At 35.7% G+C, this 144,179-nt stretch overlaps 3 protein-coding genes and 7 long non-coding RNA genes across 10 annotated transcripts in view; 8 read left to right on the top strand and 2 right to left on the bottom strand.

Annotated features, from left to right (window-relative positions):
* The window catches only part of LOC136070452 (uncharacterized), a 2,071-nt gene extending 1,791 nt beyond the window's left edge, over positions 1 to 280 (top strand). Inside the window, exon 2 of the long non-coding RNA XR_010631678.1 lies at positions 1 to 280. This exon is cut by the window's left edge and continues 271 nt beyond it. This is a non-coding gene — a long non-coding RNA (uncharacterized LOC136070452).
* Positions 281 to 701: 421 nt separating this feature from the next.
* LOC136070456 (uncharacterized) lies at positions 702 to 2,271 on the bottom strand. Its single transcript, XR_010631698.1, has 2 exons — positions 1,524 to 2,271; positions 702 to 980 (listed from the first exon to the last, which is right to left on the bottom strand). It is a non-coding gene; the product is annotated as an uncharacterized LOC136070456 (long non-coding RNA).
* A 21,583-nt stretch (positions 2,272 to 23,854) lies between these two features.
* Positions 23,855 to 45,073, top strand: LOC136070455 (uncharacterized). Its single transcript, XR_010631697.1, has 5 exons — positions 23,855 to 24,039; positions 24,125 to 24,201; positions 30,428 to 30,505; positions 43,673 to 43,839; positions 43,956 to 45,073. It is a non-coding gene; the product is annotated as an uncharacterized LOC136070455 (long non-coding RNA).
* Positions 45,074 to 46,636: 1,563 nt separating this feature from the next.
* Positions 46,637 to 47,584, top strand: LOC112029952 (uncharacterized). Its single transcript, XR_002884802.2, has 3 exons — positions 46,637 to 47,103; positions 47,179 to 47,226; positions 47,336 to 47,584. It is a non-coding gene; the product is annotated as an uncharacterized LOC112029952 (long non-coding RNA).
* Positions 47,585 to 50,051: 2,467 nt separating this feature from the next.
* On the bottom strand, positions 50,052 to 54,209 carry LOC136070451 (uncharacterized). The gene is made up of 2 exons (XR_010631677.1): positions 54,098 to 54,209; positions 50,052 to 50,355 (listed from the first exon to the last, which is right to left on the bottom strand). It is a non-coding gene; the product is annotated as an uncharacterized LOC136070451 (long non-coding RNA).
* Positions 54,210 to 69,502: 15,293 nt separating this feature from the next.
* Positions 69,503 to 72,313, top strand: LOC111994487 (disease resistance protein RPM1). The gene has a single exon (XM_024026373.1). It carries the CDS (start codon positions 69,503 to 69,505, stop codon positions 72,311 to 72,313), a length of 2,811 nt encoding a protein of 936 aa, XP_023882141.1.
* Positions 72,314 to 84,820: 12,507 nt separating this feature from the next.
* LOC136070464 (uncharacterized) lies at positions 84,821 to 86,088 on the top strand. Its single transcript, XM_065780440.1, has 2 exons — positions 84,821 to 85,588; positions 85,627 to 86,088. Exons 1-2 carry the CDS (start codon positions 84,821 to 84,823, stop codon positions 86,086 to 86,088), a joined length of 1,230 nt encoding a protein of 409 aa, XP_065636512.1.
* Positions 86,089 to 131,418: 45,330 nt separating this feature from the next.
* LOC112012323 (serine/threonine-protein phosphatase 7 long form homolog) lies at positions 131,419 to 133,548 on the top strand. Its single transcript, XM_024044717.1, has 5 exons — positions 131,419 to 131,523; positions 131,649 to 132,424; positions 132,532 to 132,619; positions 132,800 to 133,195; positions 133,288 to 133,548. Exons 1-5 carry the CDS (start codon positions 131,419 to 131,421, stop codon positions 133,546 to 133,548), a joined length of 1,626 nt encoding a protein of 541 aa, XP_023900485.1.
* A 1,009-nt stretch (positions 133,549 to 134,557) lies between these two features.
* Positions 134,558 to 135,804, top strand: LOC136070450 (uncharacterized). The gene is made up of 3 exons (XR_010631676.1): positions 134,558 to 134,581; positions 134,676 to 134,828; positions 135,733 to 135,804. It is a non-coding gene; the product is annotated as an uncharacterized LOC136070450 (long non-coding RNA).
* A 3,055-nt stretch (positions 135,805 to 138,859) lies between these two features.
* LOC136070449 (uncharacterized) lies at positions 138,860 to 140,015 on the top strand. Its single transcript, XR_010631674.1, has 2 exons — positions 138,860 to 139,012; positions 139,702 to 140,015. It is a non-coding gene; the product is annotated as an uncharacterized LOC136070449 (long non-coding RNA).
* The last annotated feature ends 4,164 nt before the right edge of the window (positions 140,016 to 144,179 follow it).

The raw sequence follows: 144,179 nt of genomic DNA, 5'->3' as shown, positions 1-144,179 counted from the left end.
ACTTTGTTAAGGTACTGTGTGTGCTGTGCTTAGTAGTGTGTGGGTGGTGCCTAGTAGTGTGATGAGGTGTGCCTGTTGTTGCGATAAAGGGTGTGTGTACTTGGCTATATTGAGGCATGTGCAGTGCAGGTGCATGATGTGAAGCTTAGTAAGTGATCAAATAGTGAGAGTTAGTTAGGTAGTTGTTTTGGTATTACTGAGATTGTAATTGTATATAACCCTCAATTTTGGGATGATAATAAACAAGTTTGGAATCAATTCAGTTACTCTCATTTCTCTATCTTTCTTGTTCTTACTCTATTGGAGGTGGTTACCCTCGAAGTAACCAACATCTCATTCTTTCCATTCTCCAATTCTTGCCATTAGTTTTTTCAACAGTCAAGCTCTTAACAAACTTTAACACTTTACCTATAGTAGCCACTTGTATGATTCAAAAATTGTTTTGAATGGAAGTATTTTGCTTAGGCATAATCTTATTCATTACACTTTGGCTTCAACTTGAATCCTTGTAGAATTTGTGAATGTAATTTTTAGGTTCCATGAATGTGCATATTTTTAGGTTCTTTTTGAGTGAAATAATAGCCTTGTAATCAAATTGTACATTTTAATAAAGCTTTGTTTATTTTTGGATCAAACTCTTCCATCAATTTGTGACCATACATGCATCATCAAAATTGTTCAATTTGAAGCATTACAAGAAATTAGAAATAAAAGGCACACAATCAATTACATTTTATTACATTCTCAAACCAATATCAATAAAAGAATAACTATATTTTATTACATTCTTCTTGGTTTGTACTCTAAATCTATGTAAAAGTTTAAGTGTCAAAACTAAAGAATACATTCAGTGTTTCATTTATTCTGAAAATTAGCCTATTGACAGCAAGATACATGGCTTCAATGCTTCATGGAATGCTTCAAAACATTTTCTAGCAAGATACATTGAACTTCATTGCAGCAGAGGCTAATATTTTATCCTGTTAATAAGAAAACAAGAGACATAATTATTAGTTATTACTCCATATAACTTTTTTTGACAATAAATGGAAAATAAAAAAGTGCATAAACAAACTCTTGTTCATATGCTCAATTGTGCCCAAATCAACTGCAATTTCTGCTTTATTGTCTAAATTAGTACCATATTTGTATGACATAGAAATGCCCAAGTAGAATTAAAGTTAATAAATGAATACCATATCTATATAACATAGAAATGCCCAAGAAGAATTAAAGTTCAACTAGAAATATTTGACAATTTTTTATTAAAAGAAAAATAGCATCACTGGAATATTTTGGAAGGCCTTAACATATAAACTTAAAAATTTGGGCTTTGTTAGGCACGATTGATAACAATTCAAGAAACCAAAAATGCAAATATTTTCCACAAGAAACCAAAGAGCCACAGTTTATATCTTTAAAATGAACTACAAGAAACAAAATATATTAACCACCAGCAAAATACCCACAGTTTATCCATTCCCAAATTTAATCAATCAATCATCATTTGTCTCATAAAGCACCTGGTTTCTATTGTACCAAATCCTCCAAGCCACCCCGAAAAATTTCTCTAGGTACCTTTGGGTTCCTTGGTGCAGGATCTCAATAGCCAAATTTGTAGGACTCCAAATTGACCTACAAGCTAGAATATATCAAATGTGAGTCTTTACTAAAAATGAATTTTAAAGTTGCTAAGTTCAAGATACATTGTCCTCAACGAGGCATGGAATACTTCAAAACCTTTCAAAACCTTTTCTTGATAACGAGCAAAATTTGGTACATGAAACTTTGCATAACAAAGCTTGCACTTGACTTCATGAATAACACTTATACCCTTCTCTTCAAACCTTTTTACAGATGGGCTGCTAGGCTGCTTCAAGTCTTCAACTCATTTTCTATAAAAATAAAAATCAAATGCATTACATACATCTGAAAAAGAAAAAAACAAGAAAATTCCTCAATAATCCATACCATCATATTAAAAGTTCTACAAATATTGCAACTACACCATGACAAACTGAAAGTGGTCCACATACTCAGCCATTAAAATGAACCAAAATAAGAACAAAAGCACTATCTCCTTTTAAATATACCTTCTAGCAGAAAGGAAACTAGGTAAGAAGCGAAACAAAATTCCAAACACTTGTGTTTCAAAAGAACATGAGTTCAAAGAGAGAATAGAGTAATGTTCATCCACTCATTAGACTCCAAAGCATGACAAGAAACTGCATCCAAAGGCCATTTAATAATAGATATTTTGATGATAAATATTTATGCACTTGCTTAAAAAAAAAAAAAAAAACACAGAGATACACAAACACGGAGATCAGAGATCGGCTGAGATTTGGTGGTGGATCGGAGCGGTGGTTCGGAGCTGCGGCGTTTGGTGGCGTAGATCAGCTCGGAGATTGGATCGGAGCGTAGATCGAAGATCGGTTTCAGCGTGATGGATCGGAGCTCGAAGATTGGCTGAGCTGTGGATCGGTGATGCGAAGCTGTGGAGATCAGTGATGCAGAGCTTTGGTGGTGGAGATTTGGTGGTGGATCAGTGGCGTTTGGTGGATCGGAGCTGTGGCGGATGGGTTTTGTGATTTGGTGGTGGATCAGTGATGCGGAGCTGTGGAGATCGGTGATGCGGAGCATCGGTGGTGGAGATTTGGTGGTGGATCAGTGGCATTTGGTGGATCGGAGCTGTGGCGGATGATTTGGAAGAGAAGACCAGAGAGATGGGTGGAGAAAGAGAGAGACAGAGTGAGAGAGTAAAAGAAATCAGAAAATGGTAGAGAGAGAGAGTGCTCGGGTATTTAAGGCAGGTAGGTAAAGAGAAATAATTAAAAAATAGAGTATAATGAATATTTTATTGAAATATCTTGTAAAATAAATGAATTGATGTGGGTGTTTTGTAAAAGTGAATGTGTAAAATAGAAAAGTAGGTTTTTAGTGTAAAAATGGATGTGTAAAATACACATGCTGATGTGAATGCTCTTAGCTAGCCAAAAAATGCGAAATATAAAATCCTCTAAGAGGTAGCATCCACCCTTAGCAAATGAGTCCGCGCAACGGTTGGCCTCCCGAAAAGCATGACTAACTCTAACTTGCTGGAATCGGTTCAGGAGGAATTTGCAATCATTCAACAAGGAAGAGTATTGGCTGTTAGATGACTTCCTAGATAAAACAAGATCAACAACTTTTGCATCAAGTTCTACATGAAGTTGGGTGATTCCAAGCTGAGAAGCAAGAATAAGACCATCCCTTAGAGCCCAACAGTCAGCAATGATGTTAGTGGCCACTCCAATATTTCTCATATAGCCCTTGACCCAATTCCCTTGACAATCTCGAATCAAACCTCCCCCTCCAGCCTTCCCTGGATTTCCTAAGGACGCCCTATCTGAGTTCAACTTAAACCAGCCTTGTGGTGGTTTATGCCAGCAAACCAGAATGACCCTTTGATGTCGGAGTTTTTGCCCTTTCCCTATATAGAAGAAAAACTCTCTAGCTTGATGGATGCATGAGGAAGAGATCCAATTTGTAGGCATTCACAAGTCCCCTATTGTTTGCACAAAAAAAACTTGATTTCTGGTTATTGACATCCTAGCCATCAAAGAGCTACGAGATGAATGAGTTTTTACATCAATGGAAAATGCTTAAAATGTTCAATCAATGCTAAAATTTGACTCAAAATGCCAAACTAAAAAATGATATTTCGGACAGCTCCCTAGGTTTTTAATTTTGGAAGATGGCTAATCTTGCAAAGGCCTTAATCAATGTTGATCATTTTGAGAGTATCTCCTAGTTTTTCAAGCTAATTATTGTGTGCATTACTGGAGATCACAAATTTACAAATTAGCTTACTGAGAAGCATAGCTCACCTGTCAAAAGCAACTTACAGACTCGTTTACGTTTATTGGCTAAGTACATTATTGAGAGAAAAATAATACAAGCAAAAAACAGCTAGGAGAATCATTCTTACATATATGTTCAGTTACATGAGTTCATGATTAAGGATCCAGCTAATGCTTCATGTAAAAGAATCATGAACTGTAATAACGAAATGGGACTATACTACCTCTTCAGAAAAGGACTTGTCTCCCAACAAGCAATTGTTCTGCTTCATATCATATTGGCAATATACCATAGCATAATTGTAGCTACCTTGGCTATGGTTATTAATAAATTTGTCCTTTGCTCAACGGATACCCTAAAAGGTTGCCCAACAATAATGTTTTATTATATGCTTAATTTATTTTTTTTCCTGAAATTTCTTATTCTTAAATATTTCATAGTGCTTTTGTGCTTTAAAAAAAAAATACAAGTAGAAATATGAAAAAGTATAATTTAATTGAAATTATGTAGATAATCTTTATTTGCTTTTTTGGGATGAAAATGGATATAAACCTCGCAAAATGTTTTTTTTACTTTTTGTTTTTAGTTTTTTTATTTTTTATTTTTTATTTTTACCTTTGAATTATACACAATGGAGAGTTGGGGAGTATGATCCATGCTCTATACGGCTGTACCCACTCCCCAAAATTTACTTAAAAAATGTTTGTCAACATGTGGAAACTTTGTAATTTTCTTGTTTACATGTGAAAGAAATTAGAAAACTCCTTGAAACAAACTTTGATGTTTTCTACTTTTCTTTCAATTATATTGCTTGAGCTTGAGGTGCATAGATTTTCATCATAATTTGTTATCGCTTATATAAGTATATATTGAGATGGCTTTCAACACGACATCTTGGAACCATGTATGAGTTTCACTTGCCTGCATCAAACAATGGCTAATTGAAGTGTAAGTACAACAAAAGAGTTACATTTAGATTTAACCACAGTGAGAGGAACATGTTCAGGGGTCTTTGGTTCGTTGTGATGTGCCCTTAATGTGATATACATTACGATGATGTGACATTAAGGTTTTTGATTTATTTTATTTTTTCTAACATTATCATAATTTAAAATTGCAAAATATATCATATTATCTTAATCTCATCACATTGCTAAACAATTTAATGTTGTATTCTTGTATTGAGATTACATTAATATAATATTACAATAACGTAATATTACGGCGTAATATAACATCACGGCGAACCCAATGCCCCTTTAATGTTATTGGCAACCTCCAATTTTATCTAGATTATAAGAGGGTTTCTAAAAAAAAAAAAAGATTATAAGAGGGTTGAAGCTAGCATATATATATAACCTGTAATTTGGGCAATATACAATCTCCACATATGATATACTTGGTGGGAGGGATTTGAGATAAGAGTGGGCCGAGTCAATTTCGGTCCAATCTGCTTGAAGTAGGCCCAGTTTGATTATCTCACAAGCCCAACAAGTATAGGCCATACCTGAAATTTAGCCCACACCAATTTAGGATATAAGAACTTAAAAGGCCCATCAGTCTTTAAAACCAGTAAGCCTTAGAATAAGTCCAGGTCCGAACCCCTTATTTTTTTTTTTTTTTAATTGGATATTTTTACATGTGATGGCCCCTTTGCTTTTAGTAGCTTAACAAGAATTTTTTTTTTTTTTTGTTGTTGGAGGATTATGTACTTTATGATTTTGCAAAATAAAATTGTTAAATGTTTCAAATATGAGCCTCTTCTGAGTTTTTAATTTTATTATAAAGAATTAGGGACACTTTAGAAAGGGAAGAAGAAGGTTATAATTTGATTGTTTTCAATAATAGATATAAAAGGATCACTAACTGATAAGGTAAAGGAACTTTATGAAATCTATTAATGTAAGATTGGTTTTAATTTAATTTAATTGGATAAGGGGAGAACCTAGTTTTAAGCAAAGTTGACATTCATCAGCAAAAAATATTATATTCACAATATTTTTATAGCAAATCCTAATTAGTAGGTTATTATTGGTAAAATTTGCATTAGTATCTACAGTATTAGTATATTCTTTTTCATTTTTTTTTTGGTAGAACAGTATTAGTATATTCTTCTTTTTCATTTTTTTTTTTGGTAGAACAGTATTAGTATATTCACTCACAGCTGCTTATTAGTTTTTTCCATATATGCCAACAATGTGAATGCGTTACATTCTACTATGACCGAAAGATAAAACGTTTCAATAAAAAATTTGAAAGGAAGATTAGAAAAAAACAGGTCAATTTTTTTGTCTCCCACTATAGTAGAAAAGGAAAAAATAAAATATTCATCCACTAAGGCAGAGGGAGTTCTTAACATCATTATTCGTAGTCTTTTTAAAAGTAGAGAATTCAATAGAGCAATCTATGGAGAAATTACAGATTGCTATTCCTTTTCCCCAAAGCAATGGCACAATCTTTCTCTTAGCTTTTTTTTCATTTTCTCCTTTCATCATCTTTAGCCATAAAAGTGATTTCTTGTCAAGCAAAATACATCTATGGGACTTTGTTTCTAAGCTTCGAGCATACAAAAAAAACTTCATTAAGTGAAAATTGTAATGTAAGATATCATGCACTTTTGCAAGATTAGCTTAGACATGTATTTCTATTTTATGTGGGGAATAACTATCATACATTTATGTTCAGGTTGAAGTTGCTGCTTTGTCTATTTAAGAAGCAAAAGAGGTGCAATTTAAAGAAGTAGAGGTGCAATTTAAAGATCAGGTACTCATGTTTCTGATGTCTTTTATTGGAACTACCTGAAATGAGTTTATTCTGTTTTATTTGTTCTTTAGCATAGGAATTGAGCTCATTTTGTTACTAAAGGGTGCATTTGTTTTGGTGTAAAACGATTTCAGGAAATCGTTTTACACCTTTCCTCGTGTTTGGTTGCGCATGGAAAATGGATTTTCCGGAAAAGAATTTCAGTTGACCGCAAAATTAAGGCCTTTGACCCTGAAAATATTTTCAGTCAAAATTTTACCTTCAAATCATTTCTGGAGACGCACAAAGAGAGAAAGAGAGAGAGAAAGGACTCACACGTGCAAACACAGAGAGAGAGAGGGAGATCGCGAACCCAGAAAACCCAAGATTGTCGCACCACCGGCGAGATCGTCAAACCCGAGATCGTCAAACCCAAAAAACCCAAGATCGTCAAACCTGAGATTGTCGCATCACGAACCCACGAACCGCAAGTCACACCGCGCCGATCGCACCGACGAGTCGCACCGTGCCAATCGCACCCCAATTTGACCGGATTTGATGATTTTTTTCTTTGGTTTTGTTTCTTTTGTGTTGTCGACTGAGAAATGATATTATATATTTGTTTGGAAGCTAAGAAAATGTGAGAAAATGTGAGCAATAAGTAGAAAATGTGTTTTCTATTGTATTTTCAAGAATACAGCCAAACACCAGAAAATATTTTTCAAAGCATTTTTTGAAATGCAACCAAACACTTGAAAATATTTTCCTTTCCCAAAAATAGCATTTCCAGAAATTATTTATTTTCCGAAAATTATTTTACGTGAACCAAACACAGCCTAATTTTCTTGAATTGTTAGTAAAGAACTTAAGTTGGAATTGCATAATTTCTTATAATAATCTGAATTAAAAATTATCAAAAACACCATGACAATTGATTTTTCTTCTTTTACATCTTTTGGCTTATTTTATCATCTTATGATAGCATCACTTGTAATGGGAAAGGCTAGATACTGAATTCACATAATTCTAAGATCCAAAAATAAAACCAATCACACAATTAACCCAATACATAAGCTCACCATCAATAACCCATTTTAAAATAAATAAACAACAAATTCAGAGTCATACAACCTTACTTTTTGATTACAAAACATCCTGATACATTGCCAAACAAACAACAAAACATAAACAATAAAAAAAGATGAAAATATTCCAGCACAAAGAACAAAACCTCAAATTTGAAATGTCTTGGTCATACTCTAAGAAAACACTGAGAAAAAAGATAGAAATATATGTAGAACTTCAACTAGTCCAAAGGCTGTAATCAAATCCAACCGAGTAGTGAATTGCTAAGCTCAGCTTGACAATAACAATAACATATTCAAACCCCGCTCCAGCTCAATTGAAGCCTACAAACAATTTCAAACTTGTGCTTGTCGAAAATTTTAAAAGCTTGAGCTCGATTTGATCCATTAGTCAAGTCGATTTTGAACTCAATATCTAGCTCAAACTCAAGCTCAATATCAAGATCTTGAGCATGACCTCCAACACAAGCACATAATCAAATGTTCTAATCTCATAAAAATAAAAATAAATCAATCAATGGATAATTACAAAAACGATGGATTTCCTTTAGCGAGCCACGGAAAATATCACAATTTTTCAATGTTAACAAAAATCTATTGGCTAATAAACATATCGCAAATGAATGATGCTAGGAACACGTTTTTCACAACTGCTTTGTGATTTGAGCAACATCACTTTCATGTAGGTCTACCACTAACACGACTTTTGTGCACTAGTCACAACAGGCCATGTTAGTAATTATGAATAAAGTTGTAAAAAATGTTGTGTCGCTATACTTATCACATCACAAATTGGGAAGCAAGGGATGGACATAACAAGAATAGAACAATAAAGTACTTATGTAATTTTGACTAGTTTCATTTTCCTTCTCCTTCTCATTAGGATTAACAAGTGTGGTTCATCTTTATTTTATTTTTTTGCAGAATCGGTATACATTCATTAAGAAAAACCAAACGATACACAAACAACAAAAGTTTGGACAAAAAAAAGACACAGGGAAACGGTCCCAACAACACAAAATACACACCAAAACATAACTATACAACTAACTCTAGCTATACATAGCAAAGGACCAGGGAGCTAATTACATGACCAGCATGGAGACAGCAGAACAGTTAAAACCAAGACACATATCAGGCATATTACAAGTTTCGAACAACAAAATTTTGACATTGCACAGAGCTTAGTTGAGGCTTAATTGAGGATTGCTGCAGAATTTATTCTCCATTTGCAACAGAGAAGCTTAGTGAAATTACTGTCAATAAAATAATGGCCTAGAAGATTCAATGTCAGTTGCTTAACCGACTTACAGCAACTATAAATAGGAACCAATGGGTTACACTTGAGTGTGTGTCATAAGCGCCAAGAGTGAGTAGAGTGGTGTGAAGAAAAGTTTGAAGGAAAAGCCTTTCTAGTGTCAGTAGGTGTCTAAAGAAGTGAGGTGTGTGCAAGGATATTTATGTAAGTTGATGTGTGTCTTGGAGGAGTTGGTGTGTCTTGTAAAAAGTCAGGTGGGTCTCATTGCATTGTTAAGTGGGTTCTATTGCTCTAAAAGTTAACTTTTAGTTTTAGGTTTTTTTTTTTTAATTACATATTTTGAGCAAAAAAATTTTTAATTTCAGCAAAATTAACTGTTCCCAAAATAGACCAGCGTGACTTGTGTCTTGTAGAGTGTATTGTCAACTTGTCAATATTTTGAATTAAAAATTTTCTTTTAATAGCTTTAGCACGTGTTGTCCTCTGTTTTGTTCAACAAACTGGCATCAAGCTTCCACTAGTTCAACAGGATACCCACACTCTTCTAGCAAAAGGGCAGTCAAAGAATAGCTGGTCTTTGCTCTCAATACAGCCCCTACAGAATACACACAAAGTATCACCAGTATATCCCCATTTATCTAGCCTGTCTCTAACTGTTAATTTGTTTTTTATTGCCAACCATCCTATGAAACTATGTCTAGGAATAGCTAGCAGAAACCAAAGATTCTTGCACCAATCCACCTCCAACTCTTTTTACTCTAATTTCATTATAGGTGGCAGCACAACAGTAGCAGCCAGAGCTTGTTGTCAAAAGGGTAACCAAGTCATCTGACCTGGCAGGCTTCTAAATCCAAACTTTGTCCCTCAAAACAGACTCTACTTTTACTTCAGGCTTGCTGGCTGCATCATAAATCACCCTATATCCCAATTCTAATGGGATGCCAATTGTCATGCCATAAGAATATGGTCTTCTCATCCCCTAATTCAAATTTAATGAAGCTCATAGCCAGATCCCTTAATTTTCGGATGGCTCTCCAACCCAAGTGCACACTTATGGGACTTTTAACAGTCCATAGACACCTAATTATCACTGAAATATTTATTACTTACGACTATTGAGCCTTAAGTGAGCCACCAACAAAAAGGCAAGAATCTAGCACACACAAAGATAGAGAGAAGAAAAATTTATATTAAAAATAAAATAAAAATAATAAAAAAACCTTCATGGAATTAACATAATAAGCTCATAAAGAATTAACAGAACAGAGAAATAGAGAGGGATTTACCTTCTTTAAAAGCATCGCTTTTGTTAGCCTCAACCGTGGCTTTGTGCACAGAGAGCCCTAAGAACCAAGAATTGGTTAGAACTTAAAACTCACCTCAATCAAGAAAAATGACTTTGTATAAATTCACTCATATGCCCTTATTAAAAAATGATGCCCAATTAAAAAAAGAAAACAACCAACTAGGAAAAAAAAAACAATCACTGAAGTTTATTAAAAAAGAATTAAACTCAAGAAAACAGAAGAAGAAGAAGAAGAAGAGCAAAAGGCCCTACTGTATTGACCAAACCAAAAATACAAAAAAGAAAAAGAAAAAGAAAAGCTAAACAAATTGAGAGAGTTCAGAGGTATATCACGCCCAAGAGAAAGAAAAACAACAGAGAAACAATTGACACATGAGAAGGAGTGGTAGTTTTGTCATTTGACTACAATTAAATTTCTCCCCCTACTCCCCTATTTTCTCCCCAAATGCATTTTGGTCGACTCGAGGAGAAAACACCTAGGCCCCACAAATTTACCCTTCTCTCTTCTCACTAATTAAACACCCACAAAAACCATTTCCTCTCCACTTTTCTCTGTCCCATTTTCAATTATCTCTAAAATCTCCCCAACCACATACATCCTTTGTGTCTTCAAGATGATGGTGAATTGAGAAAGTAGGTGAAGAAACCCTAGATGCATAGGGGAGATTTTTGTTTTCGATAAACTATAATGATTCCTTATATACTTTTGCAAGTAGGGTTTGAATTTCAAGTTTCAAGTCAACTTAACAGGCTTGATTAAAGATTTAGGCCTTGTTTGGATTTTGCAAAACTGAGTTAACAAAACTAAGTTTTTCTAACTCATAACCCAAAATCCGTGGAGCCCACATAAGGAAACATTGTTTGGATGATTTTTTGTTTGTTCACTTAGTTAACAAAACTAAGTTTTTTGAGTTTTGAGTTACCAATTTCGAAAACACCAGAAGCTTGTTTTCAAGTTATGAGTTTATTAACTCAGTGGCAATTTCTGTAATTTTTCTTTCCAAATGGGTCCCACAGCAGTGTGTAGTTACATCATTGTAGACCCACAGAATCTCCAACAGATATTTTGGCTTAACTTTCCCAACTACCCAAGCTCACTTTCTTCATCACACTTTCCCTTTTCCTTCTCCCAAATCGACAACAATTGAAGCAGAGCTCTAGTTTCACCAATCAGCACCTTCAGCCCGAGACAAGCATTCACAGCTCCGTTCACCAATTTTTGTTTCTGGTGAGATCCAAATTCAACCCCTCCATTTGTTTACATGCCCGAAGCTGCTGGGTTTTATTTTGATATTTTTTGCTTTTTTCATGTTCCTCCATTTCCACGTTCCTCCATTTTTTGTGTTGTGTTTATTGAGACCTTGGCTCACTTGGCTGTGAATGCTTGTTTACTGAGACCTTGGCTAACTAGCGACGGACGATGGAGATCGGTGAGGGAGCTTCTTCTGGAGTTATGGGTTTAGGTTTGTGCTTTGGGAGAGTATGTGGGCTGAAGGGGGAATGGGAAATGAGAAAAGAGAAAAAGTGGGGATGAAACCTTCCGCGGGTAGGCTAACAGCTTTGTTCTGACCAAGTTACAGGTATGGGGCCCACAAAAAGTTGAAAATTTTGAGTGATGACAAGTTGAGTAATGTGTGCCAAATGGGTGGGTATAAGAAATTGAGGTATTTTGAGTGATGAGTAATGAGTGATGAAAATTGAGTGAGGAGTAATGAGTGATGAAAAAAATTAACCAAACAGGGCCTTAGACTCATGAAACTTAATCAATCGAGACTTAGTTGAAAATTTGTCAAGACACAACCCGATCAATCGAAGGTGAGTTACACTATGTATCGACAAGATAGTGACTTCCCTTTTCTTGAGCTAATTCTGAGACTTTGTAGTGATCTTGAAAATACAACTATTTGATACACTACTACATAGATGCTTGTGCAACGTGCGCAATTTAACAAAATGATAAATTTAAAAATTTTCCTTTGAGAATCCTCAATCCCAAAGAACAATTGTCTTCCCATTCAAAAAAACAAAAAAAAGAACAACTGTCTTTTGTCTTGTATCGTATTTTAGAAGCACTGCCTCAAGTGCTTGTTGTTCTTCTTCACGCATAAAGAGATTCAATAAAATACAAACTTTTTTAGGTAATAAAATAATTTTTTTTGGGAGGAATAGGCAATAAAATACTAATTAATTCACATTAATCAAGTTGATAACCTAAAAATATAATTCAATTAAATAACTATTAAGACACGTTACGTTTGTCAGAAAAATAAAAAATGTATAACATGTACCCACTCTTGCAAATTGGCAAGTGGGCATGTGGCATGATCTTCTTTCAAGGTGCCGCTGATAGTGTGAAATGTGAATGTGAAAAAAATTTCATACGCGCTGGCGCATGAAATAACGTCTTTGTAACTGTGTCTCACTGTAATTTATTTATTTATTTTTTGTTTAGCGCACATTGTTCAATGATTTCAATTCAAGCCACGATAAACAAAGAGGAAAAGTTTATAAATGACTTAATAAGGGTATTGGTTTAGAATATATATATATTTTTAATTTTTTATAAGAAAAAAAATAATTGATTTTTTTAATAACTTTTTATATTTTTCATAAAAATAGTATCAAATTTTTTCTAAAATAGCATATTAACTAATATCTTAAAGACACCCATTATCCAAACCTATATAAAAAAAATGAAAAATGTTAATAAATATAGTTTGTTTACCAAGTAAAAAACCAATGGCCTAGCCAAAGGAAGAAAACTCCTAAGATTTACCTCCGACCAATAATTTAATTACATGACCTCGTGCAATTCAAATCTGATTGGACTCTTCTATTATAAATTTTGCTAACATAAACTTTTTGCTAGCAACTTTAGAACCACCTTAAAAATTTCATAGTTGTGTTGATATTATGGCTTCAACTTGATTACCAATCTTAGCAATACTAGTTTCATATTCAACACCAATTGCCATTCCTTTACCCTAAAGCAATGGCACAATCTGGCCTTTATATTTTTTTCCTTTTCTCCCTCAAATATCCTTAGCCATAGATGTGATCTCTTGCAAAGCAAAATAAATCTTTGGGACTCTATTTCTAAGCCCTGAGCATACAAGAAAACTCAATTTTAAGTGAATTTTGTAATGTAAGATGTCATGCTCAGCTTTCTCGCCGAAGATTTCGTCTGTATCCTCAGATGGAGCAGGTTGAACGGACGTTTGCTCCGCAGCGTTGATACTGACAGACGACAAGTCCAGCTGAGGATGTAGAGCCCTCACCTGACCGATGGCCTCGTCAAAACCATCAGCATATGAAACTCCTAATTCTGACAGGAGGGCATCAGAATCACGGTACTCAAGCACAGCAACTTCCTTGGCCTGACGGAGTGCTTCTTCCTTCTTCTCAAGAACCTTTTTCATTTGCTCCGTCACTTCAAGGTACTGGTCCCGTGCCTCCTCGGCCATCCTGAGCTTCTTATCTTGGATCACCTTCCAGGCCCGAAGCTCGGCCAGCTCGTTTTCCGTCACCTTTGCCTTCTCTCGTATATGGCCTAAGGTCGTCTCATGGTTTAAGCACCGTCCAAACAGACCCTTCATCATGACCACGACCTAATCAATGGGGATAAATTAGTCTCAAGTAAAGGCAAATGGATAGACGGATAAGAGATAGGAGGACAAAGTTACCTGGGCGATGCTAAATAGCCCCGTCTCACCCATCGCTTTCGTCGAGTGGTTACCCAGATCCTCATAGTCCTCAGAGGTCATGATGGACGATAGTTATTCCAAGGCGTACTTAGGGTCGTCCTAAAGAAGGGCAGGTGGCTTCTTCTCGCTTGAAGACGGACCCTTCATAAGGCCCTTACCGGCCCCATATTTGGCTGGGGTGATGGCCTTAGCACCCTCAGCCATTAGCCCCACGACGGGTTCCAAAGGAATCTTGGGCTTCTTGGGTGGACGGTCTCCTTTTGCGGGTTGCTTTCTTTTTGCTGACGGATTGATGGCACCCGTCTCCTTGGGATTAGAGTCACCCGTCCCCCTGTTCTTGGCAGCATTTTCCCTGATAATCGACCTTTTTTTTGCATCGTCCATTTCTACGAAGGCAAATGGACAAGTTAATTTCTTTAAGTATAACAATAATGGGTCAAACACATTTTGGATCAACGGACTTACGTTGACGAATCCGATTTTCGTACTTAATCGATGGTTTTGATGGTTCTGGACCATCACAGTACTAATGGATTGTATTGAGATTGACCAACTTCGTCCAGGTCCTTTCCTCTGGCATGGTTTTCTTAAAAATCTTCTCCAAAAAGCTGTACTCCTCAAGGTTAACTTGTGGACGCCATCACACTGCAAAAAAGAGGACGGTTAAAACCTATTAAACTGAACGGATATGGAAATCTTTACATATTGAGACGGATACGTACTAGCTTGAGGCAATATGCCCCAAGTAGTGTCGACGGGCATGTGATCCGTCTCCCCTGGACGACACATCCATTCGTCACCCTCTAAGAAAAAATAACGACTCTTCCAATCTCTGTTAGAGTCTGGAGTTTCATATATTACCTTTAATAACTTACTCCTAGCTACAAAACTGTATATACCCCTAGATTTGTCAATTTCATCTGGATGGTAGCAATGAAGAAACTCTCTCACCGTCAACCTCCTTGATCCGTCTGACTAAGCCCCGTACAGGACCTCCATTTCTATAAAGACCCTCCAGGCATTGGGTGATATTTGGTTGACGGATAGACCCAGATACTTAAGTAATTCGTGATGGTGCGAACTCAGTGGAAATCTGAGGCCTACCTTCAACATTTGCTCGTACACTCCAAGGCCTTGTATGCCGTCATAATAGCACTTCTCTGATGTATAAGGAAGACAGATGGGAATGTTATCTAGAATCTGGTAGTTAGCCCTAAGTGTTTTGAAGTGAGTCTCCTTGATAGTGGATGTGAAATCTTTCACCGTCCACTCTTTAAGCATAATGAACTCCCTTGGTCCACCAGCTCCTATGACGGATCCTATTTGTTCCTCGCCATCAGAACCTTCCCCCGGTTCATTTAACTCCGTATCCTCATTTGTTGAGGATGGAGAAGAGGCGGACGTACTCCTCTCTTCGCTTGGACTCTCTTGGTCTTTGTGACCTGACGGGTATACCTCCTCATAATCTGCCCCGTCACGGACAATCGACTGATTACTTGACGCACTAGACATTGCCTACAAGTGACGACAGAACCTAAGACTCTGACGGGTCTAAGAATAGATAACGGAATTAAAGTTTTGAACTATAAAAGTAATACGACGAGAGAAATGTATGAAAGAGTGTACTTACCAGTTAATGCATGAACGGAGGAAAGTTGATGGTGATGGACGCTACACTTGTACGGTGTATTCTGACAAAGATAATGGGACGCGCTCTGACAATTGAGTTTTTGATGAAAGTGGAAAATGAGAGTCGAAGGTCTGATATTTATAGGGAAGGTGCACAGAAGACGAAGCGACATTTCGATCCCATACAATGGCCTCTAGAAAAGTGACGCGTGTCATAAGCCATTAATGCTTTCCAGATCTTGTCAGCAGCACTAATGACTGACGGTGTACCTTGAAGCCGTCATCCTTAAAACGACTTGGAGTCGACGACCCACAGACCTCTCAACCGTCACCCTCGTTAATGATTACCGTCACCCCATGTTTCCCTCCACTAAAGTATGACGGACCCATAGGGTGAAGGGGGCAACTGAAGAGGCTGAATTTGGGCTTGAGATGGGCCTGACGGTTATGGCCCAGTCTATGGGAGCAAGTCCAGTATGAAGTATTGGCGGGTCCGAGGTCCATGAGGGTGGCAGAAAGGCCCTTGGTATGTGATACTTGTGGCACACTTCAGAGAGTCCTATAAGGAAAGGATTCAGCAATCTACGCTCATAAGGATTCCTATAAGGAAAAGACTTCTACTTCAAGGAAAAGAGGTCCACCCTCTACTACTATAAAAGCCCCAATACCCTCACAAATCGAGGTACGCATATTTTACCCTCTCTAGCACTCTAGAGTTGTGAGAATATTTCTAACTTAACCTTCAAAGGGTGTTTGGCCGGCACTATACCGGTGCTCTCTGCTAGGTTTCTTTCTTTGTGTTGTGCAGATTCACACTCGAGCGCGTAGGTATCGTGTGGCTCACTGGTGAATTTCTCAGCTTCATCAAGCCAAGGAAGGAAGAAGCACTCCGTCAGGCCAAGGAAGTTGCTGTGCTTGAGTACCGTGATTCTGATGCCCTCCTGTTCGAATTAGGAGTTTCATATGCCGACGGTTTTGATGAGGCCATCCGTTAGGTGAGGGCTCTACATCCTCAGCTGGACTTGTCGCCTGTCAGTATCAACGCTGCGGAGCAAACGTCCGTTCAACCTGCTCCATCTGAGGATACGGACGAAATCTTCAGCGAGAAAGCTCCCCCCGACGCCCCTCTCGATCAGGTTGTGGTTGAAAGTGACCCAAAAGATGGTCCATCCTGTCGTAATGATGAGAAGGAAGCCCCCGTCGTAGGATAATTTTATTTTTTTTTTAGTTCTTATGCTGCTTGTAAAGTATTTGGAGAACAATTCATGACTCTGTCATGTTTCCATCTTTTGTAAACACATTTTATTTTTGGGTATGTACTCTGTTTAACTTTGCTCTTCTTAATTTGAAAAGTGGCTTGACATACTCCGTTGGGTGAAATTCATTCGTTCACATTATTTTAAAGTTTGACTTTCGAATGACTCCGTTCACATGGACGGGTTTAAACGCGTGTTGTCCTATGGATGTGATTTTGTCAATTTATTACCATGGTGGAACAAGTGGGTCAAGGGGACCTTGTCTTGTATCCATCCGTGTTTAGGGACTTAAGAAGCTTACAAGGACTATCCATTTTGAGGACCCAATATCCGTCCATGTTTGGACAAAGTAATAACCGTCCATTTTGTGGAATTTTGCATAATCCTGTTTTCTTCATGGACTTTGTAGGATCCGTCTGCTTTGTTACATAATATTTTTTGTCCGTCTAAATTGACTTCGCGGATAGTATTATTACTCATTTAGGTTTACTCATCCACTTTGTTGAATTGTCTCCGTCTACTTGCGGATTTCGTAGATAAGACTCTTTTGGGATGATCCGTCCGCTTTGCGGTAAGACGTGAAAAAGACCATCTTTTGGGGATGATCCGTCCTTCTTGTGGACTGAATTTGATCCGTCCATAGTGTGGACTTTTTTGAAAATTTTTTATCCGTCCTCTATCGGACTTGGGATTTTCATCCTCTTAGGATGATCTGTCCAACTTGTGGACTATGTTTTATCCGTCCTCTACGGGACTTGGGATTTTCATCCTCTTGGGATGATCCGTCGAACTTGTGGACTAAGATTTATCCGTCCTCTATGGGACTTGCGATTTTCATCCTCTTAGGATGATCTGTCCAACTTGTGGACTAAGATTTATCCGTCCTCTATGGGACTTGGGATTTTCATCCTCTTAGGATGATCCGTCCAACTTGTGGACTATGTTTTATCCGTCCTCTACGGGACTTGGGATTTTCATCCTCTTGGGATGATCCGTCCAACTTGTGGACTAAGATTTATCCGTCCTCTATGGGACTTGGTTTGATTAAGCAGGAAACATAGTAGTGTCTGAATACTTCTGCTATTGAAAGAAAACCATGCAGAAGAAAAAAGGGTACCTGCCCCCTTGGGCTTAAAAAGGTACTTGTAGAATTGTTTGAAGTAAAAACTAAAAAACGGAGAAAAAATTGTTTAAAGCAAAAGCTACTAAAAACCAAGTAATAAACTGGAAGTTGGGGGAGCATCGATGCTCTTCATGTCGTCTCTACTGGTAGTATCTCCGTAGGTGCTCCGTGTTCCATAGGTGTTGAAGCTTCTGTCCGTCTGGAGTTTCAAGGTGGTAGGTTCCTTTCCTTTGCCAAGATGAGATCCTGTATGGTCCTTCCCAGTTGGGGCCGAGCTTTCCTTGCGAAGGATCTCTAGCGGCTCCCATTACCTTCCGTAGCATGAGATCTCCGACCTGGAAGTCCCTGTGTCTGACATTGGGGTTGTAGTACTTTGCCATGAGGTTCCGATATCGTGCCATCCTCTGCTCCGCTATAGCCCGGACTTCATCCACCATGTCAAGTTGAAGCCGCATGGCTTCTTCGTTTCTGTCCTCCTTGTAGTTCTCCACCCGATAGCTTGTAAGCCCTACCTCTGCAGGGATGACAGCGTCACTTCCGTATGCTAGCCTAAAAGGTGTTTCTCCTATAGGTGTTCTTACTGTAGTACGATATGCCCATAAGACGCTGCGCAGCTCGTCAAGCCAGATGCCCTTTGCCCCCTCAAGTCGGGTCTTAATTATCTTAAGCAAGGACCGGTTTGTGACCTCGACTTATCCGTTGGCCTGTGGGTGAGCGGGCGAAGAGTAATGATTCTTAATACCTAGATCCGAACAGAAGTCCCTAAATGCATTGTTGTCGAATTGTTTTCCATTGTCGGAGACAAGCACTCTTGGTATTCCGTACCTGCAAATAATATTTCTCCACACAAAGCTTCGAATGTTCTTCTCCATGATAGTGGCTAGGGCCTCTGCTTCTACCCACTTGGTGAAGTAGTCGATACCGACTAAAAGAAATTTTAGTTGCCTTAGTGCTGTCAGGAAGGGGCCCATGATGTCTAATCCCCATTGGGCAAAGGGCTAAGGGGTCGTCATGGGTGTCAGCTCCTCGGTTGGTTGCCAGATTAGATTACTAAACCTCTGACATTTGTCACAAGTTTTGACGTAAGCTTGCGCATCCTTTTGCATCATAGGCCAATAGTACCCTACTCGGACCAATTTGTGCACTAAGGATCGCGCCCCTGAGTGGTTTTCGCAAATACCCTCATGAACTTCTCTCATCACATAGTTTGCTTCCTCGCTGCTTAAGCATCTTAGGTACAGTCGGGAGAATCCTCTTTTGTATAAGATATCTTTGATCAACACAAACCGTAAGGCTCGTACTTTTAGCTTCCTTGCTGCGTCTTTCTCATCCAGCAGAGTGCCTGATCTTAGGTACGCCATCAATGGCGTAGTCGAATTGTCCCCAGAACCGACTTCCTGTATGTTTGTTCCGTCATTAATAAGCGAGGAGTGTTGTACGAATGATAATACCTATTCGGGAACGAGCATAAGTTCCGCCGAGGTTGTTTTTGCTAGACGGTCGGCGCACTCGTTTTCTTCCCTTGGGATTTGGATGAATTTTACTTCGAGGTTGCCGATCCGATTCTTCATTTCCTCTAGGTACTTCTTCATCCTCTCACTCTTGCATTTGTAGCCTCCGTCAATGTGACGTATTACAACCTGGGAGTCGCAGTGTATGACTACGTTTTCAGCACCTGCTACTCTTACGAGGTCTAGTCCCACTACCAGCGCTTCATATTCGGCCTCGTTGTTGGTCGTGGGGAAGTCGAGTCGGATCATGCACTCGATTTTATCCCCTTCTGGGGTTTGGATGACTACACCAGCTCCTCCAGCCTTTTTGTTTGACGATCCGTTCGTGTGGATGCTCCATTGCGCGGCTACCTTCTTCTCCTCCTCCTCCAATTGTGCGAATTCTGCAATGAAGTCAGCCACAACTTGCCCTTTGATTGCAGTTCATGGGCAATATTGTATGTTAAATTCACTCATCTCAATTGCCCACAAAGCCATTCGTCTGGCTACCTCTGGGCTACCTAAGGCTTTTCTCAGGGGTTGGTTCGTCAGGACTATGATAGTATGGGCTTGGAAATACGGCTTTAGTTTTCTTGCCGCTGTTACCAATGCGAAGGTCATCTTCTCTATTGATGGGTTTTTGGGATCCGTCTTCCTCTCTTACTAATGCTGCGCTGACCACCGCTTTTGAAACAGTTAAGTAGAGGTAGAGTTCTTCTCCTGGTTTGGATGGGCTAAGCAATGGCGGGGATGTGAGGTACCTCTTCAATTCTTTAAAGGCCTTCTGGCATTCTTCCGTCCATTCGAACGACTTTCTTAATATTCTAAAGAATGGTAGACATTTGTCCGTCGCTTTCGAGACAAACCTGTTTAGGGCGGCAATTTTGCCGTTCAGTCTTTGCACGTCTTTGATCGTCTTTGGTGGTTCCAACTCCATGATGGCCCGAATCTTTTCTGGATTAACCTCTATCCCTCTGTGTGATACCATAAACCCCAAGAACTTTCCTGCCGTTACTCCAAACGCGTACTTAGTTGGATTAAGCTTCATATTATACGAGCGGAGAGTGTCGAAAGTCTCCTGGAGGTCCTTCAGGTGATCATCTTCAAGTAGGCTCTTCACAAGCATGTCGTCGACATAAACTTGCACGTTCCTGCCGATCTGGTGTGCGAACATTTTGTTCATCAGTCTTTGGTATGTTGCGCCTGCGTTCTTGAGTCCAAACGGCATCACTTTGTAACAAAAGAGCCCTTGGCTAGTGACAAAAGAGGTTTTCTCCTGGTCAGCTTCATCCATTTTAATTTGATTATAGCCTGAGAAGGCATCCATGAACCTCAGGAGTTGGTGTCTGGCCATGGAGTCAACCAGGGTATCTATCCGGGGCAGTGGGTAACTGTCCTTTGGGCATGCTTTGTTGAGGTCCGTGAAATCGACGCACATTCGCCATTTTTCATTAGCTTTTTTGACCATCACTATGTTCGCCAGCTAGTCGAGGTAGTAGACTTCCCGGATGAAGTTCGCTTCTAACAGCTTCTTCACTTCTTCCGCTATTGCCTTGTCTCGTTCCTGTGCGAACACTCGCTTTTTCTGTTTGATTGGCAAGAATGATAGATTTACATTCAGCCTATGAGCTATGACTGAGCTTTCGATTCCTGGCATGTCTTCGTGGCTCCAGGCGAACACATCCTGATTCATTCTTAGGAAGGCTATGAGGGCTTGACGGTTTGTCTGGCTAGCCATTGTCCCCACTCTGGTAGTCTGTTCAGGTCTTGATTCATCAAGGGTTATTTCCTCTAGTTCCTCCACCGGCTCTGCTGTTGTCCGTGTGTCCTCTATGCACATGGTTTGCTGCTGGTCCTTCATCTCCAGCATGGCAACGTAGCACTCACGTGCAGCCACCTGGCTCCCTCGTAATTCGCCAATCCTGTATTCTGTAAGGAATTTGATCATCAGGTGGTAGGTTGATGTTGCCGCCTTCCATGCATTGAGGGTAGGTCGTCCGATGATAGTGTATGCGAATGAACAGTCGACCACAACGAACGTCACATCTTGTGTGATCTGTTGGGGGTAATCCTCTACCGTCACCGAAAGTGTGACCATACCTAGTGGAAACACTCTTGTTCCTTTGAAGCCAATCCACGGAGCGTTTGTTGGTGTCAGCCGATCTCTGTCAATTTTCATTTGTTGGAATGTAGGGTAATAGAGAATGTCCGCTGAGCTACCGTTGTCCACCAACACTCTGTGCATGTTATACTCTCCCACCCGTAGAGTGACCATTAATGCTTTATCATGTGGGTGGTGAAGACGTCGTGCATCTTCCTCTGTGAATCCGATAACTGGGCTATCTCTCTGTGCTATCTTTTATTCTGAACCTGTTAGCTGGACGTTGTGGATCATTCGAAGGTAAGTCTTTCGGGCCTTCTTGGACGACCCGGTTGTTGATGTTCCCCCTACAATCATCCTTATGTCTTCGATTGGGGGTCTAGGACGCTCGTTATCCCTTCGGGGCTGCTGCTTTTGAGGTAGCTGGTCCGTCCTCTCCTTTCTGACGAACTTTTGTAATTTCCCCTGTCTAATAAGGGCCTCTATTTGTTGCTTCAAGTCATAGCAATCTGCTGTATCGTGGTCGTGATCTCGGTGGAAACGGCAATATTTATCTCGTGATCTTTTGCTAGGATCTCCTTTTAGCTTTCTTGGGAAGGTTAGGGCACCTTCGTCCTTGATTTGCATTAGGACTTGTTCTATCGGAGTAGTCAACGGGGTGAAGTTCGTGAACCTTCCCCCTGGTGGCCTAGAGCCCCGCTCATCCCTTCTGTCTCCCGTTCTAGGCCTCTTCGACCTTTGGTCCGGTCATTCGTCTTCTTGCCGCTCCTTTTTCCTTGGTTTCTCATCTCGGGCCTGCAATGCGTCTTCAGCATTCATGTATTTGGTTGCCCTGTAGAGTACTTCCGACATGGTCTTAAGGTCATTCTTGTATAAAGAGAATAGAAACTTGCCCTTCCGCAATCCGTTCGTGAAGGCCGCCACCAGGATTTTGTCGTCGACTTCGTCTATTGAGAGCGCTTCTTTATTAAAGCGGGTTATGTAGGTCCTCGGTGTCTCGTCCTCCCGTTGCTTGATACTCATCAAGCAGGCTGTGGACTTCTTATACCTATGCCCTCCAATGAAGTGCGTAGTGAACTGAGCGCTCAACTCCTTGAAGGTGCTGATGGAGTTTGGTGTCAGTCAGCTGAACCATACCCTTGCGGGGCCTTTGAGCGTGGTGGGGAAGGCCCTGCACATGATCTCATCTGCTACTTCTTGAAGGTGCATTAGGGTTTTGAAAGTTTCTAGATGGTCCAGAGGGTCCTTCACTCCGTCATAGCTGTCTATATGAGGCATGCGGAATTTGTGGGGCAAGGGGAAGGAGTTCACGGCCGCAGTGAAAGGCGAGTTGGTGCGGTTGACTAGATCGTCAAGATCACTGGAAACCTGCCCCTTGAGCTCGTTCATCATAACCTCCATCTGTTCCTTCATCGCCTGCATCTCTGCTATAATATGCGATGGAGTCGCATCCGTGAGGGATGGCATGCTCAAGTTCTGCCTTTCTGGTTTGTTTGGGGCGTGGCTGCCTTCAGGTTTCTCCTGATTTTTCCTTGGAGCGCTAGTCCCTTCCTGATCTTCTTGTTGGTTATTTGGTCCCGTATTCTTCTGACGCAGCTGTTCTTCTAAGTCGTGGTTTTGTTTGGTGAGACGTTCCACGGCGGCACCGAGTGTCCGAACTTGTCTCTCGAGGGCAGTCGTCGGTGGTTCATCTCCTTGAATGTCGTTAGTAGTTGCCATCGAGCGAGTGAGTACCATGCAACCCTTTAGTCCGAGAAACGATAGTATGAATTATGAATCTCAACTTCGAGTGTTTCCCACAGATTGCGCCAACTGATGAAGTTGAGAAATTCACCAGTGAGCTACACGATACCTACGCGCTCGAGTGTGAATCTGCACAACACAAAGAAAGAAACCTAGCAAAGAGCACCGGTGTGGTGCCGGCCAAACACCCTCCGAAGGTTAAGTCAGAAATATTCTCACAACTCTAGAGTGCTAGAGAGGGTAAAATATGCGTACCTCGATTTGTGAGGGTATTGGGGCTTTTATAATAGTAGAGGGTGGATCTCTTTTCTTTGAAGTAGAAGTCTTTTCCTTATAGGAATCCTTATGAGCGTAGATTGCGGAATCCTTTCCTTATAGGACTCTCTGAAGTGTGCCGCAAGTATCACATACCAAGGGCCTTTCTGCCACCCTCATGGACCTCGGACCCGCTGATACTTCATACTGGACTCGCTTCCATAGACTGGGCCATTATGGGCCCGTCCTCTATTGGACCACAGCCGATAACCGTCAGGCCCATCTCAAGGTCAAATTCAGCCTCTTCAAGTTCATATTCAACACCAATTGCCATTCCTTTACCCTAAAGCAATGGCACAATCTGGCCTTTATATTTTTTTCCTTTTCTCCCTCAAATATCCTTAGCCATAGATGTGATCTCTTGTAAAGCAAAATAAATCTTTGGGACTTTATTTCTAAGCCCTGAGCATACAAGAAAACTCCATTTTAAGTGAATTTTGTAATGTAAGATGTCATGCTCTTTTGCAAGATTAGCTTTAGACATGCATGTACCTTATGCGGGGAATAACTATCATTCATTTATGGTCAGGTTGAAATTGCTGCTTTGTCTACTTAAGGAGAAACAGAAGTGCCACTTAAAAAGCAGAACTGCAATTTAAAAAGCAGGTACTTACATATTTCTGATGCTTTTTATTGGGACTACCTCAAAAAGTTTATTCTGTTTTATTTGTTCTTAGCATGGTAATTGAGGCCATTTCATTACTAATTTTCTTGAATTGTTAGTAAAGAACTTGAGCCGAAATTGCAAAATTTCTTAGAATAATCTGATTTAAAAATGATCAAAAACAACGTGATCATGGATATTTCTTCTTTTGCATCTTTTGGCTTATTGCATCATTAATTGTTACATTTGAAATTCTTCCTTACTCAATTTAGTGGGCACCTTAGGATAGAATCACTTTAATGGGCAAGGTTAGATAGTTCAAATAATTATAATTCTATCATTCTTCCACTGTTGCTATTTTAAAAAATTTGTCAAATTATTGATTTTCTTAAAAGTTTAAGCTAATAGGAGACGATGAATTTATTCATTTAATCTAATAATATTAATGGATAAATATATAAAATGTATATTCCTAGTAAACAACCAATGTATCAAACTTAGGTTACTAATCAATAACACACTTCTCTACATATTTTCACCACCAAAATGAATTCCCAGATTTTTTCTCATGGTCTATAGTTTTTCTTGTTTCTTTGTTTGTCACAAACTTGGTTTTCGTGGAGCTTCCTGTGTCTTTATGTACTGATCTGATGATCGGTACTCAAGTTGTAGTACCAAAATACGTTCAACTGCGGGGAGATCACAAATGTAGGTTATCCATTCTGGGGAGCTGGCCAAGCTGGTGCTTGTGGCAATCCTCATATCTCATCTGTGCGGTAAATATTACCACCACAGACATTATGAACATGAAGTACAAGGATTTTTAGAAATGGTTGACAACATTAATGGAATTTGTTCGCCCAACTTTGTGAATAGCAAACTCTATTCCAAGCTTTTCCACAGCGTCACACTCTTAACAAAATCTTACCATAAAAATTGACGTGGCAAGCTTCCAAATCCAAACTTTGTCCCTTAAAAGTCAAAACAGACTACTTTTGCTTCAGGCTTGCTGGCTGCATAAATCACTTTATATCCAAATTCTAATGAAAGGGTACCAATAGGATGCCAATTGTCATGCCATAAGAATATGGCCTTCCCATCCCATACTTCAAATTTAACAAAGCTCATAGCCAGATCCCTTAATTTTAGGTGCACACCATTGGGACTTTTAATAGTCCATAGACACCTGCCTTTCAGCAGGTTGGAATCCTTCTCCCTTGGAAGGAAAACGTTTTCCCAGGATACTTTTACTAGTGCTTTGGCATGACCAAAAATAAATGGTTGAAATACGTCTGTAATTAAATTGTAATACTAATTATAATAATTTTGGCAAGCTTTCTCTAAAGTCTTAATAATCTTTTTTGGCAAGATTCCATAGATGTGTACATGACAATTGACATGACAGATTACATTAATAATTAAATTGTTATGTTCTCAATATTATCATTGAAATAGTTATTACTTTCTACTCTTGACCCGTAAGTGAGGCACCCCAAAAACCCAGGACCCTAGTACACAGTGATAGAGAGAGATCGAAGAAAATATTTATAAAAAAACCTTCACGGAATTAGCATAATAACCCCGTAAAGCATTTAACAGAACAGAGAAATTTACCTTCTTTAAAAGCATCGCTTTTGTTGGCCTCAGCTGTGGCTCTGTGCACAGAGAGCCCTAAGAACCAGGAATTGGTTGGAACTTAAAACTCACCTCAACAGAAAAAAAACAAACTCCAATACTTGAAAGGATGAGAAAAAAGTAAGAAATGAATTTTTGGGTTCGTTTTTCTCGTTAACCAAACTGGGAATGAGAGGATGATATTTTATTTTTTAATACTTTTATCTTACTGGGATATTGACCTTGTAGAGGCTGAGTTTCAAGTTGGATTGAGTCCTTTCTCCCCCCCACTCAATTATGTCTAGACTTTTTTTCCAAGATTTTTTTAATTATTTTTTAATTTTAGATGAGAAAAACTTATATCTTTATACCTATTGAATTTGTAATTCATATTAGTGTTACATTTTTTAATTAATTAGCTTGATTATAATAGTTATATACCTATTTATTATAATTTATATTTAAGTAAGTTTCTTGAAAGTTGAACAATTAACTTACTCCAAGTTGGTATCTTATTTGTACTCATTTATATGCCTATTATTATTTCATATACAAACAGTTTGTTCAAGGGCTTAATTTTAATCTCTTACATAAACTACTTATCAATATAAATATAAATATATATAAACATATCATGTATAACGTAACCTGATTGCAAAAAGAAGATGCAGTAGCATAATCCTAAAGTCACAGATAAGCTCTACCGTTGAAAGTATCAAAGAGATTGTGTTCAGAAAATTTCCAAAATGCGGGTTAGTAACTGATTCTAAGACAACTCTTAAGTGAGACTAAAATTGAAAAATTCAAGCAAATAATAATCCCTAGAAGCTTTGAAACTTTGGTTCACCTCAAAAGGGCTGTAAGGGGCATTATCTTCATGCAAAAGCTCAAAGGATCACTGATGCATGTTAGAAAATGCCAAATCATGATATAAATGTAACTATTTTCACATTCTAAGAGCATTAATATTGGTGGTGCTAAAAAATCATATTGCTATTTTTAGCATCACCAATACCAAAAAAACATGCTGCAATGGTGGAGGAAAAGTAAAAAAATTTGGCTGTTGAGCTACAGTGCACAACTAAATGTGGTTGTGCATGGTAGGGAAGCTAAGAAGGTAAAAAGAAAAAACAATATTTTATTAAAAGTTATATTATTTTATTGTGTTGGTGGTGATGGTTATTATTTATTGTAGTAGATATATTATTTTCTTATATTGTTTATATTATTTTATTGCGTTGAATGCTTAAATAAAACTACTGATATTGGATGTTTTGTAAAATGAAGTGGTAAAATAGATATAATAGTTTTTTGTGGTGTCAAATTGCTAAATTTATGGCTCCAATTTGTAGATTTTACATTGAACACATACTCAATACTAATCTACCACAGTACGAGACACAAAAGACATGGATGACACGTAACTGGAGATATGAAAGAAAACTTACCAAAGCCGAATTCCATATATCAGAAGCAGACTACATTTTGCTAGAATGCAAAATACGTCTTCTAGTATTAATAGTAAAAAATTGGCCACCAAGCCTTAGCGGTCCGGCTTCCGCAATCTTAAGTGACCTTCTATCTAAGAAAAATCTAACTAGTATTTCCTAGCCATTTGTTAATTATATCATCCTAGGTTTTTGTCCTGTGCCCTTACAATAAAAACTCAAATTAAGAAGGATACCCATTTCCTAGTTGAGAACTAATCATCTTAGAACAGAGTGAATAATACAGAACTACAGCATTTCACTGCTCTTATAGCAAAAGAGTTGTTCATGGAAGTTCTCAAGTCCCTAAAGTTAAAAGCACCTAGCCAAGGGTCTTCATTCCTAATTGAAAGAAGAAAAGAACTGCCAATGAGTTCTAACCCAATGGTGCACGTGTAAATTTACCAATCAAAGAGAGGGAAGAAATGAAAAACATCATTACTCAATTGTCATAAAACCATTTCCTTCCAATGGTCAAACATTAAAAATTCTCAACTTTTGCACATTCCATATTCAGCTAAAAAAAAAAAAAATCCATGTAGTTGTGTATATTGATGAAATTAGCAATGGGAAAAAGAAACATAAAAGACATTATGATAAATCTTAAATTAGGTATCATGTAGATTTGCATCTGGAATCAGATTATCCAAAAAAGTATCTTAAATTAGGTATCATGTAGATTTGCATCTGGAATCAAATTATCCAAAAAAGTAGACTTATATTTCAAAATGTTATACAATAAATAGACAAAAGAAAATTACATTCCCTACCATTGCTTGTGATATGAAAAAATTATAACTATTATGAAATTCATATATAATAGAATTAAAAGAATTCCCCAAAAAAATAAAAAAGAGAGGGAAGCAAAGGTCATACAGTAGCAAGAGTCATACATAAAGAGGAACAATTTTTGTCCTGCACCCTTACACATGCTAATCCATCAAGCTTTGGACTAAATTGTAAAGGTGTACTTCAAAGATAATGTTACAATAAAAACTCAAATTAAGAAGAATAAACATTTTCTTGTTGAGAACTAATCATCTTAAAACAAAGTGAACTGCTATTGTTGCAAAAGAGTTATTCATAAAGGTTCTAAAGTCCCAAAAGTGAAAATCACCTACCCAAGGGTCTTCAACACTGCCAATGAGTTCTAACCCAAGAAGAACAATTGCTTTCCAATAGTAAACACTCTGAAAGCTCTCAACTCTTGCATAGTCCATATTCAACAAAAAAACCCATGCAGTTATGTGAAAAGCACAGCAAGCAATATTATTGAATTCCTGAAGGTGTCGCGACTCGCGAGAGCTGTAAATTAGTCCAATTTTTTGCCTCCAAATTTGTATGAATTTTCATATGTTCGAACTGCCTAGTGCCCATGTAGTACATTGAATGTACCAAACATAAAACTCATATCTCTGTGTTTCCAAAAGATCACTCAGAACATTTCAATTGAAAAGGTTGTCTTTTTATTTCAACGCTATAATATGAGAAACCCCTACATACAGCTTAACCAATCACACAATTAAACAACAAATTCTGAGTCCTACATACAGCTTTACTTTTTTATTACAAAACACCCCGATACATTAATTACCAAACAAATAACAAAAAATAAACAATGAATAAAGATGAAAATCTTCAAGCACAAAGAACAAAATTTTCAAATTCAAAACTTTTTGATAATGCTGCTTTTGAAGACTATACATAGAACTACGAAATGAATGGAACTTCAAACTTGGAGGTCTTGAATTGGAACTAGGAAGGTCTGTTTTTTTTTTTTTTTAATTGACCTAGTAAGTGTGCTAAATTTAAATTTGGGTTGGGCTATGGAGTGGGAGTAAAATAACCCCCTTCAAAAAAAAGAAAAAAAAGAAAAACCCATTAAAAAAAAATAGAGAGTAAAATAACCCATCTCGAGCCCAATTATGTCTAGACCTTAAATGGATTTATTGTTGGCATTCTCTAGGTTTTTATTTCTTATTAATATTTTTTTATGAATAACAAATATAGTAGGAAAGGACGACAATAGTGAGTTTTACCTACTTTGGTGTTACCATGATAGCATCTTACCCGCTAGAATTCGGGAAAAACCATAGCTGTTATCTCAACTCCATAGGGGCTGAAGTATAAGATATAAAAAATCTAAATAGGTATCCATCTAATATTAACAAACTATCAACCAAGATAAAAACACAAATTGTTTCTTAATATATTAAGTCGTAATAAATTACCAACAACGATAAAAAAAATTAAAAAAATTAAAAAAAAAAAACTCAAAATAATATTTTTTCTTAAGAGCATCAACAATTGCAAAAAAAAAAAAAAAAAAAAATTATTTGCACAAACCAAAAATTACTTTTACTACTTTATATAGCATTTGAAATATCTTGTACAATAGCATTTTGGTATTTGGTATTTTAAATACTAAATATTTAGAATTTAGAACACCTGATGCAGTACTCTAATACTAGGTGACTAGGATTTTTTTTTTTTTTTTTTAAGTTTTTTTTAGTTAAATTTTTTAGTTGAGTAGTTGCTATTGGGTTAGGCTAATTAAAAGTGAGGGTCTAAGTTTTTGGAAGAGGAAGTCCAACTCTAGAAATAAAAAAATATAACCAATAAATTTTTTTCTTTGGGCCAAGGGGCCAAAATATATATACATATATATAATATATTTTTTTTCCTACATCAATCTCCGTTTTCGCTATGATTCTCCTTCCTAATAAATTTTGCAAGATATTTTTAATCAAGAGCAGGTGGAATCATTATTCAAATGGAAGACTCGTATTATTATTATTATTTTGATAGGAAAGACTCGTATTATAGACTTTGTTGGAAGTTGACATTTAGGCATTTCTTTGATAGTGAAGAGAGTAAAGTACTTTTCTATTTCTTAAAAAAATTCTCTTATCCTTTTTTTCCTTTTATCCTTTCATCATCTTTAGCCAGAGAATTGATTTCTTGTAAAGCAAAATACATCTATGGAACTCTGTTTCTAAGCTTTGAGCATACAAAAAATTTTCATTTAGTGAATATTGTAATGTAAGATGTCATGTGCTTTTGCAAGATTAGCTTAGACATGTACTTCTATTTTATGTGGGGATAACTATCATACATTTATGCTTAGGTTGAAGTTGCTACTTTGTCTATTTAAGAAGAAAAAGAGGTGCAATTTAAAGAAGTAGAAGTGTAATTTAAAGAGCAGGTACTCATATGTTTCTTATGCCTTTTATTAGAACTACCTGAAATGAGTTTATTCTATTTTATTTGTTCTTAGCATGGGAATCGAGCCCATTTTGTTACTAATTTTCTTGAATTATTAGTAAAGAACTTGAGCTGGAATTGCAGAATTTCTTATAATAATCTTATTTAAAAAATATAAAAAACACCATGACAAGGGATTTTTCTTCTTTCACATTTATTGGCTTATTGTATCATTAATTGTTACCTTCGAAATTCTTCCTTACTCAATTTAGTGGGCACCTTAGGATAAAATCACTTTTGATGGGCAAGGTTAGATACTGAGTTCAAATAATTCTAATTCTAACTTTCTCCCACTTTGCTGACATTTTAATGAATATATATATATATATATATATATATTCCCTGTAAACAAGTAAGCAACCAAAGTACCAAACTTAGATCCTTAACAACACACTTCTCTACGCATATTCACCACCAGAATGAACTCCTAGATTTTTTTCTCATGGTCTACTGCTTTTCTTGTTTCTTTTTTGTCACAACCTTGTTTTTGGAGCTTCTTGTGTCTTTATGCATAGATGATCGATACTCAAGTTGTAGTACCAATGCGTATACGTTCAACTGTGGGGAGATCACAGGTGTGGGTTATCCATTCTAGGGAGCTGGCCAAGCCAGTGCTTGTGGCAATCCTCAGAACTCACCTGTGAGAAAAACATTACCCCCATAGATACTATGAACATGAAGTACAGGGTTTTGGAAATGGATTCCAAAACCAAGAGAGTCCATATTGCAAAGGAGGACGACATCGACGGAATTTATTTGTCCAACTTTGTGAATAGCAAACTCGATTCCAAGCTTTTCCAGTGCCACACTCTTACAAAATCCTACCATGTCACACTCTTACAAAATCTTACCATAATCTATGGTTGTAAGAATTGACCTATTATAATGTATGATTACAAGTTCTACAATGAAAATTTCACTTGCCCTGTACATGGGCATGGGCTTTTAGTAGTAGAATATGACGGCCCTGAGTTGTGTCTTGTTTATCAAAAACAAACTATCTCAAGTGATCTATTATTTTTTTTATCAATAGTAGTCACCCATATCTTTAAGCAAATTGCTCCTTTTGAATCTCATGCTTTTATATATTTTCACTTATCCATCTTAGTATTCACATTTCAACTACACTCATTTTATGAATACTTGGCCTCTTAATAGCCCAACATTCAGTATCATGGAACATAATTGGTTCTATAGCAATCTTATAAAATTTTCCCTTTAACTTAATAGGCATTCTACAATCACACACTGCACTTGATTCACTTCTCTACTTCATCCACCATTCTCTTATCCTATGATTCACATCCTTTTCAATCTCTCCATTTTTAGGAATTATTAATCCAAAATATTGAAAGCTCTTTCTCTTTAACATCTCTTGACCATCATGTCCTACAGCACATTCATCTTTGTTCGACTTTTATTACACGTGCATTCTACTTAATGAAATCCTTTAGATTATAGAGCGTCTCACAAAATTTTAACTTGGCATCCACTTCGCGACTATTTTATTTACTAAAACTGTGCCATCTGCAAAAGGCATACATCAAGGGACTTCCTTTTGAATTGATTTAGTGAGGTCATCCATCACTGGTGCAAAGAGATATAGACTTAAGCAGTGTTCCTTGATGAAAACCTATAGCGATAGGAAATTCAAACTAGTTACAAAACAGTCATACATACCCTTAAACATGTTTAAATACTTTAAAGAAACATATTTCCTTTTCAAGACCCGCCACATAACCTCTCCAAAGACCTTAACATATGCTTTCTCTGTGTCAATATATTACCTCTGAGTGTTCAATATGTGTATAAAACACCCTTGAACGTTTAGACCCCAAATTACAAATTATCAATTCAAGCTTATTATCAAACAATTAATGTGTGGAACATGAACATAAGCGAAACACAGAATTGATAAATACTCTAAGCCAATTATAATCACATTCACAGCAGAAAATAAAAGGCAAAGATAAAGGGAAGAGAGATGCAACCACAAGGACAACACGCGATGTGTTATCGAAGAGGAAACTGAAGCTCTTGGCGTAAAACCTCTCCGCCGCCCTCCAAGCGGTCAATAATCCACTAGAAAATGAAGTTGGGATACATGAATAGTAATAGACCCTCCAAGCCTAATCTACCCAGGTACCTAAGCCTTCCAAGCTTCTTGCTCCAACGAGGTTACGCCGAACCTTTGTCTTTTCTAGCTTGCCAGATTTCGCTATAAACCATAGCATCAACCAATAACCATTGGTCCCTTCCAAACTGCTTCCCTAAGCACCAAAATACCTTCTCACAGACGTGGGTGTGGTGAGAAAAGGATTTGGTCAATGACCTCTCAAGGATGTGTCAATGGAAAGGAAGAGAGTAGAGGAATTTAAAGAGTTTCTTAGATGAAAATTGGGGATGAGTCAATCTTGTTTTTCTTCTAGGGTTTCTCTTTCAAAATTCTCTCTGGAAGCTCTCTACAATTCGTGGGTATAAGGGTCTATATATAGTGGTGTGTGTTTGGAATACGAAGAGACAATTTTTCCCAAACAGGGTGGTTTGGCGACTTGGCCTCGCGACTGGTCTGAGTCGCGAGTTCAAGCCGCGAGTTAACAGCCTGGCCAGCTTGGGACTTTTGTCCTATAGTGCGACAACTGGCGTGACCCTTCACCTCCCCGCATGCTTCTCACGTGTGGAGCAGTTGGTGACTTGCCAGTCGCGAGTCAGCCGTGAGTCCTAACCGCGAAATTCTGCTTCCTTGCACAATCTTGAGCATTTCTTTACACTCTCTCACACACTACCCTTACAAGAGTCCCACCTAAATACAGGGTTACTAATTACTAAAATACAAGCAAATTTGGCACAGAATAAAGCCAATAAGGTGGTTGATAACATTCAGCCTTACAATCTCCCCCTTTGGCTATTTCGTGACAAAATCCTACAACAAACTCTAGACTTAACGCGTGAGTTGGGAACAGTTGGAAAACTCACTCACATCTAACTTTAGAATCCGTGAAGCTCTTGAACCATAAGAACAAGTATCTCTTGAAAACACAACAACACAATAAGTTCATTGTATGCAGAAAACTTGTAATACAAATGGAACAAGCACAATGCGATCAAGCAAAACCATGGCTTGACCAAACAAAAGCCATCACTATAAATAGTGATCGCAATGCTCATTCACACAAGGAATGAACATCCAGACATGCAAGCTAATAAGCTCAATTGCAAACTAACATTAGCATATCCATCACTCAACCAATGCATAAAACATATATTCATCTAGGAACAATCCTACAAGGGCACAAGAGTGAAGTTCCAACACTCAACCAATGCAATAACACTAGGAAATTGCATTAAGGATAAAAGTCCAACAAAGGGCACAAGAGTGATGTACTGAAGAAAAATGCATAACATTTAACATCAAGTATGAAAGCTATAAAGCATGGAAACATAACCTTAAAAGCTTAAAGAAGCAACAGGTACAAACATAAGCTAATAACCTTAAAAACCTACAAAGATACCAGGTACAAACATAAAGTAGTAACCTTAAAAACCTACAAAGGTACCAGGTACAAACATAAAGTAATAACCTACTGAAAAACATCATCAAAATATAAATAAATACCAAAGTTTCAAAACCATCCAGGAGTTATCAGTTTAAGCCAAACATTAACCAAAACCACATTGTATCAAACCAATAATAACAACACTTATCCAAAACATATTATCAAAACTATAAACAGAACAGCATATGATTATGAAAGTTCCCCCTCAAATAAGCACTCCCCCTCAAGTGCTGCCCCCAAAAATTCTTCCAATTTTTAACCGGAATGGCCAAAGGGTCACTGCTCTTGGTTGGTGTAGATGCTGTCAAACTTAGCTGAGATTACATCAAGCTGATCCTGCATTGCCGTCATCCTTTCAGTATGCTGATTTTGAACCTCTCTGAGTCCATCAAGCCTCTCTAGGATGATCTGAAATGCATCAGGAGGTACAGCTGATGACGTAGAAGCCTTGCTCCTCTTGGCTCTACTTTTGGGTGTTGAAGTCTGTCTTGTAGCCTCAACTTCAGTTTCCATTGGTTCACCTTCTCCATAATCACCCTCCTCTTCATTACTTGGAAGACGACTTTGTATCCTTGTGATGGTGAATTTGTTTATTACTAATAGTGGAGTCATGGGATTGATGTCTTGAGAGATTGCAACACCCTTTGCTCTGATACCAATTGAGTGTTCAATATATGTATAAAACACTCTTGAATGTTTAGACCCAAATTACAAATTATCAATTCAAGCTTATTATCAAACAATTAATGTGCGGACCATGAACATAAGCAAAACACAGAATTGATAAATACTCTAAGCCAATTATAATCACATCCACAGCAGAAAATAAAAGGCAAAGATAAAGGGAAAAGAGATGCAAACACAAGGACAACACGCAATGTGTTATCGAAGAGGAAACCGAAGCCCTCAGCGTAAAACCTCTCCGCCGCCCTCCAAGCAGTCAATAATCCACTAGAAAATGAAGTTGGGATACATGAACAGCAATAGACCCTCCAAGCCTAATCTACCCAGGTACCTAAGCCCTCCAAGCTTCTTGTTCCAATGAGGTTACGCCGAACCTTTGTCTTTTCTAGCTTGCTGGATTCCGCTATAAACCATAGCATCAACCAATAACCATTGGTCCCTACCAAACTGCTTCCCTAAGCACCAAAATGCCTTCTCACAAACATGGAAGTGGTGAAAAAAGGATTTGGTCAATGACCTCTCAAGGATGTGTCAATGGAGAGGAAGAGAGTAGAGGAATTTGAAGAGTTTCTTAGATGAAAATTGGGGATGAGTCAATCTTGTTTTTCTTCTAGGGTTTCTCTCTCAAAATTCTCTCTGGAGGCTCTCTACATGTCGTGGGTATAAGGGTCTATATATAGTGGTGTGTGTTTGGAATACAAAGAGACAATTTTTCCTAAATAGGGTGGTTTGGCGACCTGGCCTCGCGACTGGTCTGAGTCGCGAGTTCAAGCCACGAGTTAACGGCCTAACCAGCCTGGGACTTTTTGTCTGTAGTGCGACAGCTGACGTGACCCTTCACCTTCCCGCATGCTTCTCACGTGTGGAGCAGTTGGCGGCTTGCTAGTCGCGAGTCAGCCGCGAGTCCTAACCGCGAAACTCTGCTTCCTTGCACAATCTTGAGCATTTCTTCACACTCTCTCACACACTACCCTTACAAGAGTCCCACATAAATACAGGGTTACTAATTGCTAAAATACAAGCAAATTTGGCACGGAATAAAGCCAACAAGGTGGTTGATAACATTCAACCTTACAACCTCTCCAAGGACCCTAACATATGCTTTCTCTACATCAATAAAATCATATGAAGACCCCCCTATATTTTTCTTTTTAGACGTCTAAGAAAGAAAATAGCTTCAATGGTAAAATGCACATGTACATATAGTACAAACTGGAATTCTTTCTTTAAAAAAATTGAAAGAAAAGGATGACATTAATGAAACATAAATATTCTCTCTCTCTCACTCTAATCTTCACTTCATAATTATAACAAATAATGCAGGGGTCAAAAGCAAGAAATTCCTAAAAAGTGGTAATCAAGTAAAGCACCTCCTATAGTTGGGATTAGACTAATAAAAAAAAAAAAAAAAGGGGATTCAACTTGATTTGGTCCAAATGAGAACTTGGATACTTAACTATGGGTTGTACCTGCTGATATTTATGGGAAAAATCTAACTCAGATCCTAGCCATTTATTTTATCATCTAACTTAGGTTGAGATACATACACACACACATATATATATATATACATGTATATATTGCACCTTTTGCAACCAAAGAACACATTTGTACTCAACAGCGCTAGATTACATGAATGTAGTCATCAAATATACCTAGTGGTAATTGAGGCCAGGTGGCAGCGCTATTGCAGTTAACATCATATACATTTCAATATTTTAGTATACCATTTATATGTACATTTGTAATTCTTTTTATAAATTTTATATGGTAAACTATAGTCACATCTCTGTGTAATCACTCAAAACATTACAGGTCACCTTTTATTCCAATGCAATAATATGAGAAAACCCTTGCTCTTATTTGAGATAATCATTGAATCAAAACAATCTCTAAGACCCCAATACAGCAAACCGATAATACAAACCCAATACATAAGTTCAACATCAATAATTCCTTTCAACAATAAACAAATAAAGAATTCCAAGTCAAACAATTTTACTTTTTGATTGCAGGACATCCTAATACAATGCCAAACAAATAATAATCCAAGATGAAAATCTTCAAGCACAAAGCGCACAACTTTAAATTTAAAACGTCTTGATTGTGCATTCTATTTCTGTTTGATTTGTTTGTATTTGTTTCTAGTATAATCTATTCATCATCGTGAAAATGATGTACTTTTTTTAATGAAAATATCTATTACCTATCAAAAAAAAAAAAAGGAAAAAAGAAGGTACTTGAGAAAAACATTGGAAAAAAAGAGAAACATACATAGGACTTCAACTAGGAGGGCTGCAATCAATTCAAGCCAAGTATAGAATGGTTGAGCTCGGTTTGATAATAAAGATAGCATGTTCAAACTCCGCTTGAACTTGATCCAAGCCTACAAACACCTTTTGAACTTGAGCTTGTCAAAGATTCTAAAAGCTTGAAGTTGAGGTCAGCTTGCTTCATTAGTCAAGTCAAGTTCGTGCTCAATATCAAGCACTTGAGCTTGAACACAAGCACATAATCAAATGTTTTAAATCTCAAGAAAAAAAAATCAATGGATAATAAAAGAAAACAATGGATTTCCTCTTTTGAGCCACAATAAAAATATCACAATTTCTCAATAACAAATGAGCAATGCCTAGGGACACAAAAATTTTCATAACTATTGTAATGATCTATTGTAATTGGAGTAACATCACTTTCACTCATGTCTACCATTGATTTGATTTTTCAAGGACAGAATTAACATGACAACAAATGCCATAGATGTGAACTTGGAAAGACACATTAAAATCATAATTAACAAAGGAGGAACAAAAGATTTCAACCACATGAATCCCCTTCACCTTCTTTGCCAAAAAAAGAGAAAAGATAAAATGAGAGTATATATTAAATTGCTCTGTTCTCAACAATATCCATAAAGGGTACTACTTTCTACTCTTAACCCGAGACAACGCCGCAAAAATCCAGAAACACAACACACAAACACAAAGAGAGAAGAAATATTAATTAAAAATATTTAAGAGACTCCAAATAAGAAGCCCATAAATCATTAACAGAACAGAGAAAGGGATACAGATTTACCTTGTGAAAAAGGGTGGCTTTTGTTGGCCTCAGCTTTGGCTGTGTGTACAGAGAGCCGTAAGAAAGCCGAATTCTCGAACAAGACCGAAATTTTGGAGGTGGGTTTCTTTTTAAGATGAGCGAAACCTAAGACACTATATTCCAGGTTTTTTTTTTCCCTCTCTTTCTGAGATTTCTTGCTAACCAGACAAACAAAAATGAGAGAGAATGGAATATATAGGCCAAACTTAACTACAGGAACTTAGGTACCCTTTTAAATTGGAGGCACCAGTCCAATTAAATAATTCAGTTACTGAAGTTTAACGCCGTCTTTTTTTCTTTTTTTTCTTTACTTTTTTTTCACCGTCTCTTTCAATGGGAAAACTTGTAGCTTCTCAAACTTGAAAAGAACGCAATGACTATTATGCTTCTCAAATCCAAACTCTCTGAATTCTAATCAAAACCAAGCAAAGAATGGCGAAGGGACTAGCTTGTGAGCTTCACATCAACAACAAAACTAAGATTTTTCCAGCACAATCTCAGAAGAATCCAATGGTTTCCTTAAATTGACAATCCTTCAACAGTATTTGACTTCTCACACTCAAAACTCTCAAAATTCTCTATGAAATCAAGTAAAGTGTTGAATATATTATTAGCAACGTGAGGTGTTATACTCTGTTGTATATGCTAGAGTGGATGCGGAAGGAGAAGTATAGAATAGGAACACCGAGAATACAAGGATTACGTGGTTCAGCCTTGTCGGCCTACATTCATGGAGGAATCCCTTAAGGGCTACATTTTTTTTTTAATAAGAGTGCAGTACAATAACCTGTGTTACAATGAACCCTAACATGAGTATATATAGACGACTAAACTCTAGACTACTAGTACAAGCAGAAGTGGGCTCGGGTCTATTATATTGGGCTAATATGTCTAATATATCTCTAACACCCTCTCTCAAACTCAAGGCAGAAGCTCGATGAAGGCTTGAGGATGGATAAGCATGAGAAGATAACTTGGAGATGCCTTGAAGAAACCACAATGAAGAATGTGCCAATTGACCAACTTTGGAGCTTCAAATGAAGAAACAGGGTCTCAAAATTGGAATCTACGCAAAAAACTAGGCAAGATAGGCCTTTTCAGAAATTTTGACTTCTAGTCAAAGGTCAACGCAAAAGTCAAACCCAAAAGGTCAAAGTCAACAGCTAGCCAAAAGTCAACGGCACATAGTCTGGGTCGGTTCCGGGTTGGTCCATGGATTGGGTTGCAGAGAAGCTAACGTCATACAATGACATGTCAATGACGTGGACTAGGGCTAAAGTGGACGGGCTTGTGTGGCTGATGATGTGGAGTGATGACATCATCCAATGATGTTAAATGACATCAGCGGGGTTCTTTGGCGCATGCGAGTAGTCCATTGGCATGTGAAGAGGCGCATGTAACACCCAATGACCTCCAAATTTTACAAGTTCGTAGATCGACGGGCTACAAGGCCATTAGGGCGGCGCGTGTATCATAGGAGGATCTGAACCTGAGAAATCCCTAGCGGCATGTGGAGAAGTTGGTCGAAACGGTGTCAACTCGTGGTGGCACATGCAGCATTCAGTGGAGACCGGACTTCTGGGTTTTCTTGCGAGAGGCCGTGGGGTTGGTTTTGTTAGATGAAGTCTTGATGTGCACAAATCTGAGAAGTTAAGTCACGACTTGCTTGGTTGTTGGAGCACAAAGCCATGGTGGCTACGAGATGCCATGGAGTCTAGATCTAGTAGACAAATATGTGTGACTTTAGATGGTGGTGTACACATGAGAATCTTCTTTACTATGTAGAGATGTTTGTTTAATGCCATGAACGAAGTTTGGCTCTAATACCATGTTGAATATATTATTAGCAACGCAATGTGTTATACTATGTTATATATGCTAGAGTGGATGCGAAAGGGGAAGCATAAAATAGGAACATCAAGAACACGAGGGTTACGTGGTTCAACCTTGTCGGCATACATCCACGAAGGAATTCCTTAAGGGCTTCATCTTTATTGTATAAGAGTGAAGTACAGTAACCTATGTTACAATGAACCCTAACATGAGTATATATAGGCAACTAAACCCTAGACTACTAGTACAAGCAAGAGTGGGCTTAGGCCTATTACATTGGGCTAATATGTCTAATATATCTCTAACACAAAGAAGGACAAAGGGCATTCTTCTCCATTAATCCCATTATTTTCATTATGATGCAAAGCCAGATCTGTTTGTATTCTTGGTTCACGCGGTAAATGAATGTTGGTTTATGAGGTTGACTTGTTCGTCTCCCTTATTCCTTGTATTTACACTTGAACTCATTCTTTGCACTAGATTTTCCCTCTAAAGAATGCTAGGACGTTTCAACGATATTCTTTTTGAAACTTCACTCAAGCCAAATTTCTCCTTCTTTGAGTGTGAAAAGTAGAAGAGGATCAATGGTTTTCTTTTATTCTAGGTTTTCTAATAATGGGTTCAATGCATCTATGATAAGTCTGGCTGTGAGAGATTTGAAAGAGACAGTGAAAAAAAAGATGTGTTAAGTGTTAACTCCTGTTAACATAATTATTTAATTGGAAGTGTTTGGAATTTAAAAACAGTACCTAAGGTATTGTATGTTTATAAGGGCGGTGATGACCGATGGCTATTATTTTATTTTTATTTTTTTAGGTACTATTATTTTTAGTATTTTATCTTATTGAGCTCAGGACCTCATAATTGGGCTGAATTTCAAGTTGGGTTGGGCTATGAAGTGAAAATAAGGGGGAGAGATTATTGAAAAAACTTTCTACAAAGTTTGAAAATGAAAGAAAAAAAATTTTAAATGAAAAATAAACTATTAGTAAAGTTTTAAAGATGAAAATAGTATTTTTATCATTTTATATTTTTTGTAGTTACAATAAATAGGAGAAATTACAATCTTGAATATTTTCAACAAGATTATTAACTACCTATACTCTTTTTTACTTTTGTCTTCTCTTGACCAACTTAAGTTTTCTTCTCAACCATATTTTTCAATGCTATTGCTATCATGTACCAAGTACAAGAAAGCTCGAAAAACATTCTTAAAATAAAAAAATAAAAAATAAAAATCATCCAAACAAACCTAGCAAAAAATTAGAAACCCCTCCAAATTTCTATGGAATGTTTCTGCCCAAACAAACATCTTTGGTTTCTTTAACTTCGGAGCAAATGAGAGAGAAATTCCATGTCTTAGTTTGCCTTGAGTAGCATTACATAGATCTTCTTTATCCCAAAATAAATAAACAACCATTAATTGAGGGCCTGTCTGGTAGCAGTGTTTAAGTATTTTTGTTCAATTTTCAGTGTTGTGAAAATACATGTTTGAGTGTTATAGAAATACATTTCAGAAGTGCTATTGTTATTTAGATACTGAAAACTATTGTTTAAAAGCAGATACCAAACAGCCCCTGAATCACCTACAGCCATATTTATGATCACGTGTAAAGTAAAAGTATAAACTAACACTTAAAAAGAAAAGGAAAAAGAAAAAAAAAATTCTTTCATTATATATTGGATGTGCAAGTTAGATTTGAGCTTATATGGGAGAGAAAATAAGTTATCTAACAGTACATCTACATGAAAAAGCTTATGAGTGACAAAGGTACAAACTTTGACATCACAAAGGTTAGAGAAGGAGAAAGTGATTGCAAGAATGTAAAGTTGACATAAGATGCACGTGGAGAACCCTAAGAAATGGATGACCATTCTTGCTCTGTTAAGCTTTGTATTATATAGAAGGAAGATGTATCTCTTGTACAATAAGGGTTTTCTTCCTTAAAAGAGAAACCTTGTTTTCTACCTTCCTATCTTATCAACTTTCTACTCTCTTCTCAAAAGATCTACTTGGGTTCTTACCCTAAAAGTCCAGCTACATGTTCCTCTTATAATCTGAGGAATATGGCTAAGTACAAAGACAGGTGTCAAGTCATCATTTTTTTATTTTTGAACCTTTCCACAGCAAGGGTACTATTTGGTGACTAGAGGAGAGAGAATGTGCCAACATGGCACTGTGGCACTGCCTGGGAAACAACTCTTGGACAATGAGAGGGACATCAGGAGTACTGTAAGTGATACACGTGTCTCTGAAGTGGTCCAACATGCACTTAGCCAATAAGGGGTGTTCTCATAGCTGCTAACCTTAGAAAGTCACTATCTCCCTTTTGTGAGTACTTAAGTACCATGTTAGATACATATCTTACTTCCTTCCCAAGGCAGTCACACTTTTGGCACGGGCCAATGATAGGATTTTGTAAGTAACACTTCCTCTACCTTTGCTCATAGCCACTCCACGTGTAGGGTCCAGATCCAACCACATAGACATTCCCCCATGCCTTGGTTCGTGGAATGTACGTATATATAAAAGACACTTGCCCATTCCAGTTGATGAGATTATAAGTAATAAAGTATAAATTTATTCACACAATTCTATTTGGCTTGATGCAAGTGCCATAAGTAATAAAATATAATTTTGCAATTTGACTCATTGCAAGACAAGACATTAAAATTATTAGTAACCTTATTACCAAATTTTTAAAAATTTTTAAAAAAAAAATCTAAAAAATTAACTTTATTGCCCATGATAAGTCATTGCTAATGAAAGTAATAGAATTTGTTTAAGCTATGACTAAAATTTGTATACCTCAAAGAGTCATTCTATGTAAAACTAATGACATTCAGTATATTATACAAAAGTTGTGAAATTATATACTAATCAAACCTTTAATTATTATCACCTAAATATTCATAATAAATTTCACAGTCTTTATGGAGTATGTTCCTCCAATGTTGAAGATGTTTATCTTACTGATTTAGTGCATTCTTAATAAAATTGTCGAAGTTTCCCCTAAAAAAGATATTATATACTGTATAATTAGAATTCTATTCTAGAGGCTTGTGTTTGTGCCAAGTGAACACTCTATTTTTTCTTTTTTCTTTTTTCCTCCTTATATAATGCGGCACACTAAAAGTTTTTGAAATAACTAACAAAAATCTAAGTAAATTCTATTTTAGAAATTTCAAAAATTTAAAAAAATACTGCTCCTATAAACATTATACTACCAAGAAATTATATAAATTTAAAAGAAGTTTTATTATTTAGTTTATATTATTTTTATAACCTATGAAGATTTTTTAAAAACAAAGTTTTTTTTTTCTTATACACACACACATGTAGATACATACATATGTGTGTGTGTGTGTGTGTGTGATATATATGATTTTCGTTATATGCTAAGTAAAACTAATTAAAAATCATAGTTTTAACCAAAAAAAGTAATTAAAAAAAAAAAAAACCAACACTACACAAATTCTAATTGAATTTTACTCTTCTTTAAAAAAATTAATTTTTTTTTTAAATTCTTTGATTTGACTTTTTGTATGACTAATTTAACCAATATTGTAAAAGAAAATAAGGTAAGTCATAGTCTATGACTCTATAATATATTTTCCTTTAAACCTTACAATTTACATGCACAACCAACATGACCAAAACTTGTATACCTAGAAAGATCTAGGGGGCAATTACCCTTAACTTAGCCACCAAAAAAAAAAAAAAAGATTACATGGCTCCAAGCACTAGGTTCATTCCAATCCCACTAATTAACATTTAAATTAATATGAGAAAGAACAGATTTCTTGAAAGTACCATTGTTTATAACAATATACATTCCTTTGCCCATTACAAAGAATTTGGGTTTCAATTCAAAGCATACATAGAACTGGGCCATTTAGCCTACTACACTCATGTGACATATTTTCGTGTGTAGTGAGTGTTTCGTATTGACTTATTGTTATAAAAGTAGTTTGCTAGCTTGAGGCAACAATTCTTTGATTCTACTGCACCTGTGGGCTTGCACAAGGTTTTTCTTCTAGTGAGCACCAAATTTGGAAAGTTCTTCAGGAGAGCAAGGACCTTGACCTTCCTGCTCAGAAGGTAATATTGTGAAACAAAGATGAATTTTTTTTTTCCTATTCATTTATAGCTGAATGTGATTTAATTTCTGTTAAATTTCGTAACTTATTCGTTTATTTGCACTTAACTATGGCCAGTGATTGAAGAAAGAAGGAAAAATGGCAGAAAGTACAGTAAGCCTAGTTATACAAAATTTGATCCCATTGTTAGTCCAAGAAGCGAAATTGCTTAAGGGTGTCCATGAAGAAGTTACAAGCATTAGACGTGAAATGGAAATGATTTAGTCTTTTCTCAAGGATGCAGATATAAGGGCTGAGAAGGATGACAAGAGCAATGTAGCAAAGACATGGGTAAAACAAGTGAGGGAAGAAGCTTATCACATGGAAGATGTAATTGATAAATACCTACTTCATTTTGCAAAACAACCTCACAGGCGAAGGCAATGCTTATATTTCTTCCCGAAGATTTTTCATATTACCATAAACCTAAAAGCTCGACATGTGATAGCCTCTGAGATTCAAGGTATCAATAAGATACTCGAAGACATCAGAAGGAGTGGTGAAAGATACGGTTTTAATGCCATAGAACAAGGCTTATCTAGCAGTGATGTGGTAAGTGACACATGGAATGATCCTCGAATGGCATCCCTTTTCATTGAGGAAGCTGAGGTTGTGGGCATTGAGTCTCATAAAGATAAATTGATAAACTGGTTGATAGAAGGGAAATCTAATCGCATGGTGTTTTCAGTGGTCGGCATTGGTGGTCTTGGGAAGACCACTCTTGTCAAGAAAGATACGACAATAACAAGGTGGTACCACACTTTGATTGTCGTGCTTGGATAACTGTGTCTCAATCATACAAGATGGATGAGCTATTAAGGGATATGATCAAGCAATTCTACAAGGCAAGGAGGGAGTTTGCTCCTAGGGAAATTGACATAATGAAAGTGCCATCACTAATTGAAGAATTGAAGACCTATTTATATGAACAAAGGTATTTAGTAATTTTTGATGATATATGGGATACAGGATTTTGGGACCATATAAAATGTGCTTTCCCAGATAATGTCAAAGGCAATAGAATAATAATCACAACCCGAAATGAGGATGTTGCACCTTCCAACAATGAATCTCTAGATTATTATGTGTACAAGCTACCATCTCTACCATTTGAAAATGCCTTGGAGCTCTTTTGCAAGAAGGCCTTCCAACGTGAAGGGGGTCAATGTCCTCCTGATTTTGTTGAGTTTTCTCATGACATGTTGAGAGATGCGGAGGGTTGCCGCTAGCAATTGTGGCTATGGGTGGCCTTTTTTCAACCAAAGCCAAGGTAGTCTCTGAGTGGCGCAAAGTTCTTGATAGTCTAGTTCAGAGTTTGAAATTAATTCTCGTCTTAGAAGTATCAGAAGAATTCTATCATTCAGTTATAATGATCTTCCTTACAACCTCAAAGCATGTTTTCTATATTTTGGAATGTTCCCAGAGGATTGTGCTATTAATTGTGCTAGACTAACTCGGCTATGGATAGCTGAAGGTTTTGTTAGAGAAAAGAAAGGGATGACACTGGAAGATGTTGCACAAGACTACTTGAACCAGCTTATTCACAGAAGCTTGATTCAAGTTGATAAGGAAGATTTTATTGGGAGAATTAGAATTTGTCGAGTTCAGATATGATGCATGAGGTAATTCTTTCAAGGTCAAGGAATTGAGTTTTGATCTGGTTTCAATTCGAAATACCCAAATTTTGAGAGAGCAGCTCGACGCCTCTCAATTCAAAACAATGTGAACACTCGTTTGCAAAGTATTACTAATTCTGAAACTCGTTCTATTCTCATTTTGGGGGTAGATGAAGTGCCTATTCTTTTCTCTCTACTTGTTTTGCAAACTTCAAGTTAATGAAAATAATGGATTGTGAAGGTGCTTCTATAGATTACATTCCTAAAGAAGTGGGAAACTTATTCCATCTAAGATATTTAAGCCTAAGATATACAAAAGTGCAAATGCTTCCAAAGTCCATAGGTAAATTGCACAACTTAGAGACGTTGGATTTGAAATGTTCCCTTGTGTCAGAGCTTCCAGTGGAGATTAGTGGGCTTCGTAAGCTACGATATCTTGTGGCCTACAATTATAATAGAGATACAAGTACAATATAGATTCTCGGCGTGGAATAAAGATACCAAATGGCATTAGGCATTTAAAGTCCTTACAAAAGCTTTTTAATATTGAAGCCAACAGCGCTACACTTATAACCATTGTTATGAATTCCGTTCCGTTCCGGCCGGAACGGACGGAATTTCTCGTACCAGTGTATAATCCGGAACCGGAATACCCTTTGTTCCACCTCGGGTCAAAATCCGGCCAGTTCCGGGGAATTTCGGTCATTCCGGTGTGTTTCGGCAAATACCGGCCGAAACTAAAGATTCGGCCGGTATGTGTTTTGGGTTTGGTTCACACTTCACAGTTCACAGAGATCCAAGAAAAAGAAGAAAAAAAAAAAAAAAAAAAATGAAGAGAGAAAGATAAGATTCACATCAGATCAAAGAAGAAGAAAAAAAAAATTCAAGTCATGGACAAAGCTCAAGTGCTGCCATTAAAACTCACTTCTTCAAGCTTATATCTCTGCCACTTCCAGAGAGAAAAAGAGGGAGTGTGAGACTTTTATGAGGCTTTGAATAAAAAGCTTTGGAATGTTCCTAAAATCAAAGCCACTGTTTTTCCTTCAGCTTCATCCTTGTTGCTTTGAGCCACCATACTTTCGGCGTGTTGAGCTCTAGCCTTTGTTTGTGTGAGGAAGAGTTAAGGTTAAGGATNTGGTCAAAATTAATGGAAGATCCATTTAAGATCCTTCGAACTCTGCCTAATTTGATGCATCTTTTGCTTTACAATGGATACGGAGGTGAGCAATTACATATTGAGGGAGGAGGCTTCCAGAAATTAAGGTATCTAGGGCTTGATAATTTGGGAGGATTGAATAGGTTGATAATAGATGAAGGTGCCCTACCTCTTCTCGAAAAGCTTCTACTTGGAGAATGCCCACAGTTGAAGGAGTTGCCCTCTGGCATCCACCATCTGAAAAGCCTCAAAAATCTGCAATTTGATGAAATGCCGACCGAATTAGTTCTTAGTCTGCAACCAAATGAAGGCCCAGATTTTGGGAAAGTCAAGAATATTCCCTCTGTGATTTTTAGGCATCGAGTTCGTGGAGAACACTACCGTTGGTACAAGCTGGGTAATTCAGATTGATGGAGGACCAAAGTGCCCACACCCCACTTTCAGGAAATTACAGGTACTATTTAAATAAGTGAGTAGCATGAAGCAATAATTGGACAATTCTTTTACCAAGTTTGTTTATTGTGGACAGGAAAGATGTTTGGGTGCTCAACTTTTACTTGCCTACGAATTATAGTTGGTAAGCCTGCTTTTCCACTATTCAGACATTGTGGACCTTTTTTCTTTTTTTACATTCCTTTTTATTACATTTAAATTTTTATTTATATTGCTCTTGTTAATACTTTTAGGCTTAGCTTCAAATGCCAATGTTTTGAGGATTTTCAAGTGCCAGATCAAACAAGACACTGCTCTTTTCTCAACCAACCAGAACATCAGTAGTTGTTTCTCCCATTCATTGTTGCCTTTGTCATTGTATTATTGTAATGCATTTTCGTTTCTGTATCAAGATTTTTATTATGTGTAATCTTTTTCTGTATCAAACTTATGCCACGCAAAAGAGTGATGTTTTAGTTGAATTGTATTATTTGTTGTCGTTAGAGTGGTTTAAGTATGTTAAGTGTTTCATTGGTTTGACTGCATGTAATGGCTTTGATATAATAGCTAAAAGTTCTATATAATGACATTTGTGTATATTTTGTGAAAGTATAACTATATGTATATGTTTTCTTTCTTTATTCATCAAAAAAAGAAGAAAAAAGAAATTGTATTGCACAGCATTCTTGTTCTGATCATGGAGTGTCCTCGACTATTTTCAAAGACTAAGATGTTGTATATGGTGTGGTGCTGCCATTTTGGCTTTGCGTAAATTTCTGTGCTGCTGTAGTGTTGTTGCCTAGTTTGTTGCGGATTTTTTTTTTTTTTTTTTTTGATGTTTGTTAGGTGTTATTAATTTGATGTATAAATTCAGCTTTTGTTGCTTCTTTTTGAACTTCTTGTATGGTTTTTCTTGTTTCAATAAATTTTACTCATTCATCTGAGAAAAAAAAAACTAGAAATTTTTTTACCATATGCAACATTCATTCATATTGATAAAAACGTAAGTCTACTTCTAAACAACAAATTTAACAAAGGTTCAATTAGTATTAAACATTATGAATTTAGCTACTGATGAGTGTCTCCCACAAAAGACTCTAATATCTTAAAACCTGATTTTTGGTAGGAATCCTAACTTGGAGGTTGATAGACTTTATTTCCCCTAAATGACTTTGTTGTTTCAGGTTTTGCTGCTTATTATGAACCTCTTGTATTGTGATCTTATTTCAATAAATTTACCTCATTAATGAATAATAATAATAATAATAATAATAACTTGATTAGCTTATCCAAAAAAATCATAACTTGACTATTTTAATTAATAGATAACAGGATCACCATCTGATATCAGTTAAGGAACTTTATGAAATCTAATAATGAAAGATTGGTTTTGATTAATTTAGTTGATAAAGAACATAGTTTAAAAATTCTATAGCAAGTTGAAACTCATTGGCAGAAGTTTATTAGTACATTCACTCCTAGTAACCAATTAGTTTTGTCCATAACATTGGAACAATGTCCAATATTCTTCTATGATTGGAAGATAAAAGCCTTTACACGCTTTCTCAAGGAAAAAACAATTGACGAAGATGCCCTGTTAGGCTTGTAGGAGATCAATGGGGAGTAGTTCCGGCTTCAGAATTTTCTATTAGTGAACATCAAATTTGTAAAATTATGAAGGAGAGCAAGCAACTTGGCCTTCCTGTTCCATGAATAATCACAATTACAGAAAAGACATTTGCTTATAATTTGTGGAAGAGTAAATCATGTGTATATGTTTTCTTTATTCATCCAAAGAGGAAAGAAATTAGAAAACTGTTATGAACAGGATTATTTGTTCGGATTGGGAAATTTCCTTAACTATCTTTAAAGATTAAGATGTCATACCTAATGTGGTATTGTCTTTTCTGTTTTGAGCAGTTTTCTCTGTTGCTATAGTATTGCTGCCTAGTTTGTTGCAGGTTCCGTTTTGGTGTTTGGTAGGTATTGCTAGTTTGTTCTTTCGATTCAGCTTGTGCTGCTTATTTTGAACCTCTTGTACTGTAATCTTGTTTCAAAAAAATTATTTGATTCATATCAAAAAACAAACAAGAAATTTTTTTACCATATACACCGTTCATAATGATAAAAACGTTAGTCCACTTCAAACTAAGAAACTCAACATAAGTTCAATTAGTATAAATCACTATGGATTCAGTTAATGATTAGTGTCTCCAGAAAAGAGCTTTAAAATCTGACAACCTGATTTTTGGCAAGGAACCTTACATTGCAAATCCTAGAGGTTTATAAACTATATCTTCCTTGTTTATTTCTTAAAACTTGTAAGTTGTCAATGTGTGAGTTCATAAATTAACTTGCCATTGCCACTAAAGGGTATTACATGAAATTTATCTTTTTTCCTTTCCAAATATGTGAAACGTAAAGTAGTTCTGCTAAAAATTTACTTATTGCAGTGAACATCTTGACAGCTGACAGGTTCTATGCAATTTTCAAATCGAAGTTGTGACCATTTTTATTTTTAAGTATTTATCAAATGATTTTGGATGTTTTCCTTTGTTCTCTTAGCCATGAAAGTTTAAATGGTACTGGATGACAGGGTATCATAGAATATATATTGCACTACAATAGTATTAACGCACAATGTGATTTTCGTACAAAGTCAAATCAACATAAACGGTAATGAAAGAAATTCACATGTGAGTACATTCTCATAGTAAAAAAATAGGAGAATTAAGAATATAAATTCACTGTGCCATCGGTTTAATCCCCATGTGAAATAGAGAGCAACTAGCTTACCTGAAAATTAAAAGTTCCGAGGAAGGAAACATTCTCCTATAATGATTTCTTCTCTCCCACAAAAGAAAAATGGAAAATTCCACATTAGAAATATGGAACAAAATTTGACAACATTGTATGCTAAGGTTCTTAGATACTATCTAGCTTGAAAAGAGAGTCTTATGTCTCTGGTAGTTGAGGCCATTGTGGATGATGTATCTGGTTTCCAGATCTGAACAAAGACAATTGAGGACATTCCCCAATCCGTAAAAAGAACGTTGTTTGTACCAGTTATCTAATTTTATAAATATATATATATATATATATAAAGCTCGATCATTCTTTCATTTTCTCCTTTTGTAACTTTAAGGCATCTCACTTTCCTTATCCTTAAAGAATTAATCCACTTGACCAGCCGCCTCCACTACGACCATCACCATCACCACTGGGTGGTAATCCAGACCCACCCACCATCATTGAGTTGTGGCCAAATCCTTCCCTGAAAATTTCAGTTATCCATTATATGCCATTTGAAATATCAAATCTCACAGAATTTCAGAAAGAAAGCAAAAGTCAACATGCATTTATATGGATCAACAAGTGAAAATGTATGCAACCACCCCATACCATAAACCCCATAGAAAGGATTACACAAAATAGGAAATACAGTGGTTTAATTAGTCAATTGACAACAGACGTTGGTTGCCAAGGACTGGCCAAATTGGCAAATTATGACTTGGTTCTAGAACTAATCCAACTTTAAAAAGAACTCATCTGGCATTTATTAAATTGAACAGAGCAATACAACTAGCATTTGATGAATCCCACAAAGGATCCTTGAAGCAACATTTATACCAAGGAGCCAAGAAAAAGATCTATGTTGAGTACCAAGACTCCATTTTAGCAAATAAAAAAGCAGTAAAGGAAACAACTTTGAAAGTTGGACTGGATGAATTCAGAGCAACCAATGATATAGGTTATTGCTATGCCACTGCAGACAAGCTACTCACACCCACCAATGACATAAGGTAGGCAGTTCTGGGTCTGGCTAGCCAAAGCAATTCCTTTGATATTAAATGTAGTTTGACTAATGATTGATACATGGAAATAGCCATTACTACGAATGTGAGTAATTGTTGGAGCCATGCATGTAACAGTTTGAGTTTGCTCAGCAGCGCATCTTGCATTCTGCAGAAGAAACCAGTGAGGCAGGGACAATGGTTTTAACCCAAAAAATGATCAATATCAAGAATCCATAGAATCCCTTGTTTCCTAATCTCAATTTCCAAGCATCAATGAAGAAAATATACAAAATGAATGGACTTAAATGTGTTTGTAGATGCATGTACCATAACTTCATTTATAGTCTGAATACATTTATTAGGATTTTCTATTTCTAACTGTTGTTCCCTGCTTTTCATCAGAGGGTGATGCATAACAAAACCTGATTAAAAAAAAAACAAAAAAGATGCAATAGCATAATTGTAAAGTCACAGATAAGCTCTACCATTGAATGTATCAAGACATTGTGTTCAGAAAATTTCCAAATCAGCTGTTTAGTAACTGATTCTAGGACAACTCTTAAGTGAGACTGAAATTTAAAATTTCAAGCACATGAAAATCCCTAGAAAACTTAGAAACTTTGGCTAACCTCGAAAGGGCTGTAAGGGTCATTACCTTCGTGCAAAAGGTCAAAGTATTACTGATGCATGTTAGAAAATGCCAAATCATGACATAAAGGTGTTAGGTTCTAAGACTTAGAACTAATGTATTAGAACTTCAATTTGTAATGTGTTGGCAAACTGTGATCAAAACATAGAGTTTAGGTTTAGGCTTGCTCAAAGTGTGATTACTTGTAAAATTGGAATCAAGTGATTGCAGAAATTATTAGACTAGATCTGCAAGGCTCGATCGATCGAAAATTAGACTCAATTGATTGAACCATATACAGATTTATTTTTCTATAGAAATTCCAGTTCAGCCCAAGCCTGTTTGACGTGTAAGGTTTTATGTTTTACTCCAAGTGTAAAAGGAAAAACCCTAACTACGTTTTAGAAGTCTTTTGAGTGTTGTGTTGAATCTTCTATGAAATTTAGAAGTGTTTACCTTCATACACACACATAGAGTTGTCAAGATCAAGATTTGCGTTAAGAACTTAATGATCTCTTCAGTTGCTGCATAAAGAACTTTAAAGAAGGTCTGGAACCTTTGAGTGGAGTCTCAAAGTCACAAGTAGGAGAACTTGTGGTTGGAGTGGATCAAAGAAAAAAGTAGTCCGTGGACTTGGAACTGTCATGAGGTTGTGGTAGTAAGTTTTCTACTCGAGGTAACAATATGATATTAGTGGTCTAAGTTCTATTGTACAAACTTCAATTCTTTCATAGTGGATCTGTTTTACCTTGAGGATAGTTAGGTTAAATCCTCCCCAAGTTTTTTACCGGTTAGGTTTTCTTGAGTTATCATATCGTTGTGTTCTTTATATTTTCGCATTATTTACATGATATGATTTTATTGTATTAACCTAGAACTGAATAATTTATCTAAGTAATTACTTGGCTAAAAAAACTAGGTTAAACAACTTGTGTTAAAGGGTCTAAAAATGTACAGAAGGTAACAAGGAATTAAAGATAACATTTACTGCCCACTATTTTCACATTCTAACAAATGTAAAATCTGTGGAATTTACATTGAACACATAATTTATATTAGACGAGATAAATCTACAACAACATGAGACATGAAAGACATAGATAACAAGTAATTGGGGATATCAAAGAATAAACTTACCAAGCGAAATGACAAATATCAGAAGCAGACTGCATATGGATAGAATGCAAGATATGTCTTCTATTATTAATGGTAAAAAATTGGGCACTAATACCTAGCTATACAGGTTCAGCAATCTTAAGTGACCTCCTTTTTCCATTGAAGTACTGAAATGACATGAAAACTTTCACAAGATTAGATCTAGCATGCATATTATGCCCCATGCATTGACCCTCTATTTTCACCATACAGCCATACACAAAACAATTAAGTAGCATTGTTAAAATCAAGACCTAAAAGCTCTCTTCAAAATATCCAATAAAATAGAACTCCAAAGAATGCACTTGTACATATTAGTACGATATGAAGGAAGTTCTTTCTTCAAATTTTTTTTAAGATAATAAACATTTCCTGTCCAAATAGTGACACCAAAAGGAATGATGAAATAAATAAAACTTAAATATTCTGTCTCTCTATCTCTCACCCTCTAATCTTCATCTTCATAATATACGGGGGGCCAAAAGTATGAATTCCTTAAAAGTGATAATCAAGTAAGCCACCACCTTCAGTTGGGAATCAACTTGATTTGGTCCGAATGAGTACTTAAATCAAACTAATCTAAGAAAAATCTAACTCATATTTCCTAGTCATTTGTTATATCATCTTTGGGTTTAAAAACCAAAAAAAAGCTAGATTACATGAAGGTGGTCATCATGTATGAGTGGCAACAGTATTTGCAGTCAACGTGAGCATCTTGTTTGTTGCTCCTCAACAGCCTGTATACATAACAGTAATAAAATAAAAAATAAAAAGGAAGCAAAGGTCATACAGCAGCAAGAGTCATTTATGAATAGGAACAGTTTTTGTCCTGCACCCTTATACATGACTAGTCCCATCAAGCTTTGGATTAAAAGTAAGGGTATGTATTTGAAAGATAATGTTACAATAAAAACTCAAATTAAGAAGAATACCCCTTTTCTTGTTGAGAACTAATCATCTTAAAACAGAGAGTGAATTAGAAAGAACTACAGTGATTCACTGCTCTTGTAGCGAAGGAGTTATTCATGAAAGTTCTCAAGTCCCTAAAGTTAAAAGCACGTAGCCAATGAGTTCTAACCCAATGGTGCGTCTGTAAATTTACCAATCAAAGAGAGAGAGAGAAAATAAATGAAAAACATCATTACTCATTGCCATAAAACCATTGCTTTCCAATAGTCAAACACTCTGAAAGCTCTCGACTCTTGCATATTCCATATTCAACAACAACAACAAAAAACAAAAAAAAAAACAAAAAAACCATGTAGTTATGTGAAAAGCACAGCCAATAACCTCAGAATGTGACACTTAGAATGTGTGTATATTGATTGGTCTCAAAGTCAATCAATATTTGTCACTAAAACAAAACACATAGAGAGAGAGAAGAAATCATTAAAAAATAAAAATAGAAACTTTCAGAGAGAGAGAGAGAGATTTACCTTGTGTAAAATGAGCTCTTTTGTTGACCACATTATTGGCTGTGTGCACAGAGATACCAACAAGACCGCAAATTGAGAGATTTATTACCTTCTGGGTTCGTGTTTTTCTCTGTTTTCTCGCTAACCAAACAGAAAGGCTGTGATGATTGTTTTTTATTTATTTATTTTATGTTTTTTTAATTGGGCTGAATTTTAAGTTGGGTTGGGCCATGCAGTGAGGATATAATGTCCCAGGTTGAGCCCAATTATGTCTAGCTTGGCCCACACTATTTTTATTTTTTTTACTCTTTTTCTGTTTTTTTAAGGAAAACTCAAATTTTCAGTAAAGAAGATTGGCCAATTTATAAAAGGTGCGGAGGGACATTTTTCATTCGCATTAATAAACCTATGACATAAATTGTATTCTAAGCAAGGTTATAAGTTATAGAATTGTCCGAGTGACGAACATGTAAAATTACTCTTCTGAACAATTTTGCATATTGTATTAGATGATCAAAGTGCCAAACCCAATACAATGTAAAAGATTGTTTGTGAATTCTCTCTTCTTCTTCCTCCTCTATTTTTTTTTTGGAGAGAAAAAACAAGTAGTGTTCCATATTTAATTGCAATTATGTATTTACAGAAAACTAGCTCTAATTCATAACAGTGAGAAATAGTATACTTGATTGTAAAAATTGATCTCCACATTTGATAGGCCAAAATGGCAAAATACCCCTTCGCCCAAAACAAGTAGCAAAATGCCCATGTTCTAAAAGTATTTAAGGATATGCTCCTGTGTTAAACTCGATTTTCTAAAGTTCCATGTAAGTTTTTGCAAGTAACTCGATTTTGGGCGAATCAAGGTTTTCATTGAAACTCGATTTTAAAAAAATCGAGTTTCAAAACAGGTAAATATTCCTAAATAGTTTCAGAACATGGCATTTTGCTGGAACTTTTGGGCGAAATAGGTATTTTGCCATTTTGGCCCATTTGATACGTCAATAAAAATAAACAATAAAGTAGTGTATAAAATATTAGCTAAACTATACTAAATAATCGTGGGTGAATCCCATAGAAAACAATAACCTGAAGCCCACATGTGCTTATCCTATTGTAACTAACTTAATCTCAACATGTGTAACTAACTAACTACTAATTGAAGCAATGAAACTAGAAAAATTATTATTAGGATATTAAAATATTACAAGGCATATGAGATTCCTAACAGGATAAATAGACAAACATTTCCATGGGGACGAATCTTTTATAGAATATAGACCTTATTTCCTGCTAGTGATCGAATTCAATTCTTTCTCCTCTCCATTCGATATAGACCACTCTTGTTAGATGATAATCCCTGCTTTTCCAATTATTCGTAGTATTATTGACTCTTTACTAGCTACCATTCCTGCATTGCATAATTTACAAGATAGGTTCCTCTATGGAATAAAGAACCAGAGACACTTTACAAAAAGAAAGATGGACAGACGTTAAGAAAAACATCAGGGTTACGCTTAGCATCCTATTTGGTTGGGACATGGGAAATTTCTTTACAGCTATGGTTTAATTAAATTTGGAACAATTCATACAAAAAAAATTCGAGGTCCCCACTTCCTTTTAATTATTAGCGATGTGTGGCACTTTCTTCTTTTAATAAAACCATTCATTCAATCACTGGTAACCATATCCATGATCATAAGTAAAACACAAGTATAGGCAAACACTACCAAAACAAAAACAAAAAAACAGGGACTTCTTCTAGCATTTATGTAAATTGGTGTTTTACGTGAGACTGCTACTACCATAAGCTTTTCCTCGCACAGGTTCGGCCCGCTTTTTTTTATTTTTTATTTTTTCTCTCTTTTACAAAAACTTGGTCTTACACAAGCTGTATTCATCATGTAATTAAAATAATTTTAGTTTTTTTTTATTATCCTTTTTTTGTGAGATATATCTATTTTATTATTCAATTTTATTATTGAAACATATTTTTTTAGTATAAATTATGATTTTTGAGGAAATTGTGTGTCAAATAAGCATAAAGCATATAAAGATAGTTGGGTCTTAGAAGTAGTTGTCGTGCCAAGTGGCTATATCTTCCTTATGCCAAGTGGCTGTCTTTTATTAAATACTTTGTTGAATTACATAATTCCACTAAAATTTTGGATGGCTTTAAATTGAAACTAAAATTTTAAAAGTTTCATTTAAAATAGTGATTTCTTAAAGAGAAATGTTATGTCAATAACATTTTCACTACAAACTCTAAGTGATAGGCTATTACTGTCTGTTATTAGTTGGCAAAAAAGTAATTTCAGTGATAAATTCAAATTATAACCAATAACTACTTTCCACTTATGATTTGTTGTGAACATAGCACTTCTCTTTCTTAAATCATTTCAATTCACACTTGTAACAAGGCACTATTAACTAAAGTAATAAAATTCACACTAGTTGTGCTTTAAAGTCTATACACACAAATAATACTCCTGGTAAAATTATATGATCTTCGATATACTCTATTAAAATTACAAAATTATATAACAATCAGTCATTTTATTATTGTCTTTAAAATATTCACAATAAATTATATGTTGTATAAGTTTATTTAAATCAAATCACATACCATTAGCTATATAAATATATGGAAACTTTTTTTTTTCTTCCAACAATATATAGGACCTAATTTTTATTATATATAGATAATAACTTGTACGATGCACGAGAAGGTTAAAAAAAAAAAAATGTAATCTTCTCTGTTTGTTTGTCTTTTCCTTCTCCTAATTATGGAACTTGAAAATTATAATAGTCCATAATAAGAATTCATTATAAATCTTTGATTGTATTTGTATATATAATTATCTATTTTACAATTTAAAGAAAATATGATATTACAAGTGTAATATATATATATATATATATACATTCAAGTTACATCTGGTGTAACTCTAAACAATGTTATATCACTCAATACTTTTTAATTGGATGCGAATTTTGACAAATCTACCGTTAGATTACTTTATTTTCGTATATTCTCTATACTTGCAAAATTTCAAGGTGATCGAATATTAATAGCTATGTCATCAATCAATTGTTTAAATTCAAGTTTTTGTAATTTAAAATAATACATAAAAGATAAGTTTATTGATCGAAAGGTAAATAACATCCAATTTATATGAAAATTGGTATGTGTTAAAAACACACCGATCATGTAATTTAAAAACATACAGATCATGTAATTCAATGGTAAAATTTTCAAAATATGAATTCTATAATGAGTGACTGAGTGGTGTAATATTCTTTAGAATTACACCATGTATAACTTGAACTTAACTTCTATATATATAATGTTTTGAAGAGAATCTTTATAGAATTCAAACTCAATTAAAATTTATATTTTAGAATAATAAAATAGAAAAATATGGACTTTCAAAAGTTTAAGTATCAAAATCAAGAGTCACTAAAAGGTTAAAATTTTATTTAATAATAATAATAATAATAAACCTATATAATATGATGTTGGGCACTTTTAGGTCCTTAATTGCCAATTTCATTGAAGTTAAATTCTATTCTGTGCCTTTTATGTTTACTTTAGATATTGGGTTTTGACTTTTGAATATATATATCACGTTCCTCACACGAGGGATTGATAAATTATAAAATGTATGGAAACTCTTTATCTCTGGTTTCTATAAATTTGGATCAAATGATATAGAAACTCTTTATCTCTGGGTTCTATAAATTTGGATCAAATGATATAGAAACTCTTTATCAAAAAAAAAAAAAGTGATATAGAAACTCTATGTCTCCATTTCCTTTCTATAGCATTGTGATGTTCTTTCTTCTTTATTATCCCTTTATCAAAACTATAACTATTCAGTCATCTGCACCCTTATTAACGATCATATGTAAATCAAACAGTATATAGCCAAACGCTAAAATTACGAGGGAGTGGAGTTTACGGTTTCAACTCGCTGTTTTCAAGTGAGACCACATTTTCTTCCTCAGCTCAGGTCTGGTCTAAATTGCTCGTCCTATATTTTGATTGTGTCTACAAAAATCTTGGTTATTTTCTCCTTATAATTGTTAGATTCTTATCTATGGCTATGCTAGGGTTTATATTCTCTTTAGTTTTGCTTTTAGGTTGTTTTAATTTGCATTGTAATGAATTTTTCTTGAACTGTGGATATGGTTGAAGGATAGTATTTATTGTTGTTATGCTTCTATTGAGTCACATCAACGGTCACATTATCCACTTACTTCCAACTCTCTCTCTCTCTCTTTCAACTTTTTTTTTTCTTTTTATCTCAAAAAAAAAATGCTCTTATTATTCACAACAAGGTTAAACACTATTAATTTATCTCTCTCTCTCTCTCTCTCTCTCTCTCTCTCTCTCTCTCTCCAAGTCACCAAACCCACAACCCTAAATCAATTACCACCACCATAGCACCGTGTCTCTCTCTCTTTTCCCTCTCTTCAATTTACAGCCACCACACCCACAACCCTAAATCAATTACCACCACCACAGCACCATGTCTCTCTCTCTCTCTCGCTTTTCCCTCTCTTCAACCCACAACCACCACACCACAGCACCATCTCTCTCTCTCTCTCTCTCTCTCTCTCATAGCCACCACACCCACAACCCCAAAGCAATCAACACCACCACAATACGACATCTCTCTCTCTCTTCTCCCTCTCTTTAACCCACAACCACCACACCCACAATCCAAAATCAATCACCACCACCACAGATCGAAAACCCATATGAAACCCACAAACCCATGTCAAAAACAAAATATCAAACACAAACCCATATGAAACCCGAAAATCAATGACCCAAAATCAACCACCAACAAATCGAAAACCCACAAAACCCAACAACCCAAACCACCACTGCACCACCACCACATGTCCACACTGTCACGGTTCTCAAACACCATCGCACCATATGCTGCCGACCGCTGATCTCTCTCTATGCATTTTTTTAGAGAGTTTGAGTTTGGGAAGAAGAATAGAAGAGGAGAAGAAGAGATAGCAAATAGAGTAAAGAAAGAGAGAAACACAGTAGTTTTTTTTTTTTTAGAAGAACAGTAGTTTTTTTTTTTTAAGAAAAGAAGAGAGTGAATGAAAAAAAAATAATAAAAAAAAATAATTTTTTTTACAACTTTGGAGTTACAGTAAGCTGTCATTTTTGGCAGTTTNACAATTCATACAAAAAACTTCGAGGTCCCCACTTCCTTTCAATTATTAGCGTTGTGTGGCACTTTTCATAAAACCATTCATTCAATCACTGGTAACCATATCCATGATCATAAGTAAAACACAAGTATAGGCAAACACTACCAAAACAAAAACAAAAAAAACAGGGACTTCTTCTAGGAGAAAATGGGCAAATGCTCCTTCAAAAAAATAATCCAGCATTTTGCCCACTTTTCGAAACTAATTAGGAAAATGCCCCACTTTTGAAACTCGATTTTCTCAAATCGAGTTATTTAAAAAAAAAAAAAAAAAAATTCTGGAGCCCTATAGTGCCATTTTAAGGAACCTATAGTGACGTTTTAAGGATCTGTAGTGGCGTTTTGTAACTTGATCTCCATAAAGTCGAGTTACATGCAATTTCTTTTTCTCTTGTTTTTTGCCTATAACTCGACTTCATGGAGATCGAGTTACAAAACGCCACTATAGGTCATTAAAACGTCACTATAGGTCCTTAAAAACGCCACTATAGGGCTTAATTCGATTTTGAGAAAATCAATTTTCAAAAGAGAGGCATTTTCCTAATTAGTTTGAGAAAGAGGGCAAAATGCTAGATTGTTTTTTTTAAAAGGGTAAAGGCCATTTTTTTCCCTTCTTCTAGCATTTATGTAAATTGGTGTTTTACGTGAGATTGCTACTATCATAAGCTTTTTCCTCGCACAGGTTTGGCCCACTTATTGTTTCTTAAAATATCTATCATTTCTTATGGCATTGAAAAAGGTTATTTTTTTTGTTTTAGTTTTATATATGTTATTTTCATAGTGAAAAGGTTTTTTTTTTTTTCTTCTTAAGTTCGAGATATATGCTTGTTATTCATATCTATACCAATGGATATTATATCCTTATTACGAAAAGTATTTTGGGTTTCGTGATACTACCTAATTCTTCCCATAAAAACTACGCTATTGGTCCCATTTTATTATTCTATTTAGAAAATCGATTTTTTTTAAATAACTTCATTTAATTTATTTAAAAAAAGGGGTTCAATAATTCTAAAACAATTTCCTTAATTTAAACCCAGATAAAACTAATGAAAAAAGTATTGTTTTTTTTAAATAAGGATAAGTTAAAAAAAATTACTTTAATTGTGACCATTGATTAATTTTTCAAAAAGAATATATTTTGAGATATTTCAAAAGGGAATGTTGGTTCTATAAGGATGGGGTGTAAAACTTATGTTTTACACTATCCAATAAGTGATTGCCACATTAGCATTTTACTTAAAATTTATTAAAATTCAATACATCCTGCCATACCTAATAACATCTTGATATATTCCCAATTGGTGGGTGGATTTATATATGGTATTAGAATTGATTGAATGTGATTGTGTTTATTCTTAAATATGTGATAAGATGATGTGAAATGTTGATATTAGAGGGGGTAAACATGAGTTTTACACCACGTCCTTATAGAATTTAATCTCTATATATATACAAGAGTTTGATCCAAAAATTGTTGCGTAAAGTTTTTATTTCTCTATACGTCAAGTGATTACCTTTATTTCAAAAACTTTGATAATTACATAATTTCCTTATAGTTTAGAATAGATTCAAATAAAACCTAAATATAATTTTTTTATTAAAAGCATTAAATTATTAATTAATTTCAACTCGCGCCCTAATTACTGTTAAATAAAAGTAACATAAATTCACAAAAGTTGTGTCTAATATCAATCTAAATACAAAAATCCTTGATATGAAATTATAAGACCTATGTTATATTATGTGAGAATCATGAAATATATAGTATAATAATAATAATGATAATTTATAAACAACAACAACAACAACAATAATAGTCATTTAGTTATGTCACCATAATTTTCACAATAAAAGTAATATAATATATATAAAGTCATGTCTAGATCATATCATACTACATGTAATAATAATTTTATCACATACAATATGATGTGCAAAGTGAATTTCCTTTCCTTTATAATTATAATTTTTTTATTACCTTATGTTTTATGGCACATTATAAAGTACAGTAAAATACTCACATATATGCGCTAAGTGAAATTTTAAATTTTAAGTATTTAAAAATATTACTCTGATTAAAATTCTAGGGAAATTTAGAATTTTAAATATTCAAAAATATTACTCTAATTAAAATTCTACAGCCAAAAAGTTTTTAGAAAATTGAAAGAAATTACACTATTTATTTTATATTATTAATCATCTACCATAAATGTAAAGTAAATGTTTTAAAACTAAAAGTTGGGCCATACACATATGTGACTCAACGCAAGTGTTACGGGTTGTTAGATCTAATTTTACAACATGACTCATGATAAGACATTAAAATTATTTACATAATTTACTTTAAGTGAAATTTTATTGTGAAGAATTTCAAAATTTTAAATAATACTCAATTAAGAATTTTTTATAGGGTATTTTATTTTCTTTTTCTTTTTTCTCTTTTACAATAACTTGGTCTTACACAGATATTATCTATTTTATTATTCAATGGTATTGTTGAAACTTTTTTTTTTTTTAGTATAAATTATGATTTTTGAGGAAATTGTGCGCCAAACAGGCATAAAACATATAAAGAAATAGGCGAAACTTAGATACAGTACCTTAGGTACAGTACTTTAGGTTCCCTATTTAAAATTTTGACATTTGTCTAATTTGACATCCTAAAAAACGACCTGCGTTAACCCATGGCTTAAAATTTTTTCTTTTTCCTTCTTCCTTTTTTCTTGTACTACGAGAACCCACGACTTCAAATCTCAGTTGCCTATTTTCTACTGGGTTTCAAACCAAAAAAAGAGACCCTTCTTTCTCATTTTCTCAGTAACCAAAAAGGAAATATCAAAACATAAAAGCCAGATCTACTGGGTTTCATACCAAAAACGGCACCTGAACTTGAAGCTACGATTAGTACCAATCAGATCTGATCCGTTCAAATTCCACAGAATCATAGATTAGAAAAGAAGAAAAAATCATAGATAAAAAAGAAAGAATCATAGATCAGAAAAGAAGAAAGGAAACAGATACACATACATACACACACTGAGAGAGAGAGAAAGAAAGAATCATAGATCAGAAAAGAAGAAAGAGTCATAGATTAGAAAAGAAGATAAGAAAATGAACCATTATAGGCAGAAAGGTAGCCCTTCAGGTGATCCGATTTGATTGAATATTTGATTTATCACCCAGGTCTTGGTATGAAGGAAGCTAAGTATAGGCCTTGTCTGTAGGCGGAATAGAGTACGCCATTAGGCAATACGGCAAGCAATAAGTACTATTTTCTAATTATTGGACAGAAGGGTCCTTGAAGGAAGGCGAGCAAGCCAGAATGAGATTTTCTTTTCTTTTTCTTTTTTTCTTTTTTGGGTTTTGGGTTTTGGGTTTGGAAGAGAAGGGTCATAGGTAGTTTGGAAGAGAAAGGTTTTGGGTTTGGAAGAGAAGACGTTTGCAGGTACAGGAAAATGAAGGAAGAAGGAAGAAAAAAAGAAGAAGATATTTTAGTTTTAACACCCATTTACTTGGTTTGTTAAATGGACAGGTGTCAAAATTTTAAATAGGAAACCTAAGGTACTGTATCTAAAGTACTGTACCTAAGTTTTGCCCTAAGAAAGTTGGGTCTTAGAAGTAGTTGTGTGCCAAGTGGCTATATCCCCTTATCCAAGTGCTTCTTTTATTAAATACTTTGTTGAATTAATAATCCACCTAAAATTTTGGAGGCTTTAAATTAAAACTAAAATTTTAAAAGTTTCATTTAAAATAGTGATTTCTTAAAGAGAAATGTATGTCAAAAATTTTCACAACAAATTTTAAGTGAAAGGTTATTATTGTCTGTTATTGAGTGGCAAAAAAGTAATTTCAGTGATAAATTCAAATTATAACAATAACTATTTTCCACTTATGATTTGTTGTGAACATAGCACTTCTTTTTTTTAAATCATTTCAATTCACACTTGTAAAAGGCACTATTAACTAAAGTAATAAAATTCACACTAGTTGTGCTTTAAAGTCTATACACACAAATAATACTCCTGGTAAAATTATATGATCTTCGATATACTCTATTAAAATTACAAATTATATATATATATTTTTTTTTTTTTTGAGAAACAACACACACACACACACAGAGGAGAGAGAGAAATGAGTTCTAACACAAAGGCACATTATAACTCCACTTAAAAGTCATGGTAACTTTTAAGGGAGAGTGGGGCAAGTTATACTACACAGAACACACTTTCTTAAGCAATGTGGGACAATAACCCATTCTTTTTTTTAAGAAACAAAAAAACACACACACACACAAAAGCTTTAGCTTTAGCACCATCAATATAGCATTTATTTTGTTGTTTATGGTGCTAAAATAACTTTTTAGCAATTTAAGAGCACCATTGTGAATGCTCTTATCTTCCTTTATTTTTACTTTTCTTAATCTCATCATCTTACTATAAAATTCCAATTTTCTTTCCCATTCTATATATAGTTTCCCATACAAAAGTTTTTCTCTCCTTTCTCTCATTTTATTTTTCGTCTTTTGGTGAATTTTTATTTTTATTTTTCATGCATCTCTACTTTAGGTTGATGAACTTTTGTGTTCTTTAGAACTCTACTTTAAGTTGATATGATTTAATTTTGCATTTTTAAATTGTTATCTTTCTTCTTTTCTTTGATGTCATAGATGCCATCCTATTGCATTATAAAGATAGTATTTTTACTCTTTTTATTCTCATCTTATTTTTTATATAATTTGTTTCTCTCTCTCTCTCTCTCTCTCTCTCTCTCTCTCTCTCTATTTTTTTTTCCTTTCTTGCAACTATACTTTAGATTGATGAATTATTGTGTTTTTTAAGACTCTATTTTGGGTTAATATGTTTTAGTGTTGTATTTTTGAGTTTTCCATCACAAGCAGCCTCTCACTCTTATAGCTTTTATTTGATTTTTATTTAAGTTAATACTTATTATTTTGGAAGTGATAATTTGAATTTGAGAGATGCTACGTCTACAACAATTTTACAACATTTTTACAACAAATCACAGGTGGTTAGTTGTTATTGGTTCAAATTTGAAACTAACACTAAGATTACTTTTTTGCCTCAACAATAATAACCAGTAAAAACCTGCCACTTAGGATTTGTTGTAAAAATGTTGTAAAAATATTGTAAACATATAATTTCTCTTTGAATTTATATAAAAAGTAAAATAAAATCTTGGCTATGTATTTGAATATGTCTATCAATTATTTGAGTAATGTTAAGTGCAATTTTGTTATGATTTTTTATTATCATAGAAATTTCCTTTAAGAAAATGAGGATTTTGAATGATTTATTGGAAACTTAAAAAGTTTAATTGTACAGGAAAAAAAAATAGAAAAACATAGCGCACTATAACAACATTTTGAAGAATATGGACACCTCAAAGGCATAATATCGATCAAACACATCCAAAATAATAGATTGATATATTGATAGAGATAGAAAGATGAAATAATTTTAGAAATTGTTTAATTTTTAGAGAGAACAAAATTATCTTGAACAAATTTTAGAGAACAAATTATAAATTATACCACAATTACAAAATAATTATCTATTTTCAAACATCACATTGGTCTACTACAAGTAATATATAAAATCTGAAATCTATATTCTATATATAAAGAATCAACCTCAACTATAGTCTGTAGTAGTCTAAGTTTCTGTCAAAGACCTATTCCTCAAATGGGTAAATTCATTAGAACTTTGCACTTAACCTTCCATCTTATTAGAACTTTGCATTTATTTTCATGTATTAATTATCTATAAATAGTGCATTAATTATTTATATTTAATAAAATTTTGTGGTTGTTTTTAGAAAATTATAATAAGAAAGAATTTCTTCAGAATACTTATTGTCAAAAAAGAAAATAAATGATTGATTTGGAATATAACATTTTCCCTCATTTTTAGTTGCTTTCATGACAATTGTAACAAAAACCATCTAAAGGCAAAATCAAATTTAATAAAAAATAAAAATAAAAAACTAATTGTATACTTAAATTAGTTGAAATGATTCTATAATTGTGAATTCACTAAAGTCTTTGCATGTAAGAGTACCTAATAATTTTCCCTTTTATTCACACAATGATTGATCTCACTAATTAAATTTATGGTGGAATCTACTCCTCATGTGAGGGTAGGGAGTATTGCATCACTATACTCCGAAAGTACTTAAATTTTCCTAAAAACAACATTGAAGAGGGTAAATGCACTTATTATATACTAATTAATTATTGGTGGTATGCTAATTATTTATGTAATTGAATATATTTGCCACTTCATTGATTCATATTCTTAAATTATGCTTGAGTTCTTCTACAACTACTATAAAATATTACAAAATTTTCACAAGAAGTTGAGATATTGTCCCACTATAGTAAAAAAATAAAATAAAATAAAATATTACACATAATACTATATATGCTAGAAATATTTACATAAATAAAATAACCCATTCCCCTTTCCTCCCAACCACATAGGGCTTAAGACGGTACCAACTCGCAGAACTGGGCAATACTAGTACCGCATAATACTATATATATACAAATTGTGTCTTACACGTTGTTACACCAATTGGCTTAACAAATATGTTCCAATTAGTTTATCTAGCTAGTAAAATCTCTTATTGTCGAATAAGAGATTTGTGGTCCAAATTTTGCCTATACCAAAAGTAATTGGTATCTTGGGTTAATAGTAAAAAGAAATTATTATAGAGTGCACACCACAAGTTTAAATCATATTGTGTTTAAAAATAAATAAATAAATGGCTCAACGTAAGTGTTATATGTGGTAAAACAAGCTTTTGCCAAATAGAATATATTAAGGATATTGAAATTATTAACATAGTTTGCTTGAAGTAGAACTTTTCTTTCTTTCGTCTTTTCTTTTCTTTTTTCCAAAATTTCACAAATTTTAGAAACTATTTGATTAGGCAAAAATATCTAAAATTTAAGAAAAAATTCTTTATTTATTTTATAATATTTTAACCATATATCTTCCATAATTTTTTGTTTTAACAATAAAAGTTAGGTTTTATATGCCACATTTTAGCTATGTGTCTTGACCCTCAACGTAAGTGTTACACATCATATGAAGTGCTTTCACTATTTAATGCGTTATAAGTCCATTAAAACTATTAATATAGTTCACTATAAGTACAATATATATATATATATATATCCCTCTAAAAAAAGGGTACAATATAATATATATATAGAAAATTAGAATAAAACATTTAAAATTTTAAAGAATTTTAAAAGGTGTCTAATTATTTATTTTAATAATAGTTTTATGGGTAAATTGCAAAGCTGGTTCCTATCTTTTGCACTATATATCAATTTAGTCTCTCTTGGATGGAAAAGTCTAATATGTCAAACGGAATAATAAAAATTAATTTACTTGTCACACCAAATCCAACTGTCAAACAAAATTATAAAAAAATTAAATCCCTCTCACTTGATCTCATGCTCATCTATGTCCCTAATAACTCTCAAGCTCACCTTAGGTTTACTGATTTGGAATTGGGTTTGGGGATTTGAAAAGGTGGATTTTCATTTGGGGTTTGGGTGATTGTTTGGTTAATTTCTACTTTCTAATTCTGTTTTGTCAGTGGTCGTAATAGAGATCACATATAAAATTAGAAATATGATTTATCAATCTCTAGCTATATATTCAGCTATGGGAGATTCGATGTTTTGGTGATCTAGAAGATAATGACCACATGATATCATTGAAATCATTATTACCATATTCAATCCATGTCCATAAATTACATGTACGAGATGGCTGAAACATTGCGGACCCCATGTAAGATCCAATCGATAATATAACTACATTTACCAGATTATAAAAGAGGAGTTTGCTCAATTACTCGAAGATAGGTGCGTTCTTTGATTTTGTTGTTTGTTTTATTTTTCTTTTTTTGGTTGGATTTATTTATTTATTTATTTTTTTTGGTCTCATTTCTCAAAACTGCAGGAAACAGTTTGTGTAAACTAATTAACAAACAGAGTATGGAAGATTAAAATTTAAAGAAAATTCAAAAATCAATGATGTGGCAGAGAGAAAACCCAGACGCCTGACCTCACCATGCCATCTGTTTGCAATCTTGTTTTAGCCCAAGAGAGTAAGGGATTAGGTATAGAGATGAGAGTGAGAGTGAAGTGATAGAGATTTTAAATACTTTCCTAAAAAAAGGATAGGGACCAAATTGAGAAGTGAGAACTAAATTTAGTTTTCTTCTTTTAAAAACAATTTAATATGAATGGGGTGTACTGTCACGGTTATGTGGCAAATAAGTTATTTTTTATATTACATTTGACACATCAGACTTTTCCATCTAAGAGATAACGGCAAATGACAAAATGACATAGCATTGAAAGGTTAGAGACCAAATTGCACAATAAAAGGTTAGAGGTCAAATTGAAATATGATGTAAGGATAGGACTAAATTTGTAATTTACCCTAATTTTATAATTTAGGCTTTAATAAAAATTTGGTATTGAATGATGTGTTTTATCACATAACTTAAAGCACTTTTTGTTCTTTTTAAAAAAAAACTATTTTATTGTCTAATTTTTTTTTTGAAAGCATTTATTGTCTAATTTTAATTATACTATTGAAATTTATTAGTTTACATATAGTTTATATATATTGCATTGACATAATACTAATCTCTCTCTCTCTCTCTCTCTCTCTCTCTCTCTCTCTCTCTCCACACACACACACACACACACACACACATAACTTTCCTTAGGAAGGAGTGAGAAGATTATAAATAATAATCTGATAAATATCTTTTATTTTACTGAGCCTCAACCCTGCCTATTCAAATTTGCATGATATTTACATATCAACTGATCGAAGTTATTGTTTTTCTTTTGTTATATTTTAGGTAAAACTAATTAGAAATAATAGTTTAACCAAAAAAAAAAAACCTCACTAATCAAATTCCAATTTAATTTTATTTTTTTTAAAAACTAAATAATGTTTCATTATTTTTCTAACTTATTTTATTGACCATTTTATTTATTGATTTAAAAGGCGAAACTATAATATTAGTCCTAAGTTTACTTATGAGCACAATTAATACCTTAAGTTTCATTAGCATATTAGTTCTTTAAATTTAAAAATGAGCATATTAGTAATTTTTTAACTGCTTAATATTATTGCCTATGTGACTAACTAATAGTGACATGGCATCTTTTTAATGAATTTCCAACCTCTAAATTAAAGTTTGTTCTAGCATTTCATTGTGTAAAGGAAAAACAGTAAAGCTAGTAAGATACTATGGCAATGCCCTAACTTAAAAAAAAAAAAAAAAAAAAAAAAAAAAATACAAGGCTCCAAGCTGCTAGGTTTATTCCCATTCCCGCTAATTAACATCTATATTAATATGAGAAAGAGGATATTTTTTGGAGGCCTTTTATGCTAAATATTCAGTTTTTGAAAATTATTTTGTTACAAAGTCTCTACATCGTAACATATTTAGTTATGTAACTTTTTTTTGAAACTCAATTTTCTTAAAGTTGACGAGTTTGAATGTGGAACTTGATTTCACTAAAGTTGAGTTCTATGAAATTTAGTGGAATGTGAAACTCAAGTTTGAGAAAATCGAGTTCCACATTTGCCACATATCACTAAATTGTATAGAGAACTTGACTTTGGCAAAATCAAGTTCTACTTTGAACTCAATTTTGGGAAAGTCAAGTTCCAAAAAGATATTACATAACTAAATAAGTTGCGGTAGATGCTTTTTAACAAAATAATTTTCAAAAACCAAATATTTTCAAAATTTCCTTTGTTGGAAGTACTACTATTGGTAAGGATATACATTTCTTTGGGTCTTAGTACAAAGCATTTATGGAGCTGAGCCATTTAGCTTACAATAATGATGTGATATTGATATATTTTCTTTATGTTACAAAAGTAGGTTGCTAGCTTGAGGCAACAATTTTTTGATTCTACTACACCTGGTGGCCTTGCGGGATATTTTGTTTTCTTTTAGTGCACGCCAAATTTGTAAAAGAGAACACGGAACTTGACCTTCTTGCTTACAAGGTAATATCATAAAACATAAGCCCTTTTTTTTTTTTTGCCATTCTGTTATATTTGTCACTGAGTTCATTTGCACATAATTATGGCCAGTGATCTAAATAGGAAGGAAAATGGCAGAAAGTGCAGCCAGCCTAGTTATACAAAATTTGCTCCCACTGTTAATCACAGAAGCGAAATTGCTTAAGGGCTTCCATGAAGAAGTTACAAGCATCAAACGTGAAATGGAGATGATTCAATCTTTCTTGAAGGATGCTGATATAAGGGCCGAGAAAGATGACATGAGCAATGTTGCAAAGACATTGGTGAAACAGGTGAGGGAAGAAGCTTATCACATAGAAGATGTCATTGATGAATATATACTTCATTTTGCAAAACAACATCATGGGCAAAAGCGTTGCTTCTATTTTCTTCAGAAGGTTTTTAACTTTACCATAAACCTAAATGCACAACATGTGATAGCCTCTAAGATTCAAGGTATCAACATGAGACTCAAGGACATCCAAAAGAGTGGTGAAAGATATGGCTTCAATGCCATAGAGCAAGGAAGATCCAGTATTAACACTAGAAGTGATACATGGGATCCTCGAATGACATCCCTTTTCATTGAGGAAGCTGAGGTTGTGGGCATTGAGTCTCATAGAGACAAATTGATCAACTGGCTATTAAAAGGATCATCTAATCGCATGGTGTTTTCAGTGGTCGGCATTGGTGGCCTTGGGAAAACCACTCTTGTCAGGAAAGTATATGTCAATGATAAGGTGGAACCACACTTTGATTGTCGTGCTTGGATCACTGTGTCTCAATCATACAAGATGGAGGAGCTATTAAGGGATATGATTAAGCAATTCTACAAGGCAAGGAAGGAGGTTGCTCCGAAAGAATTTGACACAATGAAGGTGACATCACTAATTGAAGAATTGAAGCACTATTTACGTGAACAGAGGTATGTAGTAATCTTTGATGATGTATGGGATATAGAATTTTGGGAATGCATAAAATGTTCTTTCCCAGAGAATGACAAAGGCAATAGAATAATAATCACAACTCGAAATGAGGATATTGCTCCTTCTAGCAATGAATCTCTTGATTATTATGTGTACAAGATGTCATCTTTACCTTTTGAAAAAGCCTTTGAGCTCTTTTGTAAGAAGGTGTTTAAACGTGAAGGGGGGCAATGTCCTCCTGATTTTGTTGATATTTCTTGTGGAATAGTTGAGAAATGTGGAGGGCTACCATTAGCAATTGTGGCTATAGGTGGCCTTTTTTCAACCAAAGCCAAGGTAGTCTCCGAGTGGCACAAAATTCTTGATAGTCTTAGTTCAGAGTTTGAAATTAATTCACGTCTTAGAAGTATCACTAAAATTCTATCCTTCAGTTATCATGATTTACCTTACAACCTTAAAGCATGTTTTTTATATTTTGGAATGTTTCCAGAGGATTGCTCCATTAATTGTGCCAGACTAACTCGGCTATGGATAGCTGAAGGTTTTGTAAAAGAAAGGAAAGGGCTGACATTGGAAGACGTTGCACAAGACTACTTGAACCAGCTTATTCACAGAAGCTTGGTTCAAGTGAGTGAGGAAGATTTTATTGGGAGAATTCGACGTTGTCGAGTTCATGATATGATGCATGAGGTCATTCTTTCAAGGTCAGAGGAATTGAGTTTCAATCTTGTCTCAATGACAAATTACTCAAATTTTGAGAGAGCAGCCCGACGCCTCTCAATTCAGAACTATGTGACCACTCGTTTGCAGAGTATTACTAATTCTCAAACTCGTTCTATTCTCCTTTTGGGGGTAGATGAAGTGCCTAATTCTTTTCTCTCTACTTGTTTTGCAAACTTCAAGTTAATGAAAATAATGGATTGTGAAGGTGCTCCTATAGATTACCTTCCTAAAGAAGTGGGAAACCTATTTCATCTGAGATATTTAAGCCTAAGAGATACAAAAGTAAAAATGCTTCCAAAGACCATAGGTAAACTCCATAACCTAGAGACGTTGGATTTGAAATGTTCCTTTGTATCTGAGCTACCAGCAGAGATCAGTGGGCTCCGTAAGCTGCGATATGTTAAAGCCTTCATTGAAAATAATGATCAAATTTATGGTATTAATAATCGACAAGCAGTAAAGATACACAGTGGCATTGGGTGTTTACAAGCCCTACAGAAGCTCATTAAGGTTGAAGCCAGCAGTGCTGCTCTTATTGCAGAATTGGGAAGCTTGGTACTATTAAGGAAGTTGGAAATCTTTAAATTGAAGAGAGAAAATGGAATAATTTTGTGCACTGTGCTAAAGGAAATGAGCCACCTTCAATCTGTGGACATCTGTGCATCAAGTGAGGATGAAGTTCTTGAGTTGCAATCATTGTCTTCCCCTCCACCCTTCCTACGAAGACTCTGCTTTTCTGGGCGACTAGAAAAATTGCCTGAATGGATTCCTAAACTCAAGAGTATAACTAGAATTCGTTTAATTTGGTCAAGATTAATGGATGATCCATTAAAGGTCCTTCAAGCTATGCCTATTTTGATGGATCTTTGGCTTTATGATGGATACATAGGTGAGCAATTACGTATTGAGAGAGGAGGCTTCCAGAAACTCAAGAATCTAGGGCTTCGAAGTTTGAGAGGTTTGAATAGGTTGATGATAGATGAAGGTGCGTTGCCTCTTCTTGATCGGCTTGACATTGGACCTTGCATAGATTCGTTCTTAGTCACTGGCATCCACCATCTGAAAAGCCTAAAAACTCTGGAATTTTATGAAATGCCGAACGAATTTGTTCTTAGTCTGCAACCAGATGAAGGCCCTGATTTTGGGAAAGTCAAGCATATTCCCTCTGTCACTTTCTGTTATAGGACTCATGGAAACTACTACAAAAGCTACAAGCTTGGCGATTCAAAATTGTTGGAGCGTCTACAAAGTTGATTCTTGGAGGACCAAAGCGCCCACACCACTTTCAAAAAATTACAAGTACGTCCCCACCCACTTTTCCGTTAGAATATTACATTTACAAAGTCTTTCACACATACAATTACAGCAACCATTTTGTGTTACTAAATAGCTTCAACCCAGTATCTTTTAGCTTGTGATAGAGATAAAAAGCATTGTTTCTGTTTGGTAACACAATGAAAATTTTAGATAAAAGAAAACAGCCCAAATAGTTACTGTAATCTTTCAACCTTCGCTATTTTTTCCTCTTTCTTTACTATTGTTTCTAACTAAACAGTTTCTATTGTACCAATTAGCTTGAAACTAATAAATAATTTTACAAATATCATTGTGAGTAGAATGAAGTAATAACTGGACAACAAACATGTTGAAGACAAAAGCATCACAAACAGCAGAAGTTGCAGCATCAAAAACGACAGAAATGAAGGAAGGCAGAAGTGTGAAACAACAAAGGAAAGAAGAGAATTAAAACGGGGCGTTTTGATTAATGAAACCACACAGATGGCACGTGTGGAAGAGCCCAGAAATTAGTTGAAGTGAAGGCCAGCTATCAAGTTTTAATTAGTGGTTAGTTATAAATCAGTTAGTTAGTTTGTTATAGAGCTTGGAGTAATGCTCTGTTTTAGAGTTGTATATATATATATATATATATATAGCTCAGTTGGTAATTATAAACCTACTTGATTCATTTGTATCATTTTCTTGTTAATAAGAATTGTAGTTTTCTCTCTCTCTCTCTCTGTTCTTGTTATTTTACATGGTATCAGAGCCTGTTTTCCCTCATTTTCTTTCTTGCCAAACAGAAATTTACTCTTGATTTTTCATTATTTTCTTGTTCTCTCATGGCTTCAGACTCATCAAGTGCACATTCTCCTTCCACTACACCAACTGGAAGTGTAGCTATGGCGGATGAGTATGCCAATAACCCCTTTTTCTTACCAGGGAATGAAAATCCTGGTTTGATTCTTACTTCTCAGCCTCTCAATGGTCCTGAGAACTACATGACCTGGGCGAGATCTGTGTTTCTGACTCTGAGCTCCAGAAATAAGTTTGGTTTTGTCAATGGTTCAATTTTAGAACTAGACCCAACCTCGCCATTATTCAATTCCTGGAATAGGTGCAACACTACGATCTTATCATGGTTGACCAATTCACTCAATCCTGATCTTAAGGTTAGTGTGATGTACATTAATTCAACAAGGGATTTGTGGATTGATCTCAAGAATAGGTTATTTCAGGACAACACTCCAAGGCTATTTGAGCTTCAAAAGGAAATAGCACATTTAGTTCAAGGATCGTTGTCAGTGAGCTCTTACTTCACCAAATTCAAGACTCTATGGGATGAGTTTGTGAATAATCAACCCTTCACAGTGTGCAATTGAGCTTGTGTTTGTGGTTCTAGGTCATCTCAGTTGGGTGCACAGCATAAAGAGCATGTTTTCCGTTTTCTGATGGGCTTGAATGACTACTATGGAACCTTGATTGGGCAAATCTTGCTTATTGAGCCTTTTCCTCCTCTCAGCAAGGTGTGCTTATTGGTTTTACAAGAAGAGAAAAGGAGAAACATAGGCAACACTGTTAATGTGGTTCAGCAATTGGATCCTATTGCCATGTATGTAAATGGTGGTAAGTCATTTCAAGGTAATGCTCAGAACAATGGAGGCAAAGGAGGTAACTTCAAGAAGGAAAGACCAGTTTGCACCTACTGTGGCTTCACTAGTCACATAGCAGACAAATGCTACAAACTTCATGGATACCCTCCCGAGTATAAGCCAAAAGGTGGAAATAAGGCTATGGCTAATCAAATCACAGGGAGTTTTGGGTTTGATGGTCTTTCCAATGTCCAATCCTATGATACTAATCAGTTCAACATTGGTCTTCAACAACCAACTTTGAACAAGACTTCCTTTGGTGTTCCACAACAGAATTTTGGAGGTTTTCCTGGTAGTTTTAGTCTTCAGAATTGCCAACAGAGTACTCAGCCTCAATGTCCAATATCTCAGGTTCAATGTGAACAACTTCTCAACTTTCTAAAGGTTCATAATGCATCCAGTTTTGGTTTTGGTGCTCCAAATGGCATTGGTACTCAGATTGCTTCACAGGTTGCTCCAGTGATGGCACCTGCTCTTCCTACAACCACTTCATCTCCCTTTGCTACTTCTGCTTCATCATCTTCTTCTAACTTCTCAGGTAATCCCTTTTGGATTGCCCCCAATATGTCTCATTCTATCTTTTCAGCCCATGTTGTTGATAGACATTGTTTTAAGTCTAATTCTTGGATTCTTGACACTGCTGCTACTGATCACATGGTGCACTCAGTGTCACAATTAACCACAATTACTTCTATTGTCCATTCTTGTGTCTATTTGCCAAATGGGGAAAAGGTTGTAGTTACACACATTGGCACAGTGCAAATTTCACCTACTCTCACACTCACTGATGTATTGTGTGTTCCATCTTTTCATTTCAACCTCATTTCAGTTAGTAAACTCACTAAGCATAAATTTTGTTGCCTCATATTTCTTGGTGATTGGTGTTTCATCCAGGACCTTGCTCAATGGAGCATGATTGGTCTGGGTAAGCAAAGTAATGGTCTATACCTGCTTCAAGCTTCTGTTCCACCATCAAGATCAGCAGCTCTTGCCAGTAATGTCAGTCACATTTCTTCTTCAGACTTGTGGCATTCTAGATTAGGACACCTTTCTTTGTCAAAACTTCAATTGTTGAAGCATTTTGTAGATATTGATGTTCCAAATAAGGCAGCTTGCTATGATGTATGTCATTTTTCAAAACAAAAGAAGCTCACTTTCCCTTCTAGTTCTCATGTAACCACTAAGCCTTTTGAATTGATCCATTGTGACCTATGGGGTCATTTTTCTGTCAGTACTATTGATGGTTACAAATATTTTTTGACTATTGTGGATGACTTTACTAGGTGCACATGGGTTTACTTACTTAAACAAAAATCTGAAACTCAATTTTTGTTTCCTAAATTTGCTTCAATGGTTTCAACTCAATTTGATAGTAAGATTAAAACCATTAGAAGTGACAATGGGACTGAGTTCTTCTTGAAAGATTTTTTCCATTCTAATGGCATTTTGCATCAACTTTCCTGTGTTTATACTCCTCAGCAGAATGGTATTGCTGAAAGGAAGCATCAGCACATCCTCAATGTTGCAAGAGCTTTAAAATTTCAGTCTCACATTCCTTTATGTTTTTGGGGTGACTGCATCTTAACTGCTGTACATCTCATCAACAGAATTCCTTCAAAAACTTTAGGTAATAAGAGTCCTTCTGAAATGCTTTTCAATTCTCCTCCATCTTATCACAATTTGAGGAGCTTTGGCTGCTTGTGTTTCATTTCCACCTTATCTCATAATAGGCACAAGTTTGCACCTAGGGCCAGAAAATGTGTGTTTCTTGGTTATCCCCATGGCATTAAAGGTTACAAGGTTCTTGATATTCAATCCAATTCAGTTCATATTTCAAGAGACATTTTCTTTTATGAAAACATTTTTCCCTATGCTGATTGCTCTCAGCCTTCTGCTTCTTATTTGGATGATTTTGTTTTTCCTCATTCTACCTTAGATTCTGCAGATTCACTCATTGTTCCCTGCCCTTCCTCCATTCCTCATCTCACTTCACCTATCCCTACCTCTAATTCCACTTCTAGTCCTGTTTCTGTCTCTACTGAACCTATTTCTGCAGAACTTGTTTCTGCAGAACCTGTCATTCCTACTATTCCTCAGTCTTGTGGTTCCATTGTTCCAATTAGAAGGTCCACTAGGTCCCACAGACCTCCTTCATACCTATTTGATTACTCTTGCAATTCTGTCAGTACCAAACCCAGTCCAGGTTTGCCCTATGACCTTTCGGATCATGTGAGTTACTCACATCTTGGACCTAAGTTTCATTCTTTTGTCATGGCTGCCTCTTCCACTCCATCAGAGCCTGTTTCATTTCAACAGGCAGTACACTTTCCTGAGTGGAGGGCTGCCATGGACAAGGAAATTGAGGCATTAGAAGTGAATGATACTTGGACCTTAACCTCTTTGCCTCCTGGTAAGTCAGCCATTGGTTGCAAATGGGTTTACAGAGTTAAATACTTACTTGATGGTACCATTGAGAGGTATAAAGCCAGGCTTGTTGCCAAGGGCTTCACTCAAAAACTTGGGCTGGACTATTCAGAAACTTTCTCTCCAGTTGTCAAATCAGTCTCAGTTAGGATTGTTTTGTCATTGGCTGCTGTGAAAGGGTGGTTTCTTCATCAGTTGGATGTCAATAATGCTTTTCTTCATGGGGAGTTGCTTGAGGATGTTTACATGTGCTTACCACCTGGATTTCACAGCAAGGGGGAGCATAATTTGGTTTGTAAACTAAATAAGAGTCTCTATGGTCTCAAACAAGCATCCAGACAATGGTTTGAGAAATTCTCTTCAACTATTCTACAAATGGGTTTTGTCCAATCCAAATCTGACTACTCTTTGTTCACTCACACACAAGGAGCTTCATTCACAGCCTTATTGGTATATGTTGATGATATACTTTTGACAGGAAACAACATTGATTGTGTCAACAATTTGAAGAAAGTTCTTGATGCTAAGTTTGGTTTGAAGGACTTAGGCTCATTGAGGTATTTTCTGGGATTAGAAGTGGCTAGGACTGATGAAGGAATCAGTCTCAATCAGAGAAAATATGCTTTGGAAATTCTCAAGGACACTGGTTTCATTGGCAACAAACCTGTCAAGTTTCCCATGGAACAAAACTTGAAGTTATCAAAGTATGAAGGCAAGTTATTGGAGGAACCAGGACAGTATAGAAGATTGATTGGAAGACTTTTGTACCTTACCTTGACAAGACCTGACTTGACTTATGCAGTGCATAGGCTCAGTCAGTTTGTCTCTCAACCAAGGGAACCACACTTGAAGGCAGTTCATAGAGTAATTCAATTTATTAAAGGGTCACCGGGAAAGGGTATATTCTTCCCAAGCAACACAGTATTACACATCAAGGCCTTCTGTGATGCGGATTGGGCTGGATGCCAAGATACAAGAAGGTCCCTCACTGGTTATGCGGTGTATTTGGGAGACTCCTTAATTTCTTGGAGATCAAAGAAACAAGGAATTGTGTCCAGGTCATCAGCTGAGGTAGAGTATAGAGCTATGGCAAGTGTGGCCTGTGAAATTACTTGGGTTTTGCAACTGTTGAAGGACTTAAAGATTGAACATTCCAGACCAACTATGATGTTCTGTGATAATCAAGCTGCACTGTACATAGCAGCAAATCCGGTCTTCCATGAAAGAACCAAGCACATAGAAGTTGACTGTCACTTGGTGAGAGACAAAATTTTGGAGGGAATGATTAAAACCTTCCATGTTAATACAAATTCACAGATTGCAGACATCTTCACTAAAGCTTTGGGTGTTTCATCTTTTGCAAGATTATCAGAGAAGCCAGGACTGAAAGATATTTTTCAGCCTAAATTGACAAAGGAGAAATCTGAGCAATTGCAGGTAGCTTCCTTAGTTCAAGTCTCAGAGCCTAATACTCTGGACTTGAGGGGGAGTGTTGAAGACAAAAGCATCACAAACGGCAGAAGTTGTAGCATTAAAAATGATAGAAATGAAGGAAGGCAGAAGTGTGAAACGACAGAGGAAAGAAGAGAATTAAAACGGGGCGTTTTGATTAATGAAACCACACAGACGGCACGTGTGGAAGAGCCCAGAAGTGAAGGCTAGCTGTCAAGTTGTAATTAGTGGTTAGTTATAAATCAGTTAGTTAGTTTGTTACAGAGCTTGGAGTAATGCTCTGTTTTAGAGTTGTATATATATAGCTCAGTTGGTAATTATAAACCTACTTGATTCATTTGTATCATTTTCTTGTTAATAAGAATTGTAGTTTTCTCTCTCTCTCTCTCTGTTCTTGTTATTTTACAAAACATTACTCAAATTTCTAAATTTGAAGAAAATTCTTTTAATAATGTTATAATTCACATTTTTAAGTTTTTATTGTGATAGGAAAGACATTTGAGCTATCAAGTTTTACTTGCCTGCAAATTACAATTGGTAAGCTTGCATTTCCCCCTTCCACGTATTATATACCATTTTCCTTGTTGCATTTTTATATTGCTGTTGTTCTTACTGTCAGGCTTCAAATGCTAATGTTTCAAGGATTTTCAAGTGCTCAAGCAACCAGAACATCAGTATTTGTTTCTCCCGTGCATTGCTGCCTTTGTTATTGTATTGTTGTAATTGTGTTATCTTTTCCGTATAAAGCATATGAACCTCTTGAACTCATGCTATTCAAAGAGTGATGTTTTAGTTGAATTGTATTTGTTGTCATTAGAGTGGTTTAAGTATGCCATGCGTTTCATTGATATGCTCACATGTAATGGCTTTGATGTGGCTAAAAAATCTATATAATGACATTTGAGTATAATTTGTGAAAGAGTAAACTATATGTAAATGTGCATGACATCTGACCTATCAAAAAACATATGTATGCGATTTCTTTATCATGCAAAGAAAAAACAAATTAGAAAACTGTCATGAACAAAAAAAGGTTCTATGTTCAGATTGGGGAGTGTCCTCTACTACCTTTAAAGACTAAGATGTTGTATTTGGTGTGGTGCTGCCATTTCTGCTTTGTGTTGTTTTCACTGTTGTTGTGTTGCTGCCTAGTTCATTGCAGGTTCTGTTTTTGATGTTTGGTTAATGTTTGCTGTGTTGATTCTGTTTTGGTTTCTTATTTTGAACCCTCTTGTATTGTGATTCTATTTCTGTAAATCTAACTCGCCCATCTAAATAAAAATCAAACTAAAATTTTTGCCATATGCACTGTTCATAATGATAAAAACTTTGGTCCACGTCTAATCAATAAACTCAACACAAGTTCAATTAGTATTAAACACAATGGATGTGTGTCTCTCCAAAAAGCCTTAATATCTTACAGCCTGATTTTTGTCAATGAAATCCAAATATTACATTCCGAATCGTAGAGTTTGATAAAATATATCTTCCTTGTTTCTTTCTCAAAACTTGTCAATGGTTGAGTTCATAAATTAGCTTGTCATTCCTACTGCAGGGTCCTGCTTGAAATTTACTTGGCGTAGTGAACATCTTGACAGCTAACAGTATCTTTGCAATTTTCTAATCCAAGTTGTATCCTTTCATTAGGGTACATTGGCATGTATGAAAGAATTAATCTCAGCAGATTAATTCTTCTAACCTGCATTAATACCTTAGCATTCCAGACCCAATTTCTTGCTTAGTCCTTTTTAGCACATTTAAAAATTAAAAAAAAAAATCTGCATTTTATTTATACTAAAGAATATAGGGAGTCCTAGGTACTTAGCTTCAGGTTCAGCCTTTTGAAACCACTGCTGGCAAATAAGCGTCTTTAAATTCTGAAATGAGTTGATGATGAATGGATTGAACATACCAAGCTTGGTAGGTTGTCAGACATTTCATGATAGCTGACTAAATAATGTAAGTTGACATTGGTTAAATTAGTATTAGCCAGACAGTTAGAAACCTTTTCACTTTTACATAATACACAATTCTATTGTTTTTTATAATTTTGGTAATGCACATAATTTTTCTTTTATGTTGCTATTGTTTTTCGTGTTAGGGTTCATTTATCGTTGTTTACGTCTTAAGGATTTTCACTATCTTTAGTCAATCATTCAGAACATCAGTGCTTGTTTGAATTCTCCCCAGATGTTTTATTCAAATTCTATTTGTAAGCTTGGAGAAATTCTAACCATGTCAAGTGTTTCAACCAATGCTCACATGTAATGGTAATGGTAAGTGATGGAAAAGGTAAGTAATTTGAAATGAATGATTTTTGCTCCTGCAATGTGGGCCCTGAAACTAGAAAGCTGTTCGTAAGAACTGAGAAGTTGGAAATGAGAGAAACTTGGGACTTTGGTAAATATTCTGGAATTTTCATACTCGAGTCTGGGCAAAGTGGATTAGAATTTGACTCTATTCAGTTGAAACAGTTAAAATAAAACTTATTGGGTGGAAAGCTCAGCTACTATTCTTTATTGGGGAGCTTTTGCATTACCTAGTAGAACATGTAACCAGTTAGATTTGGATGAGATTAATAGATAAGATCCTCTTCGTCTCTATGTACAGAGTAGCATGAAATTTAAAATTTATGATGACATGACATTCAGATATATTTTTATATTTCTAATATTTAATTGAACAATAGAGTGGATTTATTTTAAATTAATGGACTTACTTGGGTGGGACAAAGTTAACAGACCAAAGAAAATAAGCCATGCGTTGATCTTTAATTAGCGAAACCCAGAAACCTTGCTTCCATGGCCAAGTTGTGCTAGAAACTACAAAAATGGGGGAAAAAAAAAATCTTTGGGCCTTTGTTTTTGGAGACAAAAATAACTTCAACTTTAAGAGTCCAAGGCAGAGACTGTTTAAAGTTAATGGGTCGAACTTTTGGATGGGCCTTAAATAATAATGGGCCCTTTTTAATAAGGGATGTTAAATGCAATGACGAATGGCTCTTTAGTAAACTTTTGGGTTGACTCTATTTGGGGCTTGGATCAGCCTAATAGCTTATTAGAATTTATATTGAACTTTGTCGTTGATAGTGCCTCAATATAGATTTTTTTATTTTTTTACAGGACTCTATATCATTGTTATGAATACCGTTTCGGTGCTCATTTCAATTTATCTATTGGAATGGAATATTTCGGTACCGGGTTGGTACCGGGTTGTTTCAGCATACTGTTTCGAAGTTACCTTTTTTATACTTTTTTTTTATTTATAATTCTATATACTTATATTTTCTTATATATTATTGGTCAAAATCCATATAATTTATTGAGTCTTAAAATTATAAGTCTATATTTTAGATAATATATCAATTTCAAGTCTAAAAATCTACCCAATAATTATAATAATACTTATGATTCTCAAAAGACAAAAATACTATTAAAACAATTTTACTATTAAAATATTCTCAAAAAATTTACTACTAAAAAACCGAAATATAAAAGCTAAAGTTAACTTACTTACTCTCACTGACAGTACCAAAAAAAAGAAGCTAAAGCTAAATATTAAAATAGTATTATTATTTATATATTTCGTGTGCACTAGGGATGGCAATTTTTGCCCGACCCGATTAGAAATAGGGTCGGGTATGGGTTTTTAAAAAAAAGCCCGAACCGGGTCCGGGTCGGGTCCGGATTTTATCAAAAAAATTCGAAACCCGACCCGGATATAACCCGGTTACCCAGAAATTACCAAAAACACCCCCTATATATATAGCTATTACTAACCCTAGAATCACTCATTTCTTTAGTCACTGCCTCACGCCTCCCTCAGTCCCTCTTCACCCTTACTCCCTCATTTCAGCTCCCTCACTCTTAGTCACTATCTTTCACACACGGCCTCCCTCACTCTCAGTCTCTACCTCAAGCACACGGCCTCCCTCACCCTCACTCAGCGCCTCACCCTCACACAGAAGCATGCTCACAATCACAGTCACGCTCATGCCTCACGCCTTACCTCTCAGTCGCCTCCTCTCTCTCTTTCTCAAGATCTCTGCCACCCTCTCAGTCGCCTAACCTCTCAGACGACGTGTCGTTTCCTGACCAGTGCTACCCTCCAACGATCTATGCAACCTAGCCTCAACTGCACACGCCGCTGCGGCACGTATGGCGCTCGGCGACATCGACGCTGGTATCAGATGCGAAAGAAGCTTGATTGTGTTTTCTGTTTGTGATTTATGTTTTGTGTTTTTTTTTTTTTTAGTAAAAAATTTGTACTAATAGAGGAGCAAAAACAAAGCTTTTTATGTTTGGGATTGTGATTTGTATTTTTTATTTTTTTTGATGGTGAGAAATTTGTATTAACAAAGAAGTGGAAAAAAAAAAGCTGATTTGTGTTCCTTTTTTTTTTTTTTACAAAAAAAAAAAAAAAAAGAAAAAAAAAGAGAGGAAAAATCTTACACTTGCATATACTTATACTCAAGATCTTACACTATGACAATCTAGTGTTTGACAAGCTGATCTAGTGTAAGATTTTTCCCCTTTTTTTTTTCTCCATATTTTAAAAGCTGATTGGGCCTATTTTTTGGCATCTGGGCCTTAAAAAAAATTTTAATTGTGATTGGGCCATGATTTGGTCTGAGAATTAGGCCCAAATTTGGCCTAGCTGGATGGGGTCCGTGGAGCCCGGTAGGGGCGGGTCCGGGCCTCAGAAAAAAACCCGTTTAGTAAACGGGCCGAGTTCGGGCCGCGGGTCTTGACCTGCGGGTCGGATCCGGGTATGAAAAAACCCGGCCCGAACCCGACCCGTTGCCATTCCTAGTGTGAACCAACAAAAACAAAGCCTAAAGCTTTTTGTCAAGTCTCTTTGTCATTTCCAACACTTAGTCACGTGCTAGGTTCACAAAACAAGAAAGAAAACACAAAACTAGGCAGTGAAAATTCAAAATAGAATTGAAGAAGGACCAGCAGACGAAAAGAAAGAAGATGAAGAAAAAGAAGAAGCAGCAGCTACCTCTGCCATGGCCTGGGTTCATTCCGGCAACCGTTAACATGGTGGAAACCTGCTGTAAAGGGATGATTTCGTGAGCCATTCAGCTTGTAAGATGAACTGCAATGGGTGGCTCTATTCAGGTAATAGCCATTAAAACTTGAAAAGGCAAAATTTTCCTGCATTTATCAGCAGATTCAGTACCGGCCGAAATATGTCTACCGGTCGAAATTCATCGAAACAAGCTGAAATGGCCGGAACGAACCGAAATTTGGTCCGAGGTGGAACAAGAGGGTGATTCCTACCGGTTTAATGACTGGTACGAAATTTTCCGGCCGTTCCGGCCGGAACGGAACGGTATTAATAACAATGCTCTATATAGAAAATTGGTTATACTTCAAGAATTGTATTTTTCTTATGACAACTTGTAATAGTATTCTAGTGAGAGATTCTATCGAGAAGGGGCATGCAAGTCCCCAATGTTTGCCCTCTATGCAATTCTAATAAAAAACAAGGGAAAGAGTTAACAGATGTGAGGGTATTAACTTAAAAAATATTTTATAGAATAAAAAAAAAGTAATTTTTTTTTACAACTTTATATATATATATATATATATATAAAAGTAGTATAAAAATTTTCTTAAAATAGTACATTAATAAATGCCTTAAAAACATCCATTAATAAAATCCAAAAACAACTAATTCAAGCGTTTGGAGACTCAGTATCATTATTTATTTGTTGGCATGAGAATCATTATTCATGTAAAGTTGTTATTTACAACTACGTGTTTTGTTGGCTTATATTCCGTGCCAAATTTGATTGTAATTTTATTCAATCTTTTGTACCCTGTATTTATTGTGAAATTTGATTGTAAGGGTTGTGTAACAGAGAGAGAGAGTGTGTGAAGACTTAAGCAATTGAAGACTAAAGAGTTTTCGCGGGTAACTCGCGACTAAGCATCCCACGAAGTGACTCATGTGACTTGCACATGCTGGACTGCGAAGAGTCAGGCCAGGATGGAGGCAGTTGTGTTTCACGAGTATCTCACGGGTAAGGCCTTCCTACGAGACACCCGCGATGCATTCTGTTCTGCCAGACTGTTCATTCTAATACACACTTTTTGTGCCTACACTATATATACCCACATTACCCATAAATGTTAAGGAGTGATTCTGGGAGAAAACTCTAGCCAAACACCTTAAGAGTTAGAGATTGTTATACCCACAATCCTCTACACATTTGCTTGTAGAATTTCCTCAATTCCTACCTCTCCATTTCCATATCATTAAGAGGTTGATAGCCCAAACACTTACCACACCCTTTCAGAGTGTCAAATGAAATTTTTGTGCTGCTGGGAAGCATTGGAAGAAGTCAAGGATGACAGATGCAACATGGAGCTTGTTAAGGGATCCAGAGAACTAGACAAGACACGGTTCCGAGAAGCCTTGTTAGAATAGGAGCTTGGAGGGCTTAGGTATATCGGGTAGATTAGGCTTGGAAAGTCTCTTGCTAACTCGTGTATCCCAACTGGTTGTCTATTGGATCAATTTCCACTTGGAGGGTGGCAGAGAGGTTTTTCTCCAAGTTCTTCGGTTTCCTCTTCGATAACACATCAGCGTGTTATCTTGTGTTTGTATCTTTCTTCCCTACTCTTTTACATTCCAGTTTACTGCTATGTTGCTTTAATTATGGACTAGAGTAGCTTGTTTGTTTATCCGCTCGCTTTTACATTATTCTGCACTTAGTATTAAGTTAGTGTAAAATCAATCGAGCCATAATTTTAATTTGGGGGTCTAAACAACTCTTGTGTTTTCAACACATTTTCGAGTTTTCAATTGGTATCAGAGTGGGTACACTCGCTGTGGTTTAAATACTTGAGTGTGATCCTTAACCCTATTTGAGATGGATCGATCTCAATCTTTAAATGTTCCACCATATTTTGATGGTAGTAATTATGTCTTTTGGAAAGTCTAAATGAAGGCATTCTTGTGTTCAATTGATGATACTGTTTGGGATACGGTAGAAGTAGGATGGACTAGGCCAGAGGCCGCTAAATTTGCTTGGGATAAAGCAGCACTTACGGTAGCTAATGCTAACAATAAAGATTTGAATGCAATTTTTTGTGGTGTTTCTCCAGATGAGTTTCACAGGATTTCTCACATAATAGCAGCCAAGGAAGTTTGGGAGATATTGGAAACCACCTATGAAGGAACAAAGAAAGTGAATGATACAAAGCTGCAGATGTTAACCACCAGATTTGAGGAGCTGAAAATGAGTGAGGACGAGTCATTTGACTCTTTCTATAGTAAGCTGAATGAAGTGGTTATTGGCAAGTTCAACTTGGGTGAGAAAACAGAGGATTCAAAGATAGTGAGGAAAATCTTTCAATCATTGTTGGAGAGCTTCCGAGCAAAAGTCACAACTATAGAGGAAAGTAAGGATTTGGATGAGATCAAAATCCAAGAGCTCATTGGATCTCTCCAAACGTATGAGTTGGGACTGCCTTCTCATAAGTTAGGTAAATCTCTTGCTATTAAAACCATAACCGAAAGAATGGATGATTCCTCCGAAGAAGATGGAGTGGAGAAGGAGGTAGCATTTCTTGCAAAGAACTTCCGAAAATTTCTGAGGATGAAGAACAGTGGGAAACCGTTCAGCAGAGGGAAGTTTTCATCCTCCAAAGGTGATAGGAAGGAGTTTAAAAAGAAAGATGGAAAGGATTCACAATCTCCTCAAGGCATTGTGTGTTATGAATGCAATGGCCATGGACATTCAAGAAGGTGTCTCCTAACTATCTAAGAGAGAAGGGCAAGGCGTATGCCACAACACTTAGTGATTCGGACTCTTCCAATTCTGAGTCGGAAAAGAGCTGTGATGGAGAAGGGAACTACTCTGCTTTTATGACTATTGCTTATGGGGAGTTCTCGAAGGACTTGAATTTACTAGTGGAAGAGCTTGGTGAATATAGTGAAGTGGAGTCAATGGGAGTAGTAGAAGAATCTGATGTTGAAGAAGATGAAAGTGCAATGGGTCTTCAAGAAAACTACAATTCCCTACTTGAGAAGTCAGGAGAATATACAAGGGTGGCTAAGGCAGCAATTAAAAAGATGAAGAAGGTAGAGGAGGACTATAAAAGTCTCCTAGTACGATATAAGGAGGCCAAATGTGAAATAGAGACATTGAATGGAGAGCTGACAGAAGCATACTCAAAGATAAAATTCCTTGAGCTTGAGGTGGTTTAAGCCAATGCTAAAGTAGAGCGAGTCTCCTCCAAAAAGCTTGATGAAATCCTCTCTCATCAAAAACCTTTCTCCGACAAAACTGGAGTGAGATATACTAGAGAGAGCAGTTTGGCTGTTAATATATCAAAAGAAGTTAAGTTTGTGAAAACCAAAGAACCGAAAGAAGTTGTCACTACTGCTAAGAAAGAAAAGGTGGAGAAAAATAGAAGTATGGCTGATCAACAGGTGTTGAATAAGCCTCGTAACCAATCAGTGGTTAGGTCTAAAGCCAAAGGGAAATCACTTCCAAAATCACAAAGAGGTCCAAGAATTCAACATTTATGTCATCACTATGGACTTCAAGGACACACCTGACCAAATTGTCATAAGCTGAGGGCATTGAAAAATGCAAGTGATCAGAGGTCCAAAAGGCCTTAGAAATGACAAAAGGAATTGGGCTATTGAGCAATCAAGAGGTCAAGATGGTGATTTCGGTGTGATGCATGTGATGAAAATGATTGATGCATTCACCACCTGTTTGTCAAGCTTCTCCAAAAGGTTTGAAGGCCACAACATTCGTAACCAATCCTATAGGGAAATCACCCCAAACGCACGTGCCGTGTGGGTGAAAATGGGTACTCATGTATAAGCATTACAACATGTCCAAGCATTAATACTTCTGATGTTTTAGGGACATTTGTTCATGCATCATTACATGCATAATTTACTTTGTATCATTTGCTTTTGGTTTATAGCATGTTTCTTTTACAAGCTTTTGCTTTGTTCTTGTTTTTGTTCTGTTTTTGAGTGTGTTCAAAAATTCAAAAACCCATAAAAAATTGAAAAATCTTCAAAAAGTTTGATCGCTTGTGTTATGTATATCACATGTGAGTTTGGCCTAGTACCTTCGTACTAATGGCATAGTGTATTTACAAGCTTAGCTTGTTTAGTATGCACATTTATCTGTGTGGAAGAAATCTTGAAAACTTTGTGTGATTGTTGTAAATAGATCTTCAAGCTTGTCATGAATGATTGGTCAATAGTCTTGATGGTCTTGATACTTGCATAGACTTGTGCCTATATCTCTTCCCATTTTATTTTTTTATGTTTTTGCAATAGAGCTTACCAAATGTAAATCTCAAAGTGAAAAAGAGATATTGAGCTGCAAAAACCTGTTGCACATACTAGTATTTGACTAGGAAAAAGGGAAAGCGACTTTTGTTTTGAAATGTATGGTGCTCAAAAAGCCAAAGGCTAATTCTATATATTGAAATATCAAAAATTTCAAGCACCGATTTCAAAAAGATATGTATTATAAAAAAAATGATCAAATGTTATGATTTATGCAGAAGCCAAATGAAAAGCTTCTAAGATTTGTAATCAATTTGTGGGAGGTCATATATGTTCATTTCTATAATTGAGATAGACCACTTGATTTAGTACCAGTTGTGTATGACTTGATTAAATTGATCACTGAAACTTCACTTTGGTCTAAGGATTATTTCACACTTGATACTCACCCACAACACACAAGATTTTGATTCAATTAATGCTTATCTCATTTGTGTGATTGTACATGTTCAAATGTGATGTGTATGCTCAAGTACTTGCTGATCAAACCCAAAAAGATTTTTGAGTGTTTTATACGTTTTTGAATGTGATTTTATACTTTCGTAATTTTAGTTTTTGTTCAAAATGCATTTTTGTGTTTTTTTTTCAAAACTTGGTTCAGAGGTTGTTTTGCGAGAAGCTCGCGACTTAGAGCTTCCCGCGAAAAGTGCTTAAGGGAAATAAATTTTTTGTCATTTCACACAGAAACCCTCGTTACTGTCTCGTGAGCATTTTGTGACTAACAGCTTCTCACGAAATGTGTTTTAGGCAAAAACTGGAATTTTTCAATTTCAGACAGAAGCTATCGCGACTATCTCGTGACTAATTCGTGACTTAAAGCTTCTTACGAAAGCTTTTAAGCTTCAGTGGCCATTCTCAAGACTGTATCGCGACTGTCTCGCTACTGCCTAACCCGCAAAAAATGTGTATTTTTAGTTTTTATGTAGCAGATGTGACAGTTTTTCAAACACTTAAACTTTCCTTCGCACTGCCTCTCTTCGAACCCTTCTCAACCCAAAATCTTATTTCTCTCAAACCCCATCATTTTCAAGGAAAAATCTCTGCAAAAACACTTCAAGGTATGTTTTTCTAAATATTGCTTTCGTTTTTCCTTAAATTTTGTAGATTTTAGCTTAGGGTTTTAAAAATTGGGGATTTTTTCGAAAAAGGGTTGGGTTTCTTAATTTGTGAAAAATTTTCCAAAATTTTTTGATTGGGCTGAGTCCCATTTGCTGTTTGTGTATCTGTGTTGGCCCCGTGTGGCAATTTAGCATGTATTGAGGCAAGTTTTCACCATGTTCATGCATTATTCATATTTGGATTGCTTTGTTGCATGTTAGGTGTTTGACAGAATGTCCGAGTGACATTTCTGTGTTGAATTGGACTCAACTAAATGTCAATGCTTGGATTAGGTCTTGATTGATCTTGTTTACCAGATTTTGGTCAATGTTTGTGTGTTTTTCACACTTTGTCCATTTTTGTGCCTCAATGCCATGCCATGCACACACTAGTCCCTCTAGGCACACCACATGCATCTTATGCTGCATCCTTGTTCAGCATATGCACACATATGCACAGCTACTTAATTACTTGCATTGTGTCTATGTTTACTTGTTTTATCTGTTTTAGCATGTTGTTTTGAGTTGGTTATGCTCTGTTTTAGGCTGTTTTACCTTTGATTTTGAACTAACTTGAATCTAATCAAGTTTTGTGTTCCGTTTCATATTTTTGCACAGGTTTCTTGTCTGTTCAGTGTTTATTTGTGTAGATGTCTCCATTTAAAAGCTTAGCTGTGAAAGGAGGTAGCAGCAAAGGGAAAGAGCCGGTAATTGATATTGATGACCTATCACCGAGGTCAAAGAGGACTCATTTTTCAACGGGAGTGTATGACCCTGACTTGTTCAGATCTTATGCTGCATTTCAGACCTATACGAACTGTTTTCGAGATGCTCCATTGTTGGTTGAAAGGGCCATTGATCAACCATCTCTCCGTGAAACTAATATTCCCATATGGTTTGCCACAAAGGATTCGAACATTTTGCTTTTAACTCTTGAGGATGCATATGAGAACATGGTAAAAGAGTTCTATGCCAATGCCATTGTTGACGGAGGAGAAAGTTAAAATGTTGGGTTAGAGGAAGGAGTTTCTCAGTAACACCAGTTTATTTGGCGAAAATCTTACACATTAACCAGCCAATACTCCCCATACCGCCAGTTTATGATGAGCTGAATCTGGATGAAGAGGTTCTTAGAGATGCTTTAAGTGCTAATCTGGAATTTTCCTTAAATAGGAACTCAATAAGTGTGGCATCTCTTTCTCCTGAATTAAGACTACTCACAATGATCATGTGTAGCAACCTTTATCCCCCCGTCTCGCACCGGCTACATGAATCTCGGTCGAGCATTATTCTTACATGATCTGATCACTGACGAAGAGATTGATGTGTGTTCTCATATCTTTCACATTCTGGCAAAGACGTTTGACCAGACTGCCTCAAGGAACTGTATTCCTTTTTGTCGCCTTATCTCAAGGACTTTGATGCTCAAAGGTGTCCGTCCCTTGGAAAATGAGCACCTATACCCAAGGCCAAGTCCGATTAACATTCGTGCTCTCCATGCAAGTATGAGTCACACTAAGAAGAGTACCAAGCAAGAAACTCATGCTGCTCCGTGAAGTTCAACTTCTACCTCCAATGCCTATGATGAACAACTAGACAACATCATGGCCACACTTCAAGAAATTAATACCAAAACATCTAGATTAGCTACCATCATGCACTCCCAACACATTCACTTCGACACAAAGTTCACTTCTCTCCAAACTCAAATGGACCAAATTCAAAAGAAGCTAGAAGAACATGGAGACTAGCTATTCCATGACAAAAAGGGGGAGATGGTGGTGTCGTTGATAGGGGGAGTGTAGTGATAGGGGGAGGACAAGACAGAAGTTGAAGTTGCTTTATATATATTTTTTTTGTTTACAGTTTTTACTGCTTTTGTTTAAAGCTTAAATACTCTGTTTTTAATTTCAGTTTATATTCAGTATTTGTGTTTATCTCTATGCTTTGTAGCATTTTTTTTGTACTTTTAAGATATTGTCAATGTGTCTTAAGTACCTCACTCTTGTACCCTAGTAGGATCTTGTATCCTAGATGCAATATACTTCGTGTAGTTTGCATTGGTTGAGTGCTGGACATGCAATTGATTCCTGGGATTGTTCTTAATTGCATTGCGTGTCCGGATGAGAATTTACTTGCTAAATGTTCATTGTAGTAATTCTTTAATGACTGTTTTTTGTATGAACAAGATATGCTTACATGTTTTAGAGTGTTTACAAACTTGATCACACTTTACTTGCTCATGTACGTACCTTATGTTCAATTTGTCATAAGCGTAATGAAAATTTTGTTTGTGTGCAAGTATTTCAAGTTACAAGTATATACGTGCAAGTGCTTCACAGCTTCTAAATTAGGTGTGAGTGAGTTTTGCCATTGTTCCTAAACTCACGTTTAAGTTTAGAGTTTATTTTAGGGGTTTTGTCATGGAATAGCCAAAGGGGGAGATTGTAAAGTTGTTATTTACAACTATGTGTTTTCTTGGCTTATATTCCGTGCCAAATTCGATTGTAATTTTATTCAATCTTTTGTACCCTGTATTTATTATGGGATTTGATTGTAAAGGTTGTGTGATAGAGAGAGAGTATGTGAAGACTCAAGCAATTGAAGACTGAAGAGTTTTCGCGGGTAGCTCACGACTAAGCATCCCGCGAAGTGACTCATATGACTTGCACATGCTGGAATATGAAGAGTCAGGCTAGGATGGAGACAGCTATGTTTCGCGAGTATCTCGCAGGTAAGGCCTTCTTGCGAGACACCTGCGAGGCATTTTGTTCTGCTAGACTGTCCATTCTGATACACACTTTTTGCGTCTACACTATATATACCCACATTACCCATAAATGTTACGGAGTGCTCCTGAGAGAAAACCCTAGCCAAACACCTTGAGAGTTAAAAATTGTTATACCCCCAATACTCTACACATTTGCTTGTGGAATTTCCTCAACTCCTACCTCTCCATTTCTATACCATTGAGAGGTTGATAGCTCAAACACTTACCACACCCTTTCAGAGTGTCAAGTGAAGTTTTGGTGCTGCTGGGAAGCATTGGAAGAAGCCAAGGATGGCAGATGCAACATGGAGCTTGTTGCGGGATTCGGAGAACTAGACAAGACACAATTCCGAGAAACCTTGTTGGAGTAGGAGCTTGGAGGGCTTAGATACATCGGGTAGATTAGGCTTAGAGGGTCTCTTGCTAACCCATATATCCCGACTAATTGTCTAGTGGATTGATTTCCACTTGGAGGGCGGCAGAGAGGTTTTTCGCTGAGTTCTTTGGTTTCCTCTTCGATAACACATCAGCGTGTTATCTTGTGTTTGTATCTTTTTTCCCTACTCTTTTACATTCCATTTTACTGCTGTGTTGCTTTGATTATGGATTAGGGTAGCTTGTTTGTTTATCCGCTCGCTTTTACACTATTCCGCATTTAGTATTAAGTTAGTGTAAAATCAATCGAGCCATAATTTTAATTTAAGGGTCTAAACAGTTCTTGTGTTTTCAACACATTTTCGAGCTTTCAATTCATTTGTTGGCATGAGAATTTAATAAGGTTCACATTAATTGTTGCTATTTGATCCGGATATCAATTTTTTTTATTTAATTGGGTCATATCCTATCTTCTTCTCTTTTTAATGTTTAAACTATTCTAATCATGATAACATTATTAATAAAAGTGTATCGATTTCTACAACATTTGTAGCAATAAAAGTGTATCGATTTCTACAACATTTTCTCCCACCTTGCTGTTATTTTAAAATTTTAATAAATTAATAAAAATATATATTCCCTGTAAACAACCAATGTACCAAACTCAGGTTCCTAATCAATAACACACTTCTCTACACATTTTCCCCACCAAAATGAACTTCCTGTGTCTTTATGCACTGATGATTGGTACTCGAGTTGTAGTACCAATACGTTCAACTGAGGGGACGTCATAGATGTGGGTTATCCATTTTAGGGAGCTGGCTAAGCTGGTGCTTGCGGCAATCTTAAGAAAAATTAAAACATTACCACCGCATAGACATTATGAACATGAAGTACAGCGTTTTAGAAATGGATTCCAAAAAAGACTCCACATTGCAAAGGAGGACAACATTAATGGAATTTGTTCCCCCGACTTTGTGAATAGCAAAATCTATTCCAAGCTTTTCCACAACCTAACACTCTTACAAAATCTTACCACAATCTATGGTCATAAGAGAAATCGACTTTCTATAATGTATGATTACCGATTAGATCTAAGAAGCATGGATATGGATACAAATACGGGTATAGGTATGAAACAGCAACACGACAATTTTTGAAAAAATAAAACACGATTTTTGCAAGATACGTCTATTAAATAATTATTAAATATATTTTTATTCATATGTCTATATATTATTAATCATTTATTTTATATTATATATAAATATAATATAAATTGATTTCGGTTAATTAATTCAATTACCCAAGTTTAGAGACGGATTCAGGTGGGAGCCCAAGGGGGCCTGGCCCCCCTGTGTCCAAACTTTTTTTTTTTTAATTTTTTTTATAGTTATTGTATATTTTATTTTGTAGTTGGGCCCCCTTACAAAAACCTTAGACCCACTTCTCCTCAATAAGCCTAGCTAACTTCACCCAAATAGCAACTATCCAACCAAAAACTTAACAAAAACAATAAAAACATTCACAATGGTGATTGTATTTTAGCATATATATATATATATATATATATTTTACCACCAAAGAACCAAAAAATCATGTGTTATTGGAGAAGCTAAATCTAAATTTTTTGCAACAACAGTTGTAGGGTCACAATTTTCGGCCCAAGCCCAAGGAAGAATTGGGTGATGGTTTAATGAGCTCAATACAATAAATTTGTAGAGAGCGAGATAAAGAGCTAGGCCTTAGTGAATTTTAATAACGACTAGTATAGAATTAAAAGAGGAACATGTAGGCAAGACATATAAGAATGAATGAAATCTTTGTCCGAGGAGGTAGATTATGATATAAATCAATAAAACTGATTATCAACCCGGCCAGTTATGAATGCTACAGTAATCTTTTTCTATTTTTTCTGGTCCCCCTCTCATGGGAGATCTTTCACAATATATAGTTCCTTCCTACCCATCTTGATCCTACACTTGTCCATCATTTAAGCCTTCACTTGAGTATATATCCCATCAGACACCTTCTCTGGCTTTTTGTGAGTTGTAGTGGTTGGGATTTCACTGTTCAGGGGTCTTCTCCACATAAATGCGGCCAACAAAGTAGTTGTAGTGCATTTAATGTGGTGGTAGTAGCTTTTCTCTTAGATATTTCTAGGTTCTTATTGCTTCTGTACGTGCATGAGGATCATCCTTTTCGTGGAAATCTCCTGGAAGGTCACATAGATTGTTGAAATACAGAGTCGATCAATATTTACCATATCCGAGAAGTACCTTCTCCTCAGACCATCCTCCTCCGTTCCATTTTTGTGTAGTTTCAAACTTGAGGCTTCTCTTAATTACTTACCCATCCTCAGACACGCCATGTCCCCAGATAAGGCACAAGGCCCAATATACAATATTGGGCTTTTACCCCGACAACAATAAACTAGTATAAATATTAGTTGCCTATAGCAAGTTGCTAAAAATAAAATATAATATTTTATTAAGATTATATATATCTTCAATTAAAAAACTCAAATTCTCTCTCTACTTTTATTATTTTAATGAGTTGTTTATATTATTTTAAATGAAGTAATAAAAAAAGTAGAACATTTGATATTGGTTGTATTGTAAAGTGAGGAGGTAAAATAAATAAAGTAGTTTTTTAAGGTGCTAAATGCTAAAAAATTTAGCAATACCACTGTGAATGCTCTAACTTCAACAAATAAAAAAATAAAAAAATTATAGCCAGCCTAGTATTAAAAAAATTATTTTGTTTCTGTTTTTGTCTTTGTTGGTAAATGATTGCACCTTAATGTATTTAGAAACAACGATTTTGTGTATTTATAATTTTTTTAATACTATATGGATACCTATTTGGAGTTTTTTTTTTTTTTTTTTTTTTAAATATATATACTCCAACTATATGGATACCTATTTGGAGTTTTTTTTTTTTTTTTTTTTTTAAATATATATACTCCAGCCCCCACTAGCTTAAAATACTGGGTCCGTCCCTGCCCAACTTGATTAATTTTTCAAATTACATACAAATCGGTGAAGGAACAATCAAATCACCAAACTAAATAAAATACAACGGAAAATAAATTTGACACTACAATTTGATCACAATTGGAAAACTCTTCGCAGACAAAAATCTCACTGGGTAAATTTCAAGTCACCACTCTCGAAGAATCTACTAATCAAGAATCAAACAGTTACAAGTATAAGAAATCTTACCTCACTTGCCTATCCCAAAATTCCAATATACTGTTGAACCTACTGACCTATACTAGTATCAACTCCAATATCCAATTGAACTTATTCTTATAGAGACTTTTCTCTATACAGATCCTAGTACATGACTATCAGCACATCAACTTGATTGTTGTTGTATGATGTAGAGTTCTTCAATCCAAGCTTATAGATCTAGAAGCAGCTTGGTATATAACCCTTTTAAGTTATAGATTGACCTCGGTTAATTAATTCAATTACCTAAATTGATAAATTATGTCACATTATATACAAATCGTGGAGGCACTAACAAATCACCAAATAAACTAATATGTAGTGGAAATTATATGACATGGTGATTTGTTAACAAATGAGGAAAACCTATCGCAAGGCAAAAACCCCACTGAATGAATTTCAGGTCACCACTCCCAAAAATCCACTAACAAATAATCAAGTAGTTATAAGCATAAGGAATCTTACCACTACTAGGCCTATCCCAAAATATCAACCTACAGTAGAGCCTTTTCTCCAATCCCCAATTGGAGTTAATCTTGTAGAAAACTTCTTCCTTTGTACGAATCCCAGTACGTGACTAACTCTTTTGCACGAATCCCAGTACGTGACTAACTCCACAGCAACCCTTTAATTGTTGTAGTTGATTTGCAGCAGCTTCACAGAGAAACACCAATAAGATCTTCAATGTTGGTGCTAGAGTCTTTACTTGGTTACAAAACCCAAAGGCATACAAGAAACGCAATAATATCTCTTTCTTTTGTATGAGGAGGCTAGGGTTTCAAAAAGAAAATCTTATTAAGCTTAGTGAGCTATCCTATTCCAATTAGGTTTACACAAACCTTGGGCTTTCTAATCTTATAAGGATTATATAAACCTATAAACAAATATCCTTTGAGAATAAAATATCGCTGGCTATATTCTGAAACCCGTTAGCTCGATAGATCAAGAAGTGTTGAACTTGTGTCGAGAATTTTTCATTAAGTCTCAATAGATGCTAGTGTCGAAATTAGTGTTGAGCTTCACTATTTCAGCTTTTCTTCACTTGTTTCTTAGATCAATCTTCATATCTTTAATGATACCACTTAATGTATTTGAGCAACACACTTCTTGATATATTAAACCCAACTTAGATCTACCAAATTACAAGTAAAGTGTGTTTTGTCAAAGAATAAACTAATACATAGAAAGGGTCCGTTTGGATTGAACTTATTGTTGCTGAAACTGAAAACTGAAAACACTGTAGCAAAATAATTTTTAAATGTGTGAATAGTACCGTGGGACCCATTTTTAATATTTTTTATTGCATGAATAGTGCATGAACAGTGCGTGAACAGTGCACGCACTGTTCATGCATAGATTTTTTGTCTCCCAAAGTCAAACAATGCGGCCAAAAAAAAAAAGAGGAAAACGCGTTTGCTAAAACGCGGACGCGGAATCCAAACCCCACCAAAATATAACCCTAAAAAACCATGTGGCGCATAAGAAGTTGCAGCAGCTCTTGTGAAGCATGCATCTCAATGTGTCACAATGTATCTAATGAAAGCTGTAAAAGATAGCTTTTATGTGCTCTGAAAACCTAGTGCATGAAACCTTAGAAAAATATTTGTCATCATGGGCCAAAATCTAATCTTGAGATTCAAAATACTCGAGGCTCGATAGATCAAGAGGTGTTGAGCTATCTATTGAGGTTCATTAAATTTTAATAGATCAACTGCTATTGAGGAGGTATCGCGATATGTAGTTCCAGCTTTTCTTGAGTAGTTCTTTGAGTTTTCTTGTGTCTTCAATAATACCACTTGTAAATTTACTTCATGACTTTCTTGAACACACTAGAAACAAAGACCCAATTACATATAAAGTGTGTTTTATCTTAGGATATGTCAAATGCATAAAAATATGACACTAACAAAACTAAGAATAATAATGGATAATAAAACAAATCCTTTACCATTAAAAAATGTTTGTAAATTAGAATAAAAATTAAGAATAAAAATATTTATTAAATTTTTAAATGCACTATTACTATTTAGAGCATGAATGCTTCTTTGTTTTGTAAAAGGATATTAGATCCTTCTTGTTATCTTATCCCGGCTATGTCTTGATTTTTTTTTTAAAGGACACGACCATGACACATACAAAAATTTCTAAGGAGTGTCAAGTGTCCAACTTGTGTCCAACACCCCAAATGAATTGTTCGTGCTTCAGAGGATTAGGTGTTCTCATATGAAAATTTGAAATTTTACTTGCCCTGTACATGGTAACAAGGGCATGGGCTTTTATCAATGGAATATGATGGCTAGAGTTGTGTCTTGTTTAGCGAGAACCAAACAATCTCACGCAACACTCTTTTTTTTTTTTTTTTCATTAATAAGAGTCACCCATATCTTTAAGTGAATTACTCCTTTTGAATCTCATCTTTTTATGTATTTATACTTATCCATCTTAATATTCATATTTCAAATATACTCATTTTATAAATATGTTGCTTCCTAACCGCCCCACATTCAATGCCATGGAACATAACTGGTTTTACAACAGTCTTATAAAATTTTTCCTTTAACTTAATAACAGATGAGGCTCAAGTACATCCATTCTAAATAATAATTAAGTCCCGAATAGGTACATTTAAATAATAAATAAATACATACAAATTTGTGACCAAGAAAAGCCAACAAACATGGAGTGTTCTCACACCAAGAGTGAGCAGAGTGGTGTGAAGAAAAGTTTAAAGGAAAAGTCTTCTAGTGTCAGGAGGTGTCTTAAGAAGCGAGGTGTGTGCAAGGATATTTATGTGAGTTGACGTGTGTCTTATAGGAGTTGGTGTGTCTTGTAAAAGGTCAAGTGGTGAAGTGCAAAGGCAAAAATAAAGTTGCCGTGTGAGTCTAAGAGTGATTTGTATCTTGCAAAGAGTATATTCAACTTGTCAATATTTTGAAATAAAAGTTTTTTTTTTTTAATATGTTTAGCACGTGTTGGTTAGACTAGTCGTTAATCAGTGCTAGGTATGAAAAAGTTTACTAAATAATATTTGACATATTTAAATAAATATCAATAATTAAAATGTCAAATAAAAGATTTTGTGGAATAGATGAAACGTAATTAAATTTGAATTTGTTTAAAGAAGACTAAATATATTTTAATTCGAATTTGTTTTACGTTGGTTTGTGCTATTTTGATAAATAGTAATTTTTAATAATTAGTTTTAACTCAGATATATAAAAAAAAAGGTTAAAATATACATTTTATAATGGGTAAACTATGTATTTGATCTTTATCATTTACACCATATTTCAATTTAGTCATTAATATTTCAATTGTGTTAATTTGGTCTTTAAGTGTCGTATCAATTTAGTCATTGTTATTATCTCTTGGATGGAAAAGTTTGACGTGTCAAACAACCTAAATAAAAAATTAATTTATTGTCACATCAACTGTCACCTAGACTAACATATCAACATAATCTTAAATTTAAAACTACAATTAAAATTAAAAAAAAAAACACAACAAATAAGTGAAAATTAGTAACTTTTGGAATCAAAATCCCTAACTCATGTCTATCAAAAAAAAAAAAAAAAAAAATCCCTAACTCACAAGTGCTTCGCGTTTTGGTCCTCTGGAGAGAAAGGTGAGGCACTACGGTGACCACTACTCCTCCTTCTATATTCCTTCTTTGATATTCTAGACTATTTGATAAGCAACTTTAATCATAACTTTGCACATATTGGAATTCTCCCTTGTATATAACTTTTTAAACCTATTACTTTATTGCATGGAAAGTAATATATGCCGAACCTGTCTTTTCACTGTTGAAGAATTGAATTCGAATGTAACAAATTATCTGGCTAGTTATGGACCTTTATGTTTCTTCATCTCTTCAACAACACAGTGGACATCAAGAAGTTTTATTGATATAATGAGGGGATTGAGGACCAACAGGATCGAAGATTATGAACCCATCATAAACAGAAGCAATCGTGAGTTAGGGATTTTTTTTTTTTAGACGTGAGTTAGGGATTTTGATCCCAAAAGTTACTTACTTTCAGTTTTTTTTTTTTTTTTTTTTTTTAAAGAAAAAAAATGTTTATCCATTATAAAATGTATATTTAATTTTTTTTTTTTTTTTTTTTTTTACATATGAGTTAAAAGTAATTATTAAAAATTACTATTTATCAAAATAGCACAAACCAACGTAAAACAAATTTGAATTAAAATATATTTAGTCTCCTTTAAACAAATTCAAATTTAATTATGTTTCATCTATTCCACAAAATCTTTTATTAGACATTTTAATTATTGATATTTATTTAAATATGTCAAATATTATTTAATAAACTTTTTCATACCTAGCACAGATTAACGGCTAGTCTAACCAACATAAGAGAAAATAAGGCAAGTCATCAATAGTCAATGCTATATTCAACTCCACACCTTATAAATTACATGCGTAAACCAGTAACCAACATGGCCAAAAACTCTACCTTATAAAATATATATAGCCTTGCTAGCATTTCTGTCAAGTGCTTTTAAAAGATTTTTAAATAAATTTTAATTATTATTATTATAATTAAAAGCCATTAAATATTATTGTTATTATATGTGACATATATATTGGTTTATTGTTATAAAAGTAGGTTGTTAGCGTGAGAAAATGATTCTTTCATTCTATTGTTCCCGGTGGGCTTGCAGGATATCTACTAAGAGTCAATGGCGACTCCAGGATTTTTTTTAGGGGGTTCAACAATGATAGAGCAAGAAATTTGTCATGAGAATAAATAAAAAATAAAATGATTTTTTTATTTTTTTTTTGTACATACAACTTCCATATTATATACAATAATTTAAAATAGTATTCTAAATACAATTCATTATATAATATAACTATATTGTACAATAATATAAAAAAAGTTATTAATAGTTTAAAGATCAGTTAGACAACAAATATAATTAAATAATTAATCCTAAATTTTAGTCAAAATAATAATAACTTATTATATTTATATGTATTGTCAATTAAATAAAAATATATGATAAAGAAGAATACTAACACACCTAAGACTAGAACTAGGAGTAATGTGAAACAAAGAAAAAAAATAGTAATAATAGTTTTTGCTTTTGAAGTAGATGGCTTTTTTTTTAGAATCATGTATGGCTTTTTAATCATACATGTGATCGCTCTCTTGGAATTTGAATAAGCACTAAAAAACTTCTTAGACTTAAAAATCTATAAAGTATTTATCAAACAATTTGATCAAATAAAGAGAAAAAAATAAGAAAATACAGAAGAGAGAAAGAGAAATAAAAAGAATGGGAAAGAATCACAAATGTAAAGTAAAGTAAGTCAGAGTCTTGCAAAAAATATACATATATATTTTTAATAAAGGAGCAAAAATGAAACATTTTTTTTTAATAATATTCAATACACAATACTTTCACAAAAAGTTTATAACAAAATCTAGGTAGTAAGTTGCTAATGGTAGGTAAAAAGTGATATTAGTTATGGGTATAAATAAAAACCAGTTATAATTTGTCATATAAAATTTATTGTGAAAATATTGTAAAAGTAGTATTAAGATGATCATGTTCAAATTTATTTTAGTTGGGTTTAAATAAAATTTAGGGTCAGAGTATTCAAATTTTTATTTTAGAGGGATCAAAACAAAAGTTAAAAAAAATGGTATATATTAAAAAAAAAATTGACAAGTCAGGGGGTTCATTTGAACCCCCTGGCTTGAACACAACGTCGCCCCTGCTAAGAGTAGCTCCAGCTTCAGGTTTTTCATTAAGGACAGAATACGGACCTTAACCTTCTAAGTCACAAGGTAATTCATTTAAGTTGCATCTGGCTATGATTTTATTTTTGTTACATCTAACACTGAGTTCATTTGCAGTTAGTTAAAGAAAGAGAAGGGAGGAGAAATGGCGGAAACTGCAGACAGTATAGTTATACAGCATGTGTTACCGTTGTTAATCCAAGAAGTGAGATTGCAGAAGGGTTTCCAAAGCAAAGTTGCAAGCATCAAAGGTCAATTGGAGATTATTCAGTCTTTCCTGAAGGATGCAGATATAAGAGCTGAAAATGAAGCCGAGAGCAATGTCGTGAAAACATGAGTGAAACAGGTGAGGGAAGGAGCTTATCAGATAGAAGATGTCATTGATGAATACATACTTCATTTTGTAAAACAACCTTTTGGGAAAAAGCAATGCTTCCATTTTCACCAGAATTTTTTTCAATTTGCCAAAAAACTGAAAGCAAGATATGTGATAGCCACTAAGATTCAGGATATAAGCAATAATCTCAAGGAAACGAGAGAGATGGCTGTAAGCTATCACTTCAACACTATAGAGCAAGGGGGACCAAGCAATAACGCTAGAAGTGTTACATGGCATGACCCTCGAATGGCAGCCCTTCTCATTGAGGAAGCAGAGGTTGTGGGTATTGAGTCTCATAGTGACAAATTGGCTGGTAGAAGGACCATTGAATCGCATGCATGGTGACAGTTGGTATTGGTGGGGTTGGTAAGACCACTCTTGTAAAAAAAGAGTATGAAAATGATAAGGTGGCAACACACTTTGATTGTCGTGCTTGGATCAGTGTCTCAGTCATACAAGACAGAGGAGCTATTAAGGAACATGATCAAGCAATTCTACAAGGCGAGGAAGGAGTCTATTCTTGTGGAAATTGACACAATGGAACAAACAACACTAATGGAGCAATTAAGGCTATATTTACATGAGCATAGGTATGTTGTAGTTCTTGATGATTTATGGAAAATAGAGTTTTGGTATTACATAGAACTTGCTTTACCTAAAAATAAAAAAGGCAGTAGAATATTAATCACATCTCGAAATGAGGATGTTGCTCCATCTAATTATTTGTATAAACTACCAGTTCTACCTTTAGAAAAAGCTTGGGTTCTCTTTTGCAAGAAGGTGTTTTAACATGAAGGAGGCCACTGTCCCCCTAGCTTAGTTGAGTTATCACGTGCTTTCGTTTAGAGATGTGAAGGGTTGCCACTAGCGATTGTTGCTATAGGGGGTGTTTTGTCAACCAAAGACAAGGTTCTCAATGAATGGCTCAAATTTCATAATAGTCTTAATTCAGAGCTAAAAAGTAATCCTTATCTAAAGAATATTGCCAAAATTCTATCGCTCAATTATCATGATCTATCTTACAACCTCAAAGCTTGCTTATTATATTTTGGCATGTTTTCAGAGGATTACTACATAAATTGTGTAAGCCTAATTCGGCTTTGGATTGCCGAAGGTTTTGTAAAAGAAATGCAAGAGATAACATTGGAAGAGGTTGCCCAAGGCTACTTAAACCAGCTTATTCACAGAAGCTTGGTTCAAGTGGATGAAGTTGATTTTATTAGCAGGACTAGAAGTTGTTGAATTCACGATACGATGCTTGAGGTTATTCTTTCTAGATCAAAGGAGTTGGGTTTCCATTTGGTCTCAATGCAAAACTACCTAAATTTTAATAGAATTACTCAACATCTCTCAATTCAAAACGATGTAAAAACTCCTTTGCAAAGTGCTACTAGTTACCAAACTCGTTCTATTCTCCTTTTCGAGGTGGATGAAATGCCTAATTCTTTTCTTACTACTTGTTTTGCAAACTTCAAGTTAATGAAAATAATGAATTGTAAAGGTGCTCCTATAGATTACATTCCTAAAGAAGTGGGAAACCTATTCTATCTAAGATACTTAAGCCTAAGAGATACAAAAGTTCAAATCCTTCCAAAGTCCATAGGTAGATTGCACAACCTAGAGACATTGGATTTGAAACGTTCCCTTGTGTCTGAGCTTCCAGTAGAGATTAGTGGACTTTGTAAGCTACGATATCTTGCAGTCTACAATTTGAACGGAGATATTAAATTCAATATGGATAATCGACGTGGGGTAAAGATAGAAAATGGAATTGGGCATTTAGAGTCCTTACAGAAGCTTTATGAAATTGAAGCTACGAGCGCCACCCTTAACAAAATTGGGAAGTTTGGCACAATTGAAGAAAGGGAATGGGTTGGATTTGTGCATTGCAATACAGAAAATGAACCACCTTCAGTCAATGGAAATTAAAGCAACAAGTGAGGAAGAAGTTCTTAATTTGCAATCGCTGCCTTCTCCTCCTCCTTTCCTGCAAACTCTTTCCCTATTAGGGCAACTAGAAAAGTTGCCACAATGGATTCCCAAACTCAAGAGTATAGCAAGATTTGCTTTATGCTGGTCAAGATTAATGGAGGATCCATTAAAGGTCCTTCAAACTCTACCTAATTTGATGAGTCTTTGGCTCCACGATGGATACAAAGGTGAGCAATTTCATATTGAGGGAGGAGGCTTCCAGAAACTCTAGGATCTGTGGCTTCGAAATTTGGGAGGATTGAATAGGTTGATAATAGATGAAGGTGCCCTGCCTCTTCTTGAAAAGCTTGTAATTGGAGATTGCCCACAGCTGAAGGTGGTGCCATCTGGCATCCACCATCTAAAAAGCCTCAAAAATCTGCAATTTGAAGAAATGCCAACTAAATTCGTTCTTAGTCTACAACCAAATGAAGGCCTTGGTTTTGGAAAAGTCAAGCATATTCCCTCTGTCACTTTCAAGTATTGGGTTCGTGGAGAACACTACAAAAGATACGAGCTTGGTGATTCAAATTTGTTAAAGCATTTGCAAAATTGATTCATGGAGGACCAAAGTGCCCACACCACTTTCAGCAAAATTGCAGGTAGGTCCCCACCCACTTATCCATTATTAGACTTACATTTACTGTAAATTACCAAAGTCTTTCACACATTCAATTACAGGCACCATTTTTCATAAGCCACTACTCCATTTTGTTACCCAGAAAATGATCATAATCATTGTTTCCGGTTGGTAGCATATTAAAAATTTAACTACTCCATTTGGACAACAACCATTGTTCAAATTTCTAAGTTGTAGACAATTCTTTTACTAAAGTCAGTATTCAGATGACCGAGTTTGTTTGTTGAGGACAGGAAAATTGTTAAGAGTGCTCAATTTTTACTTGCCTATGAATTATAGTGGTATTCCCCCTTTCACACATTATAAACCTTTTCTTTTTTGCATTTTTTATTACATTTAACTTTTTATTTATATTGCTCTTGTTAATACTGTTAGGCTTAGCTTCAAATGCCAATTTTTTCCAGGATTATCAAGTGCCTGATCAAACAAGACACTGCTCTTTTCTCAACCAGCCAGAACATAAGTAGCTGTTTCTCCCATTCATTGTTGCCTTTGTCATTGTATTGTTATAATGAGTAATCGCTTCTTCTTCTGATTATGGTGTATCCTCGACTATTTTTAAAGACTAAGATGTTGATTTTGGGAAAGTCAAGCCTCTGTAGCTTGGTGATTCTTGGCCATGAAAGTGTAAATGCTAATGGATGGCAGTGTGTCAAAGAATATAGGCACAATGTGATTTTCTTACAAGAGACACATCAACATTAATTGATAAAAAAAATAGTCGAGGATGCACCACCATGCCACTATGCCACTGTTTTAATCCCCATGTTAAATAGAGGACTGCTGAGCTTGGAGTGAGTCACTGATATGGAACTCCTTGCACTTTGCTTTCCTGAGGCCTTGTGTGATGTTTGTGCTCCATGTTTTCATCCATATTTTGTCTATCGCAACCTTGAGAAAAATATTAAGACACTACTAGACTGTGGTCGAGCTTTGTTCACATTTTGTGAGAGACTGCATGTGGTGGAGGTCCATCAAAAGGGTCCAGCTTTCATCAGAGAGTGGTCTGACATGGTAGACTGTGGTCGGAGGTTGCTGACGTTTTGTTCTGTTGGAGAACTGTGGTTATATACTTACATTAGGTATGAGGATTTTTATTTGGCTCAATGAAATGGTGGAACATACTGGTGTGGTGAATGTCGATGGATATATGTAAATGGAAATTCAAAATTGATTGACATAGGCTAAAGGATTGACCTCTTAAGAAACTGCTTACAAGGTGTTTGCCAAAATGTCTGACAGAAAGATTTTTGTGACATGAGGTATTTGAAAGTGTATTTCTGGGATTAAATTTGCAATATCTTTTCTGGTTTAGTTGGAGAGGCTTAAGTTTTTGTTTTTGTACCTCTTACTAGAGTAAAATTCTTCCTCTATCCTCATGCTATCTGCTTCAGAAGCCTCACGCTTTCCTGCTGCTTACACCAACGCCTTCCATGGCCACTTCAAACTACCTTAACTACTACTCACTCCAAAAAGTTCTGCCAAGCCCATCTCTCCATTCTAGAGGGCCGAATTCTCTGCCCCTTCATCATTCAAGCTGCTCTTTCTGCCTCTCAAGACTAGCCCAAGGGAGTAATGACATTATGAATGTTGTCAATTATCATTAACTGAGTGTATTTTTATTCATTATAGCTATTAAATCTACTACTTTACAGTGGAATTTGAATTCAAATTATATTTGTGGATAGTCATATGAATTTGGTGATGGTGCACTTTTGCTAAGCATTTCTTTAGTGGTTGTTTTGATTTTATTTTAATGATTAGTAAAATGCATTGGGGAGATGTAATTAGTATCCAAGACTAGGGTTCTTAAGTATGATTAAATAATTCCTCTATATGAAGTTTTTAGGAAAGCTTCATTTTTATTTCCCCAAAAGTTTCTTTGGAGATCAGATAAGGCTTTTGTGGGTCTTTCATGTGTTTTTCATGATGTGGTTGCGGGCATTTGTTGTTCCTTTGTGGTTGAACCAATGTTTTTATATATGAATCATTGTTGTGACATTGAGCTGCAACGACTTTATATTTATGATACTAATATTGAAGTTTTTTGTATTTCAATGTCCTCCCCCATTTGTGTATTACATTATGAATGACCTCTTTGTATTTCAATGTACCCTGAACGATATAAATGTTTTGTTCCATAATTTTATCAAATACAACACTTATTCTTAGCTAAAAATGTATACATATTTTGAGTGAATTGTCAACCTTAAGGATATGTTTTTGATTCTTTGGAAAAAGCAGATAATAATCATTTGATTCACAATGTTTCGTACTTGAAGTTTCTTTATCTTGGGGTCTTTTGCATCATCAAGTTTTACTTTATTGATATGCAGAATATAATGTCAGTATTGTGTGCTTGAACATTATTTGTGTTTTTTCAGGTCATACATACCCGTTAGATATTGGATTCAAACAGATTGCATATAGTATAAAGTGCATCCTCTCAAATGGTTCCAAAGCAAGAAGAGGATAGAATCATTGGTTGCCTCTGCTATCGGAAGTTATGTATGTGCCAATTGTTGGAATTTCTTTTCGAAAGAAGCAACCAGTAATGATGTCAATTTTCAGGCACTGTTGCTACTTGTAGGCATGTTTTATCTAAAAATAGCAAGGAGTGTTTTTGGAAGTGAACTTTAGGAAGAATACACTATCAATTTGTTGAATGTGTTTATGTTATCACTGTTAAACATGTTTTTGACGTAGTGTCTCATTTGTGAAACTTGACTGTTATAAGTTTAAGATTTTTTGCTAAATAGAATGGCATGTTTATTTCCTTTTGTTTTTGTTTTTAATACAGGAGAGCTTCACGGATCCAACCAATAAGATAATGAAAACTTCAAAAGAAAAATTTACAAATAAAATTTGTTAAAATCTGTTATATGTTCGCAACTAGTTAAATATTGATTTCAAAGATAACACCAAAAGTATTGATAGATAGCAGTTAAAGGACGTTATGAAAGGGGAGGATCCCAAAACAAAAAATAGCGGAAAAAAAGTAGAAGAAAATTCTAGGTTAGGAGCATTTGACTCAGTAAATGTTTAGAGTAAGTAGTTTACCTAAAGATTAGAAGTTCTCCCTTGGCTGATACCAATCTTATTCAGGATGAGGGAAGAAAAGATCACTGATTTCTTCTCTCTCTCCCACAAAGAGTAATGGAACAATTTTGCATGAGAAATGTGGAACAACATTTGACAGCACTGCATGCTACCGTTTGTAGAAAATATTTTTCTGTACTAATAAAAGAGGGGGTTGTGTTAAGGTGCATGTTAACAGCAACTTTTGACTTTTTTTTTGTTCAATTTTTTGTTTTTTTTGGGTTTTTGGCAGCTTTATGTCATATTTTTCAGTGTGAGGTCAATTTTGTAGAGAGATAATATTAAAATAACCAAAAGACTAGTTTTATGTCCTTTTCGTTTATTTATTTAATTTTTTTATTAATGGAACCCACTTTTGTATAATCTTAACAAAAACCTATGCAGTACTCGTTAACATTTACTATAAAAGAGAAAGTCTTATGTCTCTGGTGGTAGCGGCTCTTATGGATGAATATCTGGTTTCCCAATCCCAACGAATACCGTTGAGGACATTCCCCAATCCCAACAAAGAATTATGTATCAGTTTTCTAATTTCTTTAATATATTTTTTACAGAGGGACCATTAGTATGGGATGTACCTAGTTTACATGAGCAATAAAATGTTTACATTTTCTATTAAATAATTTCCAACCTTTATTTCTGTGTGCATCGTTCATACATAAGGTATCTCTTAATTTTCATTGGTGGTACAATTTTGGAAAATAATTAAGCACTTTAGAATATACTAGTTTGTCACTCTGCTTTGTTCACTGCCCCATGAGGGAGAGAATTTGCAGTTGCAAGTGCTACTAATGAGAACCCAGTATTCCACCGAAACTTTGAAGTTCAATCTCTGTTTTCACTTTGATTCTCCTTCCTAAAACCTTCTCTAGGATTCAACATTGACTAATACCAATGTAAAGTTGGCAGCTCTTCAATGAAGAAAATTGAAGTTTTCTTCTTGCAAGTTGCACAAATGTCTTCTTTGAAGTTTGTGGACTAAAATCAATGACAAACTTGTCGCGATGGTGTTATCCTTTTCTTCATTCATTCGTATTAGAAGCCTTTTTTTCATGCAAGTTGCACAAATATACCCTTATCATGATTTGATTATGCATGTGGAATTATGATTTTGAATGATTAAAGGTTTCACACCCGACCTAATGTAAAACATTGCTCAGTGATTTCTCGAATATATGAGTGCTTGTTTTTCCTTTATCATTAAGTGACAGACGTGGTTATTTATCTATATTTAGTCTTTTTTTTTTCTTTTTTTTTTTACCATCTCAAATATTTGTCATTATTTGTTTTAATGGTAAAATATATTTACCATCTCAAATATATTATTGTTTGATGTTTTGGGAGCAAAACATTGTTACATAATTAAATAGAGGCTTAAATAATTCCAAACAACGTATTAAATATATGATTTTCTGCACACAAAAAATAAAATAAATAAAAAAGAACAACTTTAGGAAATCTATTCATGTAACTATGTAAGATTAGTTAGAATTAATTTGGAATGAATTTATTCATTAATTTTTGTCTAATTTTTATTATTTAATTATTAATAATTATTAATTTTTCATTACTACTTTCTATTTTTTCTCAAAAAAAACACTCATCTAATCTTAATATAAGAGATTATTATTCTTATTCATCAATTAAGTTATAATTAATTTTCCTTAAAAAACATACTTATCAGCTTCTTTAGTACTAAAAGCTTATCATTAAATCTTAATAAAATAAAAACTTCATTTTTCATAAATAAATAAAAAAATAAAAAAAATAACCTTCATATAAAAGGCCAAACGCCCTAACCACACCTCAAAAGTCAAGACTTCGTCCACCATTAATTTTATACATTCTCATGACGAAAATGAGAAACTAACCATAACTTTTCAACTATATAGTTAGTAGGTCCGGTTCTCAAACTATATAATTTAGTAACATCTCGAGTCTCAAAGACTCAATTTTGGCCTTATAAATTGAGTCTTTGAGGCTCAGTTTTTCCAGTTTGACGTGGCCAAATTCCACATGGAGTACACTTGGAACTCGAGTCTCTAAGACTCGAGTTTTATACCGAGTGTTAGGTTCTAAAGATTTAGGATTTTATGTATTTAGAACTCTAATGTGTAATATTGGCAAACCATGATCAAAACAATATGTTTAGTCTTGTTTAGGCTTGCTCAAAGTTGATTAAATATTGTAAAGTTGGAATCGAGTGGCTGCAGATGTACTGGAGCATTTCAGCCTGGCTCGATCGATCGAAGGATAGACTCGATCGATCGAATCTCGGGTCAGATGCGTTTTCTGCAGAATTCCAACTCAGCCCAAACTCTATTTAAACGTCTTGGAGTTCAAGTAAAACACTCCTATATATAAGGAAAACCCTAGAACGTTTTTGGGACTTTTGAGAGAGAGATTAGAGTGCCTCTTGTGCCTCCTTTTATTTTTAGGGTTTTGTACCCAAACCTCTCTAAGTCTTTGTTGCTCATATTTGCTGTTTGTGTGAATCTCTTGTGAGATCTTTGAGGAGCTTTCCTTCACATAAACTTAGGGTTGTCAATATCTTGATGATCAACATAGTTGCAACCATTGAAACTTAAAAGAAAAGCAAGCGGGGAGCTTGTAGCTGATTGAGGAATTCAAGAAAGAAGTAGTCCGTGGATTCGGAGCCTGCGCGTGGTCGTGTCAGGAAGTTCTACTGGTGGGTAGCATTGGGAAGTCAAGTGGGGAGCTTGTAGTCCTTTTGTAAGAACTTCAATTCTTTCATAGTGAATTCTGTTATGCCTTGAGGATCGGTGGGTCAAATCCTCCCCAGGTTTTTACCGTGTGGTTTCCTGGGTGATCATATCTTGTGTTATTTATTTTCCGCTGCTTTATATTCTTGATATGATTGTTTGGATTGTTTTAATCTAGAATTGCTTAATTTGACTAAGTAACAACTTGGCTAATTAATCTAGGCTACGCAATCTGGTTGTTTAAGGGGTCTAAATTTCCATCAAGTGGTATCAGAGCGGGTAGCTCTTCTTGTTATAGATCTTTTGATCTAAGAGCTGATCCTTGACCCCTGTTGTCATGGATAATTTGAAGTGTCTTTCTGCTCATGCTTCTGCTGATTTTATTGATGCCTGTGATGTTTTGAATAAAAAGGACACTATTGTTTCTGCTAATTTTTTTGATGCTTTTGAAACTCTTCGTAAGGAATTATCTAAATCTTTGAAAATTGCTAAGAAATTCAAAGAAGAGTTAAAATTGACTAATCTTGAAAAAGAGGAATTGCTTGTTAGATTAGATGAGTCTAATAAAAAGAATGATTTTTTGAAAAATCAAATTTCCTCTCAAGATGAGAAGATGAAAAGTTTGGAACAAAAGTTAGCTGAGGCTGAAGCTAAATTGGAAAATTTGTCTAATACCAAACTTGCTGATGATAACAGAAGTGTTTCTGTTTCTCTTAAGCCTAAAATTGAGAAAGTTTATATCCTTCCTTTCAAGAGGAATAATAAAGAAAATGCTTATTTTGCTAGGTTAGACAAAGGTAAAAGTTCTGATGTAGACGCTGAAGTTTCTACACCTAAGTCTAAACATACTGTTAGAGAGCATAATAAATCTGTTTTTGTGCCTACTTGTCACCATTGTGGTGTTGTTGGTCATATTAGACCAAATTGCTCTTTGTTGAGGCAAAAACCAAAATCTGAGACTAGATTTGCTGTTAGGAATACTGATGTTCCTAAATTTGTTCCTGTTTGTCACTTTTGTGGTGTCTCTGGTCACATTCGTCCTAATTGTCATAAATTGAAATTTAAGCATTTTGTATGTCAATCTAGGATATGTGATGATATTTCTCCTGCCATAAGTCCATATAAATTGTTTCATATGCTTTTGAAAAATTTAAGCTTGTTGGCTTGTGAAAGGAATTTGCAGGATTTTAGTCTTTCTCAGAAGATTGGTGTAATTCCTCAAATACACTCTGCTTCTCATGGATTTTCACCTACAAAGCCGAAGACTTGTGCTATATGGGTGAGAAAAGATCCTTTAAGGTGAGTGTTGCTGACTTGTCCTTGTTTTAATTCTTTCTATTATTTGTGGACATGTCTTGTTTCTGTTTTTGGTTGTTTTGTTTTTTCTAGGTTGTTTTTTTTTTATTAAAAAAAAAATCCAAAAACATTAAAAAAATTTCAAAAAGACAAAAATATTTTATTTTGTGTCTTGTTTTATTTTTCTTGAGGATTACATGAGTTTTAATATCTCTCTTGATTTAGAACATGCTTGACATTATGGTGAAACTTGAATAGCATGTGTTATAAATGTGCTAAGCTATTTTTGACTTTATGTACTAGTTTGTACATATACTCTTGGGTTAATTAAGAAATTGATATTTCTTGTTTGTGTACCCTCTATAGCTTTGTTAAACACTGTACATGCTAGTGTGTGTGTTTTTGGTCTGACCAACCAAGTTTGAAAATATCTTGAGTTTTGTGCACAACATATTTGTTGCTTAAGAAAATTCAATGGGAGAATGATTGAAACTTGTTTTTGAGAAAATTGGGTTTAAAATTTGGGTTTTTGAAAAAAAAAACATTCCATCTCATACTCATGCATTTTGTTTTTGTTGTTCAAATGCTTTGAGGAGTTGTTTTCAAAATTCGGTTTGTGTTTTTCAAAACTGTGATTTTTCTCAAAATTTTTGTGAGCCTCTGCCCAGTTCGATCGATCCATTCTGATTTTCGATCGATCGAAAAAGTGCTTTAAATTGTTTCAAAATGACTGTTTCATTCGATCGATCGAATGTAATTTTCGATCGATCGAAGATCGTGAAAAAGTTTTTTTTAAAGTCCAGATCTGACTTTTTCAAAGTTCTATTTCAAAATGTTTTTCAAACTTTCTTTCTGCATTGCATTTGCATTGATCATTTAGCACAATGTGTGTTTTTTGTTTTTGGTCATAAATTTTTTTCAAAATCTCAACAAGTGGTTATAACGTTTGTTAAAACCAAAAAGATTTTTGTGTTTTGTATTATAGATCTTGGATTTATAATCAAGGATTGGCCATTTTATCTTTACATAACTTGTTTATGTACCCTGTTTAGCTTGGATGAGCTTATTTTATTGCACTTTACTAGTTTGAGCTTTGTAGTGCATGTTGTGTGGGAAAGCTGTTTATGGTGTTTATCACTTTGTCTTAATCTTGAAGTCACATGTTATTTGACTGTCAGACTTGATCCTTTTGAGAAAGGCATAAATAACCATCTCACCACTGTTCACTAGCCAATCATGAACACCTTAGTGCATATCATAAGATTTTGTGCTCGAGAAAGTGTAGTACATGCACAAAAAGAACATAAGGTGTAGCCTCTTTAATTGCTTAATGCTTAAAATTGGTGTGTACTATTAGGCTTGATGCCAATTCACTTAATTAAAACTGGTGTGTACTATTAGGCTTGATGCCAATTCACATAATTAAAAAGCTAAATACAAGAAACTTACATGATTGCAAGCTTATGTTCTAGGAGATGTGGGAGTTATAGGATGTAACTCTTTAGGTGATAGTCTCTTTCAAATTCTATGTGATGAATTTTGTAGACTTTGTGATTGATTGCTATTCACATATCACCTCACATGTATCTCAAGTTTTTGCTAGTATCACACACGACACAAGTTACTCTTTGTTAAACACTGTACATGCTAGTGTGTGTTTTTGGTCTGACCAACCAAGTTTGAAAATATCTTGAGATTTATGCACAACATATTTGTTGCTTGAGAAAATATAATGGGAGGTTGATTGCAATTTGTTTAAGAATATTGGGTTCAAAATTTTGGGTTTTTGAAAAAGCATTCCATCTCATACTCATGCATTTTGTTTCTTCAATTTAATGCTTTGAGGAGTTATTTTCAAAATTCGGCTTGTGTCTTTCAAAAACTGTGATTTTTCCAAAATTTAGTGAGCCTCTGCCCATTTCGATCGATCCAACCTATTTTTCGATCAATCGAAAAAGTGCTCTCATTTGTCTTAAAATGACTGTGCTTTTCGATCGATCGAATGTAATTTTCGATCGATCGAATATCGTGGAAAAGCTTTTTAAAAGTTCAGTTCTGACTTTTTCAAAGGTTCTATTCAAATTTTTTTCAAACTTTTCTCTCTCTCCGCGTTGGCAAGGCTCCACACCTCAGGATTTTTGTCGTTTTCCTCCGTTGTTTTTGCAAAATCTCTCTTTCCTCAAGCCGGTAAGACTCTTTTGCCCTTCCTTTTGATGTTATTTTCATTATTTCATGCATAAATCCATGCATTTAAGGGTAATTTTCGGACTTGATTCTTTTTGGATTTTCTGTTGATTCAAACCTTATTTTATGAAATTGATCATTGGGTTTTTGTGGGGACACATTATATTAATGATCCTTGGTGGTTAATTTGATCAATTTTGTGTTTTGTGAAAAATTGAAAATTCTAGGGTTTGTTCTTGATCCGAATTGGGGCTTTTGTTAAATTGGGTAGAATTTGATGAAATTGGCTTGTTGTGTTGGTGTAATTAAGCATTATAATCTATGTGCTGTGTTTTGTAATGCTTAATTCATCAATTTGTTGCAAAATTTTCAAGTGGTTTTTCAAATTTTTGGGATTTTTGATAGAAATTCCTTGTTCAAGCCAATTTTGTCCAATTACTCTCAATTAAACTTAATTTGTCACTGCATTTAGATCATGCATCACAACATTTTATTGTTCATGCATCATATAGATTTTTGTTCTATATTATTTATTGTGCTAATTTGCAGTCTGCCCTTGGTTTTGTTTTCTCTTGTTTCTTTGTGTTTTTCTCTTTGTGTCTCTGTCCTTTCCTTAGCACTATGCCTAGGAAAACTAGAGCCCGTAGGAGTGTTCCCTCACCTTCTCCTTCACCCCCTCCATCCTTTGATAGTGAGAGGTTTCCGAGTGAGGAAAACCAAGAGACTTTTGAGAAACTGACCGTTAAGAGAAAGATTTGGGCTGAGCGTTCTGTGCTGTTAGATGAGCTTGATCCTGCCATTAGGGCAAATTTTGAGCGTCGGGGTTGGTTACCCTTGGTGGATGTTTCTGATCCTCCTCCACCTTCTGCCTTGATTAGAGAGTTCTATTCGAACATCTCTATCCGCGTCTATGATTCCAACACTCTAGTTAAGAGTTGGATACGAGGCGTAGAGTACACCATTACTCCTCGGGTAGTGGCTGATGCTCTAGGGGTACCTTTGGTCCAGCATCCTGTCTATCCTTATGATGAGTCTCCCGAGATTAGCGATGTTTTGTCATACGTCACTGGTACTACTGTCCAGTGGGGTTCTGATCCTCGGATCACTTCTGCTGAGCTCTCTGGGTTGCACTATCTGTTCTTTCGGATAGCTTGTCATTCGATCTGGCCTATTTCCCATGTTCACACCATTCCTCTTGAGAGGTGTGTTTTTCTGTACGCTCTTGTTACTGATGCTCCTATTAGTTTTCCCCATCTTTTTCTTCGTTCTTTGAACGAAGTTTATAGGAGTTCATCTACTGCTCATGCTCTTGTTCATCCTATTTTCATTCATAGGATTCTTCTCTTTCTTGGTCTTGATGACTTTCCTTCCTCTGAGCCCGTCCATGTGATAGGACCTTTAGGTGCGTCTTTTCTTAGACAGAGGGCCGCTCATCTTCGAGCTGGTTCTAAACACCCTAGATCTGAGCCCTCTAGTAGTGCACCTCCTCCTTCTTCTTCTGCAGGTATGGCTGGTGAGGATATTCCTATTCCTGTTGGTGATGATGATGCTGCTGCTGATGTTCCTCCACCTCCTTCGGCCGACTTTGATGTTCGTCGTACTTTGGAGACTGTCATGACTGTTCAGCAGGCTCATGGTCAGATTTTGGTGGACTTGCTGGATGAGATGCGTGCTCTCCGAGCTGATCTTGCGCGTCTTCATTCACCCTCACCACCTCCTTTTGATGGCGACTTGTGATTGCCCTTTGGCATTCCGTCACAAAAAGGGGGAGTGGAGTTTTGACCTGTAGTAGAGTTTTTGTTGTTAGGGGGAGTTTTTTTTTGATTTAGAGGAGCTTGTGGAGTTTTAGATTGTATCTATGTGCTTCACTTTGTATATCATTTTTTTTGGGATATTCATGTTAGGGGGAGTAACATTGATTGATATACATGATATTTTTTATTGATTCTTGTTGCTTTATGATTCACTGCGTATTGATTTATATTTATGACTTGTTCATTTTTATATGTCTTTATTTTGTGTTGTGTGGATCTTACAAGAATGTTATACCTGTTGTTTTACTCTTTACTGTCACACATGCGTTTATGCGTTTGTTGAGTATTTCAGGATTATACAGGTTGATTCAACTAAGCTGCTGTCTACACTTGCAACTATGGATAGTAGTTAGGCTGAATTGAATTTTATGAGCATTATCTTTGTAAAGGGCTTTTTATTTGTAAAACTTTGAGCTGTTAATTAGGGTTTTGTCACGGATTGCCAAAGGGGGAGTTTGTTAGGTTCTAAGGTCTTAGGATTTTATGTATTTAGAACTCTAATTTGTAATGTTGGCAAACCATGATCAAAACATTGTATTTAGTCTTATTTAGACTTGCTCAAAGTTGGTTTAATATTGTAAAGTTGGAATCGAGTGGCTGCAGAAGTACTTGGGACTCTCGGCCTGGCTCGATCGATCGAAGAATAGACTCGATCGATCGAAAATCGCACAGGTTGAATTTTCTGCAGAATTTCCAACTCAGCCCTACTTCATTAAACGTTTAGGGTTTTATGTTTTTACCCTAGGTATATAAACAAAACCCTAGCCACGTTTTTGAAGGTTGTCCATATTGTATTGTTGCTCATACATTGCTGTTTTGTGTGAATCTCGTGTGAGATCTTTGAGGAGCTTTCCTTTACACAAAACTTAGGGTTTTCATGGTGGAGATGATTTCAACATCTTGAAGATCATTACTGTTGCAACCATTGGAACTTAAAAGAAAAGCAAGCGGGGAGCTTGTAGCTGATTGAGGAATTCAAGAAAGAAGTAGTCCGTGGATTCGGAGCCTACGCGTGGTCGTGTCAGGAAGTTCTACTGGTGGGTAGCATTAGGAAGTCGAGCGGGGAGCTTGTAGTCCTTTTGTACGAACTTCAATTCTTTCATAGTGAATTCAGGTTAGCCTTGAGGATCGGTGGGTCAAATCCTCCCCAGGTTTTTACCGTGTGGTTTCCTGGGTGATCATATCTTGTGTTATTTATTTTCCGCTGCTTTATATTCTTGATATGATTGTTTGGATTGTTTTAACCTAGAATTTCTTAATTTGACTAAGTAACAACTTGGCTAATTAATCTAGGCTACGCAATCTGGTTGTTTAAGGGGTCTAAATTTCCATCACCGAGCATTAGAGCCTCGATTTCTGTGTGCTGAGATGCCACGTAGACGCCACTTGGATCTTGAGCCTTAGAGACTCGGTTTGCTAAAAGTGAAACCGAGTCTCAGAAACTCGATTTTTAAATGTGGTCAATTATTGCTCCACGTGGACTGGTCATGTCTGGGTCCCATCTGGTTTTGTCTGGGTCTGGGTCTCTCTGGATTTAGCAGAACATTTGCACATATTCTCTCACTCATACACACATTGCTCCTCTCTCAACTCTTGTACACATTCAGCAGCAGAACATTGCTTCTCTCTCAACTCTCATACACATTCAGCTGAAGCAGAACATTGCTCTTCTAAGACTTTCATACAAGCCCAACATTCATTGTAGTCTCCTTCTCTCACTCCCCCTCTCACTCTCATACAATCCCAGCAGTACATTTGCACATCCTCATGTCAGGCAAGGGTCTCCTCACTCTCTAGTTGGTTGTTTAGTTTATATAACTGCTTTAAAAAGTGTTGCTTGCATTGAATTTGTCATGACATTTCCTGATGAAATATTTGTTTGTATTAACCACTTATTTTATATATATATATATATATATATACCACTTTATATATATATATATATAATTTTTTTTTTATTATTCATGATCCAGGAAGTCTTTTTGCTAGCTTTCAGTGAAGTTATCTGCTTCCTTTTCTCCATAATTTGGAGTAAATTTGAGTTTGTATATCACATCTAATATATTTGACTGTATATTAATGCCTTGATTTGAAATTAGATGATATGTCTAATTTTGATTGCTCGTGATCATATTCACATTAGGGTTTTTTTTTTTTTTTGTCTGATGAACCCTGCTCTATGTTATTTCATTAATAGTAGTGTAATAGGGTATGCCATGAATTTTCTTGCTCTGGAATGATGATGTTACATAATTGCACTCATTCATTTGCACATCCTCATGACTTTTGTTGTTTGGTTTGATATTTTTATTTATATTTTTGTTAGAGCTGAGTTGAAATTTTGTAATGGGGTGAGTTTTGTCTTTAGTTTTTTTATTTTTTTGAGTACGAAATGATAATGATTGAGCCAATTAATTGTATGTGATGTGGGGTGAGTATATGCAATTGTGGGGTGAGAAGTTGTAATTTTTGTACTTTGAGTAGATAGAAAAGGTTTTGTAATTGATGTTAAATGAAAGAGATAAAATATGTCACTAACATATTATACTTGACTCTCTAATAGGTTCACAATCTCTGAAGAATATTGATATAAATGTATACTACGGTGGACCCCTTGACAATCCTGGAGAGATTGACGGATTCCCATTTAGAGGGCTGGGTATCGAATGCTACTACATGATGATACGTCGTAAGTTGAAGATGTTGAATGATTTGAAAAGGAAAATAATGGACGAATTGAATTTGAACCATGCTTGGTATGACATCAAGATTATTTATTGTTACCCACAAGAAGTCCTTCATAAACGGATAAATTACGGGTATATGACGATCAAAGAAGACAAACATGTAAAGATGATGTTTAATAGGATCCAGAAAATGCCCCAAGTAAATGCTGCTGAGTTGTACGTAAGTTTGGAGCCGCTTACAGAAGTTGATATTAAGATGGTGCAACAAACAACTACGTCTTTACAATTTACAGCCCTAGATGATGGATGCACTACAATGGGAGGGTATACAATGGGAGGTTATATGCTCCCATCTCAAGATCATGTTGCCAATACTGGTGAAACCCTCCATCCTCAAGAGACACATTTAGAGGAGGAAGACGAAGACGAAGATCATGCTGCAAATGATGGTGTGGATGAGTACGAAGAGAGGATTGAGTGAGGCGACTTTGAGAACGATGTGGATGACCATGAAGTCGTTCCCAATTTTGAAGAGGAAAATATGGAGTACCATGATGAAGGTGATGCAGACGACGATATTGGCATCCAGCATGATACAAATACGACCACTGGCTACAAACCTCCTACCGACACATTCTACACAAATACTTAGGAAAATATGGTTGATCCTTCACGTCTTTAGATACCATTTGTTTCTATTTGGGAAGATGGGATGCATTTTTGTAAAGGGTTGACTTTTGCAAATAAAGAGGCGGTAAAGCATGCATTGACAATATAAGCAGCAAATGATAATAGAAATTTTATAATCCAGAGGTCGACTAAAACTAAATTGTGCACCGCATGTGTTGACGACAACTGCAAGTGGTACGTTGGGGCATTCATGAAGGCTAAACTTAATGGTCTGTGGATTGTCACTTCTTATGTGGGTCCACACACTTGTATACCCTTTGGCCTGTGAAGAAATGGTAAAATGATGGATTCTAATTTTGTTGCATCAGAAATTGTGGGAAAATTGCGACAAAATCACACTGCTCGTATTGATGAGCTCTAGGAGATCGTACATACTAAGTATAATCATGAGCTTTCTTACTATAAAGTATGGGACGCAAAACAAAAGGCAATTGCTAAGATATTTGGGTATTGGGAGGAGTCTTACCAAAGGTTGCGAAAGTTGTTATTGGCATACTTGGATTAGGATTCGGGTACCCGGTACAACTATCACACCATACCTAGGCCATACGAAGGTACTGCGTTACTGCGCTATGTATATTGGGCATTCGCTCCATACATTGCTACATTACAATATTGCAAGCCGGTGATTAGTATTGATGGGACTCATTTGTATGGTAAATACAAAGGAGTATTGATGATTGCAATGGCAACCGATGCTAACCAAAAGGTTTTATCTCTCGCCTTTGCTGTTGTGGACAAGGAGTCAGGGCCTAGTTGGGGGTGGTTTTTAGAGTGTCTCAGGACTTCAATAGAGCATGTCATACCTGACGAGGACATTTGCATTATTTCTGACCGACATAAAGGTATCAAATGCGCCATTCGAGAGTGGCCTAGAGGTCAGGACGAAACAGAACGGGTATTTCACCGATATTGCCTTCGACATGTTGCTAGCAACTTCAACACACACTTTGATGACCCGACTCTAAAGGCATTGGCCTTGAAAGCTGGATATGCGACTCATGAAGCTAAATTTGAGTTCATAATGCAAACCATTAAGGAGGTCGAGATTAATTTACTGAGGGGTGTAGACATTACTGATCGCCATGTTGCACACTATATGCCATACACATATCTAATGAGTGAGGATCTGAAAAAATGGACCCAGTTACATGATGGTGGAAGATGTTATGGGGCAATGACAACCAATATCTCTGAGTGCTTTAACGGGGTACTTAAAGGTGCCCGCGGTTTGCCCATTGCTGCAATGGTTGAGTTCACTTAGGCCAAACTTGTTGCATATTTCCACGATCAACATAAACAAATTACTTCTGATCTCTCTCAAGGTAAGGTGTGAGTGATTATGCAATGGAGATCTATAACAAAAATGAGCAGAAAACCACAGGACACACTTTGAGGAATTTTAATCATGAAACTGGTGTGTATTAAGTGGTTACCCCATACAACGACCATAGAGGTGGAGGGGGAAACCACAGTCATGAAGTGCACGTATTTGCTAGTATAGGAATTCTAAACTATCTAACTAAATAAGAAACCCAACCTAATAAGGTTTTTTTTTTTTTTTTTTTTTTTGAGAAATAATTACAACATGCTGCTAACCCCACAGCTCAATCTAATAAGGTGTATTGTCCTCATCAGTCATATTTGACAAATCTAGAATGCAAGGGTATGTAATAAATTTTAATTGATCATTATGCACTAAATTAAATATTCACCGATATATAATTGCCATATTAAATACTCCCAAGGGCTAATTATTTACAAGCAATGATATTAAAGACAATGACCACAAGTATTCCAGCTTGATCTTCAATATTATTCTTGGTAAACAAACCCATTTTCATGGAAGTATTTGTGCTTTAATGAAAGCAACTATTTCATTAAACTAAAATCTTTGTGCATAGGACCCAATTGATGAACTTAAAAAGATTTAAGTACCCAATTTTATTTGTGATTTCAGGTATCTCTCTAGTATCCTACCTGTGTGTACTTGAGCAATTTCCTTACCTTCTAATAAAATATATTGCCAAAAAAAAACAATTTAATAATATCATAACTCTCTTACCCAACCAATTTCATAACTTGATGATCTAATCTAATATCATGCCTAATCATCACCTAGCAAGAGCCATAATTTGACATTCTCTGTCAAATAACTGACATACACTCTACTGCAAGTCTAAATTGCAGCCCTAGAGTTCACATTTGCTTTTTACTAGAGTTTGGAGAACTTTATATAAACAAACTTAAGTAGAACAGGCAATCAGCAAAAATGGCCAAAAGTAATGGAAAAGGTAACCTATTCAGCCAATTAATTAGGGGAGGACTGGTATGATATAGATGACAGAAGTAAACGAAACAATAATTCAGTATCAAATAAAATATCCCAACACAGTAAATGCATGCAAGGCAAGAACTTAGCAAATAAAATCAAATAAAATATCACTACAACAATATTACATTAATAAACACAATATCATTTCTAACATTATCAAATTTAACAAGAAGAAAGTCATCAAACTTTCAGTAACATGGATCCAATTAAACACACTAAATCATCAACTTTAACAAACCCTAACATCAACAATTTAATTTAACAAAGACCCAGTTAACAAACCCTAACATCATCATTATAGAACAATGCATAGTTCAAGATAGAAATTTGAAATTTGCCTGATATCAACCCACGAACAGAACAAAGTGCACAAAAAAAAAAAAAAATCAAACCCACAAACCAATTCAATCTCAAAAAACAATAAAGCTTCCATCTTTTTTAACAGTTCTATTAGAAATTCAATACAGAAACCAAAATAGAAAAAAACTTGGTGAAACCAACGTTTCTTTGATTTTTCCCCCTGTTTCTCAGCAACCAAACAGTGAACTTTGTACAAAGCAACTCACCTTTTTTTTAGTTTTGAGAGACCGCGTAGACTGAAGGAACTCAAAGCTCTGTACACCTTGCTGTGGCTTTATCAAATCTTTTGGCAAAGGCAATGACTGTGAAATAGTGGAGATTGAGTGAAAGAAAAGGGTGAGTGAGTGAGAGTGGAGAGGGTGAGTGAGTGAGAGAGGCTGCGGTTCAGTGTGAGAGTGAGAGGGTGAGTGAGAGCGTGAAAGTGCAGGCTCTGTGTTAGAGAGGCGAATGAGAGTGAGAGTGGAGAGTGTCTGGGTTCTGTGTGAGAGGCGTTATTTTGAAAAAAACCAAACCTGAAATTGAGTCTTAGAGACTCTGTTTCCCATTTAGAAGCCCACATGGAATCTGACACAGACATGACCTAAACATGACCCAGACATGACTAACCCACGTGGAGCAATAATTGACCACATTTAAAAATCGAGTTTCTGAGACTTGGTTTCACTTTTAGCAAACCGAGTCTCTAAGGCTCAAGATCCAAGTGGTGTCTACGTGGCATCTCAACGCATAGAAATCGAGGCTCTAATGCTCTGTATAAAACTCAAGTCTTAGAGACTCGAGTTCCAGGTGTACTCCACGTGGAATTTGGCCACGTCAAACTGGAAAAACCGAGCCGCAAAGACTGGATTTATAAGGCCAAAATCGAGTCTTTGAGACTCGAGATGTTAGTAAATTATATAGTTTGAGAACCAGGCCTACTAACTATATAGTTGGAAAGTTATGGTTAGTTTCCCATTTTCGCCTATTCTCATCGAAGAGAGAGAAAAAAAAATTCTTCTACCTAAAGTAATTTCAGAGCACCTGGGACCATTTGCCCAAAGCCTTTTTGGATTGATTTGGTAGTCTTGGAGCTCCGGTTTCGTCAGGTCATCCGAGTTCCAACGTTAGATTGAGAAGGTTTCCAGAGATGTAGAGTTGCGTGTGCTGATAGTTCGACTTGCTGAGACTTTGTGAGAGTGGTGAAAGATATGGCTTTAATGCCATAGTGCGAGGAAGGCTCAATGGTGACGCTGTAAATGACATGTGGTACTATCCTCAAATGGCGTCCCTTTTTCGTTGAGGAATTTGAGGTTGTGGGCATTGAGTCTCATAGACGCAAATTGATAAATTGGTTGATAGAGGGACTATCTAATCGAATGGTGTTTTCGGTTGTTGGCATTGGTGGCCTTGCCAAGTCCATTTGGAAAAGCCCTCAAAAGTCTGGAATTTTATGAAATGCCGACCAAATACATATGATTCTCTCCAATTTGTATTTCTCTTTGTGGTTCTTCATCATATTGCTTTTTATTTTCATTATTCTTTTTGTAAAATATTGGAGATTTTGTGTGTGCTTCTAGCGTTTTTCTTTTTGTTGCTATTTTTTTTTTTTTTTTTTTGTTATTTGGGTTTTTCTTGTTTTGGCTGTTTTGATGGCTGTTTTGTTATCTAGGAATTAGGTTTTTTTTTTTAGTATTCTGATTTTTTTTTTTTTGGATATTTGAATATGAAAATCCTTTCAATCCAAACTATTACTTTTGTTATCTAAGTTGTTGTTGTTCCTGTATGATAAATACACTTGGTGGAGAAAGATTTGGATGTTTGACTAACAGTGATACAATGGAAGTGGAGTCCTTTTTTTTTTTTTTAATAGAAAAATAGTGGGGGAGGGGGAAGGTGGCGTTCAAACCATGGATATCCCAAATTGGAGTCTTTTGTATTGGAAGGAAATGATCCAAATCATTACTTCAAAGTTTCAATCAATTCTTTTTTTTTCCTTTTTTTTTCCTCTTTCTCATACTGTGCCTTCTAACTAAAAAGTTTCTGATGTAATTAACAACTAGTTTGAAACTAATTAGTAATTTTATAGATATAATGTGAGCATCAGGAGGTAATACTGGCCACTATTGGGAGATATTTATAGTGAATCAATGTGCATTTTGTCCTAAGATTGCTATTGAAACATTATTGTAGGATAAACCTTAACTTTTACAATGGTATATTGTTCTTGTAAGAAAGCTTCAAATTTATAAGCTTTCAGACAATTCTTTTATTAACATTATGGTTCGCATTACCAAGTTTGTTCATTATGATTAGGTAAGACATTTGAGCCATAAAGCTTAGTTCCTTTGCTACAACCATCAAAGCCCACGTCTATAGGGATTGTCAACTGCCAGATCAAGAACTTTACTTGCTCTTTTTAGTTGATCTGCATATCAGCAATGCTGCAGTGGTTGATTCTCCCCTGCATAGCTGCCTTCGTCACTGTGCAGCTGTAATAATGTTTTAATTTCACTGTATCAAGCATATGAACCTGCTGTAAACATGATAAGTGTTTGTTTTTAGACCCCTTAAAACATAACCAGATTAATCTAGTTAACAAGCCAAGTAATTACTTAGTCCAAATTTCAGATCTAGGTTATCACAATCAAACAATCATATCACGTATAGCAGCGGAAAAATAAATAACACAAAGATATGATCACCCAGGAAAACCAAACCGGTAAAAAAACTTGGGGATGATTTAACCTAGCTATCATCAAGGTAAACTTGAATCCACTATAGAAAGAATTGAAGTTTTACAATAAGACTTAGACCACTAACATCTTATTGCTACCCACTAGTAGAAACTTACTGACACGACCATGTGCAAGTTCCGAGACCACGGACTCATTCTTTCTTGGATTCTCCAGCAAGTACAAGCACACCCGCTTGTGTATCTTTAAGCTCTTATGGCAGCAACTGAATGATCATTAAGTTCTTGAAGAAATCTTCTTCTTGATAATCCTAAGCTTGTGTGAAGGAAAGCTCCTCACAGATTTTACAAGAGATTCACACAAACAGCAATATGAGCAACAACCTTTAGAGAGCCTTTAGGTACAAAACCCTAAAAATAAAAAGCGGCACAAAAGGCACTCTAATCTCTCTAAAAAGCTCTTAAAAATGTGCTTAGGGTTTCCTTTATATAATGGGAGAAGTAGATCTGAAACCCTAATCCTTAATGGGCTTGGGCTGAGTTGGAAATTCTGCAGAAAAACGCGTTCTGCCCGATTTTCGATTGATCGAGCCTAAGTTTCAATCAATCGAGCCAGGTTGAAATGCATACTGAATTCTGCATTAGCTCGATTCCAACTTAACATAAAAGACACAACTTTGAGCAAGTTTAAACAAGACTACACAACCTGTTTTGTTCATGGTTTGCCAACATTACACATTAGAGTTCTAAATACATAAATTCCTAAATCTTTAGAACCTAACAATAAGTAAAAGGTTGATGTTTTACTTAAATTTTATTTAATATTTAGTGTGATTAAGTCTGGCATGTATTTTACTGATATATTTGCATTTAATGGTTTTGATTTTAGCTAAAAATTCTATTTTTTGACATTTGCCTATAAATTTTGAAAGAGTAAACCATATGCGTATGTTTTCTTTATTCATCCAAAGAATAAACAACCTAGGAAACTGTTCGAACTGGTTCTTTGTTCTAATTGGAGAGTTTCTCTAACAGTTTTTAAAGATTAAGATCTTGTATCTAGTGTGGTTCAGTCAAAACTATTTTATTTAGTTTTATGTGTTGCTGCAGTATTGTTGCCTAGTTTGTTGCAAGTTTTGTTTCGATGTTTGGTTGGTAACTGATGTTGGTTTGGTGGGTTGAAGCAACTTTTGCTGCTTGTTCCACCCATTTAAATAGAGATGTTTCATCAAATTAGTTCTGGATATATTACATTTTGTATAGATAAGGATGCGAGCATATACTCTTTTCATTTAGGAATGGCAACGGGTCGGGTTTGGGCCGGATTTTTCCATAACCGGACCCGACCCGCGGGGCAAGATCCGTGGCCCGAACCCGGCCCGTTTAGGGTACCAAGTTTTTTTCGGGACCCGGACCCACCCCAGCCGGGCTCCACGGGCCCCGTTTTGGGATTGGGCCCAATTCGTGGCCCAACCAAAAAAAAAATTAAGCCCAAATTTATTTTTGCCTACGTTAAGCCAGCACCACCTAATCCGTGGCCCAAGCCGACTAATCTTATTAATTTAAATTAAAAAAAAAAATACAAGCACAAACACAAACATCAACAGCAACACAAATACACGGCAACACAAATACAGCAATAGCAACAGCAACAGCAACACAAATACAAATCAATCAACATTGAAGCATCAGTCTTACTGAAATGAGATTTTTAGACAATAAATAATAAATAAACATAAAAAATAGAGGAAACAAAACTCTATTTATGGACCGATTCTTACATGAATCCTCAAACATCAAATACCCAAAAACAAAAACTATTAAGAGGAAATAAACCCAAAAAAAAATGAAGAACTCAGACAGTAGCTTCATCAGCGGTGGTTTCAGCAATCTTCGCCTGACCTCACAAGATCCGTGCTCCTCCGTGACAAACGGCGACCACCACGAGATCCATGCACCTCCACGACAAACAACGACCTCCACGAGATTCGTGCTCCTCCACAAGGGTGAGGGTGGGTCGGTAAGTGAATGAGAGTGAGGGTGAGGATGAGATGTGAGTGAGAGTCAGTGAGGCGGTGAGGGGCGAATGAGATGTGAGGGTGAAAGTGAGAGTCAGTGAGGGTGAGGTGAGACTTGAGAGAGGCGGCTGAGTTGAGAGTTGAGAGAGAAATGAGTTTTAGTGTCGGACTGAGGCTGAAATGAGGGAGGGAGGCGAGGGAGGGAGGCTGAAGAAAATGAAATGAGGGATTACGGATTAGGGTTAGATAGGTTTATATAGAGAGAGAGAGGGTATTTTTTGTAATTTAGGGAACCGGGTTTTTAAACGGGCCGGGTCTCGGGTTGGGTCTCGAGTTTTTTTGATAAAACCCGGACCGGCACCGGGTTTTTTTTTAAACCCATACCCGACCCTATTCCTAATCGGACCGGGTAAAACCCGACCCATTAGGGTCGGGCTGGGCCGGGTACCCGCAGGTTGGGCAAAAATTGCCATCCCTATTTTCATTGATGAATGGTAAAGATCATTCATTAAAATTCGACAAATGCTAAAGGAGTTGTTCATTTGGGTTTACTGGTTGCAAATTTAGGCTGCGTTTGTTTTGGCTTCAAACCATTTCCGGAAATGCTTTTCCGTAAACGTGTGTGTTTGGTAGCTCCAGAAAATTGGGTCAAATGGAATTCATTTTCCACGTTGACCATAAAATACACTGCCTCACTCGGAATTCATTTTCAGGTTTTATTTTACCTTCAAATGATTTCCACCCAGGAAAATAGAAGAAAGAGAGAGAGAGAAAAGCAAGGAGATCGCACCAGAAGCGTGTCTCGTCACACCTAACACCGGCCCCAACCCCAGATCGCACCGTCAGAAAGAGAGAGAGGTCGATCACCTGTACTTGATCTCAACGGCACCGCCGTTTGGGCCGTGCCTCCCTCATCACCGATTGCCAGCATTCATCGATCCACCCCTCCGATCTTGAAGGCGACATTTTGCTTGCTTAGGTTTGTTGTCGTGGGTCATGGCTTTCGCTCGCTGGAGTTCACTTGCTGTGGGTCATGGCTTTTGCTTGCTTGCCATCGGTTGTGACTTTTGATTGCTGGAGTTTGCTGCCGTGGGTTGAATTGGAGTTTCGGTGGTGTGTGGTGTTGTTTCGGTGGTGGGTATAAATTTCGGTGGTTGTGGGTTGTTGTTGGTGGTTGCAAGTGATGGGCATTTGGCTGTGATTTGTTCTATGGATTGGGATTTGGCTGGGTTTGGATTTGGGATTTGGCTGTCACTCTGTCTCCCTCTGATCTCACTCTTTCTTCCTCTTGCTCAATGTTTTTATTTTGATTTTTGGTTGTGTTAAGTGTATATTTTGAAATTTTCTGTAATAAAATTTGTTTGGATGCTGAGAAAATGTAAAAAATTTGTAGGAAAATAACATTTTCAGAAGATTACCAAACACATGAAAATATTTTCTAGAACAATTTTCATAATGCAACCAAACACTTGAAAATATTTTCCTTTCCCGAAAATAACATTTCCAGAAAATATTTATTTTCCGGAAAATATTTTACATTGAACCAAACACAGCCTTAATATGCTGTTTTTTGTTTGGTTGTCTGATTTCAAGAGTTTGCATTCTCAATTAATGGGAAGGTGTTCATGCCATGGGTGAGGATTTTACTAGTAGTATCACCATCTGAGAAAGTAGAAAGCAGAAAATAGTAGTGGAAGGGAAAATATTGATCTCTTGGTTGGGGTCTAAGATGTTGGTTCAATGATTTTTACCAATCGCTTTAATAGTTTGGAACCAAAGGACTTCTTATTTCTAGCATCACTAACTCTTCTCCAGTTTCAAATTCCATTTTAAAGTGCTAAAATCTTCATTTTAAAGTGCTAAAATCTGATGTTGAATCTTAGGCTTGTAGATAGGAATTCAATAATTTCCAAAGAAACTTCAAAAGAGGTATTTTGGTGTTTTTATAGACATCTAAGAAAACTATTTTTAAAGAATAAGTAGATAAGCTAGGTACTAGCTGATGCAAAATTTGAAGGCCATATGTTTAGACGTTGATTGTTGCTCATTTGTTGGACCAAACAAGACAACAGTAGATATACATGCTTCCTCCGCACTGCCTCGCCACATCATAGACCTTATTTTAGCCCTTTCTCCGCCAAAATACCACCGGATCACCAATGTTGGAGCTTATGAACTGGCATCTGTACCATCTTCGAGGACTACAATTTATTTGTAAAACTTCTCTAACACCCACCCAACCTTTTCACGGAACTGAACATGGTGCAGAAAGGTTACCCCCAAAAAAATTATCTTCTTTTAGAAATGTGAACGCAACCATCTCCCAACCCATTCATTTTTTCCTACAATGTTCGCATTTAGGACTTCCTAGAACCCCCCATCCACATTTAATGAGACTGCTTCAATCCTAAACATGTCTAGTATCAAATTACGGAAGCTTTGTCACGAATTACGTACGGAAGCTACTAAATATGGATTTCTGTATATATGGCATGTCACGAATTGCAATTTTCTATAATAGCACAAATTATATTATTTGGTAAGACAATGTTAATAATTTGACTTTTAAAAGAAACCGATAATTAAACAGGTCTTGGTTCATTTGGATACCAATTGGGCAGTTCAAATGAAAATAAGATTGCATGGGGGCACATGATTATCATGTTTTCAATAAGAGGATATCTCATGAGACCACACTCTCACAACATGTATATTTCATGCAACAATTTTAAAAAGGAATGGTTAGCTACTACCCTGGCTTGAGTTATCTTTTGCATTACCTAGTAGAACATGTAACCAGCTAAGTCTGATTAATAGACAGTTTATGCGGGGTGCTAACAGTAAAAAGCTAATAATAATAATTCACTATACAAGATCTCGCCTATTTCACTCAAAATTGAGAGAATCCAATTTTGTTTTTGAAATTTGGCAATGTAATAATTGTTCGTTATTTAAAATTTTTAATGATATGATGCTTAATACACTTTTAAATTAATAATATTTAATATGAATAATGAAATAGATCTATTTCAAATTAGTAAACTTATTTAGGTAAGATGAAGTTATTGGGCCAAAGAAAAGAAGGTGGGCATTGGTCTTTATTTAGCTAAACCTAGAAACCTTGCTTCCATGTAGGATTGTGCACGGACCGATTTGAACCACTGAAACCAATGCAACCGCACTGGAAAAAGGACCGATCAATGGAGCCAAGGTCAATGCTCTCTTTGATGCCGGTGCGGTGAAGTAGTTGGCAACAGTGCCTGTTATGGGGAAATCGACCCCATTGGTTAGGTGAAAAAATTGGGCAAAAACCTAACCGAACACACCCTAACTTCCATGGCCAAATAGGGCTAGAGAGTGCATAAATGCAAAAATGATCTTCGGGCTTTGGTTATTAGAGACAAAAATCAAAATGCCTTCTGAAGTCCAAGGCAAGGAAATTGTTCAAGGTTAATGGGTTGGACTCATGGATGAGCCTTAAATGATGACAGCCCCTTTTAGAAAAGGGATATTAAATGGGCCAAGATGGCCCATTACCACCAATTTTGGAAATATTTGGCCCAAAAACACTGTTTCGGAAATAATTGGGGATGTACCATCTTTTTAAGTACTCGAGTTTCCTGTACTCGAGTACTATGTTTTTTTTACTTCCACCGTGACACGCTGACATGGCAATTGGGGTTTTTTAATTTCAAGCAGTACTCGAGCTTCCTGAGCTCGAGTACTATGTACCCGAGTCCGTTGAACTCGAGTATGTCTGCGTTTAAATTTCCAAACAGTACTCGAGCTTCCTGAGCTCGAGTACTGTGCGTATCCCCTCCAGTCTTATTTGCAGTACTTCTCACTCTCACTCACCAGAACACACTCTCACTCACACACTCTCACTCTCCTTCACTCCTAAAGCCCAAACCCTCACACCATCGCCGGCAGAAAACCCGTCGGTTGCAGAAGACTTCGCCGGCGACCTCTCGCTCTCAGTCTCGCTATCTCCCTCTCAGTCTCGCTATCATCTCCCACACGCAGTCAATCTCCCTCTCAGTCTCATTCTCACTCTTCTTCTTTCTCCATTTCTCACGGCAACACAGGTTCGTCACTCTAACTTTTCTCTTCTTCGTTGACCTCTCTAATCCTCTATTTCTACTAAATCTGAATCCATATAGGCTCTGGGATGGGATGTGGGTTTCATTTGAATTTTTTTTTTTTTTTTGTGGGTTTGCTTGGGTTTCATTTGATTTATTGTGGGTTTTGTTGGGGTTTTGTTCAATTGTTTGGGTTTGCTTTGATGTTAGGTGTCACACTGAAACTAAAGAATTCATCCATGTTTTGGGTGCAAGCTATACACGGATTTAGATTTCATAGGGTTAGATTTATTGCATTAAGGATTTATGTGTGGGTGAGTTTACAATTGTAAACACATTGTTCTTTTCTTATCAATAAAATTCTTATTACCTATCAAAAAAGAAGAAGGGATTTATGTGTGGGTGAGTGAAACAAAATTTAGGAGTATCATATTATGATTTATTTGCAACATTAGAGTACGTCCTGTAAAAGAAAATATCATGACATTTTCAACTAATTTATTGTTCCTAGACTATGAAATAATTTTAGGAGTCCTGTATTCTAACCATTTGCTAATATTAGCATTTAGCATCTTGAACAAACAAGGATATTTGCTGTCTCAATTGGCAGTGCTTTTTGAACTGTCAGGTCTTGATGGATTGTTATTCTAGTGGCATTCTTTTCTTTATATTTTGTTGTAAAAAAAGATGACTGCTTCTGTACTTTCACACCAAGACATGAATGAATTTATGTTTTCCCTATGTTTTTTTACTTGAAAACACCTATGACAATGTCCACATGTCCAGAACCTGGGGAGCTGGCTGTGTTAGTCAAATTACAACTTTCATGAATGATTGACATTCACTACTAAGTATTGTAAATAATATCATTGCTCATTGGCCTCCCTTGGTTGGTACCAGATTCTCACTTTTGTAAAATTCAAATGATGGCAGAGAGTATCTAGGTTCATAAGATGGATATTACATGACAAAGTTACTCTTTGACTACTGAAAGAAACAAGTACATTAAGAAAAATAGAAGAGAGAGGGCGAGAAGGGGGTGGGGTGGGGAACAAAGCTACTCAAATCTATCAAATGAAACTTATCTGCATCTCTCTCTTTGATATGCTTCCCTATCACAGACTGTAATGTGTAAGGCATATAAAATTTGAATTCAGTTACTTTATGATTTTGGGAACTAATTATTATTTTTTATATGCTCTCTCTCTCTCTCTCTCCCTCCCTCCTTCCCTCCATGTATGTTATCAACTGGCTGCCTTTTTTTTTTTCATCATTAGATGTCATTAAACCCCAAGGTATTTTGTTAAAAAGGGTTGATACTGTAGAAGAGTTCAATTAAGTCAATGGCATGTCATGGGCTTACAACTCACTATTTCTAGATTTGGGATTCCAATTCATAACATTATGCCTGAACATGACTTTTCCACAACTTTTGCATCTTAGTGCACAAACTCAAGTGTAAGATAGAATGGCTCTTGCTTATTATGATATAAGTTCGATGCATAGTGCCACAATACAAATCAATTTATTTATTTTTACCTGTAGAAGTAGTTATATTTGATTCTACATTAATTGAATTACTGAAAGTATTGCAATTTTAAGATGGATAAAATTGAAATTTATGTATTTCATAGATGGCTATTAAAATCTGAAGAATATTAATATGTAAGATTGTTTTGAGAGCAAAATTCATCCCTTAAATATAGGGTTGCAGGTGTGTATAATAAGTCATGATGCAGCACCCTTCATAATATTGTAATAGAAAATTTCTAATGTGAGTTTCTTGCTAAAGATTTAACAAGATCTCCTGGCTGCAACACCTTGCTTGATTTTATAATATTGATCCTCAGTCACAACTTTGGTCAGTTGAAATATTATTTTCAAATAAAGACAAGAAAGTTTTGCTTACTACCGACGACATAAAATATGCAACTTCAAAATTAGTGGAGCTAGTCTTTGTATTTTCAAACAAAATATGCTTTGTATTTGACCTAATGGGCCATTAATCATCTTTAATTTATGCCAGATATGGACCCACATAGAGCGGGACCCGGACCCTCTATACAGGATGTCTTGACGAGGCAGGATGTGCATCGTTCAAGTTTGCTTTGGGATGCTCCTTTGGCAGGCGAGGTATGCACTTGTCCAACATCGTTGTCAATATATGTAGTAGACAGATTTTTGGCATTTAAGTTTGAAGCGTAATTATTATGTGCTTAGTGAATGCTATTATTAATACTAAGTTGCTCTGTTTGCAGGAAGTGCCAGGTGTCCTGACTTGTCGGCATCGAGACAAAGGTTTGCTTGAAGGTCTGTTTGAAGGTGGGTTAGACCCACGTATCGCCGCTCATATCACGGATGCAGGATTAGATGGACTACTTCGGGTCCCAAATATAGACATTGACCATAGCTTGATCACGGCTTTGGTGGAGAGATGGCGGCCGGAGACGCACTCATTCCACTTGCCCCTCGGTGAGATGACCATCACGCTGCAAGACATAGAGGTTATAATGGGGGTACCTGTAGATGGGTTGCCGGTGGTGGGATATACCCATATGGATGATTGGAGTGACCTATGTTCGAACTTGCTAGGGCATAGGCCGCCGAGAGGTCTTGGTGGAGTTAAGAACACTGGAGTGATGGAAGGGCCGAGGATAAAAGCCAAATGGCTTGAGGATCGGTTTAGGAACCCTCTCCCGGCTGATGCCAGTGAGGAGCTTGTGCAGCAGTATGCTCGGTTTTACATACTGGAGATGTTGGCTGGTATATTGTTTATGGACAAGTCTGGCGAACGGCACTCAGTTATGTATTTACAATTTTTCAATCCAATTAGCAATGGAAAGAGATATATTTGGGGTAGTGCAGCACTAAGTTGGCTATATAGACACCTCTGTAAGGCATCAGAGAAGGAAGCCAAGCAGATTGGCGGTGCCGTGCTATTGGTGCAGTTGTGGGCATGGGAGAGGTTTCCACACATATGTCCTGTGATGAGGCATCCACACCAGGCACTGCCCCCAGGTCCACTTGCTATCAGGTATGTAGGATCTTAGATAGTTACCGTTTTACATTTTTGTATTATCTTTTTTGCATGGGAATTATGTAAGTAACTAATATGAAGGTTATGTCTGTGTTGTTTGGTAGATGGAAAGGGGCTAAGATAACAACTGAACATCCAATGCACGTCCTACGCGCCTATCGTTTGTCGCTCACTTCACTACGGCCAAATCAGGTATCGTGCCTTATAAGTGGGAATCGCTTTGGCATGTAGTTGTCATACTTACAAGTGGGAATGAATAAACATTTTTTATCTCAGAGTTAAACATTGTTGTCATGTATTGTTCACATCCGTTACACATTTTTTCTAATTATATTGTTAATATGGTTGTTTACATCTGTTGGATCATTGCAGATTGTCTGGGAGCCATACAGAAATTATTTGGGTTCCTTGCCCGCATATTGTACGGCAGGCCAATGCATATGGAGGTCTATCGTGCCGCTCATAAATTTTTGGGTGGTTGAAGGCCATCACCCAGAACGTGTTCTTCGACAGTTTGGGATGAAGCAAGACGTACCGATCAATGTCGATACTTCAACTGAACTTCACAAGATAACACTTCAGGGCAAGCACGAAAAAAACTGGGCTGCTGAACATAGAACACATATTGCTAAATGGGCGGCGCATGCCATAATTGTCGATGCACCGCCCTTTCATGGGGAGATGAGCTACAATGACGATTATATGGTGTGGTTTCGTCCTCGCACTGTTCGCCATATTACGAGAGAGACTTCGTACTGGGACACTTTGGTAAGTTTACAAACACTATTCAGTTATAAATGTACCTTGCTTCGCATAGTTTAGTTCAACCTACTAACAATATTCTTGTATACTTGTGACAGGTTGAATCACAGTTGAGAATTATGGAGAAGTGCGAACCAGGGTCTGAGATCTACAACGACTGTATTAATGCCTTACGAGCTGTTGAAGAGCTCGGTCGGTTGACATTGGACGATGCACGCACTGCGGACAACACAAGTGAACCGGCTGTAGGGCGTGGTCGGCAAGCAAGTAGACGTCAACGGCAAGGAGGCCGTCAATCTAGTCAGCGTCCCACATCTAGTAGGCGTCAGATATCCGTACCCACACCTGCTCGACGTTAAACACCTGCTCGGCGTCAGACACCCGTGCCCATATCTGGTCGGCGTCAGACACCTGTGCCCACATCTGGTCGGCGTCACACACCTGTGCATGACCACACCATGGAGGACGCAAGTGAGACAGCAGATCAGATGTGTTTGGACATTGGTTATGACATGGGCTCCATGGCGCACGATGATGCGGGTCCATCCCATAGGTTTGCCCATGGGGACACATCTCGGTCCCCATCCATGAGGAGCGGTGATACCTGCCTACCCACATCCCCTACTACATCTCCATTGCCCACTGGCACTGCCCCCGCAGATGTACATGGTAGAGATGAGATGAGATTCATGCCCACCCCTAGTGCTGTCCCCCCTGAGTTCATCCAGACACAGATACCCGCCCCCCCACCAGAGGCTTCACACATTCAGGATCGGCCGCGAAGGCCGCAACGAACACGGACACATCCTCCTGATTGTGGGACTGGACATGGTACGATACTTCGATTCAATACCGATTACATATACATCTCTTTATAGTTAAATGATTTGCATATTAGTATTTGCTTGTATTCTTTTCAGGCAAGGTGAGACCAGTCAAGGAACCAGTGAGGAGGAGAAAACGGGAATGATTTTTGATGGGCAAGAATAACTTATGTAAGTTATTTTTCAGTTGCACAACTATATTACACTCTCCTTCATTTGGTCAGCAAAACTGTTGTCTACTATATTAAGTTGCTCTAAAAGGGGAAGAACAAAGTTATCTGCTTTAATTTATTCAACTAGTTGTTACTTATCTAAATAAAGAAATGAAAAATTCAATTCAACTAGTTGCAGCATCAGTTGAAGTGTTCTTTTTATGATTATAGTTTCATGTTTGCAAGACAACAGAGCTGTTTTTGTTATTATTTCAGAATGCTATAAGAAATAGTTTTTTGCAATTGGCCTCATTGGAGCAAGAAAAGGCTGATGTGAATGGATTGAAACTGGTTGCATATTCAGGTTTGTGAGTCAGAACATCATATTTCGATTCTACATTTGCCCTGGTGTTAATGTCAGAACATCATATTTCGATACTTTTTTTGATCTGGGTCCTTTTGGGTTTCGATTTCTGTTAATGTTCTTTTTGTTTGTCACGTTTTTAACAGGGTACCAAATGTAAGTTCTTTAAGTGGTGTGACGAAGTCAAAACAAATGGTGAAGTCAAAACGTGTTTTTGTCGAGCTGGGCCCTGTGCATGGAATATGATGACAAGTGGTCCCAATGCGGGTCGAGGCTACTTTGTCTGCAGAGTCCCCAAGGTGTACCTGCCCTCATTCAATATTTCTTGTAGATAATCTAATTTATTGCAGCTATAATTTCTGGCTTCTTGAATATATGGCATGCACAAATTTATTTTAGGCTTTGTACCTAATGTTGATTTTGATTGTATGAACTCTTTCCCAGTTGTGATAGATAATAGAACCATTGAGTAAGCTCACCAACTTCAACAAAAGTCACTAATTTGTGTTGTATTGCTATGAAAACTTGGGTTCATAAACCTGGTTTCTTTGATGGTCTATGTTTCTGATTGGTAATTTGGTACTTTTCATGGAATTTCAATTGCTTAGGTTAATTGAACCATTTGATTGTATTTCATTAACTTAAGAACTGCTGGCCTAGCACTCCGCAGTTTGGTATCTGCTTTTGTTGGCATGATTATTCCTTCTTGCAATACCTGATTGAGTGTGACTTATTAACATGTATAGAAGAAAAGTATATACTTGTTGAACTCACAGTTGGATTTTCCATTTAACAATCACTACCATTGATTCACCAACAAGTTGAGGAATGTAATGCAAATTCATATGAGCTGGGTGATTAAGCATGTAGTGATATAAATTTTCTCAGTATCCAAGATGCATTTATATTGCATGGTCCTTTGTTTATTTCATTGTTGGCGTTAATATTTTTAAATACAATGTGCCAAACATCCATCTCTAAGTGGGTCTTGCTTAGTTCCAACTACTTATATAGCACCTTGTCCTTAAACCAATACAGATAAACTAAGAAACTTGAAAAGATATAGATCCAATGGCAGCATTTTAGGAGAGCAGCCTCTGTTCAATTTGTGTATCCTCCTTATGGAGCATTTTAAAATCACAGATTTCCCATTCTTTCACATACTAGTTGATATCTGATTAATGGATTGTGGCTTTGAAACAGGGACAAGGAGCCTGTCATTTCCTTCAATGGGAGGATACTCAAGAAATTACCACAATTAATGATCTTGTAGATATGGTAAATCTACAATTACAGTCTTTTTTACAATTACAGTTTTTTTTTCCAATTAATTTTCCCCCATGGCAGCCCCTAGACTGTTTAATGAATAAGAAAAGATATGGTAAATCTAATGTTTTAAAGGATAGACGATGGACTTCAGTGGCAAATTTTCTTCTTTAAATTATGTTCTGCAGTATTCTAGTATTCTAATATTCTAATTAAAATGATAAAATTGTATATAGGTTGAAATGTGTGGACTTTTTATTATAAACTTACTCTGAACTTGAGGATTACTTCTTTTTATTCACATTTTTACCTTTTTAATTAATTTTCTTTTGGGTACAGGTTGGAGACCTAGGTTAGCGTTGTTGGCAAAAAAGATGATGACGAAAAATGCAAAGGAAGAGTGATTACATTTCACTGGAGTTATTGTACAGATTGAGCACCATTGAAGAATCTTTTATCTTTTTAAATAAAACCCATAGGCTGGATAAAGATTACATGACGTAGGCTAGAATTGAATAGCAACTTATTTCAGATATTTGCTTCATTCATCTTTAGATTGCTGGCTTGTGGCACTTTTATTTGGTTGTAGTTAGAACTAATTCTAATGCTACACAGTCTGATTGAGTTTTTTACAAAAATTCCACTAGTTTGATGGTTGTTTGGATTTTTGGTGGCAGACTGATAAAATACAAGTAAAGAATATCCGACTATTCATTTGGACTGTGTGCGCATGGAATGTTGGGTATTTTTAGTTGTAATGGACATACTAGAATGTTGGGTATTTTTATTTTTATTTTTCAATAATTCGATAGTTACAATGTGAGAGGGAGAGAGTTTAGATGTTATGGATGTAGGCAAAAGTATTTCCTTCGTTCTATTTTTCAATATTGTCCAATAATAGAAAGAAACGGAGGAAATACGTATTCAATCTTCTTCCATATAGTAAAAATAATATCATTGAACTAGGTAAAAATGATAAATTGTATAGGTTGAAATGTATAAACTGGACTCATCTGCTAAGATTTTAATTTTTTTATAAAAAATGTGGACTCTTTTTTAAAACAACACTGAGCCATACCCGAGTTCAGTGGGCTCGGGTACTTCAAACAGTACTCGAGTTCACTGGGTTCGGGTACCAATTTTTAAAAAATCTGGACTTTCTAAAGGAGACACCGAGCCATACCCGAGCTCAGTGGGCTCGGGTACTTAAAACAGTACTCGAGTTCACTGGACTCGGGTACCAATTTTTAAAAAATCTGGGCTTTTTAGAAGAGCCCCATACCCGAGCTCAGTGGACTCGGGTACTTCAAACAGTACTCGAGTTCGTTGGGCTCGGGTACCAATTTTTAAAAAATCTGGACTTTTTAAAAGAGACACCGAGCCATACCCGAGCTCAGTGGGCTCGGGTACTCCAAACAGTACTCGAGGTTACTGGGCTCGGGTACCAATTTAAAAAAAAATCAGCAAAAATTTTTAAAACAACCTTTGAACTTGGGTACCTTTAAAACGGTACTCGTGTCCTTGAAACTCGAGTACTTATTGCCGCACTTACCTACCAACTCACAAACGTTCCAACCGTTGGAGTAAATGCATAGTTAATGGTACTCGAGTTCTTTGAGCTCGAGTACCTTTTAACTATATGTCTCCCCATCAGCATTAATCTATTTTCAGTACATAGCTCTCCAACTCCATGTGCGAGTCAGAGCTTTTCAGCATAAACTGTTTGGTCACCTTCTGGTCTTTGAGCTGTGTCAGTCTCCATCAACGAACGTGCTATCCATTTCACCGTTGGGTCAAACTCTCTTGTGACTAGTAGATAGAGGTAACTAGTAGATGCTTTTTTAGATTTTTATGCATGGGTTTAAAATGACTTCAATGCTTAGTTGTTTAGATTGTGTTCGTTTGGGAATTTGTATGCATGAGTTTAACTGCTGATACAACATACATGGTTGTAATATATAGTGGAAATTTAACTGTGTCAGAATTTGGTCATTTTCATCTCAAAACCAGTATTAAATTTAATTAAAAATATAAGAAATGTCAACTGAAACCATCTTTTTATTATTACCACCTAGTCACACATCCAGATGGTTTTGAATCTTCAACTTGTAAATCTACGGTGAGAGGCAAGTATAATGTGTAAGCTATATATAGCATTAATAGTTAAAAATTGACAAGAAACATTTTCTAGCTTTGCTAACATAAAGAAAGAAATGAAAACATAAATCATATTAGCATTTACTCGTTCAAGGTAAACAGAAAAAAAAAATTCTAATAAAATTCTAATAACATTAACTATTTTTGTAGATAAAGTAAAAAACAAAATAATAATATGCAATTAGTATAAACTTATAAAATTACGTAAATTTGGTTTTTCTGTCTATCAAGTGGGGCATATACGGTTTGGTATATTATATGCAAGTTTCATACTTACCTTACATATGAAACTTGCATATAATATGAATTCATTTCTCAACAAAGAAATTGGCTTAATAAAATAAAGTCGAAATGGTTGACATTTTATTATTTTATATGTGTATAATATATATATATATGGTTAAGTGCACATTATGATCGAGATTCAATTATTTATATGTCTATACACATAGTCAAGGAGGTTGAGTTTGAATAGAAAGTGTTTTTATCATACGCCAAATTTATGTAACTATTTTTAGATTATGACAACTTTTAATATTGTTAATAACAGGTCGGTGATGGATTTTCACTTTTTCTATGTGTACTATGATGGGGAGACGTATTATCATGAGTTAAATGGGTTGTCATACCAAGGCTCAAACCAAAAGCAAAAATGTGTTAAGGTGAAGCGTGGGATAGGCCTTATGAATTTGAAACGAAGAATATTGAAGGCGATGGGGTTAGACCAGTCTAGGCATAACATTTCCATCGTGTATCGAGCACCTCAACTGGTTGTAGGCACCCAGGTTGTCTACAAGTCACTACAGTTATCGGGTGGCACCGAAGTGAAGATGATGTGGGAAGTTGTTGAACAAATGGTGGTGAAAGGATTTGTTGCTTCGGAGCTCTATGTCACTGTTGTCAGCTTTAATGGAGATAAATGAATACAATCCTAGTGGGCGGTATATAATATCAGAATTGTGGAACTATCCAGAGGGAAGAAGAGCTACACTTGAAGAGGGGGTCATGTTTATATTGAAGCAATGGAAAGTAGCTAAACGCAAAAGGGAATGAGTTGAAGGTTGGTATAAGTTTCATTTAGTTTATTATAAAAAATAAGTGAGATGAATGAACAACTATGCGAGGCGCTCATTAATAATATTAAATTTTGGCAGACTAGCATGTAATGAGTCTTGAATGTAGCCTTTGCCACCTTTATTGAAATTTTTTTTTGCTGCCTATGATAGGTACTGTTGCTTTGGTAGTAGACCAAGCTTTTACTACCTAGATAGGTGGCATCTTTTCCTGGAAGACAATTGACAATTAGATATAAATTCAACAGTGAATGAAGCATGAGGATACACAGACCATGTCACTTCATTTTTTTTAAAGCCGTGTTCTGCAAATATTGCATTTGTATTTAGCTCAGTTTGTGTTTACAAAAATAATCCAGCTGTTATGTCATAGTCATACAACAACAACCAAGGCTTACTCCCGAAATTTTGGGGTGGGCCATGGATCCTCAACAAACTAGTCAGGGTCAGCCCATGTTATAGTCTTTACCCATGATTATGTTAGTCATAAATGATGTCAAATTCTTTAGTCGTTAGCCTTTGTTATAGTCATTCCCACGATTATGTTAGTACAAATGAGAAAATGACATTAACTTCTTTATTCAGTAGCTTTAATGTACCCATGATTTCAGTATCTTGTAAGGAAAGCCATATTCAATACTTTTCTCACATTAAAACATTGTTGCTTTGTTTGCAGGAAATAATATATCTGAGTCCTCTAACGGAACAATGTAGTGGAATTTGGAAGACATGTCACTGAGAGATGGAATAAGCTGCCGCTTACATGATGGTGGCGGGTGTTCAAGGCATGTGTTCTCTGTAATTTATTGTGTTTCATGTCGGAGAGACGTTCTCTCTCCAAGTCTCCATTGAACAACTTGTTGAAAGCAACTGCATATTTAGCATTCTTCTTGTTCAATGGATGGGAAACTTGATGGAAAATCTATTTGAAAATGCAGTGTAGCCTTCAATCTAAAACTTGTGTTTTAAAATAAACTTATTTTCTTCCCCCGTTCCTTGAGTATTTGAGTTACTGTTGTAGTCCTATATCTACCAAACATAACCATATGTGATTGAGGTATAGAAACATCAAATATCATTGGGTTACAAAGCCTCTATTCATTTCTTATGGAAATATGTTATAAGTTTAGAGGGACAACTTCCTCACAACTGTTGAGGTGGCGAGTTGTTAATGGTAAGCAATAAAGTGGCGTCAATGGTAGGCATATATGAGAAACAATAATAACTTTGTCAACTCAGCAGTTCTGGAAATTATCGTGTCTATAGTGTATTACTAGAAAATATTTAACTCCAAAGTCTAGTTTTGGAGTCATAGTCATCTTGATGAATAATGAAATACCAAACTTGTGACTGCTACTATCTACATTCCCTGGCTTGGATCTTGCTTCATAAATAGTTAGCCGCACAAAGATGGAATAGGCTTAGGTCTCTTGCTTATGGTATTGCATGTGGGCATGTATTGGCTTCAGCTGAACTGCAAGCCTTTTCTACTTTGTTCCACGTCCATTGTTCCTTGGTGTACACTGGTATCCCAATTCAGGGATTAACAGCATAATTGGCCATATCAAAGTTAGTTTAGTGGGTAATCACTTTCACGTAAACTTACAAATAATACTACTTATTGAAACTTTAAACAAAATCCACCATATCAGAGTAGTGGTCCCTGCATATCTATTTTCACAAAGTGCATTCCAAAACGGAAAGACCTTACAACTGGGAAATTTGATTTTTAGGATAACAAGTTTAGAATGTGAAAAAGATTTTCCAAATTGTCTCTCCAAAGATCCCACTTATCAAAGCTATTTTGGAATTTTGACGGATGTAGGCAGCAAATGGGGCCGAGATTAGTTGGCCTAATGTTGTGGCAACATGTCACTGGACTCGGGGGATCAGGGTTTTAAAAAGGTCCACCACATTTTTTGAAAAAAAAATAGGCTAAGGCAGATTGGTACCCGAGTCCAGTGAACTCGAGTACTATATGAAGTACCCGAGCCCACTGAACTTGGGTATGGCTCGGGGTTTTTTTTAAAAATGTCCACATTTTTTGAAAGCTTGGCAGAATAGTACCCGAGCCCAAAGAACTCGAGTACTGTTTGAAGTACCCGAGTTCACTAGACTCGGGTACCAATCTGCCAAGCATTTTATTTTGTTTCAAAAAATGTGGACTTTTTTTAAAAAAACCCCGAGCCATACCCAAGTTCAGTGGGCTCAGGTACTTCAAACAGTACTCGAGTTCATTGGGCTCAGGTACGAATCTGCCAAGCAAATATTTTGTTTCAAAAAAATGGACTTTTTTTTAAAAGAAACCCCGAGCCATACCCGAGTTCAGTGGGCTCGGATACTTCAAACAGTACTTGAGTTCATTGGGCTCAGGTACGAATCTGCCAAGCAAATATTTTGTTTCAAAAAAAGTGGACTTTTTTTAAAAGAAACCCCGAGCCATACCCAAGTGCAGTGGGCTCGGATACTTCAAACAGTACTCAAGTTCATTGGGCTCAGGTACCAATCTGCCAAGCATTTATTTTTTTTCAAAAATGTGGACTTTTTAAAAAAAAACCCCGAGCTATACCCGAGTTCAGTGGGCTCGGGTACTCCAAACAGTACTCGAGTTCATTGGGCTCGGGTACCAATCTGCCAAGCATTTATTTTGTTTCAAAAAATGTGGACTTTTTTTAAAAGAAACCCCAAGCCATACCCGAGTTCAGTGGACTCGGGTACTTTAAACAGTACTCGAGTTCATTGGGCTTGGGTACCAATCTGCCAAGCATTTATTTTGTTTCAAAAAATGTGGACTTTTTTTTAAAAGAAACCCCGAGCCATACCCGAGTTCAGTGGGCTCGGGTACTACTCGAGTTCACTGGGCTTGGGTACCAATCTGCCTTATCCTATTTTTTTTTAAAAAATGTGGACTTTTTAAAAAGAAAGCCCGAGCCATACCAGAGTTCAACTTCATAAAGTACTCGAGTTCAGTGGACTCGGGTACTAATTTGCCTTACTAATTACAAACCTACTTTTACTGGCGCCAACTACCTTGTTGAATGCGCAATGAATGGCACTCGAGTTCAGAGAACTCGAGTACTGCTTAACTTAAATACCCTCGCTAGCTTTCAACTATTTTCAGTATCTGGGTGGACCTTTTTTGTGTCTACATTGTCGAAGTCCATGTGATGAGTCAGAACGGGTGAAAGCAAAAGCTACACTGTTGGGTCACCATCTGCAAGTCTCTATGTGGTCTCCATCCAAGACAAACCATTACCCTTTGGGTCCTACCTGTCAGTAGATAGAGGTAATATAAATGCTTTGTTCGATTGTGTTTACATGTGGTTATATGAGATTGTGTTTACATGTGGGTTATATGAGATTGTGTTTACATGAGGTGGAATTCATGTAATGAGTTTTTTTGCAATTTTAAGGTCCGTGTACAAAACAGCTGATATATTAAATATGGAATATATATATATATATATATAATAAATGTGGAAAATATATATAAATATTACATATGGAAAATATATATAAATATGGAATATATATATATATATCAGCTTGACCATACACGTAGAGAGCATGTGGTTATATAGTTAAATATATATATATATATATAACTTTGTTGTCAAAACAAATTGAGCACAAATATAAAAGAATCAAGCTTGATCATGATAGCAAATAGTGAGCATGCATAAGATTATTTTGTAAGTTACACACATACACGTAGTGGGGTAAACATAATAAAATTAAGCAAATCCTTTGAAAATATGCAATCCCACAATACCTTCAAATTAAGCAAGTGGAACTAGTTTATCACGTTTGTTGAATTCCCAATTACTGACAAGTATGGTTGACCTTTTATTATTTTATATGTGTATGGTTGACCTTTTAAAATATATATATGTGCACATTATGTCTATGTGCCTATAAATTTTTTGTATGATCGAGATTCAATTATTTATATGTCTATACACAAAGTTGAGGAGGTTGAGTTTGAATATAAATTGTTTTTATCATACGCCAAATTTATGTATGTGGTTATAGATTATGACAACTTTAATATTGTTAATAATAGGTCGGTGATGGATTTTCACTTTTTCTATGTGTACTATGATGGAGAGATGTATTATCATGAGTTGCATGGGTTGTCATACCAAGGCCCAAACCAAAAGCAAAAATGTGTTAAGGTGAAGCGTGGGATAGGCCTTATGAATGTGAAATGAAGAATATTGAAGGCAATGGGGTTAGACCAGTCTAGGCATAACATTTCCATCGTGTATCGAGCACCTCAACTGGTTGTAGGCACCCAGGTTGTCTACAATTCACTACAGTTATCGGGTGTCGCCGAAGTGAAGATGATGTGGGCAGTTGTTGAACAAATGGTGGTGAAAGGATTCGTTGCTTCAAAGCTCTATGTCACTGTTGAGCCCACCATAGTAGAGGTTGGAGAGGGTTCACAACATACTGTTTTGGATGGTACTATAGATGAGCACATCGACTCAATACCATTACAGTCTTATCAAGGGTAGGCAAAGAACACAAGAGATGGGTATGGCAGTGAACCATGGTAGACATTTCTCGATGTGAACTCAACTGAGGAGGAGGAAGGGCCCTCACATGTGCATGAAGGAGAGCATTTATCTCATGATGAGTTGCATGGGGCCACATCCCAAAATGAAGATCATTATGGACTTGGTGATGATGCAACCCATATTGATGTTACTAGGGATGACTTCGAAGAGTTCCTAGATACCGTGGGTGAACATGAGGATGTTGATCATATTAAAGATGTGGTTGTAGAAGAGAATAGAGACACATGCCCCAGTCCTGATCCTACGCCGAAATGGTTCACAAAAAACACTTGGGATAATATGTTTGATCCATCACCAGTTATGCAAGCGGAAGTATCAAGTTGGACGCCTGGGGAGCAGCCACTGAAAGGGATGGTATTCACCACTAAATTGGTAGTGCGACATGTGTTGACTTGGTACGCATTGCGAGAGAATTTTAGCTTCAAAACAGAGCATTCAGACTCAAAGAGGCTTATGGTGAGTTGTGAGGATGATTCATGTCCATGGTTAGTCCGTGCAATTTGATGCAAGGGAGACAATGTCCGGAAGATCACAAAATGCAAGGGCCCCCACACGTGCGACAAAATTCAGAATG

This window comes from Quercus suber, unplaced genomic scaffold (genome assembly GCF_002906115.3).
Source record: "Quercus suber isolate HL8 unplaced genomic scaffold, Cork oak 2.0 scaffold_235, whole genome shotgun sequence".
Taxonomy (NCBI): Eukaryota; Viridiplantae; Streptophyta; class Magnoliopsida; order Fagales; family Fagaceae; genus Quercus; species Quercus suber.
The sequence above is the reverse complement of the archived record's forward strand: the minus strand, read 5'-3'. Positions and strand labels throughout refer to the sequence as shown.

Coding starts and splice junctions, on each gene's coding strand:
- LOC111994487 (XM_024026373.1), top strand. CDS start 69,503: ATGGCAGAAAGTGCAGCCAGCCTAGTTATACAAAATTTGCTCCCACTG.
- LOC136070464 (XM_065780440.1), top strand. CDS start 84,821: ATGAAGGCATTCTTGTGTTCAATTGATGATACTGTTTGGGATACGGTA. Junction 85,589..85,626: donor CACAATCTCCTCAAGGCATT/GTGTGTTATGAA, acceptor ACATTCAAGAAG/GTGTCTCCTAACTATCTAAG.
- LOC112012323 (XM_024044717.1), top strand. CDS start 131,419: ATGGACCCACATAGAGCGGGACCCGGACCCTCTATACAGGATGTCTTG. Junction 131,524..131,648: donor ATGCTCCTTTGGCAGGCGAG/GTATGCACTTGT, acceptor CTCTGTTTGCAG/GAAGTGCCAGGTGTCCTGAC. Junction 132,425..132,531: donor CCAGGTCCACTTGCTATCAG/GTATGTAGGATC, acceptor GTTGTTTGGTAG/ATGGAAAGGGGCTAAGATAA.